Source organism: Botrytis sinoallii (assembly GCF_014898435.1).
Source record: "Botrytis sinoallii strain Bc 23 chromosome Unknown BSIN_030, whole genome shotgun sequence".
Lineage (NCBI taxonomy): Eukaryota > Fungi > Ascomycota > Leotiomycetes > Helotiales > Sclerotiniaceae > Botrytis > Botrytis sinoallii.
This window is the reverse complement of record NW_024066057.1, coordinates 514,226-639,060: the sequence shown is the minus strand read 5'-3', so window position 1 is coordinate 639,060 and position 124,835 is coordinate 514,226. Positions and strand designations below refer to the sequence as shown.

General features: G+C 41.6%; 38 protein-coding genes across 39 annotated transcripts; 18 read left to right on the top strand and 20 right to left on the bottom strand.

Annotated features, from left to right (window-relative positions):
• Nucleotides 1–3,322: 3,322 nt before the first annotated feature.
• On the bottom strand, nucleotides 3,323–7,461 carry EAF02_011262 (uncharacterized protein). Its single transcript, XM_038907309.1, has 8 exons — nucleotides 6,982–7,461; nucleotides 6,749–6,916; nucleotides 6,357–6,689; nucleotides 6,178–6,304; nucleotides 6,050–6,088; nucleotides 5,913–5,997; nucleotides 5,817–5,862; nucleotides 3,323–5,769 (listed from the first exon to the last, which is right to left on the bottom strand). Exons 1-8 carry the CDS (start codon nucleotides 7,064–7,066, stop codon nucleotides 3,782–3,784), a joined length of 2,871 nt encoding a protein of 956 aa, XP_038753053.1. The 5' UTR covers nucleotides 7,067–7,461; the 3' UTR covers nucleotides 3,323–3,781.
• Nucleotides 7,462–7,721: 260 nt separating this feature from the next.
• EAF02_011261 (uncharacterized protein) lies at nucleotides 7,722–9,004 on the top strand (the record flags this gene model as incomplete). Its single annotated transcript, XM_038907308.1, has 2 exons — nucleotides 7,722–7,811; nucleotides 7,892–9,004. The coding sequence occupies 2 exons, from the start codon at nucleotides 7,722–7,724 to the stop codon at nucleotides 9,002–9,004; spliced, it is 1,203 nt and encodes a 400-aa protein (XP_038753052.1).
• A 2,394-nt stretch (nucleotides 9,005–11,398) lies between these two features.
• EAF02_011260 (uncharacterized protein) lies at nucleotides 11,399–11,857 on the bottom strand (the record flags this gene model as incomplete). The annotated part of the gene is made up of 1 exon (XM_038907307.1): nucleotides 11,399–11,857. One exon carries the CDS (start codon nucleotides 11,855–11,857, stop codon nucleotides 11,399–11,401), a length of 459 nt encoding a protein of 152 aa, XP_038753051.1.
• A 1,699-nt stretch (nucleotides 11,858–13,556) lies between these two features.
• EAF02_011259 (uncharacterized protein) lies at nucleotides 13,557–14,916 on the bottom strand (the record flags this gene model as incomplete). The annotated part of the gene is made up of 2 exons (XM_038907306.1): nucleotides 13,557–14,660; nucleotides 14,719–14,916. 2 exons carry the CDS (start codon nucleotides 14,914–14,916, stop codon nucleotides 13,557–13,559), a joined length of 1,302 nt encoding a protein of 433 aa, XP_038753050.1.
• A 2,018-nt stretch (nucleotides 14,917–16,934) lies between these two features.
• Nucleotides 16,935–18,224, top strand: EAF02_011258 (uncharacterized protein; the record flags this gene model as incomplete). Its single annotated transcript, XM_038907305.1, has 1 exon — nucleotides 16,935–18,224. One exon carries the CDS (start codon nucleotides 16,935–16,937, stop codon nucleotides 18,222–18,224), a length of 1,290 nt encoding a protein of 429 aa, XP_038753049.1.
• Nucleotides 18,225–21,132: 2,908 nt separating this feature from the next.
• Nucleotides 21,133–22,154, bottom strand: EAF02_011257 (uncharacterized protein; the record flags this gene model as incomplete). The annotated part of the gene is made up of 3 exons (XM_038907304.1): nucleotides 21,133–21,229; nucleotides 21,565–21,825; nucleotides 21,883–22,154. 3 exons carry the CDS (start codon nucleotides 22,152–22,154, stop codon nucleotides 21,133–21,135), a joined length of 630 nt encoding a protein of 209 aa, XP_038753048.1.
• A 780-nt stretch (nucleotides 22,155–22,934) lies between these two features.
• Nucleotides 22,935–25,557, top strand: EAF02_011256 (uncharacterized protein; the record flags this gene model as incomplete). Its single annotated transcript, XM_038907303.1, has 3 exons — nucleotides 22,935–24,102; nucleotides 24,158–24,337; nucleotides 24,389–25,557. 3 exons carry the CDS (start codon nucleotides 22,935–22,937, stop codon nucleotides 25,555–25,557), a joined length of 2,517 nt encoding a protein of 838 aa, XP_038753047.1.
• Nucleotides 25,558–26,069: 512 nt separating this feature from the next.
• Nucleotides 26,070–27,142, bottom strand: EAF02_011255 (uncharacterized protein; the record flags this gene model as incomplete). Its single annotated transcript, XM_038907302.1, has 2 exons — nucleotides 26,070–26,106; nucleotides 26,163–27,142. 2 exons carry the CDS (start codon nucleotides 27,140–27,142, stop codon nucleotides 26,070–26,072), a joined length of 1,017 nt encoding a protein of 338 aa, XP_038753046.1.
• Nucleotides 27,143–27,717: 575 nt separating this feature from the next.
• Nucleotides 27,718–29,786, top strand: EAF02_011254 (uncharacterized protein; the record flags this gene model as incomplete). The annotated part of the gene is made up of 2 exons (XM_038907301.1): nucleotides 27,718–28,093; nucleotides 28,432–29,786. 2 exons carry the CDS (start codon nucleotides 27,718–27,720, stop codon nucleotides 29,784–29,786), a joined length of 1,731 nt encoding a protein of 576 aa, XP_038753045.1.
• A 796-nt stretch (nucleotides 29,787–30,582) lies between these two features.
• On the bottom strand, nucleotides 30,583–31,529 carry EAF02_011253 (uncharacterized protein; the record flags this gene model as incomplete). Its single annotated transcript, XM_038907300.1, has 2 exons — nucleotides 30,583–31,461; nucleotides 31,524–31,529. The coding sequence occupies 2 exons, from the start codon at nucleotides 31,527–31,529 to the stop codon at nucleotides 30,583–30,585; spliced, it is 885 nt and encodes a 294-aa protein (XP_038753044.1).
• Nucleotides 31,530–32,265: 736 nt separating this feature from the next.
• Nucleotides 32,266–33,174, bottom strand: EAF02_011252 (uncharacterized protein; the record flags this gene model as incomplete). Its single annotated transcript, XM_038907299.1, has 5 exons — nucleotides 32,266–32,337; nucleotides 32,399–32,602; nucleotides 32,652–32,744; nucleotides 32,797–32,824; nucleotides 32,882–33,174. 5 exons carry the CDS (start codon nucleotides 33,172–33,174, stop codon nucleotides 32,266–32,268), a joined length of 690 nt encoding a protein of 229 aa, XP_038753043.1.
• A 395-nt stretch (nucleotides 33,175–33,569) lies between these two features.
• Nucleotides 33,570–34,252, top strand: EAF02_011251 (uncharacterized protein; the record flags this gene model as incomplete). Its single annotated transcript, XM_038907298.1, has 6 exons — nucleotides 33,570–33,791; nucleotides 33,843–33,860; nucleotides 33,975–33,995; nucleotides 34,046–34,094; nucleotides 34,150–34,188; nucleotides 34,245–34,252. 6 exons carry the CDS (start codon nucleotides 33,570–33,572, stop codon nucleotides 34,250–34,252), a joined length of 357 nt encoding a protein of 118 aa, XP_038753042.1.
• Nucleotides 34,253–34,580: 328 nt separating this feature from the next.
• Nucleotides 34,581–36,796, top strand: EAF02_011250 (uncharacterized protein). The gene is made up of 4 exons (XM_038907297.1): nucleotides 34,581–35,192; nucleotides 35,260–35,506; nucleotides 35,563–36,017; nucleotides 36,100–36,796. The coding sequence occupies exons 1-4, from the start codon at nucleotides 34,926–34,928 to the stop codon at nucleotides 36,187–36,189; spliced, it is 1,059 nt and encodes a 352-aa protein (XP_038753041.1). The 5' UTR covers nucleotides 34,581–34,925; the 3' UTR covers nucleotides 36,190–36,796.
• A 464-nt stretch (nucleotides 36,797–37,260) lies between these two features.
• On the bottom strand, nucleotides 37,261–39,016 carry EAF02_011249 (uncharacterized protein; the record flags this gene model as incomplete). Its single annotated transcript, XM_038907296.1, has 3 exons — nucleotides 37,261–38,790; nucleotides 38,859–38,942; nucleotides 38,996–39,016. 3 exons carry the CDS (start codon nucleotides 39,014–39,016, stop codon nucleotides 37,261–37,263), a joined length of 1,635 nt encoding a protein of 544 aa, XP_038753040.1.
• Nucleotides 39,017–40,178: 1,162 nt separating this feature from the next.
• EAF02_011248 (uncharacterized protein) lies at nucleotides 40,179–42,071 on the top strand (the record flags this gene model as incomplete). Its single annotated transcript, XM_038907295.1, has 2 exons — nucleotides 40,179–40,323; nucleotides 40,378–42,071. The coding sequence occupies 2 exons, from the start codon at nucleotides 40,179–40,181 to the stop codon at nucleotides 42,069–42,071; spliced, it is 1,839 nt and encodes a 612-aa protein (XP_038753039.1).
• A 1,067-nt stretch (nucleotides 42,072–43,138) lies between these two features.
• On the top strand, nucleotides 43,139–43,651 carry EAF02_011247 (uncharacterized protein; the record flags this gene model as incomplete). Of its 2 annotated transcripts, none has more annotated exons than XM_038907294.1 (3): nucleotides 43,139–43,325; nucleotides 43,416–43,510; nucleotides 43,598–43,651. In XM_038907294.1, the coding sequence occupies 3 exons, from the start codon at nucleotides 43,139–43,141 to the stop codon at nucleotides 43,649–43,651; spliced, it is 336 nt and encodes a 111-aa protein (XP_038753038.1). The 2 variants fall into 2 exon arrangements, with proteins under 2 accessions (XP_038753038.1, XP_038753037.1); XM_038907293.1 differs by having other exon boundaries at nucleotides 43,559–43,651.
• A 1,955-nt stretch (nucleotides 43,652–45,606) lies between these two features.
• EAF02_011246 (uncharacterized protein) lies at nucleotides 45,607–48,195 on the bottom strand (the record flags this gene model as incomplete). The annotated part of the gene is made up of 1 exon (XM_038907292.1): nucleotides 45,607–48,195. One exon carries the CDS (start codon nucleotides 48,193–48,195, stop codon nucleotides 45,607–45,609), a length of 2,589 nt encoding a protein of 862 aa, XP_038753036.1.
• A 3,974-nt stretch (nucleotides 48,196–52,169) lies between these two features.
• Nucleotides 52,170–53,165, top strand: EAF02_011245 (uncharacterized protein; the record flags this gene model as incomplete). Its single annotated transcript, XM_038907291.1, has 1 exon — nucleotides 52,170–53,165. The coding sequence occupies one exon, from the start codon at nucleotides 52,170–52,172 to the stop codon at nucleotides 53,163–53,165; it is 996 nt and encodes a 331-aa protein (XP_038753035.1).
• Nucleotides 53,166–53,523: 358 nt separating this feature from the next.
• On the bottom strand, nucleotides 53,524–54,447 carry EAF02_011244 (uncharacterized protein; the record flags this gene model as incomplete). The annotated part of the gene is made up of 2 exons (XM_038907290.1): nucleotides 53,524–54,326; nucleotides 54,381–54,447. The coding sequence occupies 2 exons, from the start codon at nucleotides 54,445–54,447 to the stop codon at nucleotides 53,524–53,526; spliced, it is 870 nt and encodes a 289-aa protein (XP_038753034.1).
• Nucleotides 54,448–55,781: 1,334 nt separating this feature from the next.
• Nucleotides 55,782–57,121, top strand: EAF02_011243 (uncharacterized protein; the record flags this gene model as incomplete). The annotated part of the gene is made up of 4 exons (XM_038907289.1): nucleotides 55,782–55,952; nucleotides 56,004–56,506; nucleotides 56,574–56,644; nucleotides 56,697–57,121. 4 exons carry the CDS (start codon nucleotides 55,782–55,784, stop codon nucleotides 57,119–57,121), a joined length of 1,170 nt encoding a protein of 389 aa, XP_038753033.1.
• Nucleotides 57,122–62,022: 4,901 nt separating this feature from the next.
• On the bottom strand, nucleotides 62,023–63,066 carry EAF02_011242 (uncharacterized protein; the record flags this gene model as incomplete). Its single annotated transcript, XM_038907288.1, has 1 exon — nucleotides 62,023–63,066. One exon carries the CDS (start codon nucleotides 63,064–63,066, stop codon nucleotides 62,023–62,025), a length of 1,044 nt encoding a protein of 347 aa, XP_038753032.1.
• Nucleotides 63,067–64,445: 1,379 nt separating this feature from the next.
• On the top strand, nucleotides 64,446–66,681 carry EAF02_011241 (uncharacterized protein). The gene is made up of 4 exons (XM_038907287.1): nucleotides 64,446–64,472; nucleotides 64,548–64,990; nucleotides 65,060–65,763; nucleotides 65,835–66,681. Exons 2-4 carry the CDS (start codon nucleotides 64,891–64,893, stop codon nucleotides 66,402–66,404), a joined length of 1,374 nt encoding a protein of 457 aa, XP_038753031.1. The 5' UTR covers nucleotides 64,446–64,472; nucleotides 64,548–64,890; the 3' UTR covers nucleotides 66,405–66,681.
• Nucleotides 66,682–68,208: 1,527 nt separating this feature from the next.
• Nucleotides 68,209–68,767, top strand: EAF02_011240 (uncharacterized protein; the record flags this gene model as incomplete). Its single annotated transcript, XM_038907286.1, has 2 exons — nucleotides 68,209–68,398; nucleotides 68,514–68,767. 2 exons carry the CDS (start codon nucleotides 68,209–68,211, stop codon nucleotides 68,765–68,767), a joined length of 444 nt encoding a protein of 147 aa, XP_038753030.1.
• Nucleotides 68,768–69,223: 456 nt separating this feature from the next.
• On the bottom strand, nucleotides 69,224–71,592 carry EAF02_011239 (uncharacterized protein; the record flags this gene model as incomplete). Its single annotated transcript, XM_038907285.1, has 5 exons — nucleotides 69,224–69,568; nucleotides 69,625–69,719; nucleotides 69,769–70,230; nucleotides 70,281–71,406; nucleotides 71,458–71,592. The coding sequence occupies 5 exons, from the start codon at nucleotides 71,590–71,592 to the stop codon at nucleotides 69,224–69,226; spliced, it is 2,163 nt and encodes a 720-aa protein (XP_038753029.1).
• A 33-nt stretch (nucleotides 71,593–71,625) lies between these two features.
• EAF02_011238 (uncharacterized protein) lies at nucleotides 71,626–72,395 on the bottom strand (the record flags this gene model as incomplete). The annotated part of the gene is made up of 3 exons (XM_038907284.1): nucleotides 71,896–72,395; nucleotides 71,742–71,834; nucleotides 71,626–71,691 (listed from the first exon to the last, which is right to left on the bottom strand). Exons 1-3 carry the CDS (start codon nucleotides 72,013–72,015, stop codon nucleotides 71,626–71,628), a joined length of 279 nt encoding a protein of 92 aa, XP_038753028.1. The 5' UTR covers nucleotides 72,016–72,395.
• A 380-nt stretch (nucleotides 72,396–72,775) lies between these two features.
• Nucleotides 72,776–73,333, bottom strand: EAF02_011237 (uncharacterized protein; the record flags this gene model as incomplete). The annotated part of the gene is made up of 5 exons (XM_038907283.1): nucleotides 72,776–72,810; nucleotides 72,918–73,008; nucleotides 73,065–73,135; nucleotides 73,188–73,225; nucleotides 73,293–73,333. The coding sequence occupies 5 exons, from the start codon at nucleotides 73,331–73,333 to the stop codon at nucleotides 72,776–72,778; spliced, it is 276 nt and encodes a 91-aa protein (XP_038753027.1).
• Nucleotides 73,334–73,702: 369 nt separating this feature from the next.
• On the top strand, nucleotides 73,703–76,547 carry EAF02_011236 (uncharacterized protein; the record flags this gene model as incomplete). The annotated part of the gene is made up of 5 exons (XM_038907282.1): nucleotides 73,703–74,059; nucleotides 74,110–74,315; nucleotides 74,493–74,826; nucleotides 74,875–75,065; nucleotides 75,116–76,547. 5 exons carry the CDS (start codon nucleotides 73,703–73,705, stop codon nucleotides 76,545–76,547), a joined length of 2,520 nt encoding a protein of 839 aa, XP_038753026.1.
• Nucleotides 76,548–77,111: 564 nt separating this feature from the next.
• On the bottom strand, nucleotides 77,112–78,957 carry EAF02_011235 (uncharacterized protein). Its single transcript, XM_038907281.1, has 2 exons — nucleotides 78,489–78,957; nucleotides 77,112–78,428 (listed from the first exon to the last, which is right to left on the bottom strand). Exons 1-2 carry the CDS (start codon nucleotides 78,557–78,559, stop codon nucleotides 77,495–77,497), a joined length of 1,005 nt encoding a protein of 334 aa, XP_038753025.1. The 5' UTR covers nucleotides 78,560–78,957; the 3' UTR covers nucleotides 77,112–77,494.
• Nucleotides 78,958–79,706: 749 nt separating this feature from the next.
• EAF02_011234 (uncharacterized protein) lies at nucleotides 79,707–80,706 on the bottom strand (the record flags this gene model as incomplete). The annotated part of the gene is made up of 2 exons (XM_038907280.1): nucleotides 79,707–80,299; nucleotides 80,651–80,706. 2 exons carry the CDS (start codon nucleotides 80,704–80,706, stop codon nucleotides 80,077–80,079), a joined length of 279 nt encoding a protein of 92 aa, XP_038753024.1. The 3' UTR covers nucleotides 79,707–80,076.
• A 3,218-nt stretch (nucleotides 80,707–83,924) lies between these two features.
• EAF02_011233 (uncharacterized protein) lies at nucleotides 83,925–85,338 on the bottom strand (the record flags this gene model as incomplete). The annotated part of the gene is made up of 6 exons (XM_038907279.1): nucleotides 83,925–84,253; nucleotides 84,340–84,467; nucleotides 84,535–84,758; nucleotides 84,812–85,032; nucleotides 85,091–85,127; nucleotides 85,174–85,338. 6 exons carry the CDS (start codon nucleotides 85,336–85,338, stop codon nucleotides 83,925–83,927), a joined length of 1,104 nt encoding a protein of 367 aa, XP_038753023.1.
• A 782-nt stretch (nucleotides 85,339–86,120) lies between these two features.
• EAF02_011232 (uncharacterized protein) lies at nucleotides 86,121–86,996 on the top strand (the record flags this gene model as incomplete). The annotated part of the gene is made up of 2 exons (XM_038907278.1): nucleotides 86,121–86,575; nucleotides 86,649–86,996. Exons 1-2 carry the CDS (start codon nucleotides 86,144–86,146, stop codon nucleotides 86,994–86,996), a joined length of 780 nt encoding a protein of 259 aa, XP_038753022.1. The 5' UTR covers nucleotides 86,121–86,143.
• Nucleotides 86,997–89,194: 2,198 nt separating this feature from the next.
• On the top strand, nucleotides 89,195–90,323 carry EAF02_011231 (uncharacterized protein; the record flags this gene model as incomplete). Its single annotated transcript, XM_038907277.1, has 6 exons — nucleotides 89,195–89,295; nucleotides 89,364–89,474; nucleotides 89,529–89,779; nucleotides 89,838–89,961; nucleotides 90,012–90,116; nucleotides 90,173–90,323. 6 exons carry the CDS (start codon nucleotides 89,195–89,197, stop codon nucleotides 90,321–90,323), a joined length of 843 nt encoding a protein of 280 aa, XP_038753021.1.
• A 213-nt stretch (nucleotides 90,324–90,536) lies between these two features.
• On the bottom strand, nucleotides 90,537–91,460 carry EAF02_011230 (uncharacterized protein; the record flags this gene model as incomplete). The annotated part of the gene is made up of 3 exons (XM_038907276.1): nucleotides 90,537–91,001; nucleotides 91,060–91,110; nucleotides 91,170–91,460. The coding sequence occupies 3 exons, from the start codon at nucleotides 91,458–91,460 to the stop codon at nucleotides 90,537–90,539; spliced, it is 807 nt and encodes a 268-aa protein (XP_038753020.1).
• An 11,867-nt stretch (nucleotides 91,461–103,327) lies between these two features.
• On the top strand, nucleotides 103,328–103,808 carry EAF02_011229 (uncharacterized protein; the record flags this gene model as incomplete). Its single annotated transcript, XM_038907275.1, has 2 exons — nucleotides 103,328–103,383; nucleotides 103,580–103,808. 2 exons carry the CDS (start codon nucleotides 103,328–103,330, stop codon nucleotides 103,806–103,808), a joined length of 285 nt encoding a protein of 94 aa, XP_038753019.1.
• A 4,557-nt stretch (nucleotides 103,809–108,365) lies between these two features.
• Nucleotides 108,366–109,190, top strand: EAF02_011228 (uncharacterized protein; the record flags this gene model as incomplete). Its single annotated transcript, XM_038907274.1, has 2 exons — nucleotides 108,366–108,415; nucleotides 108,950–109,190. 2 exons carry the CDS (start codon nucleotides 108,366–108,368, stop codon nucleotides 109,188–109,190), a joined length of 291 nt encoding a protein of 96 aa, XP_038753018.1.
• An 896-nt stretch (nucleotides 109,191–110,086) lies between these two features.
• Nucleotides 110,087–112,228, bottom strand: EAF02_011227 (uncharacterized protein; the record flags this gene model as incomplete). The annotated part of the gene is made up of 2 exons (XM_038907273.1): nucleotides 110,087–110,480; nucleotides 110,556–112,228. The coding sequence occupies 2 exons, from the start codon at nucleotides 112,226–112,228 to the stop codon at nucleotides 110,087–110,089; spliced, it is 2,067 nt and encodes a 688-aa protein (XP_038753017.1).
• A 3,142-nt stretch (nucleotides 112,229–115,370) lies between these two features.
• EAF02_011226 (uncharacterized protein) lies at nucleotides 115,371–118,271 on the top strand (the record flags this gene model as incomplete). The annotated part of the gene is made up of 7 exons (XM_038907272.1): nucleotides 115,371–116,183; nucleotides 116,233–116,932; nucleotides 117,006–117,278; nucleotides 117,332–117,374; nucleotides 117,460–117,670; nucleotides 117,828–118,085; nucleotides 118,179–118,271. 2 exons carry the CDS (start codon nucleotides 115,371–115,373, stop codon nucleotides 116,773–116,775), a joined length of 1,356 nt encoding a protein of 451 aa, XP_038753016.1. The 3' UTR covers nucleotides 116,776–116,932; nucleotides 117,006–117,278; nucleotides 117,332–117,374; nucleotides 117,460–117,670; nucleotides 117,828–118,085; nucleotides 118,179–118,271.
• An 870-nt stretch (nucleotides 118,272–119,141) lies between these two features.
• Nucleotides 119,142–119,985, bottom strand: EAF02_011225 (uncharacterized protein; the record flags this gene model as incomplete). The annotated part of the gene is made up of 3 exons (XM_038907271.1): nucleotides 119,142–119,523; nucleotides 119,574–119,684; nucleotides 119,744–119,985. 3 exons carry the CDS (start codon nucleotides 119,983–119,985, stop codon nucleotides 119,142–119,144), a joined length of 735 nt encoding a protein of 244 aa, XP_038753015.1.
• Nucleotides 119,986–124,835: the final 4,850 nt, after the last annotated feature.

Below are 124,835 nucleotides of genomic sequence, written 5' to 3'. Positions count from 1 at the left end.
TTCTATTTTTCTATTTTTCTATTTTTCTATTTTTCTATTTTTCTATTTTTCTATTTTTCTATTTTTCTATTTTTCTATTTTTCTATTTTTCTATTTTTCTATTTTTCTATTTTTCTATTTTCTATTTTTCTATTTTTCTATTTTTCTATTTTTCTATTTTTCTATTTTTCTATTTTTCTATTTTTCTATTTTTCTATTTTTCTATTTTTCTATTTTTCTATTTTTCTATTTTTCTATTTTTCTATTTTTCTATTTTCTATTTTTCTATTTTTCTATTTTTTTCTATTTTTTATTTTCTATTTTTCTATTTTTCTATTTTTCTATTTTTCTATTTTTCTATTTTTCTATTCTTCTCTTTTTCTCTTTTCTCTTTTAAAAAAAAAAGAGTTTTGAAAAAAAGTCCTAAAACATTCGCTCTTGTTATAGTTTTTCGGGGCATACCGAGGCCTCCAAGCAGCGATCAGAAATATCATCGGCATAAAACGGATGGAAATCTGTATGTGCATCGATAGCATATCGGTGATATAGGGAATGAGAGGCATAGCCTCTATTATATTGCAATGAGCCTCCCCTTAAATGCTACAAACTAATGCAAATATATCTGATCCAATCAAATGATCGCTAGGTTATATAGGGATCGAAGAGAATGAGCGAGCAGACGCACTTGTTGATAAAGGGATAAGAAGATTAGCCTTAGGATATACGAATTGATTTATAATGAGCAGTATCTATTTATAGCAAAAACCACTATGGAATCGGCAGTACAAGTGTGGTGGATTAAATGAATATCAATCTCTTCAAATAATATCAGAAATGGGATCCAAAGAGTACAAATAAATACTTTAAGGAATTAGAACTCTTATAAGCAACTCTTCACCGTATATTAGCAATCCGCTTAGCATATAGTGACTTCGAAAACTATTATCAATAATTTAAATATAAGGAAATAATAATCTACTACTTATACAAAATATTCAAATCCCCTGAGTATATTGTATATTACTGCCAAGTCCTTGCAACCTATTAAAACCTAACCCCTAAATATCAAGCCTAATACCTACCCTGCAATCAAGTAGCTTAAGAATAATTATTGAAATAGTTAATATATATATTAATCAAATTCGCTAAATTTATTGTTATAACAAATTTCTATAGGAGTATATACTCTAAAATACTATCAGAAGAATAGAAGGAGAGAAGAAAAGGGATTGATTGATTTAGGTGAATATAAGTAGGGAATAGGAGGGAATAGATCTAGAAAAGCTATGTAGAAGAAAATTGAAGTATGCGGTATATCATATTGCAATAGAATATATATAAAAGCTATCTTTATAGAATAAAGTAACTTTCAAATAAATATTATATAGGAGATCGGAAAGTGTATACAGAGGTGCTCAGAGAATCGGAGACAAAGGTTACAAATACATTAGTTATTACTTGGAAGGCTACTGAGGGTATTGAGACCCTATCCCTAGGAAAAGGGGATTATATAAATTAGAAGATTATCCCACAGTTAGCCTAATCGTAATGCCCCCTGGGAGGCTCGCCTATACAGCCCGGTTATAGAAGCATATGCCCTAAAACGCTATCAGAAGAATAGAAGGAGAGAAGGAAAGGGATCGATTGATCTAGGCGAACATAAGCAGGGAGTAGGAGGGGATAGATCTAGAAAAGCTATGTGGAAGAAAATTGAAGCACGCGGTATACCATGTTGCAATAGAATGTATACAAAAGCTACCCTTACAGGATAAAGCAGCTTTCAAATAAATACTATATAGGAGATCGGAAAGCGTGCACGGAGGCGCTCAGAGGATCGGAGACAAAGGCGCAAGTGCGTTAGCCATCGCTTGGGAGGCTACTGAGGGTATTGAGACCCTATCTCTAGGAAAGGGGGATCATGTAAACTAGAAGATCATCCCGCAGTTAGCCCAACCGTAATGCCCCCTGGAGGCTCGCCTATACGGCCCGGTTGAAAATTACTAATAATAATAATAATAATATACAGCTCGGTTGAAAATTACTAATAATAATAATAATAATTGTTATTAGTTTAAGAAGAATATAAAAAACATAGTATCTACGATCTATAAATATAAATTTCTATATTATATCCTGTCTAAAGAGCTTAGCCTTGTATAGAAAATAGTAAATCTAATATAGATATCAAAGAAAGAGCTAATCTCTTTCGCATTCACTTAGATATAGTATAGTAGTTATTAAATCGAAGCTATTTGTCTATATTTATATACTTATATATCTATGATATTTATAAAAGTACTTAGATAAATACTATTTCTTTTTTTCTTCTTTCTCCCTCTATACCTAAAACTTTAAATCTCAAAACACTATCTCAATATCTCTTTAGATCACAATACCTCTCTAGATCTCAATTACAATCACAATCTCATCTTAAAATTTCCTACTAATAAGTTTCCGAAGGAATTATTCTTATTATCTCGATACAAATATACAAATCATATCTGAGAATCAAACTGAGGTTGAGAAATAAGCTGAAATAGTTATACTATTTTTTTATACATTATTTTATCAACATATAGATATATGAATGAACAAATAAACGAATAAATAAATAAATAGATGAATAAACAAATAGATAGATAAATAAATAAATAAATATAATATTTGAGGGAATTCTTAAAAGAAGTTGAAAGGGGGGTGAGGGGGTGAGGGGAAGGGAAGGGAGACAATCTAGGCGATCAAGAGAAATAAGGGAATGAATCTAATTTGAAATAAATAAATCGATGGTAAGTATATATATACTATACAATATACATATAGATGTTTTACTCATCATCTATTCATCTATCTATTCTTTACTCAACTCAAGTCTATTAACATATCAACTTACAATTTATTATTACATATAAACATACTTACATACATATACAAATACAACAAATGCAACAAATATCAACTCAATAGAAACCATTACTCAATCCTTATCTACTGCGCTATTGAGGATTCAAATATCTCGACCCCTCGTAGTTCGAGGCAGATAGATGAGGTAGATGAGAATTTCAAAGACATCGTGGGCTCTGAGATATTTCTCATTGATCACTTAGGCATTCTTTCCTTCCTTCATTCATTCATTCTTTCACCCATTCATATCTCGAATCAGTCGAGGTGGGAGAAGGACTTCATACGAATGATCCTATCAGCATCTAGGATATCGAAATGAACGCATTCGAGACTCTGTAACTTCCCGAATTAAGCGAAATGTCTATTCAGATTAGCGACTCGTGAGTAATGGTATAATATAACCTTGGAATGGCTAGACAACTAGACACAAAACAACTAGACAGCAAGAAATCCATTCATTTCTATAGAAGCTTTTTATTTATTGATTCATTCAAAAATCTCACTTCAACTCAACTCAACCCAACTTCACTAAATTCAAATAAACAAATATATACACCATCTCATCTTATCCCATCTCGTCTGCATTAAATCACCTTCCCTCTTCCTTCCTCCCAATTTACACTGGACTTTTTCCCGCTTCGTCCCACCTCACCCCTAATTACTTCAACACCATCTCGTAACGTATAGAATAGCACAGTTGGGTATTTATTTTCCGTTTTCCGTCCATGACATGACAATGATATGATGATGATATGTGATGACTAGGAATGAAAAGAAAATAATCCCACGAAAAAAGAGGGGAAATTAGAAAATAGAAGATAGAAGATATATTAAATGTGCACAAATGCACCTCCGTCCGTTCATTCATTCAATCATTCCCAAATTCATTCCAAATCCAAACCTAACCATAATATCTCGGCTCATCAAAAACATGATACCTATGTCCCCTCACCCCCTCTCCTCTAAATAATTGTGGGAATCTCTTTCCTTCACTCACATCCCCTTCATCCACTCTTCTGTTCCTCACCTCATCACTCTCTCCCTCTGGTTCTCCGACCAAAAATTTCCCCACTTGAATCTCCGTATCCGTAATCGTACTTCTGGAAACTCTTGCATATGCCGATCTTCTTAGCCCCTTATAAAGGATATATTCGCACCATCTGTCCCAATCACTTGGATCAATATCATGCATACCCGATCTTTCGGATACATAAGTATTGTAATTTCCTTCTAGAGGTTTGGTGACAAGGTAAGAGAGGAGGATAGATGGGTTTGTAGAAGCACCCATTAAGTCGGCCAAGTATTCGGATTGAAGTCTTCGATCTTCTGGGTCTTCTTCTTGACCTGAATGGAAGACGAAGACGTCTACTGGACTTCCGTATACGTCTAGGGTAGCAGCGATTGCGGGAGCTAATTCTCCTACAGGTGATGGGAGTAAGTGGTGGGTAGAATTGAGAATTGGAAATTTGGAGAGTAGTGCACAACCCCAAGTGTGTTTGTTAGGGCCTGGTCCGTAATCAACATACATGCCAAGATCTTCTGCGAGGAATTGAGTTGTATCACGGTTGCCCATGATAATACGTTGAAGATCCGATTCGAGAAGACCAATGACATCGATTTCCAATTCTTTGATTACATCTCTCATACGATATTCGGATGACCACATATCATTGTCTAGACTGAAGTGAATAGTCCAAATGCCTGCTGTGAAAATCTTCTCCTCTTTATGGTAAGGAACATAATCATACGTTGGGAAACGCATATATGCTGTTGAGATGGAAGTAAGTTGAAGAGCTGCAATTATATAGAGGTAGTATAAACGTTGCTTTCGTTGATTCAAGAAAGCATTGAATCGTTTTCGTTGTGCTGCAGGGGTGGATGAAAATGTAGCGAAAACACCACAACCAATCAGTAACATGGTGACAGTCATGACCCAGTCTGTGTGTTCTCTAACAAGAGGGCCACCTGGAACAAAGGCATAAGCCACCACCCAAACATGAAATAATACCATGAAGTTGTATACGAGGAAGCCAATTCCAAACGCTTTAGCTGGGCTCTTTCTGGCAGCTGATCCCAATAACGGAACAGATACAGCCATGAGATAGGCAGTCAAAACCAAGGCACCATAATACCCTTTCCAATGACTGTATAAGGTAAGCACGGCAGCACCTACGCAACCAACACCATATAATGTCCAGCTACGAGCCAGGGATTCATTGAATAATCCGAGAATGAGACCAACTCCCATTGCAGCAATGGTCCAGGCACCATGAGGGGCAGAAATTGGACCACGAACAGGATATCCTTCCCAGACCCAAAGAATCATTGTGCTAGAATCGGATAGCAAGGAATGTAAACCAAAGAAAAGACCTCCGATACCAAGGCCAGCAAGAAGTGATGGCCCTTCCTTACGGCCTTGAACTGAAAGTTGATCTCCAGTGATCAAACTTTGACTTGGTCGTGTGGATCGCAAAACAGCTAGAATGGCAATGATGAGACCATAACCATTTAAACCACCATTTTCAGCATGCGCAATAGGCAAGATAGGATTGTTGGTGTGGAATGCAAATTTGACAACACTTGATGCAATGAGACCAATGGTCCATGCTGAAATTTTCGATTCGAGACGACCTGGCTGCCCTGCTGATGCGTACCAAGTAGCTGCCCAAGATAAACATGACATCCAAAGGCCAAAGCCAACGACGAAAAGTCTAGGCGCTGGGCTCGTGATCTGATAGGCACATAAGCCAATCAAAGACATGAGATGACATGTCCGAAGATTTTTCACAACCAATGCTCGAACGGATCTAATCCCTAAGAACAATGGAGAAATGGTACACATAACCATAACTTCATAGCCTGAGATACCCATGTGCCAAAGAGGAAAGTCTGACAAAATTAGCGAGCTTCATCTCAGTCACTTTTGCGGTACTTACACCAGACGACTATGCCCAAAGAAGTCAACATTGACCAGAATACGAACTACATAAATCTCAGCAAAAGTCTCCGAGACAATGAAAATCGATACTTACGCCATTATAGACATCAGCTGCTGCATCGAAAGCTTCAGGCCATGAAAAAGATTGGCCAAATAGTTGACCAACTTCCTTTTCTTTTCTACTTACCGATTAGCTAAATGTTTTTTAGAAAGGAATTAGATATCACAAACTCTTTCTCAAAGACTTTATCAACCATCATCTTTTCTTTTCTAAATAATGATATTGATTTAGACGTGCTCATAATAATGTTACATTCAACAAAAATGTTATACACTATTTCGGAAGCCAGTGGACGTACCCCTTAGACTGACCCTTAACATCCTTCACAACCAATTCGAAAGTTTCAAAATCGAGAGCTGTAACAGCATCGAAAGCCACATCAAACAAAATCAAAGCCCATTCGAAGAAAGCGTATGCGGTGTATGCTAGATGTTCCATTAGTTGGGAATCTGATACCTGACTTGATAGTAATCTTACCCCCAGCGACTCTGTGAACTTTGTGTTGTATAAAAAAATAAACCAAAGGTACCAAAGTTCCAAAGAAAGATCCCGCGAGATATTTTCGATATTTAATAGCTCGTGCATTATCTGGGCTCAAAGCTAGACATCCTAAAGTCCATGGCAAAGTAGCCACCAAATATGAAATCATAAAAATGTCATGCCAATCGTGATCGTCCGTAGAGGTAACATAAGTCCAACCACCACATGTAAGAGTACGGAAAACGCCCGCGAAAGCAACGAACTTGGGTAACTTTGAATTGGGTCGTGCAGTGAGAAGGTACCATAATCCAACGAGAGCAAATCTAGGACCTGAAAGAGATGTTAAACAAGCTTCATATAGCTCCAATATCATGATCTCTGCCACATACCAGATGTAATAGCTATAAAGACCATAAAAAACGAACGTTCCGGGTATCGATCTCCAATTGTCGCGGAAACTGAAGGGAACCATTCATCTGGATAACCATAATATTCATTTTGAACGATTTTGTGATAATGGAGTGAAACTCCAACAATGAGTGCGCTGAGAAAGGCAGCTATTGATAGATTGTAAGTAACTTCAACATAAATAAGGTAAAACCAAAGATTCGTTTGCTCTTACCATATGCGACTGCGGTATGAGTCCATGACACCCATTTACCTGAGAAAGCGAGTACAGTGTCGCCGTCCTTAAATTTAGGTGCCATCTGTGATTCTAATCACTTTGTATATGAAATATTCACATCCAAATGAGTGTAGTCCGTAGCATCCGGAGAGATAAAAGAGGAAAGAGGGAAGAAAAAATTGAGATGGGATGGGATGGCAATCACAAATGGGGTTCAATGTAAGGTACAAGTGGGCACGCGTTTATTTGAGATGAGATGAGTTGTTGGAGACCAAGCCTTTTGAGATAGCCGTGAAAGCCGTGGGAGCCGTGAAAGTCATGCAATTCGTGCAATTCGTGCAAGTCGATTGATAATGGATTTTCCCCTCCAATAGACCTGGCCTGGGTGGACTTACAAGGTAAATTCTCAGCCTTCTCCGAAAGCTCCGTGACGTCTCGTGGGATTTTAAATTGTTAAGGTGGAACCTGTTCAAAAAGCTGTTCAATTCAAAAAAAAACTCGTGGCGCGCAGAGTTCAAAGTGTACCTGGGCTGGCTGGGTAAACACGACACGGATGATGGTAATCCTTGTTGGCCGGGGACTCGGACTTTTGATATTCCGTCTTTACCGACTAGGCTTAAATTGATCGGCATAATTTCTGCAATTATTCACCGCCCAAAGAATTTCTGAAGATTTCCCCGAAGGTAAAGAAAAGTCCAGAGAATCATCATAAAAATCAATATTCATATAATTCAAGAATGTCGGGCGCAAACGATAAAGCAAGATTTTATCTTGAACAAGGTGTTCCTCAATTGCAAGAATTGGAGCAAAAGAAAATATTTACAAAGGTTAGTTCTACTATTTCTCTACATTTTACATGTCGTTTTCATCTTATGCGATCAACTACTAACCAAAAAATTGTATTCAGGATGAAATTAAAACACTAGTCAAAAAGCGTTCCGATTTCGAACATAGAGTGTTAGTGAGAGGTTCAAAAGCCGTTGATTTTGCTCGATATGCCGCATGGGAAATGAGTCTTGAGGAACTTCGTCAAAAAAGATGTAAACGAATGCGCATAAAAGGAAGCTCATCGCATGCCGGTCAAGCACGTGTATTCGGTATATTTGATAGAGGTGTAAAGAAACATGCTGGGGACGTCGCACTATGGATGTCATATTTGGAATATACAAGGAAAGCCAAAGCGACGAAGAAATTCAAGACGGTGTTGACAGCGGCAATTCGATTACATCCTACCAAACCGGAATTGTGGCTGTATGCGGCCAAATGGGCGTTAGAATTAGATGCGGATATGAATGAGGCAAGAAGTTACATGCAGAGGGGAACTCGATTCTGTACTAGGAGTAAGGACTTATGGATCGAATATGCGAAATTGGAGATGATCTATTTGGCAAAGATTGCTATACGTAGGAGGATTCTTGGTCTGGACATTGATAGGACTATCGAAGCTCCGGGAGAAATCGAAGAAACACCGGAAGAATCTGGATTCACAACCTCGCAGGATATGATCGCAATTCCAGATTTCAAGGATAACACAATGCAACCAAGCATGATGGCAAGAGTAGGAGTAGATTCCGAAGCCGCTAAAGATCCAATGACTACACCAGCTCTCAATGGCGCAATTCCGCTCGCTATCTTTGATGTCGCTAAAAAGCAAGCGTTCTATTCATCAGCCGCAGCAGAAGGATTCTTCGACATGTTCGCAGCATTCACTCAAGTAAAATGTCTTCCTAAAATCCTTCAACATGTTTTGGACAGTATGTTGGAATCATATCCTAAGGATCCCGCAACATGCAATTGTTATATCCGTCAACCATTAATCGGCATCGATCACACCTCTCCCGAATTTGCAGTCGCCATTGGATCTGCACTAAATCGTCTTAAGGAATCCTTGGAGAATACTAATGATAAAACCCAATTGTCACTCAAGACAAGAGCATGGATTGAGGCAATCATAGCATTACCAGAATTAGATTCAGGTATTCAAACGGTTTTGCAACACACACTCCGAAAGCTGGAATAACTGCAGCATGAATAAGGGGGCAGAGGATTCGAGCGCAGTACGTACACATTTAAGCGAATTTGGAGACGTAGACGTGGGAAATGTCTGAATTCTCGTTCGATGATGAAAGCGGGATCTCACACCGGTGGCAGTAAATAAACCTCTACAATCTTTGACTCCCCATCCATGAGATAAGGAAGGTTAGAGATACAGCAGAAGCAATAATCTAGACCTTGTGCATAATAATGTAAAGAGAAAAGTTTCAAATGGCGTTGGGCTTGGGCGGGAGTATAGGACGCGGGCTCTTCATGAGATACTCAATATCGAGAAGAAAAAGTACTACTCGATACCAAGAATCTATCAATTACTTTAATCATTTTCGAACCTGGATGAATGTGATTTTTGAACAGAGGTTGGTAGTTATCTATTTTCTTATATTGTTTACTCCATAGTTCAACCGTATGTGGACATAACCCACCTATCTCAAAGTTGAGACGAGAAGTTTTGCATTATTACTCTGGTAGTCTAGGTACCCTCCTTCTCGATGATTAGGAAAGTCATCCACTCATCTATCAAACTATTCCCATACATACATACATACATACATACATACATACATACATACATACATACATAAATCCATAAATTCATAAATCCATAAATTCATAAATCCATAAATTCATAAATCCAAATAAGTAGGATGATCGAGAATGATCAATAGATAGGTAGTCAAATCAGTCAACTCCCTCCCTCAATTTTCTTTCACTATATCTCTAGATAATCTTACCTATGTATCTATCTCTACAGTTCATCCCCAAACTTACTCGGAAAGACGAATAAATAGCTCGCTTCTGATACATTATATTTTTTTATCATCTCTATATTATCATCTCTATATACCTATATAGATAGATAGGTATCTAATCATTCCATCTCACCTCATCTCATCTCCTATTACAAATCATACTTCAATCAATCAATCAATTAATCAATCATCCCATCCCATTCCATTTCATTCCATCCCATCCCATCCCATTCCATCCCATCCCATCCCATCCATCCTATCCTATCCTATCCTATTCCATCCCATCCCATTCCCAATCTTATCTACCTTACCCATATCATACAAAAAACTACCCACCAATCTATATAAATGGTATATATACACACATAGATAGATATATATCATAACCTCTACAAGCAAGTAATTACCTAGAAATCCTCCCCCTCTTCCTATCACATTCTCAATACTTTTTAAAACCTAAATTTTGAAGTGGAGGGGGGGTGTGGGAATTGTATGGAGCTTGGAGCTTGGGGGTGGTGTTTAGATGTTTAGGTATGTATGTATATATACATCTATTTGTGGAATAATAGAATATATTTATTTGTTTATTTATCTATCTATTCATATATCCATCCATCCCTTCATCCCCTCCTCACTAATCAAACTCACACCTAATAAATTTCTCCATCTCCATATTTTGCTAAAACCCTAGGCTTCTATTCTAGATCGTTAAATATATCATGAATAGTATTCATATCAGTAGATGATTCGAGTTATTCAATACAAAATTAGTAATCAATGGTTTATTTATTTATTTATATATTCAGCATACCTAATCAAACGAGAATACAAGAATGGGATAGAGCGGAATGCATGATAGAAGTTTTCACAGGAGGATATAGGTATGCACTGAGGATTGAGAATACAATGAATATATCATTTTAATTTATCTGGGTGTTTGTATTCTTATCTGTATCTGTATCTGTATCTGTATCTGTATGTATGTATATATATCTGAACCCATTTCAAATTCCCTATTTGCATCCCCATCTAGAAGAAGAAAAATCCCCAAAACGCCATTCAACATCATGCGTAAGAAGCGAAATGTCGAAATGCGTCTGCAACTCTACGGTTTCTCCCATCTATCTATCTTTCTTTCTTTGCTTCTTGCCTTCAAACACTCTGGAAACAATCTGATGGAGTGAATAGGTGGAGATGGTAGATATCTAGTATGGAAGAGTAGAATAGAAGCACAACTCATACGTCCATACCATACCATATCATGAAAGAAGAAGATAAAAAAGATGATCCAAAGACAATCAAGATCAAAACCCCATTTTCCCTAGGGAGAAAATGTGATGAATAAATGAGTGAATGAGTGAGTAAATGAATGAATGAATGAATGAATGGCCGCCTCCAACCTCTTCGTTTCCGCCTCGAGGTCTTTTGTGTGGGTGTTGAAGTGATACTGCTACATATCACACCGATCGCCTGATATCTATCTTTCAAGCATCAGTTTTCTCCAGGAGATGCCTATCTTCTGGCAAGCACCCAACATCCAGCATCCAACATCCGTCACTCCATCCATCCCCACCATATCCCATGAATATACCTCAGCAAGTATTCACTCCTCAAACCAACCACCCATTAACAGGTGGATAAACCTGTTCCTCCCAGATCCTCCCCTCCTCTACACGTCCCTCACCCACTACCCCCCTCCTCTCCCTCGCCCTCACAATACTCTTCAAAATCCTCTCGCGATCCCCCTTACTCGCCGCAATGCGCGCCGAAATCGACACATGCGCTCGCTCCCCCATCGCTCCCGTTCCGAATCCTCTCACCCCAAGCATCTCCATCGTTGCGGTTGCGATTCCATCCCGTTTTCCGTGCGTGAAATATCCGTTTCCATGCACATCATACCTGTTTCGAGCGTTTCCGCGCACGCCCTCGGAGCTCGCAAAGGCTTTGACGCTGGAGGTTTGGTGGTAGAGGTTCTTGGCCGTGCTTTGGAAGTGGGTTTTGGAGAGGATGGATTGGTTGTAGCGGAGGAGGTGACGGGCGATGACGGGAAGGGTTTCGGGGGCGGACATGTTGGTGGGTTGTTTGTTGCGTGAAGTTGTATTTGAGGGGATAGTATGAAGGGAGTGATATACTTCAAGTGAGTTGAACGAGAAATAGATATTCGGTATTCGAAGGGCTCAATGAAGAGATCTCCTTTTGACGACGAGTTGGTTGAGTTGATCGACTTGCTTGCTTTCAGTATAATCCGTAGAGAAACCTCTCTTCTATAAATCTGTACGATCTTGAGAATTCTTGACTCCGGAACTCAAAGTAGAAATAGCAACTCCGTTCCTGAACAGGAAATGCGGGTTTGGATGCGAGTATCAAGTGATATTCACGTGAGGAATATCTGCGGGGAAATAAGGTTAATCGTTGATGATGATGATGATATGATAACGATAATGTGACGTGATATGATCTGATGTAACGTGAACACTGAACACCAATAAAAGACGACGATAAAAGCTATCAAACAATGAGATGAATCGAAAATCCTCCTGGGACTATTTGTCGATATATATAATCTCTCCAAGCACAAAACCAAGAAAGATGAACACGGAGGTAATTAAACAACGATAAAGTATGATAAATAAATAAGAAATCCTTCTGCTACCCGGAAACCCCGTCGAATATTTATCCTCCAACCCATCAGCTGCCCACCTCATCCCTTTCTCCATCCTATCCCATCCCGTCCCGTCACCAAAGGTTACACCTTCCTTCCATCCGTCCAGCCCGCCAAGCGCCCACCAAGTTCCACCCGCTGAAACCATACTCCACCCATGCGATACAACCATAACCTGCGCGCCGACTCGATAGAGAAATACTCCAGAGAAACGCCGGAGAGACTGCAGTACTGCCTGCACACACACACACACCCATTCGAAAATGCGTACATACAAACTGCCAAACATCTTGGCCCACCCAAGCTTCTGGGCATTTAAGATTCCCTCACTACGCCCAGCAAATCACATGTGTCAAATATGTGACTTGGCTTCCAAAGTGGATTCGATCAAGATAAAACTCGAGAAAGTTAAAGGTTCCATTCGCACGCTAATACCTTATCTGTTTGGATAAATGGATAAATTTAGATTTCTCGCTTGGCATCTTCAGATCAGCACGGCTGCTTCCGTTTGTATCAATTCGAGGGGGAAATCCCTTTTGGTGGGGGTGTTTTGAGGGAATATGTGGATTGCGAGCATGGAGAATCATAGAAACATCACGGGGTTAGATGAGAGATTGCTTGATACTCCAAGAACTCGGACACAAACAAGGTATCATGAAGGGCTAGACTTGATGCGAATAGCCCCATTGTATCCAATTAGTACGTTTAAGAGGAAGAACAAGAAGACTACCCAAGTGTTCTCTTCATCAATATGTGACTTTCCAAGACTATCATTGCATTGTGAAATGGTATCCTGTTATTAAGAAATCTATAAGCTTTCCTTCCCAATACACCCACTAGATTTCCAAGAGCTCATATCATAGCTCAACTGTCTCAAATCTCATCTCCATCATGCAAACAAAAATTCCCAACCCAAAGTTGCTCAAAAAGATACTTCAACTCCTCATTTGAATATAAAGTCGACGTGAAACGCCAGAAGAAATAGATCATGGTCGTAAGGAATTCGTATCGTCCAGTGGCATGGTGTGGAGAAAATAAAAAAAATGGTAAAGGGCCGAAGAGAACAAGAAGAATTGAAGTTTTGAATATCAAGTGCTTTTTCATCATCATCTTCCCGAGATCTTCGCCGCTCCTGCAGACCATAAACCCTTTGTCGTTTCAGCAATTTTCATAGTCTGCGCCTCGATTTGTGCTTCTGTTTGACCTTGACCAGAACTTCTCTCTATAGCTCTCATAAACTTTTCACGCTCATCATTATTTGTACCTGCTGTACCATATCCTGAATCAACATCCATAGCATTATCTCCATCTCCATCTCCAGGTCCCATTCCACCCAAGCCAGAATCTTTACTGTTGTGATTCAAAGGTCTGGCTCCACGATCGGGCTCCATAGATTTTGAACCGTCCATCATGCCAGCTTGACCTTCGCGGAGTTTATTAATGGCGCGCACAGTATCAATGGCAGCATGAAGAGTACGCCTGGCATTGAAGTTCTTCTTAACAATCGGAAGTAAATCGCTACCTTTACCATCTTTTGATACTGATTCACCAGTGACGAAAGGGTGTGACAATGCTTCGTGGGCCGTCATTCTTTGGGTAGGGTCTATTGTAAGGCATTTCTTGATAAACTCTCGAGCTCCTCGACTGACACCTCGCCAGTATTCTATGGGTGTAAAGCTATAGTCTGCGATGAGAATCGCTTGCATTTCCTCCAAATTAGAATCTCTGTCGAAAGGCGTGTATCCACATAGTAAGAAATATGTAATGACACCAATTGCCCAAATATCGACTGGTTTTCCGTGTCCTGTCTTCTTAAAGATTTCGGGGGCCATGTAACCTGGTGTACCGCACGTCGTGGTTAAAACGTGAAATTGCTCTTCGTCCATTATTCTGCTCAAGCCAAAATCTGCAATCAACAAATCCGCATTATCTTCTGGGGTTCGAAACAATAGATTCTCGGGTTTAAGATCTCGATGAACGATGCCATGATCGTGTAGGTATGCCACCGCGGAAAGTGTTGCTCTGATAAGGTCTGCAGCGTCGGATTCAAAGTAAGAACCTTTTCGACAAATGCGATCAAACAATTCTCCACCAAGTGCCAAATCAGTAACCAGATATAAATTATTGAGGGTTTCGAAGTAATCGACTAAAGTGAGGATGTTTTGATGTCCCATGGAAACACGTTTGAGTACAGCGATTTCATTACGAATCTACAATCAGGAGGTGTCAGCAAACATGATTAATATGAGAGGAATGAAAAGATCTTACCATGTGTTCTCTTCCCGCCATCAATCGTTTATTAATGACTTTTGCAGCATAATATCTTCCTGTATCAACGTGGACACATTCTTTGACGACCGAGTAAGACCCTGCGCCCAACGTTTTTCCAGTCTTGTACCGACATGCTTGAATTTGAGGTTGCGGCGCTCCTGAGCGAGAACCCCCCTGGGGATTCGAAGAGCTCATCTTGTTGTGCGAAGGCAGAATGGAGTATTAGATGAGGTATATTATTAAAAAGTGCGCACGACAATCAAGAAAGTGATGATGAGCCACTCTGCACGGATGATTCTCGGAGAGATTGATAAGTAGATTTGAAGGGTTGGTGGAAGTTTAAGTTGTTAGTTGTTATGGTGTTCTGGTGTTCCAGAATCAAAAAGGATGGTCTTTCAGGTATTGCGGTCAGATTGCGGGGCAATGGATGAACAGTGATTAGGTAGTTGGGTACACCAGTACCTATTTTAGGCTTAGTAAGCTCGAGGTCAGCTCACCAATCGTTAGCTGAAATCACCTGCATTACCTACCTGCATTCACCAACGGCCAAAGAGTCCAGCATTCACGTGCACAAAGTCAAGTGAGCTCAAGCCTTCAAGGGATCATGTACATGTACGACTAGAAATGAATACGAACCCTTTCATCTTGATGCGAAGGTTTACGAGTAAAATAAGAGATTGAAGGGTTACTGGTGTACCTAGTATTCACATGATTTCTGGTCAGATTAATTGAAATGATGTTCTGTGATAATCGCAAATACTTACTTGAATGTATGTGGCTCACCAAAATTCCCATTGCTGATCACTAGTTTTACTTTCCGAAGATTTGGCTGGCGGTCAAGGAAGGCTGCTTACTTTTGCTTACTTTGCTTGGGCTTGGGTATGGGAGTATGGAGTATGGAGTATGGAGTACAGAGTCATATGAAGGATGAAGTGAAGGTTGAAGTGAAGACTGATATAATACCTACCTAGGTACCGTAGACTTTAGTTCAGCTAATAAAAGACCCCAAAGCTCAGCCATATATATGTAAACCAAACCTGGACCCTGATAGTGGGTGTCACGATGATCTTATTGGTCATAATGATGTAAAGGTCTATTTTAAGATTGGTGAGAGTACTGGTAAGGGTGTTGGTGAGGGTATTGGTGAGGGTAATGGTAATACATATATTGGTTTGTTGTGAGTTGGGGAAATGGCTAGATCAATGGAATCTTTCTAATAGAGTACTAGGTAGGTTCGAGGTAGGTTCGAGGTAGGTACCTAGGGTTTTTTTACTTCTCACTTCACACTTCACACTTCACTTGACACTTCACTCCCACCAAATACGAGTACGATCCACTAGAGATCTCGTATCTTTCTTCACTACCTCCTCTAGTACACAGTCTACATCCACACACTCGACCATACCAATACTCATACCATCACTGTTACCATTCAATTCTTCAAACTTCAAAGTAGCCACCACCCTCCTCTCATTATCAAACTCAATTCATTCATCTCATTAAAAATCTTCCCATGCGTTCTGTTCCTGAACCTTGCTATCGGTACTTAATCCGAACCTTCAGTCCTTACTCTTTCATGGATACCGATGGATGGATGTATCTATCAATCAAACCTTGATCCAACATTTCATGCTTCTTGCTTCTAGCTTTTTTCTCAACACCAACCTTCTCCATTCTAAAACAGGTTCCAGAAGATTGATTCCGCACTCTATCTCATACATTTTCATCCATTGCCCTTCATTTAACAGCATAATTAATCTACACGTGATACAATTGTCTCCATTTAATTACTCCACAGCAAAAGACGCGTCGTCACAGATATATCATCTCAAAATTCTACCGAATGTGATCTTCCAAAACCTAAATCGTGCTGCTGGGACTGCGCCTTGTCAACAGTACAAATCCACAAAAAATCGTAAGTCTCGACTAGGATATCATCTTGTGTTGTCATTAATGTGTATGGCGTTGAAATTCACTTAATTATGTTGTCCTGCCCCGGCCGCGCCGTTTCTTTTTTCTCTTCTTCTTCTCCTTCTCCTCCTCCTTCAGCTCCTATTTATTTGTTTCAAGTATACCCTCGCTTTGTACATTGACTTTCTCTCTTGTTTTTATTTAATTTTCTTTCGTGTACCAAGGAAATCTTCTTAAGCAAGAGACCCGCGCAAAGAAACTGTGGAAATTAGTAATCAGTCGTGCATTTACCGTCAAGAGAGATGGACGACTATGGCGTGGGATCTAGTGGAAGTAGTGGTACCCCAGGACGCCAAGCTGGAGCCCAAGGAAGCTATGACAGTTCCGGTAGCTATGGATCAAGTGGGAGTCAAACAGCACAAGGTCAATACAATGCTCAGACAACCGCATATCAATCCGCATATACATCTGCAGCTACTCCAACAACTACCTCTAACAGTCAGAGTCAAACAAACTCCGCATTCCCAACGTCTACTTCTTCATCAAGTGGACTATCATCAACGGAACGAACAGCAATAATAGCAGGTGTTCTTGGTGGTGTCGGAGCATTATTGATCATATCTCTCATTGCTATCTATCTACTGCAAAGGAGGAAGACTAAGAAGGCTGCTGGTCGCAAAGGAGTTACTCAGCAAGTATCTTACAATGGATTAAACTCTTCATTTGCTGGTGTACCTTTTATCAAAAGGAACAGTCAAGGGAGTGATAGTGAAATATCTCGACCACCAATGGTCGCCGACACTTCATACCAAGGAGCATATATGAGAGGCGGACAGTCCAGCTATCCTGACCTTTCCAGTGATATGGAAACAGACAGATTCCTACCAAATGATGAGGAAACCCAACAGAGAATGGCCGGTGGAGGAAATGGATATCACTCACCACCTAATCACCTTGGCTCTCCAACACAAGATCCATTCACAGATCAAAACCGCCTATCTCAGCTGACACAAAACCGCCTATCTCAGTTGTCACAAAATCGCCTCTCTCAGTTGTCACAAAATGTTGGGTCTCCTCCCAGACCAGGACCATTAGTCAGACATGATACCATGGGTTTTCCTCTCGACGACGATGACACTTCATACATTGGACCAGATGGTGAACAACACCGCCTCTCCAGAATAATGCACAGCCCCCGCACCTCCATTCTCGAACCGACCATTATAGCTCCCGCCCCCATACGCCCCACAGTTTCCCACGAGAATCTCGAGCGAGGCCTCAATGGAAGCCAGGATCTCTATCAAAATCGGGTCGTTCCCCAACATCTTGATTCTCTCACATCAAATTATGATACGCCATACGACGTCGAAAATGAAAACGATACAGTCCCACCTATGTATGGAGGTGTCCAGAGTCTGTCTCCAGCTCCTATAGAATCAGGAACATGGATCGCCGCACGCAATCCACACTTAGCTGCTGCTTTCAGTAATGATATGCATAGAAATTCGAGCACGAGGACTCAGAGTAGTTTTGCACCTAGTGTGATAAGTGATACGGAGTTGGATAGATTGGGAGTGGGACAGAGATTGTGAGAAGGGGGAAGTGAAAAATCAAAGTGAAAGTGAAAGTGGTAGTTGAATGAGAATGAGAATGAGAATATGAATTTCATTTGTAGGATCAGTGTGACGGGGGGCATTGGATTGGGTCGTGGAAAGAAGTAATGTTGATGTTTGATTGGATAAGATGGGATAGTATTGAATGGTACTGAATGAAAGTGTAGGAAGGGAGGGAGGGAGTGGGCACTTGAATTGGCGTTTTGGGAAAACAGCATATGATATCCTGGTCCGGTCAGTGAATAATGAGTTGTTAGTATAGCAGTCAATTGATTTTATTATAATTGCCTTGACTTCTTTTTAATTTATTTGTGATTTGTATTGGGGGTGGGAGGATGGGGAGATGGGAGATGGGAGATGGGAGATGGGAGATGGGAGATGGGAGATGGGTTGAATCTTCTTCCCCGGGGTCCTTGCGATTTGGGGTTTAGACTGCGGGCTACAGGCTGCAGGCTGCTGTGCTTTGGGGTGATATTGTTGTTGTGATTGTTTGGATTGTTATTGTTGTTGTTTGGGTGGGGAGGGGAAGGACGGGGAGGGGAGGGGAGGGGAAGGGGAGGGGAGTGGAGGGGAGGGGGAAAGGAGATAAAATTGGATGTGGCGAGGTGAGATAAGATGATGTGAGATGATGGCTGGTAATTGCTCATATAATTGTTAGTTGGTTGTTGATTATTAGTTATTGGTTTTAAGTTAATTGTTAATTCTAGATTAGTGAATTAGTGAGTCAATTAGTTAGTTCTAAGTTGGTTCTGAATTGGTGGGTTAGTTAATTGGGTTTGTATTTATTTATAGATTTATAAGATTCATGGATTCATAAGATTCATAAGATGTATGTATGAGATGAGGTAGGTAGGTAGGTGGGTAGGTGGTTTTTTGTGTATTTTTGATTAGAGTAGGGAGAGGGGGGAAATGGGATGGGAAATGGGAAATGGGATGGGAAATGGGAGGTGGGCTGGTGATATGATGATTTGATGTTTGTGATGATTTGATATTATATTGAGTATCGGTACGGTTTCTTATTGTTTTTATCGTTACAAGATGGATTGGATGGGTTTGGGTTGAGGGTTGGAGGGGTGGGAGTTTGGAGTTTGGGGTTTGGAGTTTGGAGTTTGGGATGGGGAGAGGTATCGAGGTTTTTAGGTATCTATGAGAGGTTTCTATGAGAGGTTTCTATGAGAGGTTTCTATGAGAGGTAGGTGTGAGGTGTGAGGGTTGACATATGAAGATTGTGATGATATAGTATTGAATATTATGTTATGAGATGAGATGAGATGAGATGATATAACAATCTTTGAGAATTATCGCGCTTTTTGATTTTGTTTTATTTGGAATAATTTAATTAGAAGGAAGATGGATGGTGGATGGTGGGATGAAATGGGATAGTATGAGTATGAGTATGAGTATATTTCACTTCACTTTATATTATTTTATATTATTTTATATTATTTTATATTATTTTATATTATTTTATATTATTTTATATTATTTTATATTATTTTATATTATTTTATATTATTTTATATTATTTTATATTATTTTATATTATTTTATATTATTTTATATTATTTTATATTATTTTATATTATTTTATATTATTTTATATTATTTTATATTATTTTATATTATTTTATATTATTTTATATTATTTTATATTATTTTATATTATTTAAGATTTCTGGAAAGTATAGCGGTATGTATTGGATTGGATTGGATTGAGTATTGCTAGATAGCAGGGTGAGAGGGGGGGTGAGAGTACTAAGTAGATACTATAGTATATATAGGCATGGAATGTGGATTTGTTCTTGAGATGTCTCATCTCTATTACTAAATAAGTGAATAAGTAAATAAATGAATGAATAAATGAATAGATTAATTATTAGAGAATATATCTTCTACTCTACTCTACTCTACTCTACTCTACTCTACTCTACTCTACTCTACTCTATTCGCTTGCTGATAATTTCAAAACAGACTTTATGGATTACAATAGAATCTAGATAAATTAGAATCCACACACGATCCTATAAGATTAGGCAAATTTGCATTTTGAAAGGTCTTTATATCTAAAAGTAAAGTAATCTTATATAGTATAGTAGTTTATGAAATTTCCATCGAAGGTGTCTTGCATATTATCAGATCTGTTCTTCTTCTTCTTCTTCTTCTTCCTCTTCTTCTCCTTCTTCTTCTTCTTCTTCTAGTAGTCTTGCATTTGGACTGTGCGAGCAGCTATGTATAGCTAGGTAGCTTGGTATGGATATCTTGTTTCTCAGACCTGGTGGATACGGGATGGGACATTAAATCGTCGGCTTATGTTTGGTTTGTATGATACTTACGAATTAGCTAGGTAGGTAGGTATGTAGTGCAAATACGATCAAGGAATTTCATGTATTAATTTTTGCTCGGTTTGGTTTCTTATATCATCAGGTTGGAGTTGTTGATACCTAGTTAGGAGGAGGTTTTATACGTAAAGTTTGTTGCATATTGCCTTTGAATATTTTCACCAACGGGATGCGAAATCACCAAGATTGATTTGATTGAATTGTGAGGGTCAATTGGCGAAATTTGGTTTATTGAATTGATATATCGTGGCTTTTCAGATCACCTGGGGTAAGGTAGACTATTTATCCTTCAGCCCTACCAGCAATCAATCCATGTTGATGGCTGAGACGTGGGGTATGTAACCACGCAGAATTATTCATTCTGCTGGCTTCCTGCATAATTTGCATCTTCAAAGTATACAACAGTCACCTCCAATACTCATGTACAGAATCTGCTTCGAAGAAATTGAAATATGATACATGTATGCTTCTTCATCCGGTGAACCAATTCGTGTTCTCTCAGTGAACTTTTGAAAGCGAGAGAACATTACAGACAATGAAAGTCTATTTCAGAAGTCACCGCCGCCTTTTCCACTACTTCTAGACTTCTTTTTATCCCCATGTTGCTTTTTCATCTTTAACCTTGCTATGTTGGCCGAAGTTTGTCTGTCATGAATATCAGCGCATTCTCGAGTTAAAAAGGGTGGCAGTATCTCAAAGCTATCGAACTGTATTGCTATTGTAAAGCACTCCAGATATAAATCACTAAGTTGACTTGCCCTTATAGCTAGACGACGGGCCCCAGCCCCTAACTCCCGCCTATGTTTTTTATTTATTTTAACTTCTGGGTATCTTTACTTATCCCTTTTATTTACACGGTTTGCTCGAAAAGAACTTCTTCCGCCATTGTTTGAAGGAGATGATGTTCTCTATAAGAAGCACAAACTTCACGAATGAATACTGATCGAGAGAACACAAAAGCAAAGAAATTTATGACTTACAAGTGCTTCACTCTCTGTTGTTGTTCAATTGAAGCCTTTCCCGGAACTGTTGTCCTGTATATACGTTTGATTTCTTCATTCAATCTTCGATGTGTCTCCTCTTTATTATCAGTCCGATTGCGACTACTATCACATTGAATTTGAATTGCATCAGTATTCTTCACATAATAAGTGCCACGGCGTAATCCCTTCGATATTATCAACGGCAGAATGGCATCGAGCTTTTTCATAGACCAAATGGTGTTGGCTTTTGAAGATGTTCTGGAGGGAGTCAGTACTTGGGAGACTTGTCTTTGGATTTCAAGAAGCTCGACGTACTTGTTGGTCTTTTGTCCACCAGGACCTCCAGCAGCTGAGTAGGTAGTCTCGGCTAGCTTTGTGGAAATGGTTGATTCATTGAAATTAGAATACCATTTTCTGGCAACCTCAAATTCAATGTCATCTGTAGATTGAACAGAATATGATCTGCAACTCTGAAGATTCAACCTTGCGGAAAAAGGGCGTGTTTGAAGAAACGTTGTATAAATTGGCTTGACATTTTGAGAAGATGATTGCAGCAGCTTAGCTGTGAGCTTGGCAAAATAATGCATATCACTTCGACAAACTTCTTTCTTATCTCACCTGCCTAGAGGTTCATGTGATGTTTGCACGGTGTTGCTTGACTGAGGTAATATGTAAATACTTTACAGATGGAAACTTTCCCCTTTTAGCTCCAGCATTGAAGAGTAGGTAGCGTTACAATGGAGACGCGGGCAAATGTAAATGTAAAACAAATGACCACCAGGACCGCCCCAAGTGTATTACATAAGCATTATTAAGTTGAGCAAATCCATTCAAATATCCGAGCTTTATCCGAGCCAGACTCTCCTAGACTAGGTACCTAGTCCTTCATACCAGTACCGGTGCGGCTAGTGAAAAAAGGTCTTTCAAGATTTCTTGGCATGATCAAATTGATTCAATTCAATTCTCTCACAAACCACATCTAGAAATCATCAAAAGCATTGCGACAACCTCATAATTTCGATCCCACCATATCCAAGAAACCCATCAACTTGACGTCAGTAAACATCAAAGTCTTTTATATTACCAAAGCGACAACGTTACTTTTGATAATCTAATAGATAACTATTTTTTGACCGCAGTTTCCCCCAAAGTTTTCAATCGAGCAGGCAAATCAAATCTTGCCTAAATCTGGATTGCAAACTTATCGCATCGCCTTTGCCTATCACATTATCTCCACCCTCCATTAATTTTTATATCTGCTACTTTCTATCAGTTTGTATCTTCTCCTAGCATACGACATTGTCAAATATCGGATCCAATCAACTTTGATAGTTTGTGTGCATTCCGCACTCATAACAAAGACATTTATGACTTCAGAACCACCTGAATTCCATACAAAAATTCAGTCACCGCTCTCTCCACTTCCGGTTCACTTTCCCAATCCATCTGAAATTCCTGTCCTTCGAAATCAGATTGATCCGACTTTCAACATGACAGCGACCCATGAGCCATCCAAGGCTCCTTTGGTGGTTCCTGAAATCATCGAATCCTCGACGGTTTCTGAGGATATAGACTCTCCACTTTCCGATACGCGCTTTTCAGATGCATATGATGAGAAGGATGAGGATGCAACAGCAGCAAAGGCTGAGGAAGAAGATGAAGGCGATGATTATGCCATGACATTTGACTCTGATGGGGAAGAACATTCAGATAGTCGCGATCAATCACAGGCAGTTGACCAAGAGTCGAGCAGTCTTCCTAACACAGTGCCAACGAGCGAATTGTCTAATTCTCTTTCCAACAACCGACCTGCCACATTTGATACCCAAAATGGCCCAGAAACCCAGCCCGCCCATACCATCCCTTCTCTTACTGTCCCCTCGATTCCTCAATCTACAGCTGCCCAAAGCTCTGATGATTCTCAAAATCCCATTACCAAAGCGGAAACCACAAACTCTGAGGAACCAAACGGAGAAATAGACATTCAGCAGCTTTTGGACAATATTACTGCCAATGCCGAGATTAATGCACAAGCTGCCCGCCCAAATTCTTCCTCTTCTAGCAATGCCCCTCCAAAAGGTAGCTCGAGTCTACCAACCCATGCAAGCCTTCCCCCCCGCCCACAAATTACCCAAATTCCTAAACGTTCCAATTATACTTCTTTCGATGATCCCCATAAGTACAATGTTGGAGGTTCAGGTTTTTCACACCAACCCAACTCCTATAACCATTCTGGTGTAACATCATCATTAGTTGCAGTCGGTGCCCCTGGTACCGCTACTGATTCCCGATATGGACTTCCCCCTCCCCCATCTGTTTCTTTCAATCATCCCCATCAAGATGCGAACAGCCCAAAACTTCACACACAAACCCGTCGCTTTCCATCTGACCAATCCCATGATGGACATGACAATGATGACAGACCTTGGGGACCAGCGGTGCAGAAAAAGTATGATGAATTTCTTGATAGAGAACGCACATATGTCACTGAAGGGCTTTGGGAAAGATTTCCAAAAGGCTCACGATTGTTTATAGGTAAGAAAGTCTTATGCAATACCACTAATCATCAAATATCTAATACTTCTTTCAGGTAATCTTCCATCGGAAAAACTGACTAAACGAGACCTGTTCCATGTTTTTCACAAGTATGGCGAACTTGCCCAAATATCGATCAAACAAGCATTTGGATTTGTTCAATTTCACGATGCCGCCTCTTGTTACAAAGCTTTAGAGATGGAGCAAGGCAAGGAAGTTAGAGGTCGCAAAATGCGTAAGTTATTTCATGTTGCTTTTCGAAGCCGAGCTAATATTCTTGGTACAGACCTGGAAGTGTCCAAGGCACAGAAGAACACTCGAAATGCCGGCCAGACCTGGAGACGATCCCAGTCCCCTGAACAAACAAGAGGAAATGCATCAGCTCGTAATCGTAATGCTCAGCTAGACGCTCGTGGTTCAGGCTATAATCACAACGATCGTAACCAGAATGATCGCCATAGATCGCAACCACAGCATGGAAGTCAACGCCCACATGATGGATATCGATCTGGTAGGTCGCCATCGCCAAGTCGAAACTATAGGGGAAGAGAAGCCAGAGACGAATACAGATCTACTCGTAACAATGATTCATACGATAGCAGAGATAGGCGTCGTTCACGATCTCCTTTCTCAAGTGCACAGCGTGGCAGTTATAGAGATCGTAGCCCAAGCCCAAGCCCAAGAACTCGTGAAGCCAATGAAGATGGCACACTTCAAATCCCTCGACGCGAGCCATCAATGGTTCCCGACGTCCAAATAATTCTTATGGCGGAGTTGGACCGAGGGTTTGTCTCCTGGGTTGAGGGAGAGCTTCGTGGACGAGGTGTTAAAACCGAAGTAATGTTCCTTAGTCCTCGACTATCCCTTCAAGCTGTTATTCGTAGACAGATTCTCGAAGGTGTCATCGCGGTTTCTCAACTTGATATGAGATCTCAAAACGCTAGCAAAATACCTTTGCAAGTATTCGATCGCTCAGGAGGTATCGATGCTGCTGTTCGATTTGATGAGTATCAGGATTTGGAACCTAAGATTGCTGCCGAGCTTGTCGTACGCGCGAAAGCCACAGCTCAGAGACCTCAGTATGCGCCAAACCCAGCTCCGGCTTACCAAGCCCCGACTGCACAACCAAATGCAAATATCGCCAGCATCATGGGACAGCTGGACAACCCTACTTTGCAAAAGTTGCTTGGAACGTTGAACAGCATGCCTCAGCAACAGAATGCACCTGCTGTAGCAGCAAACTCTGCAGTAGACCTTGTTAGTCTGTTGGGTGGGTTAGCACCACAACCAGTACCTCAACAGATTTATCAACAATCAATGCCGCAGGCTGCTACAGACCCTTACGCTAGCTATAACAATAGCGCTGCATATGGTCAGTCAGCCGCACAACAAAATGGACAAGATGCACAGCAGGTACAAGCTATCATGGCTCAATTGGCTAGATATAGACAGTAACCGGTGGATTGGTTCTTTTTCAACTGGGAAGCTATCGTTACGTTCGCATATGGGAATGGCGTTTCTGTATATTACGCGATGAATTATGGTTAAATGTGCATTTCGGGAGTTTAGGGCATGGCATGGTATGGGAGTTATCATGATGTTAAATGTTTGTTTTTTTGCCGCGTATGATGTGTATGATGCATGCCGTTTCAAGAAGAGTTGGCGACGAGGGCATATCAGGGGATAGAACAGAACAGAAGAAATCACTCGTGCGTAGATATTCCTCACAGCTCTTAATAAACAAATAATATCAAATGCAGAGATGTTTCTATTTCTATGTCTATCTATATACTGAGTGAGGTCTTTTTATCTATCGAGAAGTGTGGTTGCTTTTTCCCGTATCCTACAATTGCTGTACATGTGGAGATGAATTTGTGAATGAACAAGAAATGGAATCGAAGTGCGTGTATCTGGACATAAAAATTCGTGTGCTATCGTACAAAGTCGTCGTGTGTGCTCCTGGGTATCTAGAGCATCTTAGGCTTCGAGGGCCATGCAGCTGGTCTTGTATAATGGTTAGCTGGTGAATTGAGAGGCTCGAAGATCATTTGTCAACTCACCTAGTCAAAAGCAGAGTTTCCACTCCAACCTTTTCTCTCGATCTCAACCAAGCATTCAAGTGCATCCTTAACATGTGGACATCCCGTCCCATAACATCAATTCCTCTCTCCACACACGCCATCCTTAATTCTTCTTCCAACATCCCTTTCACACCCCCCTCATTCTTAATGAGCTTATCATCCATATCCAAATACTTCACTCTCTTCTCCACTCTCCTCCTCAAAATCACATTCGGCAGTCCAGGCAATCTTCCTCCGATATAATCCCACACACTACTACTCAGACCCAAACTCCAAGAGATATGCAACAACTGCATACGTCTCAATCCCTGTGCATCGGTTCCCGCAGGCGGAGTCTTGATAGTTAAATTTCTAAAACTAATCGCCCTCCTCTCTTCCAATTTCTTCCGATCTGCATCGATTTGTTTGGGAATCCGACATGTCCACGGCACGACACTACTAATCGCAATAACGACCAGTGGTGTAAATTCTCCACAGATCAAAAACACCAAAGCGAAGATGGGAACGCGCTTGACATCGTGACGATTGCGGATCAAGAGTTGGAAATCCGAACGAGATAGCGCATCGCCTTTTACGGCGGAGGAGAGAGAGGATTTGTGTTTTTCATCGATGATGGTTTGGATGTTGCGGGAGGCGATGAAATTGAAGTAGATGTTTTTGACGCCGGTTTTGTAGAATTTGGCATAGGCTTTTCCGAGGGTGAAGGCGTATTTGAAGAAGAATGGTTGGTTGGGTTCGCGGGTGGGGAGATCGAGGGGCGCGGGGAGAGTAGAAGGGGGTCCGTTGACGGTGTTGGCGGGGATTAGATTGGAGGGGAGGGAGGGTGAGAGAGGAGTGCTGGATTGGAAACGCTGGGTTGATGGTAGGGAGCAGAGACGGACGAGGGGTTGATATTGAGGTTTGAGGGGCGAGTGGAAGAGGGATGAAGTGCGCAGACTGCGCATGGTGGTTGTATTCATCGCATTGGTGGGATTGGTAGATATTCAATTCGTATATTTGAATATAAAGATAAGTTTTGATGTTTGATACCTTGCGGTGCTAGATAAACTTTCTGCAAAAAAATGGTAAAATCATTCACATCACTCAAGTACGAGTAGTGGCATTCTAATTTTCCGCATTAAAATGTATGGACGTACCAAGGTCTTCATGGGGTATTTTAGTCGAACAGGGATTAGTTTCATATATTTCATCCCTCTATATGGTCCGAGCTTCCGCGCGGGTCAGAATCGGTATTAGTGTAATGAATCTTCAATGATTGGTCAATTAATCACTTAGTGCTGATGAGTTGGATATCAGTCCGAAAGGATTCGGATAGACAGGGACTACAGTAACATATGCCATACTCGATAAAACTCTATTCGCTCGGGATTTCTTGAGTGGGCGGGTAGTTGGGAATAAACATATATAAACGTTCTGTCTTGATTTGGATTTTTAGATACTCATTCATTCTTTGAGGGAGCCTTTTGGGAAACTCAAGAGGTGTTGTTCGTTGTCGATATCAATAACCAAATACAGGTATAGGTATACCTTCAAAATGTCCTGGCCCTACCGCATCAAATTTCCCACTCCGGAAGAGAAAATCCAAAGTCGTATTCTCCTCGATCGATATGGTCTCTATGCCCAACTTTCCATTTTCATCCCCATCATCCTGTATAATGTCTATCGATTAGCGATATGGGTTTATTCCGAGCGTCAACGATCGAAAGTCGATTACAACGCCCTTCCTAGTTCTCCTACGTCGAAGAAGAGGAGGACTTCGAGGAGCGCGGAGTGGAAACGAAAGACAAGAAGTGTGGTGTGGTGGTTGGGCGGGGAAGTGGCACCCGGTCGGGGCGAGAGGGGCCAGTGGATTATGGCGGGGGCGTGGGGGGCTTGGTTGGGATTTTTGTGTGTGCATAGGACGGGTGATGGTATGGTTATTTATTTGTTTCTGATGTTGGTTGGTGGAGGTGTATTGAGTATACTGTTCTAAGCAAAGTTACTTGGATTGTCTGTATATCGGAGTTTGTGGAAGTTCTTCTCTCGAGAGCTTGCAAAGAACAGCAGATATCTCATCTGGGCAGATTTGAGATTGCAAGCGAATCCCCCCCCCCTTCTTGAACTTACTATTCCATCTCAAGTGGATCGAGTCTCTGAATTATACTCAGCTGTCGAGGTCCTCTCATCGGTGAGACTGTGGTTGGGCTATCTAGGACCTTGAAAATTCATATGTTATATGATTGAACATAATGACTAATGATATATCCAGATTACTTTCATATAACGAAGCGATTTGGTATAGTTGCAGCATCACAATTCCCTGCTCACTATGCACTATCCATGAAATCTTTATATTCACCACTCTCCGTATTATTCGGATCATCGCATGAGCAGCTCAACACCTGGCACCGAATATCCGGTCGAGTCATATGGACTCTTCTTGCTTGCCATGCCAGCTGGTATGTAAATGGTTGGATTCAGATTGGAGTTCTGTACATGAAAGTCACAACACCTATAATCATCTACGGTATACTCTCTTTTTGGCTCATCAATCTCCTCATTATTACGAGTTTACCAATTGTTCGTCGTTGGTCTTACCGGGTTTTCTTCATCATTCATATTTTTGTCGCCATCGCCATAGTTCCTCTTCTATTCTTCCATGCCACTGCTCTCCGTATTTACATACTTGAAGCATTCGCTCTTTTTATAATCGACCTTGGCATTCGCAAATCCAACACCGTTAAAGCTTTCGCTATCATAAAACCGGTCCCAGAAACTTCACTTGTCGAAGTCACTATCCCAATTACACCTTCGAAGATATCTCAATTTCAATATGCTCCAGGTCAACATGTTTACCTGTCTATTCCTCCATCATCTGTCCCCAAGTCTACAGAGTATAATCGCCATCTCTATGAATTACTCTACAATCCATTCACTGTTGCTTCCGTCTCAGAAACTCCTTCACCACAAATCACTCTTACAATGCGCACTCTCAACGGACCAACTACATCTGCTTTATCTTCTCTTTCTCATCTCAACAAAGCCCATCCACCACTCAACATCGAAGGGCCATATGGAACCTCTCGTAAATTCCCCAATCTAGCCGAGAAATTCGATAGAGTATTGCTTGTAGCCGGTGGCGTCGGCGCTACCTTTACCTTACCCATTTATCGAGCTGTAAAGCAAGAAATGGAAAATGATGGTAGAATAGGTAGTCATGTAAGAATGATCTGGGTTATGCGAGATGCAGCCGAATCATCCTGGGCACTGTCTTCCTCCTCCTCACCTCAAAATGAGAACTCGGAACTCAAAATCGAAAGTAACCCGGGAATAGAATTATACATCACTTCTCCCCGTGCTTCTCCTTCCACATTCGCTTCTTCGCCAGGTGAACCTGGTAGTGTGGAAATGCATAACTTGGCATCTCCATCTACTAATACGAAGTATTCGAGACCGGATTTGCGCGCGATTGTAGATGGAACCTTTTGTCAAGGATTGGAGGAGAGGGTAGCGGTCCTGGTTTGTGGACCAACGGGTATGGCGAGGGAGTTGAGAGAACATGTAGGGAAGTGGGTTGAAAAGGGTAGGGAGGTGTGGTGGCATGATGAGGGGTTCGGATGGTAGGTGGAGGAACTTCGAATTTGGGAATTGAAGAATGTGGGTTTCGGTTTGTCACAACTGCTGACTGGGTAGTAAGAGTGTTTGGGTAATCAAGCAGGGCGCAAACTATGCATGCCTAGTGTCTCGTACCATGTGTTTTCTCTGGAATCAAGGATAGATAAACATGGTTTGTAGATTGAAAGCTGATTATCACAGATTAGATAGAGAGGTCAGATTTAGAGATAGAATCTTCTATTCCACATCTTACAGAGTTTCTTCAAATGACTACTACATTCGAATAGTACCACATTAACAATCACAACACTCTTTATCCAAAGTAAGTAAATAAAAAGGTTCACTTTTGACCATTGAATGTAATACATTACCGTTATCAAACATGGGTTCGCTACCCCTTGAAGACTTTCCCGCAACGAGGTGTTTTCTTTTGTGTTTTCAAGACATGTTAAGAATACCACGCATCACACACAGCAATAATGCCATGCTAATTTTCCAACCCAAGTTTAACCCCCGTATACCAAACGCAGGATATCAAACCAGGACCCCGCCAGACCTCCAAATGAATCTCCTGTGTTTACCCATACCAGATAAATGAGCTATTCGAACCAACACCCACACAGCGACTCACGAATCCAATATTGAACATCCCATAATACCCATTCATCTGTTCCGCTTCAATATCAGATCCAAGTTTCCCATACGTCAACCTATCAAGCTCCAACTCACTCTGAAGAAAGCGCCCAAAAATCTCTCCGTGGACGCTTCCTCGACGAAGTTGAGATTGCACAATTCTGCACCGTCGCTACCAAAAGCTCCTTTCTTGAATGCTTCTTTTGAGAAATTGAGTTTGCTTTCGCGTAGTTATCCCCGAAGAGTTATTCCTCAAGACCTTTTCAGAAGAAGGTTTATTTTCCGATGTTCGCATGACTATTTCCCAGAAATCATTCCTTGCACGGGTTTGAGAAGCAGTTGGATTTGTAGAATCTTGTGTGGATTTTGCTAATTTCCTTTTTGGAGGATTACTAGAAGGTGTATTAATATCTGCAGGAGCTTGCATGACTGTTGCCCAAAAATCCTTCCTTATAGGTTTCTCAGGAGGTAGAGCAATATTTGCCGAAGATTTTATGACTCTCGCCTGATCAGTTAGATCAAAAGCCGCAAACTGGTCTTTACACCTTGCCAAAGTCTTTGCCATGATATCGTGTTCGATCGCCGCAACACAAAGTCGAGCAATCTTTTTATAAGTTAAGGGCTGACCATTTATTGCATTAATGAGCTGCAATCTCCTTTCATCCAGATACCAGTCCCTAAAGTATTGTGATTCCTGTTTCTCTTTCGATATCTGGTGATTTATATACTCATCAGCAGCTTTATGGCTCAAGACTTGCTTTAAAGGGTCTGAAAAAAAGCGCCGTGTTACTGAGATGATAGGGTCAGACTTCTCTCTTCTCTTTGTATACTGATCTGAGTTCGCAATATCTCGTGAAGAGCCGTGTGGAAGAGGGAGACGAATTTTGATTACTGTGTCTTTTGACTCATTCAGCGTTGGGCTCGTGGTTCGAGTATCTTCAAATGGTTCGGATATTGGCCAATAGTTGAGCTCGGAGGTTCTGAGAAGCAAAGGTGGAGACGGCGTTGTAAGATTGATGACATGATTCAGACTTTGATGATCGAGCGCAAACTGAGTCCCGCAGCACTCTGCAGGAAATGAGGTGTGAATTGGTGATTCCTTTTTACGAGAACTCGCATTGAACGCAGTGAATACTTCCGTTTTAGGACGGTAGGATCATAAAGAGTGTTGATATAATCAAATCTATCATGCAATGGAGATACTTCTAAGCATACAAGATTAGATAATTTAGTATGATGTTGAAGAGATGAAGATCAAAGGAACAAACGATCACTTGTGTTCTTGAAGGTTACTAACAGCTTCCTCCTCTTTCTATCATTTGCGTATAACCACAACGAAAATCACACTTTCCTCGTCTCTAGAGACGAGACTGCAATTTTGAGAGTGCACAGATATTGCCTTTGATCTTGCCTGATCGATGTGCACTGGACGAGGTTTTTGGATTTGGAAACTGGAGCCACATATGGACAAGTGTGATTTTTATCTAGGATTCAACAACTTGGGACGCTAGTACTTGGTCTTGAGAATAAATACCTCTCTAGGTACGTATACTAAAGTAAATTGAAAGTAACATCGTCGGGCAGAGTTCGATTTCGTGGATTTGTGAGCCAAAAATCTCCATTTAAGTCTTAACAAGAGCCCTCTATGATAATGTCATGTGGACATTTCGACAAGATTATTTTGTCTACACTTGTAGATTTGGTTCACTTCTTTTAATACATAAATTGACATTTAGACCAGCGAGAACATGTTTTGTTGCACAAATTATGGAATTTTCTGTGTCCAGTTACTCGCATTTTGAAGAACCACCTCTGAAATGTACAATTTCCCACCTCGCAACAAACAAAAACATGGTTATCTATATGGTGCATCAGCCCTTGCTGCTGCCGCCAATTCCGGCTCCCACTTGTCTCCGTTGGCCAGTAACTGTAAAATGAGTTAGTAAGAGATGAACCGAACCCGGCGGGTTATTTGAACATAGACATACCTTCTCCTTGTTGTACAATAGTTCTTCTCTCGTCTCAGTGGCGTATTCAGCGTTTGGTGATTCCACGATAGCATCAACTGGACAACTCTCCTGGCAGAAACCGCAATAAATACACTTTGTCATATCGATATCGTATCGAGTCGTTCTGCGACTTCCGTCTTCACGCTCCTCCGCTTCAATCGTAATAGCTTGTGCGGGACAGATCTAAATTATATGAGAATCCGCCACTACTCATGAAAATGGAATAACATACAGCTTCACAAAGCTTGCAAGCAATGCATCGTTCTTCTCCTGAAGGGTATCTTCGTAAAGCGTGCTCGCCTCTGAATCGAGGAGAAATTGGACCCTATATTCTTTAAGTATTCGTTGCCACCCTAATATATTTTTGAACTGTATACCTTCTCGAAAGGATAATAAATTGTATATCTACAAGTAATTAGCCACTGCAATATGGAGGTTGAGAGACTCAATGGCATAACTTACGGAGGTCTGAAGTACTGTTCTAGTACTACGTACATTCCTCGGAACAACTCCGACATGAGGAAGTATTTCCCTGCCTTATCCATCGTACTCTCCTTGCTCTCATTCCATCTCACAGGTTTTGGCAGTCTGAAGCCGGGCGGGGGAGGACCGGCTGGGGTGGCGCCTCGAAATTGAGAAGTCGAGAAAGTCGCTCTAGATGCAACAGGTGTGAATGTGCGAATTGTTGAGGCAGTCAAAGTAGTTAATGGACGACTGCGCGCCACGAGCATAGTTATGGGCTTTGTTGTTGCCATTGTGAGGGGTTGCTCGTGGCAGGATTGTTGGAGATCTGTAACTTGGATATGATATTATTTGAGGGTTGACGGAACTTTACGACTTGATTTCGAAATGACTTTCTGTGATTGGCCAAAAGTTGAGAGCTTCTATTGTACGCCACCACTTACTTTTATATTTTTGAAACGGTAATATAGATTGAATATAGTCCCCAAGATACAATTTACATCTCAACCCAAATTTGTACCAATCAAAATTACGCTGCGTAACTCCATCAAAGTCGTCGGCGCAACTCTGTCACGTGAATCCGAAATACGCTAAAGCTAAACATTCTGGGAAGCATCTCTATCGTCAAATTCGCATCTACTACTGTATTATCCACAGACGTCACTTCTAATCCTCTCCACACATCAAGATGTTCAGAACCGCCCTTCTCAGATCAGCCCGCAGCGCTGCTAGCAAAGCTGTCCAAAGACCTGCAGCAATTGCTCGTCCTATCAACCAAAGTTCTTTCATCACAAAATCTCAATTCGCCCCATCAGCTTTCCAAGCTGCAAGATGCTACTCCGCAGCCGCCGGTCTCAACAAGGGAGAAGTTGAGGGCAGAATCCTTTCTTTACTGGAAAACTTCGACAAAGTAAGTGTGCTTAATAATGTCTGACTGGGAATGTACTAATTTGACCTGTAGGTTTCGGACCCAACGAAGGTATGATATATGATTGGGAAGACGGCCTGAACGCCATTGTTGACATTGAATAGCTTTTCTGCAAGCGCACACTTCTCGAACGATCTTGGGTTGGACAGCTTGGACACTGTAGAGGTTGTTATGGCTATTGAGGAGGTTTGTACAAGACATTCACAGTGGGGAACTAAAGACTGATGCGGTCACAGGAATTCAGCATTGAGATCCCAGACAAGGATGCGGATTCTATTCTCAGTGGTATGTCGTCTTGATGGGAACATTCAATAGCGCAAACATCTAACAAATTCCATAGTTGACCAAGCCGTCGAGTATATTCTCCACCAACCAGATGGTGAGTCTCCTACAATATTTCACAAAGGCAAACAGAATAGCTGACATCTTTCACAGCTCATTAGATCATGGAATTGTATAATAAGGGGACGGTCAAGATTGAAGTAAGGCAATGGGGGATTCATGGACCAGGAATGAGATTCAAGTGGTGAACGGGCGGCGATACAAGGGAGGGGAAACTTGTACGAGCTTCGATGCGTTCATAGAAGTGATGTGATTCTATGCGCCTTGTAAAAATGTTTAGATCATCTTACTCAACAAACCTCTGTGTTCCTCTCTTAAATTTAAAACATGAAGATACATTAAGTTTGGATATGTTTCAAATTATTCTTTTCACTAAGAACTTTCTCTCCGAACCATCATAATAATCTCCCCACTTCCCCGGTCAAAGAAGTGCCTCTATAAAATATTAGCGTCCTCTGATTGCGCTATCCCTGTTCATCCACGCACCTCAAAGCTCTACAGAACAATTCAACCTACAAGACACTACAATTGCCCCGCCCACTTTTTTTACTATTGATACGAAAAAGAACGAATTCAAGAATCTAGAACTTCGATATCAATTAATTTATCGACAGAAGATAGGATATTCTACTGGTGGAATTGCTTTTGTGAGCGGTAACGCCGCTGTCTCACTGCAAAGAGGACAAAAATCCATCCCCCTTTGCTTAATTCCTACGACATCCCCTACTCATACATCAAATACTACAAGTATAATCGATTTTGCGATACGACCCAATGTCTTCTGGACTCACACGCAGAAGAGGTGGTGGAGGAGGAGCTGGCGATACAGAAAATGGAGAATCGAGTCGTGTTGCATCACCAGCGCCCAAGGCTGGAAATTCTCGCGATACAAGCGGCCCAGAAACATCATATGAGAGCGGAGAGAACGGTCACAAGATTGCCTTTGATCCAAGAGATATTAGCGAAAGTGCAGAGAGAAGCAAACAACCTAAGTTGACGTTAATGGAGGAGGTTTTGTTACTGGGATTGAAGGATAAGCAAGTAGGTGGCTTGATCTGGACAGGTGGTGGTTTTGCGCTTCTGCGATTGATACTAATGTTGTTTATAGGGTTATCTTTCATTCTGGAATGACAATATATCGTATGCGCTTCGGGGATGTATCGTCATTGAGCTAGCATTCAGAGGGAGAGTGAGCATGCAGAAGGATTCTTCGAGGCGGCGATTCCCCTTAGCAGACAGAGTAATTGAGGTTATCGATGACACCTTGACAGGAGAAGTCTTATTAGATGAAGCGCTCAAAATGATGAAAGCGAGTGAGAAGATGAGTGTCAGTTCATGGATCGATTTGATGAGCGGTAAGAAATCGCAATTTCGCACATCTTAAGATCTCAACATTAACATTATCTACTAGGCGAGACATGGAATCTCATGAAAATCGGATATCAATTGAAACAAGTCAGAGAACGTTTGGCTAAAGGATTAGTCGATAAGGGCATTCTAAGAACCGAAAAGAGAAACTTCCTTCTATTCGACATGGCGACACATCCTGTAGCAGACGGTGGAGCAAAGGAGGAAATCAGAAGAAGAGTCCGAAACGTCCTTACACAACGAACTGTTGTACTCCCAGGCAGTCAATTCCTCCCCGAGAATCTCGAATTCAGATATGTGAGAACAATTGCCATGGTATGTGCTGCCTATGCAGCCAACGTATTAGAGAACGCCCTCGCATCACTCGGTCACGAATCCAGAGAACGAGCATTTGCTCAAGTTGATGAGTTATTGGCAGAATATAGCCAATGGCCATTTGGAAAGAGAGCAGGAGGCTCAGCAGGAATAGGTGCAAACTTAGGACAGGTTATTACAGATGTATGTATCATTCTTTATTCACCCGATACCCCTGTCTGTGCACCCCTTCCTAAAATTACATATACTAATACCATGCAAATAGGAAGTAAACAATGGAAAGGATAAAGAACTACAACTTGAAGTCGTTGCCGCATGTTTAAGTGTCTTTACTCGTTTGGATTCTTTGCTATAATTATTTCTCACACATGCAATTCGATCCACGATCTCATACACAAGGCGGAAGTGGGCCGCATCTCGATGACACTTTTATGATGGAGGGAAAATTACAAAATATATCAACACACACGCACAAGGAGATCTTTTGCTATGCCACCGCTACATCACTCATTTTCGTTCAATTGGAAGGGGAGGAGGAGTAGAGGAGTCGGAATATTAGACTCTTTGTCCGTGAAGGAAATGGAGAGAAGAGAAAGGGAAAAGTTCACCTAGTAGTTTCACTCATCTGTTCTTATCTGGGCGGGCGCCAGGAAATGTATTTGCAGATACGGTACGAGGTAAGGGAGGAAAATTAAGATTCAAGAGATGAGGAACTTGGGCATGCATAATCATCGGATTTGCAAATGGATGGGGATTTTCTTGTTAAGAGAAAAAGAAAAATCACATCTTACCTTACTTTACCTTACCTTGCCTTATGTACCTTTGGAATCGTGTTGTAATAGCAGAATTTAAACAGATTATTAGATTTTTTTATATTTCGGATAAAGATGAAAATGAGGATGAGGATGAGGACGTTTGGTGTGAGTGATATGATGATTATGGTTATGGTTCTGCTTCTGAATAGGTATCTTGTGTCTTGTTCTTATATCTTTATGATTCTTAAGGAATATATAGGGGAGAGGGGTGTAAAAGTTTGCTGGTTTGTTGGTTGGTTGATTTATTTGTCTACTATTAGTAGACAGGTAGGTGATAAAACAGTGGTTTGTATGTTCTAGATTGAGATATTTCAATAATAATTCAGCTGTTCACAAAAATTATCTTGTACAAAAATGTTCATTGTAGATGGTATCGTAGAAGACTTCTCTTATGATCAATGTAACAAGTACAGTGTCATCATCCATGCATCCATTTTGCTGGATGAGAATGATTCTCCTCCTCTCCTGGTCAGTCTACTCCATAGACATGACACTATCACTTTCCTGTCCTATCCTACCTACCAACCACCACATCCTCTATTATAATTTTCCTATCCTCACTCCTAAACACCCAATCAAATCCCTAACAGAACATCATGTCACAATAGCCTTTATTTTTTCTTTCCTCCACCTCCAAAACTACCCTCAAATCCCGGCCTACTCTTCTTCTTTGCACCACCAGCTGGCTTTCCACCCTTTCCGCCCTTCTTTCCCTTTCCACCCTTTCCATCCCTCCTAGCCTTGAGATTCTCCTCTCTCTTCTTTTGTTTCATATGAGTTGCCTTCTTGACACCATCCATCCTGTCACCCCATTCCTTTTCACTCTTCTTCTTCGCGGCCTCCTTTCTCTTAAGGGTTTTCTTCAGTAACGAACTATCGTCTCGAACTTTCTCACCATTTACGCGCTTTTTTGCAATCAACCAACGTTCTTTCTCTTCGATGTCTTGACGTTTTTCGGGATCCATGGCTTCTAGACGAGATTGTTTCTTGGCTGCTGCGGCAAGTGCACTATTGGCATCTTGTGGACCCTTCTTTTTTGGTATGGATTTGAGTGCGGTCAAATCTTCATTGAGACTTTGTCCATCAGCGAATGCGACTCTACCGAAAGCAAAATTGTTTTCGGGTGAGCGAATTAGAGGGCTGAGCAAGCTTCCTGCTGGACTACTTCGTGCTGATACCAAAGCGGCTTCTCGCCTAGCCTCTTCGTCAATCTTGGCTTGGAGTCGGAGTTCTTTTTTGTGGGCTTTGCGTTGCTCTTCCTTTCTGCGACGTTGGTCCATGAGTTCTTGGCGATTGCGAACGGGGGTACCATCGGGATTGTTTGCCTTACGTTGAGCTCGTAGGGCTTCGATGCGAGCTGCTAATCTAGAACGGAGAGCTTCGGAGTCGGCTGGAATGGTAATGTGCTTAGGAGGGGCGGTAGGAGGGATAGTAGAGGATGTAGATGTACCTCCACTGGCATTGTCCTCGTTTGTTGCGGAGAAAGTAGATGAGGGCGGCGATGATTTGGTAGATTCAGGCTCCTCTAGACCTTCAGCTTCGAAATGACCAATTTCTTGATCATGCTCTGGTTCCTCATCGGCTGCAATTTCATGCTCGATTGTCTTTTTGGTAGGGGTCTTGTCAGTGGCAGTGTCCTTGGTCACTTCTTCAGCCACATCATCTTTTGTAGTCGACTCACTAGCAGGAGTGTCTTCGGTTGGTAATTCGACGACTTGTTTGGCAGCTTCCTCCCTCTTTGCCTTTTGTTTAGCTGACTTCTTGGCTGCCTTTGCCTTCTTCTGTTCCTCTTTCTGGTTTCTCTTTTCCAATTTTGCCGCCTCTTCTTCTGGTGTCAAACCTTTCTTGGATGTAGAGTCTTTTGGTGTCGCAGATTTAGATGTCTCTTTTGCGGATTCAGCATCAGTCTTCAGCTTCTTTGCTGGCTTCTCGCTGGCCTTTTTCAATCCTTGTTTTGGTAGTTCTTTCTCAATACCCTCGACTTCGGAACCCTCCTCCACATCTTCAGACTCTTCCAATTTTCTCTTCTTTGCTCTTTCATCCATGACATCCTTTGCGGTCTTTGCAGAATCTGGATCAAGCTTTGCGCGTCTTGCAGCAGCAGCTTGTTGCTTAGTTTGCTTCTTCTTTTTCCATTGATCCTGCATATTGGAAAGACAATCAGCATTGTGGCACTAGCAATTGAAACCAAGATGAATTTTCAACATACACTGGTATCTTCGGCATAGTAGTATTTCGCTGGAATCAAGGATAGCAATCCATCGAATGCCTCTGCATGCTCACGCAGTCTGTCCTGTGAAGAATTGTTAATGGATAAATAGGAAAGGCGGGGAAAAGAAGACAAACTTGAAGAGTGCTCTCTGCCATCTTTTACCAATGACAAATGAATTACAATACGAACACTGGTGAGATAAAACTTGAATTAAATAAATGATATATGTTTTGATCCTAATGCAATCAAAATAACATAACTATCATAAGAGTTGTTCTGTGTTTGTATGGTACCTAGGTGTGATTGAAATTGGAGTAAAAAAGTATGAAGCTTTTCTTCTTCTCCCTCTGTACGATAATCCGAGCCAAAATTAATTTTTCGAGATTTCTTAACTCCTAGTGCACGAACTTTTGATGAATTTTGATTGGTCAGCTCGAGCCAATCAAGGGTCGTTTTTATGGGGCTCTTGGTGAAATATCCATTTTAAGCGGACGAGGCGGGCAAGGTGAGTGGACTCACTCTCTCCTCTACCTACCTAGCACACACTTGTGCCTACCCTACCTAGTAGATAAGTGAAGTCTGAGAAAAATAAGAAAAGTCAAAAATCTCAGCCTCATACATCAGCCTCACACATTTTGTCGGTAGGTACCTAGGTACGTATCAATCGACATCGTGGCAGTGCAATGCTGCAAGTCAATCTTGTGGTTGGGATTTCTTGGTGACCCGCCAACAGATGATCTGATCAACCGAAAGCAAATCAATTATTTGCTGGGAATCGCATAAGGAGTCCAAGAATCAAGGATTTCAATATAGAAGTCTCATCTAGCTATTTATTATTCTTTATCTTATTATACCTGGGTAGCCCCAAGCAACATGTGGATCAAGTATATGATGTCGTGGCAATCATTATCACCGCTACATCTTTGATAACTTTCTCAATCTTTATAAGTTTCTGCGATTCCTTGTTGCACCAACCAGCTCCTTTTTCATCCCATCAGCATATCAGCCTCCCTTATTCGCCATATGAGACCCCAGTTCCAGATACCCACCACCTTTCCCTGACATATCTGGGGTGCATAGTGATATCGCAAAAAGCTTGATAAACCGAAACCCTACCAAACAAATTTCTCTTCCAAGCAGGCTGAGCTTTTTCAATCCGCTTCTTGTCAATAGTCCCCAGGTTTGATCTGCCGCATTTGTTGCTTTGCCTTCCTGTGTGTGATTCACTTCAGAGGAACGAGAGTGTAAAAAGAAAGAGCCCCCCTTCTCTTTTTTTCCAGTTCAGCCCCATCGTATACCTCAAACCGCCGGCGAAATATGTCTCCGCAAGATTTCGTTGAAGCAAACTCGCTTTCTGGTCTGATCCAGCTTGCTGGAAACCCTCCGAAGTATCCACGAAATCCAACCGAGCAGAAAAGGGCCAATCTAGTCCTCTATATCGCTAGAGTACCTGGTAGTAATGGTGCGTTTGCGTGCATATAGGGCGTTGATCGTCATAGCTGACTATGTTTTCTAGATATCATTCTTACAACCTTGAAACCACAACTCAAGAATGTCACATCCGAAGATGTCGCAAATTCTTTCTACTACTTACATCTAAACTCGGATGAGGATGCCCAACTCTTACCCGAAGAGCAGCCGATTCCCTCCCGGGCACTGTCTAAAAAGACTTTACCCCGCAAGCCTCTACCCGATGGCTCTAGGGCCCAGTCTTTGGATATCGATAGGCAAAGTGTATTAAACTTGGAGCGCCTACAGCACCAAGCACCTGCGCTAGATATCCAGAAGGATGATACTTCGAGATACGATGAAATCGTGTCCCCGCGTGACAACGTTGCCAATACGCCAATGGTAGCAGAAGCAGGTATTGCTCGGCGGGTTGTAGGTCAGCATCCTTCTATGGCGCGGTCAAATACCGTCAACAGAAAGCCTATGACGAAAATAGTCCCTCAGAATTCGATGTTCACTCCAGGGTCTTCTCAGACTGGTACCCCTATTCACAATGATCTGGAGACATCACACCGGCCTCAAAGTAGCCATACGATGTTTGAAAGACCCAAACCAGTTGATGATTCTGCAAAGGCATTTTCGATAACTATCATTCGACGAGATCCAACCTCGGGCGGCCAATGGAATGTCGGCATAGTTGAAGGGAAATCAAATCCTCCCACTGTAGGGATGACGGCAACTAAAAAACCTTACTATGACATTTCTGTACATATCACAACGCCAGGCTATACCTATTTTCGCAATCATACTCACCCGATAGGCAATAACAAGCTCGGTGGTACAGCTCAAGCTCGGGAGTCACAAGGAGCTAGATTCCAACCCTCCGGAAATGAAGTCCCCACATCAGTGACGCAAAAGGCTGGGGTCTCCGGATCTGGGTTTCACAGTCAAATATCGATGGAATGGGCTAGTTCATGGAATCAAACTTTTAAACAACACAGAAGGGCAATATCTGATTTCTCGACAAATCACAGCAGAAACAACAGCGGTAGCTCGGAAGGTCCGCAGGAATCTGATCCAGAAAATCGGTCCGCGGATGGGACCGAAAATTCTCGCGCCAAGGGTTACACATTCTTAAGTCCTTGGGGAGGTACCTGCACTTTCTCCACTGGTGGCGCTGGCCGGTCCTTACGTTGTCTACACAAGCTACCAGCCCCAGTCTCCGCAGATTCCACTGCCTCTTCGTCAAGCTCTGTAACTGTGAGCGAACTTCGCTTCAATTTACCAAGTTCAGATTTATTCGATAGAGAGAAGATGGACTTGGCTGCAGCTCAAGTCAAGAGTGGGTCGACTAAACTCACACGAAAACTAGGAAGTTTCCGTAAAAGACTATCTAAGCCTAGCCCTCACCATCCATCTGAAACTCAGCCGCATCAAACGTCTCATGCTATCCCATACGCAAGTGACGGGACAGATCTTTCCCATCTGCCACCTAGACCTTCCTCAATTAGCTCGTCATTTGAAGAAGACTCTCCGCCCTTGACACAAAGATTAAATAACTTCTTGGACGAGCTGACAATCTCGAACGATAATGACGATCGGCTAGACCTTAGTATTGGACAGGAAAAAGCCGGTGGTGGGAACAGAGGCAAACGTGCAAAACTTGGGAAACTTATCATCCATAACGAGGGATTGAAGATGTTAGATCTGATTATAGCGGCTAACATTGGCGTTTGGTGGACCGTTTGGAATCCAAACTAGGCTCATATTTGGAATGTGTACTTCTTCCGCATTTCTGGCACGCATGATACTTGAAAGGGGACAAGGAAGGTCCGCATAATCTTTGAATATCCAGCTATATGATCTACGAAAATTTCACCTTGCCAAATTTCAGTGGCGAATTGGCGCTAATATTTATGGAATCAAATACCTATTTGGAGTTATTTTAGTGTGGCGCATTCATCGGAGGATTATGTCAATGAAGCATCACACGCTCTACAAATCATCAGCCGCGTAGATATGTCTATTTTCTCCTTCGTTCTGTGCTTTAGTGTTCCCCCTAGCCACTATCTATGATGTACAATTTCAGCTTAATTTCACGGGGACCTATGAGGACTCCGACGATCCATCGTTGTTGCTTGTTGACTTTTTCTATTCGAGTATATGCAATCTCGCAACGTGGCAAAATTAACTTCATCTAAAGTTCGGTATTGATGTAGTACATCATCACATGGAAACTGTTTGATTTGGCCTTTCCCTACGCATCGATCTCTCTTGGCCAATTGCAGGTTGCTTTTACACTTGCTTTTACACAAGACTACGTTCCGCTATGATAGTCCTTTCGTTTTCTATGCAAGAAACGACCTCATTTTAATGATTCACATGAAAAATCAGGATGGGAATACTCAGTTCCGAAAAGAGACGGTATAACAGGCAACAAGGACGATTGGCGTTTTTCTAGTGACATGAAAGCTCTTTCCTCCGTAGTCTGAATACACAATGCCATCTCCTTTGTCCCATCTCGCTTGATTGTGAAGAAAACTGCACCTCCTTTCAATATTTCGGCCTCTTGGCGGTCCCTTGGACTGTTTACTGGGGGCGACAGCTCTTGCCTCAATTTTCCAGTGTTACTTTGGTGAGGAGAGTTCCCATATATAAAGTCTCATACTTCTTCCCCTCTGCTTCTCATTTTTTCATCAACTCATCAACTCATCAACTCATCAACTCACATTTGCTTGACTTTGCTGAATAACCTCGCTTCGTACAAACACTCTAGCTCATTCCATTTGCTTTTGGATCAAGTCAATAAACTCTTCCCTACAATCAAGATGCGTTTCACTATCGCTACTGTTATTCTCTCTTTGGCCGCCATGGTCGTTGCTATTCCCACTACGGAATCAACAATCTTTGCTCGTGGTGGAGGTCAAACCTGTGCTCAAGGTCAAACTCTCTCATGTTGTCAATCTGTTACTAGTGGAGATGATGGCATTCTAGGCAATCTATTGGGGTTGAACTGTAAGTTATATTTCATTAACCCGTTAATATTCACCAATCTACAAGTAGTGTCTCGTCCGGTCCAGAAGTCTTTGCTAATGAAAATAATAGGCGCTGAAATCCCAATCCCGATCATTAGTGTCTTGCTTGGAAGCAAATGTAACTCCGCACCAGTCTGCTGTAATTTGAACGGCGGCGATACCAGCGTAAGTCTTCTCTATTCTTCATTAAATTTCTTTATCTTACATGGCTAGCCCGATTGCGATGACGATTCTAACAGTGGTGGTACACAGGGTGGAATCAATGTTCTCACCAACAGCTGCGTTGCCATTCCAATCGTTCTTTAAATGGTCAAAAGCCTCGAATCCTCCACGAAAAGGAGCATTACTGATCAATCGATCATCACCCCTTTCCTTATCTCCCATCTACCCGTCATCTCAGCATCAAGAAACATCTCTTTTGACTTCTTCGACCTAAATCAGCAATATACACTTCGAAGCATTAAGCATGGAATCCAGCCGGGTGGCCGTCTTTACGTATATGTTTGTTCTCTTTCGGCACTAGGACTCAGTATTGACTTTGCGAGTGTGTGATTCTCTCTTCCTTTTCAGATGATGTCTCAATTCAACATTGGACACTTCTCTTTATTCTTTCCTCGTGCATGGAATCTCGTTTATACATGGATATTGATATGGTTGTTCAAATGGTTCGGTTTGGAAGAGTTACATATTGCCAGGCAGTTACTTTTTACTTCTAACCTGAGAGATATCATTAGTATGTATGTGTGCAATACAGAGACTTTTCGCGATACTGCCACTTTTACTTTGGTGAATACATGTGATTCTTGATGGTGACGCAAATTTGTTTTATATTGCATTGGTGAGTAAAGCAGGTCATCTGTACCATGTCTCATCGGGTGTACGACTCGGTTATCTAGGTATCTTACTTTGAGGCTGGATGGAGTATGTGATACGGCAGGAAATAACTTGCTCATGATTTTATGCGCACGCCACGGAGATACACAACATGTATTTCGCTGTGTATTTGGGGAAACAGATGTTTGGGGAGTTGAGATGTGGAGATGGGAGGGGTAGAGTGGATGTATGGGGTATGGGGTAGTTAAAGATATAGCTAAAAGGTCGAGTTTGAGTTTGAAGAAGACGATATGGTTGTTGGGTACTAGGAACAAACAAAAATACAAAGATACATCGATAGGGTGGGGTTGTATTTTGTATTTGTATTTGTGAGAGGAAAGGGAAATGAAGATGAGGGGTATGTATTTATGATGTGTGGATTTATGGAAGTGTGGTAGTATGTACCTATGTATCTTTTTGATAGTGGTAGTGGTAATGGTAGTCGTGGTGTAAATAGTGGCGTGATCATTGTGTTCACTAATGTGATGTGATGAATTGTGATGGGGGCTAAATTTTTTGATGTGTGAGTATTTATTTATTTATTTATCTATCTATCTAGTAACGAATTGACTTTTCTGATTCAGTTCATAGTGGCGAAGAAGTGATATAGTTGTTTTTGGGGTTGTGGAAGGAGGTAGAGAGGAGGAGGATGAGGAGAACGAGGAGAAGCTAGGCTTTCCAGGAATAGAATCGATGGATATTTGTAAACTGCATAGTACTTATCTGATATATAACTTCCTAAGTATAATATAGTTGAGACTTGGAAGGAACAACTCTGAAACTTCGATGTGAGGGCTATGCGATTGTGTTATCTATTTATTTGTATTTTACGTACCGAGTGTGAGTTTGTGATGGGGTTTGGAGGGTTGTGGTATGCTGTTTTGAACTTGGAGGGTTTCTTGAGGCTGATTTGGATGTTGATGATCGAGCTTCTTATGATCCTGAGATGTGTGAGGGGGGTTTGTGTCTGATTTTATGGTATGTATGACGAGGGGTGTTTGACTAGGTAGGTAGATATAAGGTAGGTAGGTATACAAGTAGATGCAACATTAGAGGGCTTTTGACTCTCGACTTTTGACACTTATTTTTGTCTCTATAAGATGCATGGGTGAAAAATGAAGCAGTCAGTAATTTTAGGAGGCGAGAGGAGTTGAAAATCAAAATCTTATAAAGTGTTCTATATACTATAATCGCTTCTGTCTATCATTATCATACCAAAACGCCCGCTTGAGGAAATAGTACAAAGGAGCTTAATTCCCTCCGTCCGATTTTTTCGTCGAATTTCCACACAAAATTAAGGATGACAAAAAGGTGCTCCAATCCATACATCAAAAATCATGCCGGCATTCATCCCAGTCCAATCTCCCTATACACCCAGCTTCCCTCTCCTAATGACTTATGTACTGAAACACCGCACTAACATCCTCGTCTCCACACTCCTGTCTTAACAACAGATCCTGTATTGTTCCCAACCCTGCATTAACAAAATGATTCCATGTACTCGTGTCACCATACATCATCGCCTGGGCCTTCAAAAACTGTTTCCCATCCGGCTTGCAACGTTTACATTTGAACGTATCATGAGTATCACTCGTCGTGTCTTTCCTATATTGAAACAATTCTCTCAAAGAATCTAAACTAAAATGTCTTTCGACATCTTCCGCAGAATCAACAACACAGGATGATAGCGATTGTTTATGGGATTGACGTTGGAAGATCTTTTCTTCGATGGTACCAGTGGCGATAAAGCGATATACGAAACAATCTTTCTTTTGACCATCACGCCATACTCTAGCGAGAGCTTGTTGATCAGCAGCTGGGTTCCAGTCGGGATCGAAAAGGACAAGTCGATTGGCTCCAATGAGATTGAGACCGCATCCTCCAGCTTTACTACTCAGCAAAAAGACAAATTCCTGACCATTCGGATCGTTGAATTTGTCGACTAGCTTTTGACGCTTCGTTACATTCATGGTACCGTCGAGACGTAAAGACCCATAGCCACGGCTTCGACATAGTTTATCGAACATGTCAAGGGTTTGTGTGTAATTGGAGATTAGCACGATTTTATCATTGGTATCCTGACGGATGCGTGCGAGCATGCGGTCGAGAACTTGCATTTTTCCTGAATACCAAGGTTTGATATCACGATCGCGACCGCGACCATCTTTTGGAACGTAATCTTCGGGCCAGTATTGTTCGCAGCCGGGAAGATCTTCCGAAAGATTTAAAAGGTCAGGATGATTGCAGAGTTTCTTGAGCATGCCGATAGCTTTGAGGGGCTGACTTCCTTTTCCTCTCAAAAGAGCTTTAATGTCTGGACTAGTGATAAAATGATTGTATAGATCGAGTTGAAAGGGTGCGAGACCGCAAAAGACGACGTGCTCATATTTGACAGGTAAATATTTGGAAAGAATGTCGTTTGTTCGGCGAATGATAAATTTGTTGACGACGTTGAGAAGTTCTTTGATGCATTCGTCCCCCTTTTGTCGATCTTTATCGCTACCAGCTGCATCTCGACCACGTTGAATTGGCAATTCATATTTCTTACGGAATTCCATTCGAGTGCCCAAAAGACCTGGATTGGCGAAGCTGACCAAGGAGAAATATTCTGTTAAATCATTCTGAATTGGTGTTCCAGATAGAATAACTCTCCTCGTAACATTGAGACTGTTCAATGCTACAAATGTCTGACTGTCTCCATTCTTCAAACGATGACCTTCATCACATAGCATCAGTCCAATTTGAGTGTGTTTAAGCTCATCAACATAAAGTCGTAAAGTCTCATAAGATACAATAATAACAGGTCTTGTAATGGATCGACCACTAGCTATAGCCCACTGTCGTAATTGCTGAATAAGTTCCTCCTTTGAAGCTTTGCCATCGATTGCAAATGGCTGAATGGCATCCGGACCTAGCCACTTGACTAATTCATTTGCCCAGTTCTTGACTAAACTCGATGGACAAGCAATGATCGCCTTGTTGATAGTAGGCTTCCCAGCATCAGTAGATTGCTTCAACATTGTCCACATAAGAGCAATGCATTGTAGAGTCTTTCCCAGACCCATCTCGTCTGCCATGATACATCCATTCGCCCTATCGTCCACCATACCAGTAACGCATCTGTACATGAACTTGACACCTTCAATTTGATGAGGTCGCAAAACTTTCGCGAGTCGAGGATCTATCACAACAGGAACCTTAGGTCGTTCACCTTCCACAACTTTTTTTATTCCCAATATTTCCGCAAGACTTTTATGTGCCAATGGGGCGTCCAGCTTCAGTACCGGTTTCTCGGGTTCGCCGTCCTTCTTCTCGGTCTCATTCTTGGCCTCTTCTTCCTCTTTCTTGGCTTGTTCTATACTCCTCGGCTTCTCATCAATCGTAGGGTCATAGAGAACAATCGCAAACTCGCCACTAGGGTCATGTAAAGGTTTCGCAACAAACACCGCTCCCTGCCTCAGTCCAAGTGTTGGCGGCGGTCGATTAGGATTATATCCTCCCCCATCTTTATTTATCAATGGTACAGAAAATCGTTTCCTAAACATAGTGTCCTTATCCTTAACTTGGAAAACAGGAAACTTATTCGATTCTCTATTCGCAAGAGCTAATCGATCCTCATTTGTCCAAGGTTTATCTCCATCTTCCGCTTCGCCATCTGCACCTCCATAATCAACCTTTCGCCGCTTTCGAGCGGGCTTGACGGAGGCTCGGGTTATTGTCGCTGAACCAGGACATCGGAATGGTTTTACTAATTTGTCGACGGATTGAGGAGTTCCACCATATAGTCGTCCTCTCTGCGTCGAAGGAGGAGCATTCTCCTTATCTTCGCCCGATGTAATATGAAAAGGTTGTTTGAGCCTATCCTTTGATTGAGGAGTGCCCGCAAGTCCAATCCTCTTTTTCCCCGCGAGAGGGATTGGGGTTCGTGCCTCTGTTTGCGCGTCAACAGTAGCGTTTTCACTCGGTGGCGTTATCATTATGTCGTCGATTAAACAGACCCTGTGTCCTGAACGCGCTACTGTGACAATTCTAAACAACCAAAATCGTTACTTTTTTAATCAAATTGTGGTCGCGGTTTTGCAATTTGATGGTATCAGATTTCTTGATGTGGTGTGGCGATGGAGAGAGAGGGTTGAATGTTGAACGCGTTTAAACTTCGCGAAATCACGTGACTGTACACAAACACAGCACTAGTGTATTAGTTCCTTCCGTATCATCCGTTCGGATTTCAATCGCTGTGCTGAATCCACGATCTTTTCTCGACTTCCATTATTGTTCTCAATTGCAAAGTAACGTTTCATAAATATCTCACAGCTAAATTTGATTCTCGCATGGTCAAAGAAATCACTGATTGGTAGTTTCCTCTCAACAGTCGCCACCTGTGATTCTCCTTTGCCCCCTTCAAACCCTTTGCTTTCCTTAATTTGGCATTGCATCCATTACCTTAAGAAGATTTGTAAGAAGTCCAGAGACAGTTCACATCGCATCTATCATGGCCCGATAACTGCTTTGCTGGTTGAAAGTTCTTTACACATAACAAAGAAAGTGCATCATTGAGGAGCTGACTGTTGTATGATTACAATGCTATTCATTGAAAGCCAATACTCGTTGCACACTATTGTCATCTCCAATCTGACGTCTGTGACATATCTTGGTCACTTTCGTGGTGTTGGATAATTTACAGTAATGAACTACAAAAGACTCAAAATTACAATTGCAATTCTAATGCGGGACCCTTCCTCCTATCCAATGGGGTGAAATGTATTTTGTATTTTCGAACATTTATTTGCTCATCTATCTCTTGCCTGTGACAACTTGGATGATGTTCAACATCCAATTCTCGCACAGGCTGACATGAAAGTACCTCGAGGACTGTTTGGAATGCTAGCTCGAGATTTGAAAGTTCTATTCAACTGGTCCATTCCGGCAATGGTGTGTCTCTTCCCTAGCTTATCCCTATGTGTACATGTTCGAAGATGGTAGTAAAATGAATTATGGTGTAGAGTCTTGAAATGTTTTGCAACCCTTTTCCCCTTCTGTGAATCGTCTTTGAATGTGTAAGTCTTTGGAAAACTCTCCACTGCCAAAATTAAGAATAAATAGTGTGACGAAGAGATCGTGACTAAATCATTCGTCGTGGAAAGTCCAAACGTGTCTGCGATCTGAAAGAGACTTCCTATGTTTATAAGACTTGTGAGGATTCATAATAAGTCCACTAAATCACTTATTAATATCTTACTAATTAAGAGATATCTTAATGACTAATATGCATATAATATGATCTTATATTATAAAATCATATTATCATATAGTTATATAATAGTATCTCTTATCAAATTGATTTATAATGGAATAGAATGAAATGGAATTAAATAGAAGTATATGGGAAATATCGCTAAATCGATTGGTTGTACTTTCTTTTTATTATATAAAATTATTCTATAAGATTCGATTCAAATCAATCTTATTTATAAGCATAGAAAATACTAGAATTTCATTATAAACTATATAAACCTAGGATATTCTTTAAAGAAAACCTAGGAAAAAGTAAGCAATTTCATCTCAACTCAGCCTAGCTCTTCTAAATTGACTTCAATTCAACTCTTATATATATTCGATTTATCCCTTAAGCTTAAATTGACTAGATCTTCCACTATCATTATAGTAATAATATTCCTTATTATTATAAAAGCTAACCTCCAAGAAGATTGATAGGAGGAGCTCTAGTATTTCTGATCAACATCGAAGAAACACGTCTCGCAATAGGTACAAAAACACCGAATACTAGAAGCCCCGTTGCTGCCTTGTAGGCAGTGTCTTCATTGCCCGTTTGGAAAGCACTGCGGAAGCTGAATGATGCATACGATAAGAATCCCTTCGGCGAGAAAAACGTTTCTGGAATTTGTTAGCAAGACCTCACCCAAATCAAAATCATGAGCCTAACGAGATCATGCTGCAGACTCAAATATCTGAAAGAAATCATCAGAGAAAGACTGGCTCCGGGAGCTCTCATTTCCTGATACAACCCACTCCCAGAATAACGATGCAGTAAAAAGAAACCTCCGCGCATATGAATTGTGGGCGAGCTGGCGTACGCGCTGATCTAGAGCCCTTGTGCGAATACAAAGAGGGAACCCCTTGTAACCCCACCTCCCCCTTTCAAAGACTTATAGTTGTCCCAATATACATCATACAACCTCTCTCATACTCTCATACATTACTATATATTACTACCCTGTTACCGAATGAGTTTGCCTGATATAGAGACTCTACGCTATGCGAAAAGCGTCTGTCCAGAATCTCGGCACATTGATTGTCTCCTAGGCTCTAAAACATTACAATAAGTAAACAACAGAGCCGAAGGAATCACCCGTGGCAGCAAGCTGCGGAGGCGTCAAAGTGAAAATACAGAGTTCAAGTAGAAGAAAAGCTATGCTGGATCTAGAGCTCAGAATTCGCATACTGAGTATGCAGCGGAAGCACAATCAATCAGAACTGAGAAGTTCCATGGTGTCAGCCAGAAATAAATTGTGAGAAGGATTTGTGTCTCGACCTATTTACGCACTTCTTTCCTCGCCCTGTCTTCTATCATTTGTAGCCGAGCCATCCTCTGTGTACCACACACCTCTCGACTTCTCGAGGGCCTCCGCCACAGAATCTCAGAGATCATCGATTTTCCTGCCGATCCTTATATCTAACTCTTCTACTAAGATACGTCTCGTGAAGCATATCTGTCTCCTGTACGGTTTTGATCAACACCATAATTTGTTTTTGAGACTTGCATAGTATGACTGGGTTTGAACTTTGGACTTTTTCGGTGACTGAGTCACTACAAAATTCTCCAGCCCCCTCTCTTTGTACCACGGATATGATATGAGATGCTTGTCTCAAGAGGGACGTCCTGTCTCTTTCTAACATGGAATGCTTCTTGGCTGTCCATATTTGCATAGTGACATCGTCGATCTACTGTTGGTCAAGGTTAGTTCCTCTTCAGATGGAGCCTGGATGGGTGACGACGAAAATATGGAATTCGTGTAACTGTAATGGCGCATGTTGACGTTGTATACGGCTTTCAGACTTCCAAAGCAAGATTTTGAAACTTAAAGGGGAGAAGGGGTTGGTTCCAAGCATTTCTGTATTGCCTTCTGTCCAAGATTTAGTGCAAAGCCATTCTACATTGTAGGTATATGTCGGTGTCGTCTAAATTTGTGGACCTCTCTGTATGAAAAAAAGCCCTCTCGGCCCCCTCGTGATAAAATTGGTTTTCGTGTGAAGCAAGGGCCTCCAATTCCAAAATGGGACAAAAGACGCCAGCCCTTGAGTTGCTTCCCTGTTCATTTTAATATATTAGAATCATACATTATAGGAAGTTTAGCAGTATTTGGTTGATTGCCGTTGTGTATCGAATAGAGTCTCTTGGGTGGATACTCTAGCTATGCTTCATGGTACTGATGGACCCCTTGATTTCTGTCTGTTTGATTTGGTTCGGAAATTCATTATTCCGTTCCAGAAAGCTAAGGTTAATGCTTCGCCAAGGAATGTACCCCGCCAACTTATATTCCCGATTCTTTCTTTGAACCTCTTGGGTGCCAGCAAAAACGAGCGAATGAATTCAAGTTATTGAGAGTCTAAATCAATACCGGTGGATATCTTATTTTGAAGTGCAAAGGCGTCTCTGTTGCTTAGCGCCAACTATGATAGCTAGCTTTCTATCATAGGCAAAGCTGGAATTGAGCGGAGGAACAGTACAGTTGTTTACTGTATATATAGTGAAGCAAGCCACACAGGGCTTTCATAGAAAGTGCTGTGTGTTTCAGAGCGGGAACCAATCTACAGCCTATCCGCAATTTATCGCTCAGATTTCAATCGGCATACTATCCGTTGATCCGAGACATGATCCCACGATAAAGACAATTGCCAATACCCCTTTATTATCCACACAGATCGCACAATGTCCGCAGATTTCTGGGCTGGTTACATTAGTGGTGCCATCAGTATCATAATCGGCAACCCTCTCGATCTTCTCAAGGTCCGTCTCCAAGCCTCAAGTTTGTCACGTGCCAATGGTCTCTCTCCGATTTCCACCCCGCTCACTTCTACTCCGCCTATTACTACCGCTTTCCAAACCCCGAGCTCCCTTATCCGTGGAACTGCCGCGCCCATTCTCTCAACTGGTGCTCTCAACGCCCTTCTCTTTGTAACTTATAACAGAACACTCTCATTCCTCCACCCTACTTACACCCCCAACCACCCGGAATCCGTACCCCTATTCTCGACCTTTCTTGCAGGCACTATTGGTGGTCTCTGCTCCTCTATTGTTTCTACCCCAACAGAATTGATAAAGTGTCGCGCTCAGCTCTCTAGCCCTCCTGTCTCTTCCCTGGCGATAGCTCGCTCTATTGTATCTACGACCGGGATTCGAGGTCTGTATTTCGGGGGTGTAGTTACCGCGTTGAGAGATAGTATAGGTTATGGGTTTTATTTTTGGAGCTATGAATTGTCATCGCGTCTCTACTCTTCTTATGTCCTCTCGTCATCGCCAGGAATGGAGGTTGTTACTACCAGTCCTAGGGACGAAGCAATTAAAATTCTCCTCTGCGGTGGCGTAGCCGGTGTAGTGACATGGGCTAGTGTTTTTCCCCTTGACGTTGTGAAAACAAGACTACAAGCTCAAATTCTTTCTCCTACACTGGTTTCAGAAGCCACACCCCTTCTTATCGGATCTCCACCATATAAGCCCAGAGGAGCCTTAGAAATAGCAAGACTAGCATATCGCAATGAAGGCATGGGCGTGTTTTTCAGGGGATTAGGTGTATGTAGCTTGAGGGCTTTCATTGTGAATGCAGCGCAGTGGGCAGCATATGAGTGGATTATGAGGGAGCTGGGGGCCAAAGGTGGGATCGACACTGGCGTCAAGGATAGAGGCAAGAGTGAGATTCTGGTTTAGAAGGAGATGATTCGGCTTGAAATTTTCCTTTGGAGACGAAACTTTTGCAGATGGTGCATACATAGAGGAAGAGGTAGGAAGTCGGACAAAGGCCATGGCAAAAGAATAAAGAAAGAACATTTGGATAGACGTTATAGATTAGGATTGAAAACTAGGTGTAGTAAATAAAACCAGACAAGGTGCTCTTAAAAGTACCGCCTGCACAGTCAAGATAGCGGTTAGCTCAGGTACATGAAATCCAGTCAAATTTCAAGACTAGCTTGTCTGTTACTTGGTAATTACTCAACGCTAACGTTTTAGCCAACACTAATCAATTTGTATTCTAGATAAACGTTGACATTTACACGATACTAAACATTTAAGTGCTGAAACATTGACCACCGTTAGCGCTGACAACACTGCCAGTCATCCATGCACTCTCTGGACTACAAACCATACCGACAACGCTAGCGATTTCTTCGACGTATGCTGGACGACCACCCCATTTCTTACCAACTGCCTTGACCTCTTCGGTATCCCACTCACGTACACCTGACAGTGGGATCAACGGACTCCATTGTGCTTGAGCTGCAAGCACATCGTCGCTACATTGACGGAACATATCTGTAAGTACCGAACCAGGGTTGATAGTGTTGACGGTGGCATTCTCAGCCAATTCTCTTGACCAAGTTCTTGTCATAGCCTCAAGTGCACCCTTCGTTCCATTGTAAAGCGTCAAGTATGGAGTGCCGACCTTTTGTCCGATACTGGAGACGTTCACAATTCTTCCAGATCGATCTGTTGGTAGGTATGGCTTGCATGCTCCTGTAAGCAAGATAGGAGCTAGCACGTTGGTCTCGTACGACTTGATAAAATCCGCGTGCGTAACTGATTCAAGAGGACCAATGCCAATCATAATAGCAGCACAGTTGATCAGGATATCAATTTGTAGCTTGTTGGTTTTGGCATTTGGTGGCATCTTTGAGTTACACGCCTTAATGATGGCTGCACAGCCTTCAGGTGTAGAGATGTCAGATCGACATGGCACGGCAACAACTCCATGATTCTTAGTAAGCTCTTCTGCGAGTTCAGCAGCAGAGCTGTCAGAGCCTTCGGTTAGATAGCTGATTAGGACGTTGGCACCCTTAGATGCGAGGTTTCTTGCAATACCAGCACCAATGCCTGGAAACAAGGTTAGCTAAGACACTGAGAAACGAGTCATTTATTAATCCTTACTTCGTGCTGAACCTGTTACAATCGCAACCTTGCCCTCATGTACTCGACCGGTGTTGTTGGAAGCCATTATGAATATTGGATCACTAAAAAAAATCTTAGGTACTCAAAATCTAGTGCGGGCAAAACGTAAAACGTTAATTTTCCAAAGCAAGTGACGGGAGGAAGGAAAGAAGAGACTATCAACCCCCCACGTTTGCATACCAATGTATGGGACCCATACTATGGGTAACATGCCCATGACACATGACGGCGGAGCAAAAGATTACTGAAGAGGCAATGAATGGCAAATTTAATCAATCCCACGCTGCATTCGTGAGATTCTGAGAATCGTCTCCGCCCGGGGAAGGAGAAGCACGAAGCCTCCTATGCAAAATCTCTCTTCACTGTGGGGTCATTGGTGGTGAACGTTGGGATTTGATATACTACGTATGATCTTGCATTGTACAGATAGTACACCGTACAGAGCCTGTCAACTTCTCAATTAGCCGGGGTCTTGACCAATCCGTCCACAAACTCTATCGAAAATAGAACCTTTTCATCTGGAAAGTTGAAACTATCTAGTCGGTAAGACTTGCAGAGTTCCTCAGAAAATTTAAGTTGCACGCAAAATTCTGCAACGGAGCAGTTGCCAAGCTATTAATCGAAATGAGTACGTGGTTTTCATTAGTGAATCAACGATTGTGCCGTGTTTTTATCGTCTAGAACCTTCATTTCATGTATAATATCAAGAATATACCTCTATTGAACTTCACTAGTGACAAACGGGTATTCTATGGCTTCACATTAAAGTTTCAATACCCGGTAATATCGTGAAAAACACAGCACTAATCCATCAAAAACGGTCCACTAAGAACCCTACACTAGCTTAAGGAGGAAGTCGGTTGTTTTACGACAAGAGCTAAAAAGTGGGACAAGCTGTCAAATTTCTTAGAGCAGTTCTCTAAAAGGCTTTTGGACATTCAGGATTGGTCAAGGTGTAGTCATTCCACTCCACCACGATCCGTTCCACCCATTTTGTAGTGGAGAATGTGGGGCTAAATATGAAAGGGGCGGAAAGTGGGATCATTCTCACTAAGTACTACCGACTGGAATCAAAGTTTGCATGCCGTGATAGAAAACGAAAACTCTGGAATCCCACGAAAAGGCTCGTCCTCTCGGAAGCAAGTGAGCGAGTCCCAGATTCGGAGCAAACGCGGAAGATCAGTGGATGGTCTATAGAATATCTTGTTTCCGGAACCCTGGGGAAAACGTCTATGCATCGGATCCCTGTTATAATATAGACTCCTTCAGGCTATAGAGTATGAAGAAATACATCATGTCGTTGTCTCCAGATATGATGTTACAATTCTTCACAAACACACATCGCGCTACTCTTTGAACAAGAATCAACTCGACGCGCAGATGGCTGACGTCGATGCTACAATACTCCCCCTCGAAGGATTCCCTTTGGCAATCTTCGCCGTGTCTCTTGTCTGCCTTTTTATTTCGACGATTACTATAGCATTAAGGACATATGTCAGGATTAATGACAATGCATTCGGCTGGGACGATAAATTGATAGTCCTAGGACTGGTAAAGTCACTCTAGCTCTTCAATTCTCAACTTGAAATTAACTTTTACTAGATCGTTTACATTGTCGATGTCGGTTTGGCTTGTCATGGTACTCGAGTTGGGCTTGGTTCACATAATGGCAGGCTAAATACCTTCTTCTCGGTACAAGGCACAAAGTACCTCATGCTATGGATGATGCTATATGTTCTAGGTCTGGCAATCATCAAAAGCTCGATTTGTGTGACTCTCTTGCGCATAGCTAGCGCGCACAAGACTTACCGCTTCTTCGTCTTGAGCTTGCTCGGCCTCACTATCGTTACATTCTTGGTGACGTTTATTGGAATTCTGCTTCTATGTAGACCTGTGGCTGCAAATTGGGATACGTCGTTGGTAACAGAAGGAAAAGGGACGTGTTCGGGCATGGGCACAATGATCGCATTGAGCTATACCTCGACAGCTTGTACCATTGTGACAGATCTGGCTTGCGCAGTATTCCCTGGTGTAATGCTGTATAGGACGCAGATGCCACTGGGAAGGAAGATACAAGTGGGCTTGCTTTTGTCATTCGCTTCTGTGTAAGACAATTCCTCAAATCCTCACTGCCTAAGCGTTCGATGTAACTAACCAGGGGTTTTCAATTAGTGCTTCAATATCGACAATGATTCGAGCACCGTACATTGAACACTATCGCACTCCCACTGATAATCTGCTCTGTAAGTTATCCAGCAGAGTTCTTTAATGACAATAATGCTTATAAATCTCTAGACTATACCGGTTTTATCGTTCTCCTATCCAACATAGAAACAGCCATTGGTTGTGTAGCAAGCTCGATCCCTACAGTCGGTCGCTTTTTCATGCGCAACAGCGCCACAAAGAAATCAACATCTGACGCAGATGGCCCAAAAGATCTCGTCACTTTTGGTAGCGCACCGATAAGTGCCCGACACAATACCAAAGGTCGAGTCTTTCGCAATCCTACCGACACCGGTACGACATTTGCTACAGTGCACGCACACGGAGATGGAGATTGGAGTAGACTGCACGATGGAGATTCCGATCACAACCCGGATCTAGATACTCAGCAGGGAATTCGCGCAGACTATACTTATCAAGTAGAGCTGTCCAAGTCGCCGAAACACAACCAGTCGGAATCTGTCAGAGAATTGGCCCATGATGGATCTTCATGTTAGGCAAGGGGAAAATCTATCCCTCATTCTTCTATTTTGTTATTTATACCCAGATCATCAAGGCGCATATGGCGGGGCATCTTTTAGTTGCAAAAAATTAGACACTTACTGCATTGTACGATTAAAGAAATATTGACGGCTTTCATCATGTTAATAAGATCTATCGTATTTGTTCTCATATTTTCCTAAAATCTTCATAACTACATAAGTGGGGCTAGCCAGACTCAAGATTAGCGAAAGGTTATCACTTGTGGAAAAATATATCATCCATTGACAAACCTTAAAACTGTGGACCATAGAGCAAGTGCTATTCAAGGGGCCATACCTTTATTCAAGTGTAAAGTAACAAAGACAGATCGGCAGGTTTCCATCAGTGGCAAAATCTGTGTCTACCGATTATTCTATGGAGCCTTATAGCATTGAAGATACTGTTGGCGATCAAATGTGGAGTGAACATGCGGGTAAAGTTAAGCCTTGTATTCAATCGCCGCGAAGAAATTATTACTTGAAATCAAGAATTGAAGTAACACAAATACCAAAGAGCCACCAGAGTTGATCTCACACCCTCACTCTATAAGTCGTCCTCTTCATGCATCTTTTCCAAACGTTATCATATACATGGAGCGCTCTGGCCATCTGACAAACAACGCTCCGATCAACATTAAAAATCCACCGTCTTCTGTATCGTAAACCATCATTGTTCACCCACCCGAAACTTTGCTCAGATTCGGCCAACTGTGTGCCAATTCGAGATCTTGCCGCGGCGACGGTGACCTGATGAGTACGGCCTGTGCGTGGGTTCTCGCACGTGTAAGGATATAGAACCGGTCGCTCATCGTCGGCGAGATAGCGGCGTATGCTTTTTCTGCATAGTGGAGAAAGGTGGGTCAATGAGTGAGCAGATGATTGACGAGAGTGTGTTTCTTCGACTGCAAAGAGGTGATGTCAGGTTACTATTGTGTAGGCAGAGAGATTCAGTATAGGAACTGAAAGTGAGCTGTATGTGCCCTAGAAGACGATGCTGACGGGGAGGAGAAGCAGAGTGGAGGTGAAAAATCCAAAGAGAAATACCCACGGAGGGCTCTTAATTCACAAAAAGGAAGAGTCAATCCAACTTTGGGAATATAGAAAACCGAACGAGGTATGAGGAAGACGAATATATGTGAAGTATGGCACATGAAAAATTTACAGTACTTAAAAACTGAGAGGAATTCATAATTATAATCCGAAGAGTGCTCGGCCACGCTTGTGACCCCTCCGTTCCCATACCATGGTTATAAAGGTACGTGGAAAAACCAAGGACAGAATATAAAAGCACAAGGGCCGATATCGTCGGATTAGGAAGTATTTTTAAAAGGGTACCGAAATCCGGTAGGATACAATATCCAGGTCAGCTCGCTGAAGTGCTCGTACATGGGCCGAGCCTCGGGAAGTACGTTGGACCGAATCTCGAGAGGTCCGCCGCTACCCATTTGCTTCCTTAATGAGTACACTTGCCTCTGGCAGTTTGATTTGGGGTGGAGAAATTTGGTGAATAGAGACGGTCTAACGGTTCTATTGAGGGAATAACATGGCAAGATGCAGTGACAGTGATAGAATAATTGGGAGTGTCAAGGAGCAAGGGATACTCTCTCCATGGCCTATTCTGTCATTATAACACATAATTTAACATGCGATATTTTCTGCATGCATGAATTATTTGGTGGGTGAATATGCTGGCCAACTGAGTAGAGGTTGAAGATGCAGCCAAGCACACGATGGGTTGGTCGCATTATCAATACACTCAATCTAATCTGATTCCCAAGTCAGATGCTGTCGCTTGACATGCTTTATTGAAAATGTCATATCAAACCGTATAGCCTGGTCATATCTTGAACTTAATGATGATCGGTGACAAAGTAATGAAAAGTTCAATATTGGGAAGAGGGGTATGAGCCTGCGGATCAGTAATTAACACTTCTGCAGGTGCAAACCCTTTTGACATGCAGTAGTTATTTTGTCGAATCTTGAGGTTTCACCTCAAATCGGTGCAACGGTGGGCTAATGAAACCTCTAGTCATACCTAAACCGTTTCTCTCAAGCCTTCAAAAGTCGTCAGCCATAGGCTCGTCATTTTGCAAACACCAGAAAATTACAAACCATCCATGCCTTCGATTTAAGAATTCATTCCACAGAGAGAGATGTGTTATAGGAAAGGCGAACTTTCGATAGAATTTGAGTTCGTTACACAGTTATACCGATTTGCATCACTTCCCTCATCGCGTGTTGACTGTAGTGCATAATGGGATGCCGGCAATGTCGGTTGACATATCGTGAATAAGTGGTCGAAAGGGACTAAATGAAAGGTGGAAGGAGAGAAAATTCATAGTCTAGTTTCCAAATAGTCAAATAGAATCCAAAGGTATAGAATTCATCTTGCCATAATTATCAAATATATTGTAATCTGATAATCCACCAATCGCTGAACTTTACATGAAACTTCCTCCTTTACGTAAGCGAAATAAATGACTGGATTTACTAGGTAAATACCTTCGAAAAGTCGTCACAGCCATTACTTTTTGTAAAGCTGAAATAAATTAACAATGAACTTTTGTTTGATAGTTTCAATCAGATGATATTATCTGTACCTGATTCGTGATTTCGATTGATCAATGATAATAAAACATGCAAATCCGACCTTTTATTTTACTGTTGTAAAAGCTCAACTTGCATCCTTTAGTAAGACGGAAAAAAACGAGACATCAAAAAAATACACACTCTTTTGAATATTTAATATCAAATCAAACAATCATTTGTTGAAATCAAAGACGAGATGAATGGTTTTAAAAGCTTCCGGCCAGTCATGGATTTTATTTGCAATGTTGTTCGATATTAATTGATTTAATTAAAAGATATTGAGGCATAAGTGTTTTCAATGTATGATTCTATTTGAGTGCCATGGGGCCCGTTTGACGACTACCTCATACAAAATCCTGATCTGCCTGTTAGCCCATGAATTGGCTAGCCTGATGAGCAAAATCTGAGCAGGTGTATAGATTTCGATTTGATACTGAAATCATAAATCATCCAAAAAAGCTAATCTGAAGAACACCTTATTAATGATTGAGGGTATTACGTTTGACGACCGGATTATAACTCGAATGTTAATTCAAAATTTCAAGGAAATGAAGCTGTTCGCTTATCAATCTCGAATGAAGGAGTTCTATAGGTTTAAATTTGAATATTTGATAAAATCACTGTTCTCATTCAGAACTCAATAAAATGATATCACTTGGAAGCTAACAATTCAATATATTCGAGTACTAAAGTTTTATTGAAATAACATTATTTAATGCATGAGAAAGATTGAAGTGAAATGGAGGAGCTTGAAAACCTTTCACTTGGCTTCGAGATTCGAATTGCTCTCCGTAACCTACAAGAATATGAACCACCACCCTTCGAAACGGTCTCTCCATCTTAATCTTAACTTCGAAATTTGATACTGATTTTAAATAATAGTGGCATATATAGGCAGACTATTCGCAAAACTCATATTTGAATAGTCTCACTTCTTATAATCTGATTCTCAAACAGTGATTTCAGAAACAGAATCAAATACGACGCTGATTTAATCCATAATCGATCCCAGATTCCGGATCCCGTGTTTTTTCACCCACATGAACACATTTTTGTTGTTGCTAGAATATATAGTGAAATAATTTGACAGTTTTCAACAAACAAACACACTCAAGCGGCTTTAGCTCACTTGGGAGAGCGCCAGACTGAAGTACACTTCGGTTCGTTAATCTGGAGGCACTGTGTTCGATCCACAGAAGCCGCATTCTGCGAATTGAGGCCAACCTCAATCAAATACTTTTGTTTTTTTGCTCCTTCTAATCTGGAATTGAGGTAGGTGTGGTCGTTTGTTCTTCTGTTTTTGGAAATTTGATGGTTTTTCGGGTTATGTGTGTAACGTCGGGTATTTTGGTTTGAGATGCCGAAGTTACTCCACATGCAATTGATACGCTCGATTTCGTGAGTAGCCCTGCTTCTACAACTTCTTTGAAAACATACTGGATTGGGTATATATGTGTACATGTTGAATTTCGAATGTTCAGCTTATTGAAAAGCTCTATAATTTGATATAGTACTCTTTCTTATCTATATCTATATGTGTATATTCAATCTACGGTATATCTCTCGTTTGGTGACGATCTATCTGTATGTAGACTTAGTTGGAGTTGAACGATAAATGTATAAACTCATTTATAATCATTCTTACATCTTTCTTCATGAAATGAGGATACCACGTCTTTTCTTGTTGCTGATAATACGGTGTTTTTTGATGTCAGCTATCGCGAGGATTTATCAAGTTTACAATCGATGATTGTGTATGAATTGTACAAAGTATGATGAGGAAAATTGATGGTCCAATTGATGTATCACTGGTGTTTTTATCACTCCAATGTATACAACACGTAGAAAGGCAATGAAGGTGTTTCAAAAAGTGTAATTAAACTCATTTATACATATGAGAGACCGCTCATGCTGAAATCTCATGCATCGTTCCAGTATAATATCCTTCGACGAGTTACCCCATGAGCCAGCCATGAACACACTGCTCCAGACTATGCTTATCCGGTTGACTTGCTTAACCTTCCATTTCCAGACCTCTCTTTAGTATCACCTCTGTCATATTTCATAATTTGCATCCAATTCCTCAATACTATGGAATATCCAGCAATACACCTCATAACGTTCATAAGCAAGCAGCGAAACCATGACCTCAGGCTCATAAACCCAACCCAACCCAACCCAACCCAACCCAACCCAACCCCGCAATGCTTCCAGCCTTAACTCCGCCCAAAGCATCGTAAACGTACTCATGCATTCAAAAGACAAATGACAGACATCCAGACCACTAATCAAAATAGCTCAAGACTTCCATCACGAATCTTCCTTTCGAAGGTCACCTCTCCATAATCCGAGGACAATACATCTGTACATTGAGTACCAACCATCACAAAATGATGATTCACACTATTGTAACCCCTATCGATCATAACCTTATTCACCCATTTCAACCATGTCCTAGCATATCCGATGTCTACCCATTTTCTCTTTTGTCTTGCCGAGAGATGTTGAAACTTGATGTCATTGTCTCGGTCGATGATTGTTGAGTCTCGGATCTCATTTATGACGACGTATATGTTTTTCAAAGAGGGAATCTTTTCTCGAATATATTCGGATGCTTCGACCTGAGTGAGAGCATTTTGAGGGTTATCGGTAAGAAACGTTCGACGCAATGCCAAATTTTGAACCTTTTTCATTTGAGGACAAGAGAGAAGAGCCTCGTAAAGAATTTTGGATGCCTCAATTTGCTTGGTCAAGTACAAAATGTCGGCATGGAAGTTGACATATGTCCCGAACGCCCAGGTATTTTGTGTTCGCGAAAGATACCATTGTCGGGATTCCTTGCAGACTTGTACGATATTTGAGAACGAGAGATGTGATGTGATTGAGTCGGTGATCTTTCCAGTATTGCGGTCTGTATTATTCAGATGATGGACCTTTGGGAGGAGATCTTCTGCGAATGCGTATTCCCATATATCTAGTCGAAGCTCGGCCGGTAGTTTCTTGAAGGAAGGAAAAGTGCGGTCGCCAAGTTGTGTCTTCGGACTCGACTCGATTTGTGGATACCGAATATTACGATATTCCGAGAGGTTTCTGCAAGTCAAGCCTTTCGATAAAAATGATCTAAGCTCCCATAGATCCAATTCATGAAAAAGCTCTATTACACCATTGTAATCCTTATGGTTGTGATGTTTTCTCAATATGATATCAAACCATTGACTTGGCCACTTGGAAACCATGTCTAGTTTGTCAGCCATCTGAAGATCAAGGATATTTTTGAGAGACTGTTTTCCAACATCCATTTCTCTTTTTGTTTGCGGGCCAGCAACCTTCATGATTGCTGATTTGAAAGATGTAGAGAAAAGTTGAGTGGCTGCTGGAATGCGTTGTATGTTTGAGAGATCATAAACCAAAGAGAGTACAGTGGGAGCAGTGAAGATAAATCTGTACACTTTGTAAAGATATAATAAGTACCTTGATGATATTGAACCCAACAAGGTTGCTGAGCGTGAACGTCCCAAAAATATTGTGAATCATAATATAATGGACTTTGTTTACGGTTTGACCATTTAACCAGCAAGGTACCTTTCTTGGCTTTGCATGATTGCGCCATCGTAGCTTCCACAACCACAATTGTAACTCCCAAGTGTACACACCCAACATCCGTCGATATAGCGATTGTTTGTCAGGTGATTGACTGATAGGGAAAATTGACCAAAGAGCAACTCTGCTCTGTCCATTGAAGAAAGACCACATTCTTGTATGTTATTTACATACTGTCCTACCAAGCATTGGCAACATCGTATCAAAAATCTTCCTACATTTTGTCATGAGCACCTGACTATTCGCGATGTTATCACCGTATGTAATATCACCACGTATTTTATCAAAGAATCTGACATTGTCGATGTGCAAATGATACTTCGTATCATTGCATAGAACTTTGGTTATCAAATGATAATCGAATCCAACGGAAGACAAAGTCTGGTCACATGAGCGGTTGCATGAAAATCATGACACAGTTGTTGTGGGGTCATGGGAAGATCACCAAGACAAAATCGTCAAGGTGATTTCGAAAATTCAACGTTGTTCTTGGTGTACATCGTAAGTTTGAAGTTCAAAATACTTCATCTTATGTGAATGTAGTACATGACCAAACATGAACGAGTGTATCAACTCTAGAGGTCTTTTCACCCGCAAATGAGTTCAATGTTCTGGACCACCTGAGCCCCTTTTTGTTCGCTTCCACGTGATTAGCCACACAATCTCGTATCTCCAGCTATTTCCCATATAATTATCCTTGCCGCCAATCTCCGCCATTAACGGCTCCTTGTCGGTACTTGGTGGAGACAAGCTTTTTTCAAGCTTCATCAAGAAAGAACGGAGGATTACTCTCTTGACTTGGACCATACTAAGCATCGCAATCCAAGACAATTATGGCTTGGCTTCTATCATCGTTCGTTGTTGCTTTTTGGCAGTCTTGTATCAAGATCAAAAGTGGCACGTTTGAAAGATTTGATACTCAATTCACGACGGTATGATATCAGGAAACTTTGGATGTCTCTAGGAGATGAGGGCCACTAGAGAATCAATTAAACGTGAACCAAACAAGGATGACGCATCCACCGCGTAAGCCAATGCGTATCCATTATTCATTTTGTTATGAACCAGGCATTACCTTTCAGCCCATAGTACCCAAATCTCTCTGAGTCTTTAGTTTCTCTCTCAGGGAAAAAAGCTGGTGGGTCTACAAGATTCTGAAAATAGTGTTTCAAAATCCACTGGGATGTGGCTGACGCGCAAGGTCTATTAAAAGGAAGAAACTAAAGAAGACTTGCCGTGGGCCGTATGTCAAAAACAGAACAGTGGACCAGGAGTTTTGTTGTTATGGAACTAGAGGTAAGTGTGGTAGGAAGTACGTCTCTCCTCGCTTTGAAATTCCAGAGAATAGTCAGCGTTTCTTTTCGACTTGATGGTAAGATAGTACGCTTTTCTTCTCATACATCAGCGATCCGGCATATTTTATCTTATACTCTCGTTTGGCCGAATCGTTTTCAAATCTGGAATTGATCGGATCCTCCCGTTTTGCAATTGTGATTGGCGAAGAAGTGTTCTATACAGTATCTATACTCTAGTTTGAATCACGGAAGAGGAGCAAGATGAGGGTCAGTGGAGGAAAAGTCTTGGCATATACTGCTGCTATTTGCTCAGCATGTAGTAGTTTGGTTAGTGCAATTACTCTTGATTTGAGCTCTGATGGTATGTTGTCATTCTATGTTGTTTCCTGTTGAGTGAAGAGCAACATACTGATTGAATAACTATGATCAGAAAGCATCAAAACCGCCGCATCCGATGTCGCCTACGATATGATGAAATACTACACAGGAAATAATACCGGAGATGTCGCTGGTAACTTACCTGACCCCTATTATTGGTGGGAGGCAGGAGCTATGTTTGGTATAATGGTCGACTATTGGTATTATACTGGGGATACTACCTACAACGCCGAAGTAAAAGAAGCTCTCCTACATCAAGCTGGCAGCGATTACGATTTCATGCCTACCAATCAGACAAAGACAGAAGGAAATGATGATCAAGGATTTTGGGGAATGGCTGCTATGACAGCTGCAGAGGCTAATTTTGACAATCCGGATAGTGGAACACCTGGCTGGTTAGCAATGGCGCAAGCAGTTTTCAACGATATGGCAGCTAGATGGGATGAATCAACTTGTGGAGGTGGTTTGAGATGGCAAATCTTTACATTCAACTCCGGATACAACTATAAGAATAGTATTGCGAACGGGTGTTTCTTCAATTTAGGAGCTAGGTTGGCGAGGTATACTGGAAATTCATCATATGCCGATTGGGCCGAAAAGATCTTCACGTGGGAACAATCTGTTGGATTGATCGGTGATGGTTGGGAGGTATATGATGGTACATCCGATACAACAAACTGCAGCTCTCTCGATCATATACAATGGACATACAACGCTGGTATCTATCTTTTCGGAGCTGCCATGATGTACAATTACGTTCGTCCCCCTTTTTCTCTCTAAATACCTCCCGCACAAGCCATATAATTCTACTAACACATTCCTCACAGACCAACGGATCATCCCTTTGGGAAAATCGAACAGCAGGACTTTTGAATGCTAGTAGTGTATTCTTTAAAGATAATGTTATGTATGAAGCAGCATGTGAAACTACCACAGTCGGTTGCGACACCGATGAACAATCATTCAAAGCTCATCTTTCTCGTTGGATGGCGGGAACCACCAAAATCGCTCCATTTACCGAACCAACAATCATGACTTACATTAACGCTTCTGCTCAAGCGGCAGCAGAACAATGCGCTGGAGGAGCTAGCGGAAGAGCATGTGGAGAACATTGGACTGCAGGAAGTACTTACGATGGAAAATATGGAGTCGGAGAACAAATGAGCGCTTTGAGTATCATTCAAGCAACACTTATTGGGCAAGCAGCCGATCTCGTCACAAACAATACGGGCGGAACAAGTGCAGGAAATGTAGCAGGTGGAAGTGGAAGTAGTTCCAAGAGTGATGGGACAGTCGAAACACCAGTCACCAGTGGAGATAGAGCCGGAGCAGGAATCTTAACGGCGCTTATGATAACCGGTGTAATCGGAGGTGTGGGATTTATGGTTCTGGGTTGAGATGAGGAGGGTGAATGGGGCATTGAGAGGGAAAGATGGTTGTATGTTTATAGGGAATAAGTTGGGCGTTTGGTGTTCAAATCATGTGTGCACACACATTTTTGGCGTATATCATCAGCGTTGTACATTAGGGGGAGTATATTATCTTACAGTCTGGATTTCGATACCGGGGTATCCATTTATCAGCTTTTAGTATTTACCCGATACAATTTGTACATTTACATTAATCTAAATAAAACAGAATAAGTCAAGGACTATAAAATTAAAAACCTTTGAACGTCTAATTTTGTCACTTCAACAATACCTACTGACTAGTCTCGTATCAATCATTTCGTGCACCACATCACATCATATTGTCCACCCAATCACACAACTCTTCCCCACTATGGTACAGACTCAGAAAAATTCTTCATCCTCTTATTCTTCCTCTCCACTTTGTCGTGTCTAATAATATATACGCAAACAAAACCTGCATCTCCAACGAATCATGAATCATGGTTTCATAGGACAGATGGCCGAGTGGTTATGGCGTGTGACTCAAGCTACCTAGCTTAATTGGTGTGAAATCAATTAGCATTCTCATGGGCTCAGCCCGCGGGGGTTCGAATCCCCCTCTGTTCATTAGTTTTTATTGTTTTTTGGGGGTTGGGAGGGAGGAGAGGGAGGAGAGGGAGGAGAGGGAGGAGAGGGAGGGTTGTAACGGAGAGGCGGGATGAAGGGAGTGGATTTTTGGTTTGCAAATTTGAAGAATTCTTGATGTTGTTTATGGATGGGAATTTATTTATGAAATCTTTTTGATTTTTTTTTCTTATTTACTTACGATATCTTCTAAGCTAGCTACCTAGGTATCCTCTTTCTTTCTTTCTTACTAATACAAAGACCTAGTATTTGAACATCGGATTCTGTATGTACCTATATGGATATGGAACGCAAATAGCATAATCGGAGATTCCCATGAATAATTGATGGCTTGATTTTCGAATCCTGATGCTGGGTAGATAGATGGTAGGTATTATCACTTACTTATTACTTAAATACTTTACTCGTATAATGTACTTGTTTGCTTGTAGATGGATATTTACTAGATAGGTATATAGGTATATAGGTATATAGGTATATAGGTATATAGGTATATAAAATGACATCTACGTAACTACCTACTGGTAAGTAGGTGCTTGGGTTTATTTCATTTTAATTCATTTTAATTCACCACGTAATTATTCAATACAGAACTCTCTGTACTAGATACCTAGTTAAGCTACCTAGGTAAAAGGTCCGCATTCATGAATTCCACATCAGATCTCATCTCGAATCTCGAATCTCGAATCTCAAATCTCAAATCAAGAATGAGGTAATGGCACTTAGGTATCGAAGTCTACCTACCTAGTACCTAGTACCTAGCATCCATCCATCTCTCAATATCGATGAAAAGAGGGGTAATTCACCCTAGGTAGCTAGTAGCTCGAAGCAGAGCTCAAACGATATACGATGCGGTGGAACAAAAGTGACGTCATTGTGACGGAAGGAAAGGAAGCTCCTTCCTACCTTTCCAATAGCTTGCTTGCTTGCTTGTTTGTTTGGAGCTACCTACCTACCTACCTACGTTGATATTGGTATTTATATATTGATTCCTTACCTCTTGTATCTATCTATCTACCTATCTCCATTTATACTTTTTGTACAAACAGACAAACAAACAAACAAACAAACAGACAGATAAATAAATAAATAAACAATCTCTCTACCAAATCCACAATCCCAATACACAACAACGACGAATTTATCACACACCCCATCTATCAAAATGCAGTCCATAACCCGCACCCTCACCCGCCAATCCCCTCTCTTCACCCCCCAACTCCGCATCCAAGCCACCCGTCCCTTCTCCTCCACCCTCATCTCTCGCAAATCCGCCACCGAAGCCGTCAAAGAAACTGTTCACAAAGTCGATAAAGCCGTCGCGAGCAAGATCGTAGACGGTATTGAAGTTGGTCGTATGTCTTCTCTCTCCTTGCCATTTCCCTTCTCCCCTCTTCCTCCTCTCCCCCCATCCCCATCCCCGTTCCTTCTTTCCCAAACCCCAAACTAACCCCCTCCCCCCAAACCCAGAAACCGCAACCCAAAAAGCCAAAGCCGCCGCCGGCCTCTCCGCCTCGGAAGCCAAAACCGCCGCCTCCAACGCCGCCTCCGAAGCCCAAGGCGCCAGCTCCTCGGCAACCGGTACTGCCTCTGGAACCGCGTCGGAAGCTTCTGGAAAAGCGTCCGAGTTGGCGGGTCAGGCGAAAGGAAAGGCAGCGGAGTTGAAGGGCGCCGCGAAGGGAAAGGCGGCTGAGTTGAAGGGAGAGGTGAAAGGAAAGTTGTAGAGGATGAGGATGAGGATGAAGACGAGATTTGTATTATAAACAAGTTGCGGATGCATTTGGTGGAAAGGAAAATGGTTTGACAGGACACGAAAGGACGAAACACTGCAGAAACGGGATAATAATATGGGACTCTGTCAATAATTGATGAATGCCACGAAATTCAATGAGAGAAAGAAATTTATAATTTGCTTCACACAAACATACACAAAACCATCTACTTATTTCGATTGTGAACATATGAGATCTAAAACCCGATGGTTCTGGAAATATTATCATTAAGTAATCCGTATCTATATACAGTACATACATACAAAATCTATCACCTCCAACCTCTCCAACGCTCCTTTTTGTTCGTCTCGTCTCATCTCATCTCATTTTGGCCTATAGAAAACCAATCATATATACAAAAGAGCCCGTCAATCACTCATCCACATCCACATGCATTCCACATAATCTCTAATGCGCACCCCTTCTAGCCATATACCCATTCCCTCTCCTCAAATTTCCATTCCCCTTGGCCAAACTGGCCACGCCACCATTTAACCACCCAGCACTGCCTCTTCTCCTATCCTTTCCCTCATCAGAATTAGTCGTTAATGCATACCACATATCCATAATACCCGCTCGACGAGCAGGTAACATGCTGTACTGAAGCGAATAAAGATTTTTGCGATGGATGGGCGGAACGAATTTGCCGGTTGCGAGACAGAGCAGGACTCGAGGTGAAGCGTAATGTTTACGGATACGATGGCCGAGTTGGAAATATTGGTGGAACATGGCGCGGAAAGTGAGGGGGACGGACTGTAGATTTCTGTTAGTAACGTGAAAATAAATGAGTAGGAAGAGAACCAACATACCTTGAGATATATATAGGATGTTGGTGGAGGAGATGGAGTGTTGGGTATTTGGCTCGCTAGTTGTTGGGTATCTCGAAGTTCAAATCGTATGCCACCTTTGTATGTTAGTGTGATGTAGTCTGGAAACTTTATGCGAGAACATACCTGGCAATCGTTGCGAATCTTTAAGTCGTAACATCAATGCAAAAAGGGGGAAATGATTCAAGCATGCAAGTAACGCATCTAAAATAGCTTTTAATGAGATGATAGCCATTCGTGCACATGCAAATGCCAAGTAGAATACAACTACTGTAGGCAAGAGAAAGAAGAGTAGTGTGAATAAAATCGTGCCTAGCAATAGTTGATCGAGATCATAATCGCAAGAATCGATACGTTTTCGAAGAACGTTATGCTTCTTGCCCCGAAACAGTTGAAACAAAGACAGGAGGATCGTATACTGCCAATTGAATATACGTGCAGAAGCCATGTAAAACGAGTAGATGTGAAGTGTCAGGATTGTGAGTAGATCAGAGAAAAGGGCGATTGGCATGCTGGCTCCAGCAAAACTGGAAAACCCAACAACCCATATAACATGAGGCAATACTGGATGCAAAGCTTCAATACAGCCTGTGAAAGTTAGTTGATGCATAATTTGTTGGGGAGGACGATAAACATACTTGACCAATGTTCGATGACCCATAAGAACAAATCACCAAGGAAAGCAGCCAGTTCAGTATTGAGTTTCAAGCCAGCTGGCCAATCCATCAGCCAATTTATCGTCCTTTGCAGAGCAGCTATAGAATAAGTGCTTAGGATATCACTGATAGTCTCTGCGACCCAGGCGGAATTGTCAATAATATAAGACCCCAGTGCAATTCCAATGATCACATCATTAGCAACTAGCCAAAGGCTATTGTAAAACCTTATGTAGTCCGGATGACTTGTTGTCACACTACCCCAGTCTCTTTTACTTCTTCGAAGTGTGACATATTGCATAGGCCAATAGCAGAATTGTTGTAAGCGTATCTCCACTTGCTGTGCAGTTGCGGAGATATCTTTCAAGGCTGCATAATCTGGCTTAGCTCTCCACTCTAGAATCAATAGTAAAGCCTCAGCAGCAAATCTATGACAAACGAGACCAACAACAAATCCACGTCTGATGATAGGATATATGTAGAGAGTGATGAGCTGCCATATTGTCAAAAGAACGAAATCACGCATCGTGGTTGCTGACTCCACTACCCTTTCCGACACGCTCAGACTTCTCCTTGACCGAGCTCCAACTAGCGAAATGTTTTTCTGCAATAATTGATGGACCTCCCAAGCACAATTGATTTGATTGACTATTCTTGGCAAGGCGAGTTCTTTTTGTGATGGCGGATGTTTAACGACAGAATGGTACTTCAACTTTTCGACTAGTTCCTGAGTCCTTTTCCTCTGTCTTATTTCTTCTCGCTCTTCCTCCGCATCAACACTGCCTGGTGCATGAAATGTCATTTCAGCCTTATCATCCAATGCCAATGATATTGGCTTTAGAGATATGTATTGCATCCTATTAGGCTGAGGTCTATCAAACACGACTATTTGATTCGTTGATGCTCGAGCACAAGATATCTGAGGTAATTTGTATGCCGACCCTGTAATTGCGCGAATTTGAAGAGTATCGACATCTGCTTTGGGTGAATTTGTCACGCCCAATACCTGTAGTGATGACTGTCCACATAACTCATATATTCGCTCGATGGGATGACTGGCATTTCGGAACAGAGTTCCGACCTTCAATGCATTCTCTACATTGCGCGCCTGCAATTACGTCAGTCGGTTCCAATTTCATATAGCCGTATTGCTGCTCACGTCAACATCCTCCAATATCGCAACCACAAAAATATCAAGGCCAGAATTTCTCCAGCCAACTATTACTCCAGGTGAATCGCTCCTTGGGATATCCCTCGGCCAGAAGATCCTCATCAATCCATCATGATCGGGCATGACAAATGCTCAATTATCATAAACTCTCTTCCTTCAAAAAGAACCCCGACGTCGCAATTGTTCTCGTGCAGATATGCCGACGCTGCCAGATCGCGGATGCTATTGTGTTGTTAGCTAGGCTCATGATTGTAGATGTAATGCTTCTTTACTAGTGTCGTCTCCCTCGACGCGAGCCTTTCTGCTGGTATAATGAATAAAAAGAAGAAGAGGGAAAGAATCGCGAATCCTTTCAAAGTTCGTGCCTATGCGCCAAATGATATTAGTGACATGTATCGAGTTGATTCAGGGGAAATCATAGCTAACCACTACTCCGTGATCCCATGCGAATATGGCAAGCTCATAAAGTCTAGTAACCAGGTCCCACCTCGCAGTGATGTAGCCGGCTACGAAAATCGCAAGTGTGAGGATTGAGAAGGGGTGCATGAATTGTTTCCTATTGCTGGCGCATCACTGTAATATTTTGCTGTAGGAAATTCGAGACGGGTTTACTGGCTTCTGCAGCTTACGGTACTCGGCGGAGAAGTTGATGGTTGGAGGAGTGAGGGTAGAGGGGGAGAGAGATAAGAGAGAATGGATAATACGGGTAGTGCCTAGGTAGGATGAGAATATATAAAGGTGTTTTCACAAGTATGAGGTTCTCGAATCCCACATATTTGTTTAAAGTCAGGGTCCAGATTGTGGGTGGAATTCTTTTTTCTGGATCTCCCTTCATACAAACCAATCCCGATACAGGAATTCAAACTTGTCTGGAGCAATCACCAGAGAAAGGCTGAAAGCAATTTGTTCTTTTGCAGGGGTAGATGAAATTAAGCTTTGTAAGCTAAGAATTATGATCACGTGCTAGTATGAAGTTTGGAAGTTGGTGAACATTTGATGGGAAAGGGATGAAGATGGAGAGGAGGGGAGGGGAGATGGAGATGAAGATGTTTGAGCTATATGATTTGATACACCATACATATGATTGATGCTGTACTATATTGATGAAATGAATAGATGTAGAGAATGTGCACTTTCGATACCTAAGTTATGTTCCTTGAATGGAATCTCCATCTAAACTTTGGTGGCTATCAAAGGCCTCCATGCTGTGTCGTTGTATTGCTTATGAGTATAGAATGTCACTGTTTTTTGAATATCATACAAAGTTGAGATAGTTTTGAGTCCCCAATAACAGTAGAATCTTAACCTACAAGACCATGCTAACGCCTTTCCCATGCATACCTAAGTAGTAGTATTGTTTGTACAGTCTGATATTGTGCATGCATTTCATTCTGCTCAACAATTAGCTATCATACCCTCTCCCCGGGAAAAGAATGCGATTAACTCACAAGGCCGTCGCAGATTCACGGCATCATGTTCCTTATGATCCTCTCGTGCTTCTTCCAGCATTTTGTCAATGCCACGCTCTTTCAAAGCACCCTATATCAGTTAGATTGGGAATCATTCAGAACTACCGAAGGATTTTCCAAACTTACTGTTAAGCATTTCCGGTAATCTTTAAATAAAGATTCACACTCGTCAGTTGTACCTTTACCTCGAAGGTATTCTAATGATCTTGTTAGTTCATGTCGATACTTCCAATAACGAACCTTACTTACTTTCGCTGTACCATTTCAAGAAGCACGAATCATATCGTCTTTGAAAGCGTTCAGCATATTAAAAACTGATTCAGAAACGAAGAGAATATAGTAGACATTACATACTCCTTGACTTCATTGCATTCAGGTGCAAGTGAAGCCGACATTATGAGAAGATTCTGGTGTAAGATTGTATGATAGGAAGTTATATTTTTGTATTAGGTTGGGTTGTGCCTTGTTACTACCAGACTCGTGTGGCGATAGGTGAAATCCTTTGTCATGTGAAGTCGTGAAGTCGTGAGCAAGTGAAAGAATTTAGAATTCCGGCTGAACTGAAATGAAACTGATGAAAATGCGGAGGACCCAACCTGCGACAAGGTTTATTAGAAACATACGCTAGTGTAGGTAGTTCCACCCACCGTTTGAAATAATGACAAGGGTAGGAAAGTTGAACTTTTGAATATTTTTTGACCAAATCAAATCGCAGAATCTATCTCAATCTTGTTCGACGCAACAACAAATTAATTTTGTCAATTATGGCAGAAGATACACAGGATTTCAAGTCCTTACAAGATGAAGTTCAAGCTGCTCTCGTAACAACAGTCAAAACTGCCGGTTATATAGCATCAGAAGATCTCGGCTTTCATCGATCATTAAATCCTGAAGTGGGAAGTGCTCTCGACGAACAGAATGCGCGCTTGCTCGCACTTGCCAATCAGTTGCTCAAGTCTGCAGCTTCCGTCTCAGGTATCCAGGTGCCAATTTTAGAAGATGTCGACGACGTTGATAACAATTGGCGCGGTGTTGTGGATGTTGTGGATTCCTTACTTGAAAAAACGGATACTTGCCTCGACGAATATACTGGAATTATCAAAAGGAAACAAGTGGAAGAGGTGATTGTTGAATCGCATAAGCTATCGAATTGAATACTGATATCTGCCAGACTTCTGCGACAATGAAATCCCAGAAACGACCTCTCGACAACTCGCTCCGTACACAAAACCTTGTGAAGCCACAACTCGCATTCGAGGTCAAACCTGACAATGAGGACACTTCGCCATGGCTGCCTCTTCTTAAGACCAAACCGCATGCGAAAGTGCCATTAGAGGATAGTCTTGGAATATTTACAAACGAATACGATCAAAAACAGTATGACTACTTTAATTTTATTCCCCTCGCATTACTCCCGGATTCCCCGCGCGAAGGAAATAAGATGGAAGACTTAAGCAAGTCTGACAGGGCCAGTCGCTCCAAAGCAAAACGGGAAAAACTAAGAAGGCTTCAGGAAATGGGTTCCACTATAAGATTTACTAACAAGCAGTTCAGGTACAAACATCCTTATGAAACGGAAATCTTACAATTACAATACCCGAGCGCTATGTACGAGAAGGCGGAACCAATAAAATATCTACCCGTTGAAAGCACGTCTGCGAAATTTGTTGATACCTACGAAGGTGTTTTGGAGATGTTGGAAGAGCTCAAAGGCGCCAAAGAAATCGCGGTCGACTTGGAACATCATGATACTCGTTCATATGTTGGTCTCGTGTCTTTAATGCAAATCAGTACTCGCGAAAAGGATTGGATTGTCGATACTCTCAAGCCATGGAGACAACAGCTGCAAGTACTGAATGAAGTTTTCGCTGATCCAAATATAATCAAGGTATGTTGTATACTTCTTAAGATTTATCAATATTAGCTAACGAGGTAGGTTTTTCATGGTGCTTATATGGATATCGTTTGGCTCCAACGCGATCTCGGCCTATATGTAGTCGGCTTGTTCGATACACATTATGCATGCAGAAGGTTAGGATTTGCTGGGGGAAGCTTAGCCTTCTTATTAAAGAAGTACATTGATTTCGACGCCGACAAGAAATACCAACTAGCAGATTGGCGAATTAGGTAAGCTCATGTTATGAATTTTTTTCATCATTAAACTAACTATTCTCTAGGCCACTTCCCGAAGAAATGTTCTTCTACGCTAGAGCTGACACACATTTCCTTCTTTACATTTTTGACAACCTAAGAAACGAATTACTTGACGCACCTGATGTTGAAACGCCTGATGCAGAGGAAGCCGTAGCAACTTCGATGAATGTAGTCTTACAAAAGTCTAAAGAGACTTCGTTACTTCGATATGAGCGACAGCTATACAATGCGGAATCTGGGAAAGGGCCTGGAGGATGGTTTTCACTAATCTACAAAACGCCTGCTCTGTTGAGTAGTGAGCAATTCTCAGTATTCAAAGCTGTACACGCCTGGAGAGATCAGATAGCAAGAAAGGATGATGACAGCATTAATTTCGTCATGTCGAATGCAGTTGTTGTCAATCTAGCCAAATTTATGCCCATGGATATGATAGCCTTACTCAGTATCATTCGACCAATATCTCACAGCGTGAAATCGCGTACTGGGGAACTCTTGGAAGTTATCAAGGCGGCAAAGGAAAACGGAAAAGATGGTCCAAAATCGATAGACGTCCTCAGAAAATCACCGGATTCTGCCGCAACCCCAAAATCCAACACTGGAGCGAAATCTACATCGCAAAGGCTATCTAAACTTGACGTTACACCGGTAGACAAAACCGAACTTACAACAGAGACATCCTCTTTCTGGGGAGGTGCGTTTGGAAGCAGCATATGGGAGCCCTCAACCACAACTCCGGATCAAGATAGTATGAGACTCGCAATACCCTTACCCCAATTATCAGACGAAGTTTTCGCCGAAACGAGTACACCTCTTACCGATCGATCCCGTATGGTCATGCCCGAAGCACAAACTCCTGTCGCAACACCCACACCTAGTAAAGTAAAAGACGAACCATTTGTTCTAAAGCGAGGCTCGAAGAGAAAGAGCGAAACCATCACAGATCCAGATGAAGACCAGAAGGCTACCGGTGATTACGATATTTCTCTTGACTACACCTCCTCCGCCGAAGCCGAAAGACGTCGGGCTAAATTTGCAAGAATGGAGGAGAAACGATTAAGAAAACAACAGAAGAAAGAAGCAGCCCAGGAACTTAAGGCAGCGGCGGCACAAGAACGTAAAGCAGAAGAAGAAGAATCCGAAAATGAAGAAGTAGAAGAGGACGTAGAGAAATCGGAAGCAGAACAAGCGGATGAAGAACAAGGACAAGAAGAAGAAGAAGAAGAAGAAGAAGAAGAAGAAGAAGAAGAAGAAGAAGAAGAAGATTTCGATTACAGCAAAGCGGAGTCGGTACTTAATTCCAAAAAGGATAAGAAAGACAAAGGTGGAAAGGGTGGAAAGGGAAAGAAAGAAAAGAAACCCTTTGATCCATATCAGAAGAGTAGTAATGCGGAGAAGGGAATGAGAAGAGTGCAAAATGGGGAGAGAGGAGGACGAAGCGCAACTTTTAAGAAGTGAGGGGGTATTTTAAAGGGTTTAGAGATCATGAATACAGGGATGATGAACATGGAGTGGTGAATTTGACAATTGAAGTTTGAGAATTAAATCGAGCGGACATGTGGCATGTGAGCTGAGCATGAATGGATAGGTGGATATAAAGAAGGAAATGATGAAGAGGTGAAAATGAGAGGGATTGGGTGAGGTGAGGATCTTGGTGCATATGATGTATATGATAATACCTAGCTACCTAGCTACCTACCTATACTACTATAATCTAATATAGTGATTTGCGGTACCTATAAAATTCTTTGAATGTGAATTGATATCGTAGGATGTGGTATGGTGGGATGTGATGGAAGTCAAGTTAAGTTAAGTGAAGTGAAATGCGAATGAGGAATATACCGGCAATCATCGATTTCTCGCTACGTAACGAAAGGAGAAGAAGGGAGGGGAGGGGAAAGGGGTTCGATTTGAATCGATGGAGATGGAGATGGAGATGAAAGATACAGGTGTCCGTTATTCTTTACATTTCCCTTTATATATTGAAATTCACATTGAAATTATTGAAATTGGTATATACTTGAAGTCTTGTATGTATGCATGCATGCACATAATCATTCATTCATTCATGAATCAATCAATCAATTTCATCCATCATAGAATATCGTATCTTCTTACGCAGCATACCTATCACAAGAAGAAGCCTGCCCAACCACCTAATAATCTTTCCAGAACCCCCCCCTCCCACCTCCAGTGTCCCCAACCTGTCCGCTATCAACCCAGCCTAGCCTAGCCCAGCCCAAATCGTAGGTACCCATACATAGAAAGAGAAAAAGAAAAAAGAAAGAAAGGGTAACACGTCAACGCCCGCCAATATTGAACGATGCAGACTTTGGAAAATTCGATGCACTCTGTCCTACACACATCCCACAATTCTCCATGGCAAATTTTGGTACAAAGAAATCTTATTTCTTTTCCTCGAAGTAGAACTTGCCAAGACCAGCTTGATCGGGACTACCAAGCGGTGGTCTACTCGCCGCAGAAGGACTATCCTCAATTCTCTCTTTCAGAATCTTCTCTGCAGCTTCCGCACCGACTCCCGTACCCAATCCTGAACCGGTCGAATTGCGATTCCCGGCAATTCCCACCCCTTGACCCCGCGCAGCCGTGTCTACATATCCACTTGTATTATCATCTGTGATTCCATCTAGCATTCTCGCATCGCGTTTTTGCTGCTCGGTGGTTGTAGATGTCGATGCGCTGACGGGGGTTCCGGGATTGCTGCTTGATACTTCTTTGGCTAGACCGCTTTTTCCTACGGTGAGGGGACTCGCGAGGAGATTACTCCGGCTGTATATTGGTCCGCTGACGGTACTGCCGGCTCCTTCGCCAAATCCGACTAAACTCGTATCGTCGCTCATTCCATCCTCGTTGCCTTCTTCATCCATAGCAGATGCGGAAAATCGATCCCGATCATCGATTTCCCGGAAGTTGTTATCCATGCTCATTTCATCATCATCGGCTTCCGTTTGTCCTTTCGCGCTATTAGATGCCCATGTAGTTGTTCGGCCAGTAAGAGATCCAGTTGCCGATGCAGAACCTACAGTAGACATGCGGGTTGTGTAGACGGGATTTCCGGCTTGATCGAAATAGCCTGGGATCTGACCGGTTGCGGGGACAGAGGTGTTACCGCTGGGGTTTTGAGGAGTCGCGGTGGTGACTCGTTCGAGTCCTGCCAGACGGGAAATACGATCTGCGCGCTGTGCTTCGAGGGTGTTGCTAGAGAGGGTGTGTTGGTGGTGAGAACTTGCGGTAGGGTGGGCAGAGCCGCGATGTCCATCTTTGATGGCGGTTGTGGAGAGAGCGGAGAGGGATGTGGTAGTTGAGTTGGGAGTTCCTCTGGAGAGAATTAGATTAGTGGTTTGTTAGAGAGTGGTGGTGGAGGGGGCAGCTACGTACGGTGCATCGACTGGAGTATCAACATTTGATGGAGGTTCGGGCATACCGATTAACGTAGGTGTAGATGACATTTTGATGATGGAATCTGTGTTATGAGATGATTTTTAGTTGTTTATCGTATGTTCAGGTTGAGTAAGAACGTAGGTGTGCTTGGTGGAATTAGAAGCTTCTTGGCTCGTTTGGTTTGTTTGCTCTCAAGGTGGGTTGATTAGCTCGATAATCTCTGGAGCTGTACGATAAGGCTGGACTAAAGATTTACGCCTAGTAATAAGATTAGGCTCTTGAATGTCGTTGGGTGAAAGAACCTTGATTTGATTTCTTTTTTTATGTACTTTGTAAACAAGATAGTAATGTAGAATTCCTTCAGAATAGTATGATATCAATCGTATTGCTTGCTTGCTATGAAAGGCCTTTCTACTCCAATGTTCTTAATAGAAAGATCGAAATTCAATTATCTACCTGGGTATTTAATAGATGAAGGAGAAAAGCCGCTTAAGCTTCAAAAGCTGCAGGATCATCTAATGACGCAGTTCCCACGACGCTAGAGCTTATCGGTCGAACCCCACATTGCAGAATTACACTATTCCTGTTTTGTTGCTAGTGAGAAGTTAATTTCCCCTGTCTTTCATCTTCCGACAATGTGATCTCTCCACTCATACTCATTTCAACATACCAACAGGCCATCTTACAAGGCAAGATGGTGAAGTATGATTTGAGAAGGAAACCAACTTACTTCCAGGATTCTGATTCGCCGATTTAGACCCACGCTTCACGTGCTACTTGCCAACATTTTCGAGATACAATCACGAGTTGGGAAGCATGGCGGTCAGCAAATACGCTGCTCGCCTCGTTGCATGAGTTCCAGTAGAACTTTATGGCTTTCTTCCGGACGATTGACACTGAAGTTGCTATTCGAGTTGAAAAGGGACAAATGCAGATCGAATGACCAACACTGATTTAAAAGCTTCATCTCCTAACTTGTCGTTGACTTGTGTCTCCTTTTCGTCGTAGATTAGAACGAGAAATCTTCATCGGGTCCGTGTCAAGGTCACCAGTTCCGAAAATCATAGAGCACCAGCTTGTCCTATTGAATCTCCTGAAGTCTGGGATATCGATTTGCTTCACCCTTTCACAAGAGTACACTTAACATCATGTTAGAGGCTTACCTGTCTTAACCACTTGAGTTGTGGAGAGAATGGTACATGAAATTTGTATCAATGACTCACGGTGATTCCTGTTCTCACAAGCGATCGAGGACAGATTTTACACTTACTATGGTAGAACACACCAGACACGTTCACCATTACTTCATGACCACAAAGTTGGTTGGTCCTTCTCTACGTAGCCTTTATACAAGTGCCCAAGTGTCTCTTGATTAAAAGAAAACTCACGATTGAGCGTACATAATCTTACTATTATCTTAATGTCACTTTGTATAGAAACTTCATTGAAGATTTTACCAAACTGGTGACAAGTTTTCCATTTTTGTTAAGTTATCGAATCATCCCGAAGGCCTCCCAGTCCTTCTCTTATAACCATAAAATGCTGCCAAGCCCACGTTGAACCTTCAAGTGTTGTGTCAACCTTCTCAATTACCATAGAATATTGCATCGAACTGCTGCAACTTCCCGCTCATTGTATGTGCAGCAGTCAAACTTCTGTCGTTGTTGCCGTCGGCAGGGAGAGCAGGCAAGGCATATGGCACGGGAGCGTCGTTGTCGGCAAGGTAGGATTGAATACGATGTGTAGAGAGATTTCCAGCTTCAGTGGAGGAGGTAGCGGTTGAAGAGTTATGCGAGGTAGTGCTTGGGCTAAATAAAGAAGGTACGTTAAAAGGATTCTTTGAAAGCGGACACAGTTGAAGGGGAGGAATGAAAGAGCGCTCTACAAAAGCCAAAGCGTTGCATTGCATATTAGTAGATGATGGCCATGGATAACTTCATAGCAGCTGAAACCGGAATCTGCAAAGATGGACAGGGACAAAGAGTTGCAGGACACTTGATCCAATGCAGACACTGCTGAAAGAGTATCTTAAAGTCTAGTAGGCTGGAGGACAGAAGGAAAATAGCTATTCGGGAACAATATGGTATATTGGGAACTGTAGAAGACAGCCCCTGCAGTATCATCAATGTAGGAAACTAAAATATGAACCTAGAACTTACTCGGAGGTTACAGAGCCTTGTACAGCAATGCAGGAGCTCTTACTCGTGTTCGACATGGTTGAATTATGGATGGAAGGTATGTAGGTGTTTAGTTCGTCTTTGGCGAGAGAGAATTGACAATTGGACTGTGAAAAGCTGAGCAAGAAGAACTTATCTGGAGAAAGAAAAGAGTAAACAACTTGGGAAATGAAGCGTTTATATATGTGAGTGCAAAGTGTCAAATGAAGTTCCCAGAGAAATCCTTGAGCCACTTCTTCGGTCATTCATCTCCAAAGCTCGGCTACTCCCATCCCCCATGCAAATAGAAGCTCGGCTACTCCCATCCCCCAAGCAACTAGCGTAGTTTCGTGGGGGACCCACATTACTTAGTTGCAATTAAGAGAGATTTCTCCAATGGAATGACATTCCGGATGATCTGCTTACTTTTTACTTATTAGTTAAATACGTGTTTTGTATGGTGCCGTGCATGTTGATTCTGTCGGGGATGTGTTATAACCTATGAGAATGGTGGTCAAGTATACGTAGGACACGAATCCTCATTGCTCTTTTTCGTTTGGCCCGCTTAGGTCCTCTAAATTTGAGGCTCTATCATTTTATGAGGCATGGATAACTGAGCCTCTCCATTTGAGGCTCTACCATTTTATAATGCAATATGCGAACCACCTGGCAAACTTGTCGGCTTTCAGAAAAATTCTACCAACCACCCCAAGGCGATTAATAGTACCAACTCCGACATACAGCGACTCCGATACATTCGATTTTTTCAATAATCAATATCAATTCAACTACACAACTAATTTCATATCTAAATACATCAATATGATTATTAAGATTACCTTAATATGGTTATTAAATTTTCTTTTTATTATATTATTTCTAATCATAAAGTTTTTGAGGATCGAATATTGAGGTCACACTATTAACCTTAGATTCGAAGTTTTGAAAAAGTCGAACGTGTCGGAGTTGCTGCATCTCGGAGTTGGTGCTACCAACCACCTGGCGTGGTTGACCATATTATGAATAGCCGACAAGTAAAGTTCAGGCAGAATGCTGATTACTTGCAAAGCACAATACTTTGCTGTTCGAGAAACATTTTCAATGAGGCAAGATGCGAACCATCTGGGACTTATTTGCAAACTACAATATTTCGCCGCTTAGGGAAAGACTAAAGTTTAGGCAAAATGCTGATTACTTGCAGACTACTATTTTTAGTAGTTGTGGCTCCGATTTGAAAACAGTTCAAGGTCGAGTAGAGCAAATCAGTAAGAATAAGTCTCCAGAACATTCAAGCAATTCATCGAACGAAGTGTCCAGAATCGAAATTGCTTCGAGCCCAACTATATTGAATCAAATTCGGGGATGCACTGGTCGTTTCAAGCACCTTACAAAAAAACAAAGCCCAGCCTTGTACAGGAATCTGACCATTTTGGTCGCAATACACTCATAATTTTTTTGAAAATTCATTATTCTGAAACATACCTATTTTATATACGTTGACCCGAATCTTATTTTCCATCGGCTTCAGGTTCAAAGAGCTTCATGGCTACACACTTCAGACTTGTCATCTCAATGCGCAAAGAATAACTCTTGCTTAATATTGTATCGATACATCTACCCGGAGGTAAGTACGATAAACATACAGAAAGGTCGCTTTGCGCAACAGCCACGGTACTAAACATGTAACCAGCTGTCGCATAAGCATACTCCCAGAACTCGAGAATTCAGCCTTGTCGAAACACAGTATCGATGACGTACAAATTTACGCACAAAGAATTGCAGGTTATGTAGTACGGAGTATGCCTTGGGGAATAACACTGCGTGATGAAGTCTTGGAAGCTTCGAAATTTTGTTCTTCAGATGCAGTTGTTTGATGCTAGATGCCAAGCCTTTCATCTCATGAGCTATATCGTGCCGAACCATTTCGGGCGTCGGCCACAAGGAATGACCCGAATCGGCAGATTGTTCGGGTTCCGGCCGGATTGGTTGTCGTTTCGTCGCAAGTTACACCGTAAGCCGCAATGCAATTCAATGCTTCCCATTGTAGTATGATCTTTTGGAAAATAAGAATGCTCCTTGACCGTTTCACAACTTTCGCCAAGTAGCAGTACACTAGAGATTATGCAGTTGACATGGGGCATTGTTAACCAAGTTAACAATGCTTCCTGTCCGTTTCATAACCTTGGCTAAGTAGCGGCTCGACAAATAAGGATGTCGATATCATTACCCCGCTCCCTACACAGGTTATTCAGTCAACAGTAGATTTTGTCTCTCGGTCATTCTTACTAATTCTCCTTGAGGTAATAAATAAGCAAAGTCACTGGATCAAATCATATCTTTGGCCCCTGAACTGAATTTATTGATTTCGCTTGTGGTGGCAATCTGCTTTCGTCCTCTACGTCAGTCTAGGAGCTACCACTCGATATAGTGTACGTGATCGGACTTCGCAAATTCAGAGTACTTTCCTTACAATTATCTTATTAGTTCTTGCATCGGTCTGTCTTTCATACTCACCGTCTGGCTGCAAGTGTCGCTACATTCACACATCCCAGAATAGTAATCCGCATGCGTCACACAAGTTAATTTTGCGCACGGAATATTTGTGGAACTTTTAGTCTTCAAATTCTTTCTTGCGTGCTCTGAAAGGTAGTTGGATGTTTAAACTAACGTAGGAGAGTACAAAGCTTTTATCTCTTGACGCGAACAGCCCCACTTTCTGGATCGGTCCCCATTCTATAGCCGAAATGGACTCGCTTCCTACGTTGCACGACCTGCTGAACAAACACTTGGTAGAGCCATCAGGATCTAGACTATGGGAGACAGTCTGCCTCCATTATTCATTGCCAGACAGAGTGTTGTTTGGGCCAGCTATACTCTAGCCAAATCACCCCATTGGAAACAAGCCCTACTCCAGAATTCTAGCAAGCTCTGGGGTGGCAGAGTGTCCTCATCATTGTTGTATTTGTATACACTACACTGACTTGACGTAGCTGTCAAAATTCTGCTGCGCCGATAAAAAAATGAGTATTGAACAAATTTGTGACAAATACATGCTGCTGATTGACAAAATGATTACCTGCCACACTTACACTTGTTGGATGGCGTACAGAATGTTGAGGTTCTAGCTCGAACAGTAATAAAAGCATAAGAGCAGATAAATAGAAGTTACATTGATAGTGAAATGTTTGGATCTTAAGACGCGTACGCTTTGAATCGAAATAAATCTGTTTGGAGTTCCTGAAGCAAAAGAAGGAGTTCTTCTCTTCAACGATTCTGATCAACGTTTCAAAGGAACCATATTAAAGTTCTCCCGATAAGGAGAGCTCATAGTATCCCTTTCTGAGTGTACCTCTATGCTTGAACGCACATGCACCTTATCCACCGAGATATTGCCTTCCTCAGCATCATGCAAGCTTGTGAACGGGTGCGTTGAGTCGGTCGACATTGATTCCCCGAGAGTAAGCTCCCCCTTTCTTTTGCGATTTTGTTTGCTTGGCCCCGATCCGATTGTCCAAATCGCTGGTCTATCTGAGGATGGTGGTGATGTTGCGTTCTTCTTGCGCCTGAATAAACACACCCATACGATGCGCAGTGTAGGGAGACAAGCTTTTGTCGGGTTTCATCAGTATGTTTCATTCAGGATGGGAGAAATAAAAATTGGATAGTGTATTAAGGCAAGTGAAGCGACATACCTGATACTATTGCAAAATTACTCTCCACCACCGCCCATATCCCCTGGTTCACCCAGTTCCAGCTAAAATCCGAAACCGAATTCTGCTGCCAAACACTAATCAATCTCATTATTGATGCTATACAGACGCTGTAACAGATCGATATTAGGGTAAATGCATATCAAACATAAGTTACATGACTTTTTGAGAACTTACAATCCTCCAAGCAGGAATGTGCCCATCAAGAGTCGTTTCTGAGACCAGGCTGTGTTCAATCGCAAAACATACGGGATTGGTAATAACAGCAAAGCAACATCCGTAAGGATATTAGGAACCGAAATACCGATCAGGAATTGCTGGCTATTGACGTTGCAAGAAGCATGTATATCTTTATCCCAGAAGCCTTTTGGAGGCACGCAGGTGAAAATGGAGAGAAAGAGCTAGATGAATTGAATTAGAATCCTGGAAGTTGATGGACAGATGGATCGCTTACAACTGCAATTCCCCAAGATGTGACAATCGCCGCTAGTATTGCTACTGGCCATTTGATACTGGTGCTTCGAAAGACTCGCCAGTATAAGGCCAGGATAGAATATTTGACGAAGACGATGATGACAGTGTATATCACTTCAGCCATGAAGAACCCCAAGAAGAAATTGTACTCCGCTTTTGGGCCAAATGCCTCCATGTGTTTACCAAATCCGTTTGGTATCCCTAGTGTTGAATGAGCAACAGTGATAGGAGTGATTGAGTGCAGAGAACTCAAACTTACACCAACAAAAATTAGTCATCATCGCAACACCGCCAACCTGGATAGGATTAATTCCGAGCTGTTCTTCAGAAGTTGAAACGTACCAGTGCTATGCAAATAAAAAGATCATCCAACCACAAGCCAGCACCAGCAACTCGCCGCGACCAAACGCGAAGTCCCACAGCTACTACAGCTGCGAAAAATGTGATGATATCTGCTGCGTACAAATTGGCTTGCCTGCTGGCAGACAGATCGATTGAATCAGCCATAGCAGACTTAAATTTGCAGTAAGAATAGAGTAAAGTGAATATAGGTATGAAGAAAGCTCCAGGTCAGCAATCCGTGGATACCGGTCCGGAGGTCAGCAGCAAGTATAATATAACATGGTAAAATTCTGATGTTACACATATGCCGCTTCCTTTCATGCAGTCATCTTCGGATACTTGATCTCGTATTACATTGTTTTGGCTTACTGTAGAATTATACGCATGTATGCTCAAGGAATACCCATCAGCTCGGACTCAGCCGTATATTGGATTTGATGCTGTGTTCAGGCGGTTCAATTATCCGTCATCGATTCGACAAACAAAAGTCATGATATGAAACTATACAATGCAATAGAATTCTAGAGGTCTTAAACCGATAGAATATCGAATTCCGAGACGTCTAATCGATTATCTTCGTGAATCTCGCTAGATATCGGCATAGTGGAGAAATCGAACACGGCTTTGAGTACCTGGCTCCCTGGGTACTGCTATGTGCCTATTAATCTATCTTTAGGGGGTTTTCTTACTTCTTGCCATGGTAGGACAGGGGTAGTTGATAGGGGCAATGCATTAAGACAAGACGCAAGCCCCGCACTGTGTAACGTTGGCGAGAGGTTTTTTAATTAACACCCGCTGACTGCCGATCATTTCCACCGTTTGGTTCTCAAACAGGTTAGACCCAACATTGCTGATGCATGTAGCATGATATTTACCCACACATATATGGGCTGATCTATTGTGAAATGATTTCTATTTCAACAATTTTTGAATAACATCTCTCATTTTATCTTGGATCTAATATCGCAATATGAATTCTCCTCGTCCAACTCTTGTGTTCTTTGCGGGTGCATTTGCTGACCCTTCTTGCTTCGACCGTGTTGTACCTTTGTTTGAAAAGGCTGGATATCCATCTGTCTATGTTCGCATTTCTTCCTGCAATCCAGACCCGTCCGATTTGGGCTCCATATCTTCTTCCAACGACGTTTCAGAGGCTCGCAAAAATGTTCTATTGCCTCTCATTGAGGAGCAACACAAAGATGTAATTGTTATTGCTCATTCTTATGGAGGAGTCGTTGGAGGAGCTGCTGCAGCAGGCTTGAGTAAAGCTGACCGTAGCTCTCGCGGCGAAGTTGGTGGTGTCTTGGGTCTGGTTTACTGGGTCGGTAATATTGTCTCTGAAGGCGAAAGCTTATTTGAAGCTGTCGGTGGTGCATACCCTCCTTTTATCAAAGTTGGAACAGTGAGTTTGAACCCAAGCCAGCCCGAGTTGGGAAGTTTGTTCAATGCTAATGAATTTTTTTGCTTTGCCATAGCCATCTCCGGGTCTTGCAGTCATTGATCCTGTAATGCCAATCCTCTACGCTGATTGTGATACATCTTTAGCACCGGCTCTGGAAGCTGCTATGATTCCCCATGCCTTAGCAGCCTTCGAGACCCCGGCTCCGGCTCCAGCTTGGGCGGAGGCTTCGTTTGATGGACGTCGTGTCTACATTCGTACTGCGGACGACCAATGTAATCCATTATTTCTACAAGATATTTGGATCGAGAAGAGCAAAGTCTCGTGGGATATCGCAGACCTCAAGACATCTCATTGTCCATTTATCAGCTGTCCCGAGGAAATTGTTGAGAAAACCCTTACTTTCATTGAGAAATGGACTTAGTTTGGGAATCAGGAAAGAATGCAGCGTTCTATGCTAGACTTATGGAATGAAATAAGTGATTTTCTATCGATTAGGAGGCAGTAGATCTTGACCGGGAGCTCATGCAAGGTGATCTATAATGTGGAAACACTCCGATGTGTACTTGTCTATTTTGATACATAATCATCGCTATCATAGGCCACATGACTTGGATTTACGATGCAACAAATTCGAACGCATAATCACTATACTATAGCGCCTTCGATCTAATTCAGTCCAGAACCAATGAGGAGTTCCCAGTTAGATCCTCGTATAGTTCTATTGTGCTTAACCACTACCTAGTTACCTTTCTTTGACATAATACAGTCTAGGTCTTATGATAGGCCAGGAAAGACGCAGTGATGACGTGATTCTCGGTGTCATCTTCTTTGATTGCCGGACCGATTTTGTTTTCGCAAATTTTCTCACTAAGATCAACTCAGACCTATTCTATGTCACAACCCAATAACTCCTCATTTATCGCGTTGAGAAATTCGAAATTCGAAATTCGACATGCAGTAAGTCCTAAAGATTTGTTTGGAAAACTGATAACCCCTTTCAAAACTGTATCTTTGGTCTCCAAAAAGCTATATCCCTCCTTTCAGAATCCTAAAAAAACTTTTTACCTAGCCGCTTACTCAGCCCGGCATTCATTCGAATGACGCCGAGTAGACAGAAGGAACCCAAGACAATGCAACGTCCCAGAGTAGTCAACGTCATTCATTGCGAGAGCGTGATCTAGTCTGGTGTCCGCATCCATTCCGCTGTGATAATACCCAGTCTTTCGCATTATTTAACTCTCGAGATTTGAGACCTTATCCTCAAAGCGCAATCTCATGCATCCATTCTATTATCTAAAAAGACGACAAGTGAAGCGAAGATATATTTTTGTCAAGATCTGGACACTAGAGAGAAGCACATTCAAGATTATGTTTTGCATATCGGGGATGTTTTCCATGTCAGAGCTTTGACACAAGGGGCTTTGAGGCGTTGACTGTGCCCCAGGCTGGACTTGGACTATCATGATAGGGAGATAAACAATATGTGAAGATGACATTTCAAATTGTTTGTGTAATCGCTCTTGGAGGGGTTTCAACCAATTGTTGCTCCTCCTAGCCACTATCTGACGTGGGAATAGGAATAAGATTTGATCAGTATCCATCTACGTAATCCATTCAAGCAAATGAAAGGGGAAATCCGTATACGAACATCTCACTGCAGAACTGTTGTAGACCGGATCGTCCTTTCATTGATCTCCGGATACTTCTGGGTTCAAGGGAATGACCAGGCTTACTGGAACCTCACCAATAATGATCAAATCAATAATACGATAAGTAATAAATGCCGTTTCTCACTTTCCAGCTTATGCTCATGTGTTGAATTCTAGGTTCGGCATTGAGTCAATAGTATGTCACTGTAGCTCTTTTGCCGCAACGGTGCATTTTTTATGGCAGAGATTGTATCGTCAGCTGCGTTCATCCCATTTGCTTGAAATAGGGGTTGTGGGATTCCAGGCGGACAATAGCATCGATTAGGTTGACAGAGTCCTACTGGCAGGATCTTGCAGAACAGAAAGTTTCACACAAGAGACAAGAGAGGCCATGTTACATTGCCAAAGCTGATAGAGGAGCATTGAATACCTTGGAAGTCATAATGGGACAAATATACCAGGCATACATGAAATTTAGGTTGCAATTACTTGTTATTCAGTTTGTTCTCAATTGCTATTGGTGCTGTGTCTAGGATTGCTATTACATGGCCAATATCTTGGAGATCCAAGTCCTTCAAGTGTAAGACGTCGAATCTTTTGTCCGCTTCTATTTCTGACTCTAAGTACGAAGATCAGAATGCCTATCATTAACCATGAAGCAAAATAGCTGAAGATCAAGTGAAGGCTCAGTGTGCGAGATCTTGCAACCTAAATTCATCTCCCTTTTAGAACAATTGATTAGTATCAATTGGACAGAAAGCACTACTAAACGCTGACGACACGCATTTGACATAAGAATAGAATTCAGCACTTCGCCACATATACTTTCAGGCATTTCCAGTTGCAAGGAGTAAGCACTGCTTATAAAGAAAGCTCCAGACCTCAGAATTCTCTCCATTCATCAGTATTTCTACGCACTTCTTCTTTCTACCTCCTCAAAACTCTCCAAAAACTCTTCAATTAAATAGCAATGGCTCCCTTTATGGCTTCAAGCCCACAGTCGGCCGATACTTATGAATCTATTCCCAAGGGTGTTTATGCACTGAAGCGCGATTTCAACGCGAGTACTAGGTAAGTTATTCATTAACAACTTGCAATTGATTTGAGCTCGTCTTTTCTGACTGGAATTCTTGTAATAGACTTACTGCTCAGCACTACCTGTGGAAAGATGCGCTCAAGTTCAACATCTATCCAGACATACCTACGGATAACAGTCAGATAAGAATTGCAGATGTTGCCACAGGAAACGGGTTTGTCAAGGCACTATTTCTACCTCCTAGTCAAACGCTGATATGTAATCCTAGTATTTGGCTTTTAGATGTGGCACGCGAAGTCCCTCCGTCGGCAAGACTAGACGGCTTCGACATCAGTCTTGATCAATGTCCTCCATCCCCATGGCTACCGGCCAATACCCGTCTTCACACCTGGGACGTCTATAAAGAGCCACCAAAACAATTCCAGGAGACGTTTGATATTGTTCATGTGAGATTGATTACAGTTGCTATCAAGAACAATGATCCCAGACCTGTTTTGGCGAATTTGCGGAAATTACTTAGTAAGTTGATCATATGCTCAAGTACACCGTGTTCATAGTACTAACATATGAAATCTAGAGCCTGGTGGTTTCCTTCAATGGGATGAGGCTGACAGCGTCGATTGGACCGTCAGAAATATTGACTCCTCTGTGGCTACAGACGCCGTAAGACGCTTGTTTCAACAGCTGTGTGGATCTCACGAGTGAGTGGAGACTTGACAAAAATTGAATCCTGATTAGCTAACAAACCCAGCTGGAAGCGATATATGGTAGACATACTCAATGAAGATGGATTCGAGGATGTCCGACTCCACAAAGTGGAATATGACCTGACTATGGCAAGGTATTGGAATGACGTGTAAGAAACCGTACCATAATGCTCGATGGAGTATACATATTGCTGACACTTTCTAGATATATGAGCACTTGGGATGAATTCGCAAAGGTGATTGTACGGAAGCCTGAAGAATCATTACAACTCAGCCGGGAAGCCATGGATCAAGTGCGTGATGGTTGCGCGATATCTTGCCCTAAGCTTGTCTGGATTGCACAGAAGGCTTGGTAGTTGACAAATTTCTTTCTACGAATGGTAGATTGTGATCAGTTTTCAGAATCCTATTCCAATACAAATATAATTCTTTTGCATTTTTTGTTCATGGCACCTATGAGATGAAGCAAAATCCGTGGATGAAAGTATTACCTAGTCAACTCCAGTTACATAATCAACGCCTGTGAATCTATCAATAACTCAAAAAAGATGCAACATCTATTCAACCAATCACTGGATGTCCTCATAACTTTCAGTGTTTCCCATAATCCCCCACCTGCTCTTCAAATCATCATACTCCTCCTCTTCTTCCACTCCCAACCTCTTATTAACCATTCTCTGCACTCTCCTAATCAATCTATCCTCCTCTGCCTCTGTTCCATCCCAAGCTCCTTGCCCCATCACCCCGGGATCCTTCACACTGAAGAGATCCTCAGGCTTATCCTCGACCACTTTATGAAATCCTGTGTATATTTCCTTTGTAAATTTCTCGGCATCAGCTTTCCCGCGCTCATCATCATCTCGAGTTCGGACTATACGACGTTTGCGATCGCGAGAAACCTGATTTAGACGTGCATAAGCCCAATCGTCTGGAGAATCGATATAAAACCCTTTGGGAAGCCAGAGACGGAGCCAATTCACAAAGGTTACGAAAGCAGAGTCTTTAGTAGTTGTCTTGCAATCATCGGGGATTTCCTAGGGTTGGATTGTAAGATTTTTGTTCTGGTGGAAGGGAACGACAGGAGAAACTTACGATTGATTCGACCTTGCTGAGTTCAAAGCCGAGAATCGTGTATACACTCCACTATAAAGTGGTTAGCCCCCCTTCTAAGAGATTGATCAAGGCGAAAAAAAAGTACTAACCAAAGCCGCATGCCGATAAATCATATCAATAGCTTGACGAGGAGGCATATGGATCATGCCGATAAATCCGTGCGACTTTGCAGTTCTGAAGAGAATTCCACTTCTATTGTGGGCTCTGCCATTTTGGTCGAACCACATAGCTGGACAATTGACTGTTCCATCTTTGAGTCTGATACCTGCCTCTCTGTCATAGGCAACAAGCGCTAGTCGCTCATCGTGATCTTTCTTTTCGTCAAGTCGATAGAAATGCAGCTCGATTAGGTGTGGGGGTTCGTGGACGTGGGCTGACATTTTGGGATTAACTCTTTGACGATAGTTGTGCTTTGAAAGCAAATAGAAGTTCCTTTAGAGAAGAAGTCCACATAAATAGGTGGAAATTTGTGGTCGTGTTGATGTGGTGGCGTAGAATGTAGGCTTCTTTGTAGGCTTTCCAGGTCTCTTATAAGGCCATGGAAATTCTCCTAAGTATCTTGTTGGGCAGCAAGTCTCTTGGGAACTGACAAGGTATTGCAACTCTAATCGCAAAGCCATGAGATTTCATTCGTCAAATTGATTTATTTCTGGCGGTGGATGATAAAAAGTCTCTGCAAACATGATGATCATAACAGTCCAGACAAAATAGCTAGCATGATGTTCATATAGACGATTCATCGAGGGTCGCGATCAACATAACCCGCCTTATCTTGCTGAAGCATTGCCGTGAGGATGAATCACCATGAACCTAGACCCCGATTTAATCACTTTTCTATATGAGCGCCAGAGCCTGTGCTAATATGGCCAGCCATTGGTGTTCGTCAATGGCCCAGAACCAGGTCTTTTCCACAAATTTGTGATTTTTCCGACCAAACATAATTATCTAGACAGTGCATTGGATGAAGACCTTTTGAATTTTGTTCTATTATTGAAGTTTCTGTTATCAGTAACTCAACATATTGAACGAAGAATCTTTGGAATCCATTTTGAGAATTCTGCAAGGTCAATTCAATATTCGCACTGGGAGCTCTCCAAACTCACTGACACTGGAACTCTCTTGTGTAAATGGACCTAATATCTAGTTTGAGCACGACGGCATTTGAGTATTGATTCTTGGCCAGCAAATTGGACTACACAATCCAAGGCAATTTTCGAGGTCCAATAGTCTTCTAGTGCGCCTGGACTTCCAGTAATGATAGTCCACATTTCGTAAACTTTTGCCCCCATCAACCCTGTGGTGGCAGAATCCGTGGTTGACGAATAAATTATTTCGTCAATTGTATTAAAAATTTCAATAGTCAATATTATATTGAAAAAAATGGGTTATATAGTATTAATATGATTGATTTTTATATATATATATAATTAGAAATTTTTATTTTAAAGGAACTTAGAGAAATTTTCGAAATTTCTTGATTTTTCGAAATTTTTTGATTTTTCGAAATTTTTTGATTTTTCGAAATTTTTTGATTTTTCGAAATTTTTTGATTTTCAAAAGTTTTAATCTAAGGTTATTTACAAATAAAAAAGTTTACTTGTATTGAATTCGATTAATAATCAATTAATAATCGAATTTAATATAAAACTATATATATTAAAGTTAACTGATATTTTTATTAAAATAATATATTCTATACTTATAATATAATAGTAAAACTTTTAATTGAAGAATACTTTGAAAGTGAATAGCAAGGTATGAAACCCCCTCCCCTTTAAACTTTCGGCTAATACATTATCCTGTGACGATCTGGCCTCAGGCCTAGATTAGTCATACATTTGCCCCACCCGGCAGGTCTAATCTCGCTTCGCTTTTGGTCCCCTCCTGGTCCCCTCCTGGTCCCCTCCTGGTCCCCTCCTGGCCTATAAAAACCTCTTACAGGTTCACTCTTCGTACAGTAGTTTGTTATTCTCTAGTATCAATAATTGATTCATTTACTATCATGTCGTGAACCTGTTGTCGTCACATATCCCACCTTTAGCTTCTATACTCACTCCCTTCTTCCTTTAACTCCCCCACTCATTCCCCTCCTCCTCCTAGCTTCTACACTCACTCCCCTTCCGTCCACCTTTCCTAACACCCTTCAGCTGAAGGGCCTTTATTTTCTTTATATTTATTAAAATTCAATAATAAACAATAATCACTTTGAACTGGAAATATTCATCAATAATAAAGAATGTATTTCGTCAAGAACGAAAAAAGCTTGAATTCAATAATATATATATATCAAATATTTATATAGGAATTTATACTAACATTTTATTCGTATAAAGGTATTAACTCTGCCACCACAGGGCAAACTCGCAATTTCATTTAATTCCTTGGCATGTCTTCTGTATTATGAAAACGTATCGTAGAAATTCTGGCTGTTGAGAAGTGACAATCAAACCACGATTAGAGGGAAAAAAACATTTCCGGGTGGCAAGGCGGTCACACATAAGGACACCAACGATAACAGTAAGAGACCAGCAGAAGATCAGCTGACTATGCTGATCAACATGTTTGTCTCAATGACACAGAGTCCAGAGTTGAGATTTTGATGTCATCTTAGGTTCGGGTTTGGCAAAAAAATACACATCCGAGTTCTTCTTAGCCAAACTACTGGAATCGAACTATAGGGCTTATGTAGTACGACTCGGCACGATAATGGTCGCACGTTAATGTTGCGATCTCTACACTTGAATGGGACCGGAGAATTTTTTGTACTTTGGTACAGACCCCCATTAGATTTTCTTGTAAGGCTGAGGTTTGATTGATTTCAAGATGTGTTGAGATGGCACCACTCCACGTGGAAGATTGATACTATCACTTTAAAAGCTACGGTTTGTGTAGAGCTCAGGAATTGACTTGTTGATTTCAGAATCAATCGTTAAATCATAATTCCAAATCATTGATCAAGAACGGATTCGATGATCAGTTGTGTGAGAGAAATATTATTTGTCGTGAATTTGCTCTCGCAAATTGGCGACAGAAATATACTGTACTTGAATTTCAGGTGGTGCATTAGGCCTTGGTATTCATTTTATCCATCGCTAATTGTACCCTACACCTTGAGCCGGGGATGAGCCGTGAGAATGAATACTGCGGGACCAAGTCTATGTAAATGTTAGAATATTAGGAGAAAGCTGTAGTACCATACCTCATCATATCAAAGTTGTGTTAATGAATTGTGCCATCTGATGGTGTTAAGCTCGGAAAATTAATTAGTTAGAAGATCAATCCGATGGTCTCTTTTGGCCCTAGTTTCTATCTCACAGAGTTGAACCACATGGGAGAGAAAGAGATTTTCAGCTTGTGAGATAGAGCCGAGTGCCAGTGAGGCTCGCTTTATGGCCCGTTTCATCTAATCACCGGATTCGTTCCCGACAGAAAGCCGTCTCACCCGATGATCGGGACTTTGCCCGAGAAACGCTGTAACCACACCCACTTAGATTACTATTATTCTCCTTGTTAGATGTAACCAAACCTAGTCGCATAGCCATATTAATAAAAAATCGATAAATCTTTCCCAACTCACCCAGGAGATATTCCCGATACGCAATACCAAGGTGGGATTATGTTGTGATAAGGAGATTCACCATCTTTGGGGACAACATACCAGGTGCCTATCATATCGTTAGCTGGTACTAGAAGGGCATAAGGCTTTGCTCAAAAATGAGTAAAGCCACCTGCAAGTGACTTTTTTGGATCTCTCATATGAAGCCAAGACATTGCGCTGCTGGGAACCTATAATATCTAAACGAATTCACCAAAAAAGTGAAATGTCTAAACTCTTCAAATGCTGTCCCACAGTAGTATAGATTTATCGCAATCATACATGACACCGATCTCTGCCAAGCGTTTTCGTGTTGTGCTACCTATCTCTACCTACCTACGTACCCTGTGGTGGCAGAATCCGTGATTTATTTATTTATTTATAGTGATTAACATCTAATATCTAACCTCCCAAGGGATATTCTAAATATACTAAGAAGCAGGCCTACAGGCCGCTAGTGTTCCAGCCGCTCATAATAATGTAATGTTAGCTAATTAGGGACTTGTTGCCTTTGGTGTTCCCTCGCTTAATATCGCTCATAGTAATCCTGCAGTTGTTTTGTCTAAGGGTTTGTAGTTCTGTTCTAAAGGGCCTTGTTTCGTATATCATCCGGATATTGGCGGATGATCGGATCGACCGCTATCGATCGGGAGAGCGCTCAGGGCGTTTATAGCTGATCGGTGCGGGTTTTAGGTTGATTAGGGTAAAGAGTTTGTTCTTGGAATACTGGAGCAGGTTGGTATCTGTATGATTATACATGATTTGGGTATATTCTAGTATAGAATCTGGATCTGATGAGAAGATCAGTAAAGCTATATTGTGATTGCAGGACGCGGTTGATATATACTATCGCATCCCATTCGGATCGTAATCGGTTTGGTGCAAGCAGCTAGTTGCCATGTGTTTGATTATTAATTGGATATCGAAAAAAGTGTAATAGGCTTTTCTCGATTTTATATATATAAATGTTTATACTATTTTCATGATTGAATCTGATGTGATAGGCTGTAAAGTCATTGTATCCGGTCTGCATCACTATAAGTCTGTATAGTACTCCGCGGGGAAGCTTAAGGCTCCCCGACTCCGAGATATTATATGCCGGCTTCCATGTATTATATATTTCGGAGATCAGGTCTCTTTTCGTATTTCACTACTTACTCTCTGAGTGCCGACATTTGGCATGTAGAATAGAGCGGGAGTTGCAGAATCCGTGATTGACGAAACTATTATTTCGTCAAGTATAATAAAAATTTTAATTTTTAATACTATATTAAAAAAATAGATTATAAAGTATTAATATACTTAATTTATATATATATATATATATATAATTAGAAAATTTTACTTTAAAAGGACTCAAAGAAATTTTCGAAGTTTATTGATTTTTCGAAATTTCTTGATTTTTGAAAGTTTTAGCCTAAAGCTATTTGCAAATAAAAAAGTTTATTTATATTGGAATCGATTAATAATCGATTTCAAGATATAATTATATATATTAAAGTTGATTAATATTCTTGTTTAAATAATACATTCTATACTATATAATATAATAATAAAGTCTCTGATTGAAGAATAAATCGAAAGTGAGATAAACTAATCCCCCTTTTAAACTTTCGGCTATTATCCTCCACCCACCCTTTAGCTCTCCCACTCGCTCCCCTGTTTGTTCCCCTCTTCCTTTAGCTCCTACACTCACTCCCCTCTTTTCTTAGTTTTTACGCTTGCTTCCCTTCCGTCCATCTTTCCTATAACTCTAATATTCAATACTTGAAATCTCTATCGTAAAGGCCTTTCTAAATTCTTTTTTTCTTTATATTTATTAGAATTCAATGATAAACGGGTCCGGATTTAAACTGATTATATTCATCAATAATGAAATATATATTTCATTAGTAATAAAAGAAGTTTCAATTCAATAATGTATGTATTAAATATTTATATAGGAATTTATACTAACATTTTATTCATATATAGATATTAACTTTGCTACCACAGGGGTAGGTAATAAATGACAGCATCCGAAAAATCTGTCATTATTGCACGATCTTGCAGCGCTCATGTGACGAGTCACATTATCTAGTATATAGACTCTCTTCTTTAAGATCTTTCGATCTTAAATTATCCCTTTTGGGGTTGTGTGGCCTAGTGGTAAAGAAGAGAGCTTTAGGTCCGTCACAGCTCAGAGCACCCCCCTGAAATGTTTCACGCATCACAGCATCTGCAGTCATAATAAATGAAAGATTAAAATCTATTGGGGGTAAACAATCATTTATGAGATTACGTAGACAAGGTTGATCTTGGGCATCGGTACATTATCTTATATGCTATCAGTGCATCTTACACCCCATAAGAATAAAAGACTCATACGTCTGATGAACTCTTCCAAGTGTTTTTGTGACAGCCAAACTCCAAACACTAGACAAATAGTAATGGTAGATCATTTTATTTACTTGAATTTTGATTTATCATCTTCTAACCGTGAATTATCATTAGTGATAATTACTATCTACCACAAGTATCACAAAGCAATGAAACAACTCGACGTCAAAATAAAGTGGTCACCTGGACATATAGAGATCAAAGACAATGAGAAAACAGATCGCTTAACAAACACAGGCGCAACTAGACCCATAGACCAGGCAATCGACAAGCTACCAACAATCAATAGGATTCGAACAATCGTTTATTAGAAATACCTACACACAGAATCTACCTAATAGAAAGAAATGAATTCCTCTCTTTTTGCTAACTACAAGAAGTAGTTTCCTAAATACAATATAAAGAAACTAAAGGAATTAATTCTATTAAGAGCAATCTTATATCAACTGATAACTATAAAAACAGGCCATAACAACTACACCACTTATCATCAGCGATTTGATTATCAAAACAACAAGCTGGACTACTTATGCAATAATATTAAAGAACTATATCACTTCTTTAAATGCATTATAAACAATCTAAAACATTCAGACTAGCCTCTTGTTTCTATAGAAATGCAATCTAACAAGTAGGCGATTATATATATCAAAAAACTCTTACATACATCTAACAAGCTTATTCAGCTAATCATTAACTCAAAGTTCTATATTCAGATTTATTCTAATTATTAAAGGACTTTTAAAAAGCAATAATCTTTTCAATAAAGCTTGCTATTTACTCCTTATAAACTCATTATTCAATTAATTACTCGAATATATTATACCTCTAAAAACCACAAATTCAATATATAATATAAGAGCTCTATTGTTTAATTAAACAAATAACAATCCATTCTTGCTTCTTTATCTTTATTATAAAGATTGAAGCTTATAATAAGCTTATCCACTCGGAAATCAAGCTTTACCTCAATAATAATCCGAATCAAATATTCCCTTCTGGAAATAGAAGCAGATTATACTCACAGAGAAGCGAATAGCCTCTGGCATTGAAGTTAAATTGCTAAATTCAATCACGACGATCACACCGCTCAAATAGTTCCTTATCTTAACATATCTAAATACCCTTAGGGAAGTCTAAAACAGATATTAATTAATATAAATAAATAAATAAATAAATAAATAAATAAATAAATAAATAAATAAATAAATAAATACTATTTATTCTATTTACTATAATACTACTAGGTCTCTATCTTAACAAGGTCTAAAATGCTGGTAATAGTTTCACTATTCGCCATCGAGAATGATTAAGAAAACTGGGTTAAATGTGATCAGTAGTCCATGGCGTTATGCCCTATTTAGGCTTAGCCTCGCTACGAAGAGTTCTACTCTTATATCCTATTTCGCGCTCTTATTTGTTTCTTTTCGTTTGCAACTGAGAATTCTTTCAACAGGCTGTTACCCCTCGGCTAGTGGTTGTCAAATCTATGGATCACTCAAATATTCTCCGAATATGCAGTTGCAAACGCCACTTGCACATAGATTATCAGGACTGCCAGCCTGAACTTTGATAAGTCGGTCTGAATCGCCGTTGGGAATTTCTGGAATCTCTTTAGTGGATGCAAAGGGGACATTTCCACCTGATGATTATCTCGCCGAGTGCATACGGGTTCGTTCCGTTCCGAGCATAGTTCGGCAGGTAGAGCAGCCACCCGTTATTATCCTGGTCCAAGCTTACCATGTCAATAGCTTGGATATGAGTACTTCCATCTCGTAATGCCTCTATTTTAGGTGTACCTGATCGTGCATATGCGTGTAGTTCAAGTTTATAGACTGTTGGTACACCTGTCACTTCTTGGTCTTTCCCTTTCAGGTGAGTGTTCGTTTGACTGATCTTTTTAAATACTGATTATATCTAAAAGGTACTTTGTATTCGAGTATGACTCCAACAGTGCTGGTGTACCTTTTTACAAGATTTTTCCTCCGTCTTTCCTGTTGCAGATACTTGATTGATTATACTAGTAAATTGAGTCAATATGTTTGTGTTTGATAGTATTGATTTTCACGTGTTAATTAGGTATATACTCTTGAATTTTGGAATGTACCTGAAAAACTTTAGTGTTTGTGGCCGAAAATAATAATAATAGTTGGACGACTGTACAACAATAGACATCTACAAAGAGAAAAGAGCAGTCTGGATTAGGTTGGAATAGTCATTTTTTGGTGTGTGACATACCCTTCGACCATAGTTCAGTAATAGGCATGGTGCATGATGCATTAGTCTCGTGGCTCGAGCGCATTGTGAGAAACAGCCTCCTCCTCAGAGCGCAACAGTCTCAATGTCATGAAAATTGCCGTCTATAAATTAGTAGCTTGCTCAATTTACTACTATTATATACGATCCCTCTTCTCTAAGCACGTCTCTACGTCTCCTAAGCCCTTCCCTCCAGATTCAATTCCTCTTGTCACCATTGAACCACGATACTTTTGCGAACCGCCGAATCAAAAATCTTTACAAGCACTATTATAATGTCTAGCCTGAGTCAATGCTCCAATTTGGCGGTCCAAGGCTCCGAGGTGGCTGGGTCAGTATTCTTTCTTTTTAGACCCGTTTCCGTTTCATAGGTGGTTCATTTCATTCGAGGGGTTTCAAGCTTCAATGAAGACTCATTCTCTTCTACCACTTTGATGCCCTGCTCTGTTCCTTGCTGGATACTAGCCGTAGTCAAGTCTTTCTCTTCTCGTTTTCATCACTCGGTCCCTTGCTTTAGAGCCTAAAACAATCAGCTCTGCCAACTATGCACTTGACATGGCCATCGATCTTTCTGTACCTCTTTATATGTTGATCGTTTCCTTGATATTCTCTCCCAGTCTCAAAGCAAAAATCAGCAAGTCTAACACTCTTGTATCTAACTAGAACGAATGAAAGTTCTACTTCGCCGAACTGTTCCAGTTCCAGTTCAGTCCCCGCCTCTACCGAAACTACCAATCCCTCATCACTCTATGCTTACCGCATAGATCGCTACCTTGCTGATCCGGATCAGTATGTACCCCATAACTCGCCTTCTATAATCGGCGACGAGCCGTCTAGCGCAAAACACACCGAGATTCGCGAGGAAGCTATTGCAGCGGACCCCAAAAGATGTATTACTGAGTTTCGTGACTAGCTATGACACATGGAAGAACTTTGGCTTCGTAGTAAGCTATCTTTCAGAGAGCTTGCTTTGCGGGAGGGATCAGAATGGGCATATCGATTGCAGTAGTGAGTAAGAACAAAGGTTGAACTCAAAGCATGGCTATGAAGAGAAGCTTTCCGGATTGATGGATTAAAAAATGCTCCTATAGCTCAGGTCACTAGATATAAGACAGGAACTAGTTCTTTGGGCAATCCAGACACTAGTTTCTTTGGGAATTGATTCAATTTCCCGATTGACTGATCGCGAGTCCTCCGATACACTTGCAGCTCTATGTGACAGATCTCCATAGTGTCTTCTCTATCCCAATTAAAGACATGAATTCGCTATTGTTTCCTTGCCGACAATTGAATTTAATTGGTGGTCGTGTGGCAGTACAACGATTAAGAAGCTAATTTCAAGGTATGATAAGGATACTGTTGGTATCACCATGGGGATGGTGGAAACAATATACCACTATGGTTCACACTGTTGTAATATTGCTTGAGGTGTTAAAAGCTAATAAGGTTACGAAACGTATAATGCTGTAGTGCCGAGGCGCTAGTGCGGCCACATGATCCCTTTCCCAACAGATACACTAAACCTATTTAGTCGAGCTGACCGAAATTTCGGTCGGCTCGACCTTTTGAGAGTTCTTCACATCAACCTTTATAAATAGTACATGATGATTTACAGAATGAAAGCATTTTCGAAAATGTGAAATACGCCAATCTTCAATGCAAGTGCAGTATTCCCCAAGATGAGAAATCTAAGTTGAAACCGGTTGACTCCGTTTCTGAGTTATCATTTCGTCAACTAAATTTCTTAAGAATTTTGATACAAGATATTCGTTCAACATGGATGAAATATATACCAGTCATGTCAAGCTTCTTTGGATGTAACTATGAGAATATATCCTCCGAAAAAAAAAATCATGTTGAAAATGATACCTCGAGCGAAACACAATCGAATAGCGTGAGGTCCACGAAGAAGTTTTGAGAATACAGAATTCATGATAAAAAAGATCAAACATAAATCCATTTTGTTTTAATCCCATATCAAAAAATAGCAAATAGACTAAATTGCGCAATAAGTAGAAGAAACCTTGCCTTGTATTACATCTCTTCGATTTTCCTCTGCCAAGTTCGCGGAATCTCAAAGAATCGCGGCTTCTCGTATTCATAGCTACCTCCGAGACCCGAATACCTCTGTTCCATATGTAATGATGGTCAACAACTCTCAAGCTAGTGTTCATAAACAGCTTAACAGAGTAGCGACCGCCGGATATAGAATGGGTACCATGCTGGAGGAGTTCGATAAGACTTTTGATGGCAATACCAGGGGGGGTAACAATGATTTTAATGATCGGAGCAATACTGGCTCTTAAATTTGTTACTTGGACGATGCATTAGCCCAGGGATGACATGCGGAGAAGGGCAGTTAAATTAAAAATTTATAATAGGGCTCCGGCGGAGTAAGGAGATCACTTGTCGATTCCATAAAGCCCACGGCTATTGTGTCGAAATTCAAAAGCATTTATTAAGTTGTGGAGGGGTATAATTTTATTGAGTTGTCTGCTTTTGAGTGGAAAATGTCTTGTTAGGAAATAATACAAAATTTCCCCTTTAATTTCTCGCTTAAGCTTTTGTGAGACATCTACTCTTGAACTATCTCCAAAATTGTGGATTCGCTCAGTATTATGTGGCAATTATGAAATGGTGATAATCATATCGAGGTAAGCCAGAGAATCATAATAGATAACGTAGCATCCTTACGCAATCGTGTATGTAAGCTGCAGCTGCAGCCACAGGCATCAAAATGGAAAGCGGGGTTGGATCACGTGATCAATTCGAGGTTGAAGATTCGCTCATACACAAATGAACGTGATCCAAAAAAAAGCAACGGATAACAGTTATGATGCTTACCACCCTACAGGGAATTTGAAGCTGAATCTTTTCGATATAAACACACAAGCAAACTTCATATGTCAATCCCAGTATCATTGAATCCGCTCATTTACATCGTGAGAGGAGTGATAACATGCAGTGTTATGTACTCTCAAACACCGAAATGCTTAATTCAGCTGATTTCAAACTTAACTCTTATATTTTTTTGGCGGCTGCATAGTTCTTTTTACGTCGGATTTAATTCTTATATGTCTGTTGGAGGCGCTTGATGACGATTATATCGGGTTTTAAGTCTCGTATGTTTACTGTGCCAGTGTTTCGCTCAATCACCTTTAAGTCCGGAATTTCGCAAAGCAATTTGTAGTGGCATAATAAGCTATGCTAGTGACGGAAAGAAGAGGGCGCGTCGGAATTCTAAGCTGTGCGATAGATAGTTCTTATTCGTCAGTTTCTTAGGAGTTAAATGAATGTGTACATCTTCTAGAAATCCAATGGAGACAAGCTAATCCTAAACAAGTAGAAAATTTCCTCAAATTTCTCTGAAGAATGGCTCACCATTCATTCTATTTGTTCCGTGGACGCTTTGGCGCAAAATAAAGTTTTCTTGCCCTGCCTCCAAGAATCAAATCTTGGCAGCATGCAGCCTTAGTATACCAAACCCTGTCTTACCCATCCTGAGAATTGGGACATAATTGACCTCGATGACCCGAAACCCGTCTTACCTATCTTGGAGACAATTCCAGTCCCTACCTGTAATCAGTACCAGTCCCTTTCATTCCAGAGTTAAAAGGCGCATGCATTCACCTCAAAGAAGCAACTTGCACATATCTACCCTCTTGTGCACTTCTTCGGATCAAACAATGCCATGTACCATATCCGTTGCCAATTCTGCAGTTCAGAGGCGTATGGATGCATCTCGAAGTAGCAACTTGCATATTATCACCCTCTCGTACGATCCATTAAAACTATCAATGCCATACACCATACATCAACACCACCAGAAGAAAACAGATCGACTGTTGAAGCATGTTGAACAACTAGGCTCCCTAGAACGAAGATTATCATATAAATAGTCTTTCTTATCTCCAAGATGATATTCTCTTCACCCACAAGTTTCCTAATATTGTTATATTGCGAGACCACATGGAACATCTGGAGCTACATATACCAAGCATACATTACTAGATCATCATGTCAAATCTTTCTAAGAGTCCTGCGGTACTCGTTAGAGGCTCCGTCTCATCCAAGTGAGTTCACATTCCCATGGTGCTGGATTTAGCTCCAGAACTAGTCTCAAGTGACTGGCTTGTCGTTTCCGCTTGACTTACTCTATACCTTCCCGTGTTATGCCACTTCCTGCTACAAGTTAAAGTAACAGTTATGCGCAGTGGTATTATCAATTTCTATTCTGAGCTTCATCATTTAACAAATGTTTCTTCTTAGTCTCAACGTCACTGCCAACACTACCCATACCGAGCCCACCTATCTCCCCGCAAGCCGCGTTAGCTCCTACCTCACAGACCTCGATTATCCTGTTCCTCATGCAACGATCAGTCAACATCCCAAAACTGAGGCCAAGACTGTCGCCATTTCTGTGCCGAGAATGAAGAACAAGTTGCACGACTTCGATGCGACCTTTCACCACAACAATGATAATGGAAGTAGTAGCTAGAGGATATCGATATAGTTCCTGGGTATATTCCATGCAAGACAAAAACTGGATATCTCATTGTGTTGGAACTTAAGGAAGAGCTAAAGCAAAGTTGGATACACGGAATATGTAGTGAAATATCTTGGATTGGTTCAGAGACAAGTGGGCTTGACGAGAGGCAGTAACGGAATCTTTTTGGTATTCTGATTGGATATAGATTTGTTCTTAATTATGATAAAATTTTACAATACACTTAAAAATAGTCGCAATGGCTCTAAATTGAGTGAGACTCTATGAGAGGTAGAAATAGGGCCTTCTTGAATATGCACGATGCTAGAATAGTGATGGCTACTTGGCATGTACTTGGAGAGGTTACTCAAGAGATAGACAATCATTATCTTCAGATGAACAAAGGAAGCGTAATATATATCAATTAACAAGTCCCTTCGATTTCTGAATGCTCTATATGGACTAGTCATTTCATCTTATATCTACTCATGCAATATGTTTCAAGTGGATACCTGTATGGACTTTCGAAACAAAAGATAAAACGATCGCTTCTCATACAACAACCGAGCAAGAAATGATCAGAATAATTGTCGGAAACCCGACCTTCTCTCCATAGCTTCAGACTACTACTGCATTAGAAATTGGATACATTTATCATTCCTGCAATTCACAAAATACTTATAATACAGTACTCATCGGCCTCAAAATACAGTTTAAAAGAAAACAGGGGAAAGTATCTCGGCTCCTCCTTGTAAAATTCTGCGTCAAAAGCCAAGTCGCCGAAACAGCGGGTGTGACAAGTCCTGTATTTTGAATGGGGTCGAGTTATTTTTGCCTGACGGTAAGGCTGCAGGTGCAGAAGAATTGATGGGAAGATACAATTCGAGTGTGACCACAGCATCGGCCAATGCCCGAGATCATGTGAAGCGAAGAAAATTTTCCAACAGTGTTTGAATACCAATAAACCGTGGCATCGGAGTCCTCATTGTACAACCAAAGAACTGGGTTCCAAATGTCTTCATAACAAATACTTACATACCGCTCAAAACTTTGTCCAGATCGGCGACATTGCTGGTGACTCATGACTGAAAGAGTTATATACCACTATTAGGAGATTTTTACTCCGGGACGCAAGCACTGCGGAAAGAAAAACAGACACGCGTGGTTTGGAGAGGTGCAACCTCACTTGAAACATCGGATGAAGCCTCAGTACAAGGATCACATCTGACAACCACTCACTTGACTTAAATGACAGAAAATTTCTGCATGAGAATCTTTCCGTGAAGAACAAATTCGCCAAAATCAATCAGGTTGCCGAAAGACGTTTAACTACCTACCGATATACCTAGGTGCATACAGTATTCATGGACAGGACTTTGATGTTGGTAGCTTATCGTCTGATAATCAAAGACGCAGTAAACACCAATGAGGCTACTTGTGGCAATTAGATCCGCCTATGTTTTGAAGTCTTTGTAGAACCCGAGGTGACTGAAAATCTAGAACATGTTGTAGATTCGGGATTTCCATGACTCCAAGAAACCAAGAGGGAAGAGTTTATTCATCAGCTGGCCGCCTGTGCAAGCTTAGATCACTCTCCAAGTCCGCATTTGCCTAAGCGTCTTCTTTTTCTCATTTGGGATATTTGAGACTGAATATTATTGCTATTCATGGTTTAGTACTTGAAGTGAAATTTTCTAAGAAATAATAATAAAGAAATCAGCACTTGAGAAAAGAGAAGATAGTCGGCCTCATCGAAGATGTTTATTTGAAACTAGATAGAGTGAAAGTTGAGGTAAAATAGAAGTAAAGCATATACTGCCAAGTTGCAACTTAGGCCGACGTAAATGCCAACGAGGCCCAAGGCAAAATGTCAGATGATTCAGTGGCTATGTAAATGCTTTAAAGGGCGCATAATTCTCATAAAAGTCTTTTTGCAAAATAACTGTCGCGAAAATATTATGAGTAGTCAGAAACTTATTGTTTTCAGTGTGAAACTCAATATTTGTCGTGAATTTACCGACGAAGCAGCTGAATTGCATTCGCGGCCACCAATAATATTGCCCTAGAAAACATTTTTTATGTGCAGAATCTTAGTTGGCCCATGGACAGAAAGAAAACGTTAGACAATTTGAATCTCTATTATTAGTACCACAATTTAAATAATCCAATTTGTAAAATTCTCATGGGAAGCAGTTAAGTATTCTCTCATACTTGTCTAAAAGACAATCCCTGCATGAACTAAGTTTGGGAGTAACATTTACAAGCGACGGCGAATGCAAGCAAGCCTGTCTGTCTCTACATAACCGAAAAAAGCGGCGGAAATTGACCATCATTCAAAAGAACTTTAACAACTAAGATATTTTTTCGATTTAATATTAAATAATAAAAACACTCAATATCAATACGAAAAAGACTCAAATTTTCGTTTGCTTTTTTCAAATTTCAATATTTAATTTGAAAAGAATTTATAATCTATTAAAAAAGATCTTTGAAAGGGTACTCAATTTCCGCCGCTTTTTTCGGTTACGTAGAGCCTGTTATTGAAACGTCAGTTCCACTCACGGGTACCTGTCTAGGACCCGCAATTTCCGACTCACGGAAGCTACGTCTCTTACCCGACGACCAGGGACCATCGGATACCGGCAATACATTTCTCCTTATCAGCAGATCTAACGACCCGTGCCTAGGTACTTATTACCATCTGACACTGATTTGGTAACCTGGTAGGATCAATTTATCGACAGAAGTCGTATCGAAATAATTTCTTGTAAGTCTTCCTTAAAAGAATCTAGAGCTTTCACTGCGTCTTTGCAAATCTCATCTCAAGTATTAAATAGCAATTTTGTATCTGTGCGTGGTTCAAATGTATATGAGGGATGAAATGTCGCCGGGACAGCGAAACCTTATGTGAAGATCAACAATCTCTGTTGCGGATTTACTGGGCTCCAAAAGTAACAAGAATAAACCAACTTTAGAGAACCTATAAAAGTCGTGGCATCATTTTGTGGAGCTATGTAGTCAATAGAGCCACACGATCTCAGACAAGTCTTCGAGAGCTTCTCGAAGTCTGGGAACCGTTGCGTGGCAGAACTTAACACGATGAGAAACACCTTATCTAACCCTAGAGTCGTGGAAAGAACAAATGATTGGTCGCAATACTAGTGACTAGAACATGGGCAGGGCAGGGCAGGGGTAGCTAACAGCTGAAAAGATTCACAATTGCAATTATAACATCCATGGATGCTCGTAGCCTTACGGGTTTGAGCGTCGCGTAAATTATGAACCATAATTGATGATCTAGAATCAAAACCCCAATTTTTGTTGCGATTATAGGTTCAACTCGCGCGTAACACAATTTCTATGATCTGTATGTGACTTTCTAAATCAAAAAAAAAGCAATAAGAGGTCACCGAAAACTCCGGCGGACTCGGGTAAAATTCTTGGATTTTTTTTTTTGATAGCTTTAATATCATTTAGAGTTTGTACCCTTGTCCGTCGATCTTGATCTTGAGGATGCTGATGAACAATGAACAGAAATGACAGTGTCATCTAGGGTGTGCCCAACCCCTGCTTCGCCCCCAGAATCTGGTGCCATAACGGGATGAGCCTCTAAATACCGGGGTTCTGTTACTAGAATTATGTCACGCCGCTTAAAGAGTCCATACCCAGTCGTACAGAGAGACAAAAACTTCCACCCGTTCAGAGGTTTCTAGTCGGTTCCCAACTAATACACTACACCAACTTTGAAAACCCAGCGACTTTAAAATATTTTTAAAATACAACTTTTCAGAACATTTGATATATGAAATTGTAGAGCTAGATCAGGAGATTATTTCACTTTTTCAGAATTTTCAAATTCCTATTGGACTTAAAGCTGTACTCGATTATATAAACTTGAATTCCTTTCGGTTAGCGTTATAAAGTCGCTGGGGTTTTAAAGTTGATACTAGTGTACAATTTGACTTGAAGCCTCGTCAATTCAATTGCTTGATGTACGGTTACTCAATTGCAATTGTAATAGAATATCAAGATTTCTTATCCAACTCCTGATTCTCTGAATTAGTAGATTTATTATTCCTGAAAAAAACATTAAGAGTACTGATAACAATGATCTAGATGTATATTGATAAGATTATTAACTCAATATGAATTTACTCCTCAACTTTGTCAAAGTCCTGGTCTGAAAGAACGATTGATCAATTTGATATTAGATTTAGAAGAAAGATTTCCAGATACAGTATCGCTGCTTTATGGGTCGAACCCTTGGGGGGGTTGCAAGGATAAAATTAGCGCGACTCTTTAAGATTAGGTACTTACCCATGGTCACACTCGGTAAAGTACTGTAGGTAGGCATGCTTGCATACCTACCGACTTGATTTATTCGCCTACAATAAGTGCCGACTTTTCTGGTGCAGGTGGTGGATTATATAAAGCTCGCCATTTCGCTGCAATTATATCTTTTCCTAACTCATATCCTCAAGCTCAATTACCTTCTACAATATCCATATCCACCTCAAGACCACCGAGTTCCATCCATCATCACGTGAATATCCGTGAAACACCATCATCATGGCTAGCCAAACTTCCATCACTGCCGTCCAAGGCTCAATTACTTTTGAGTGAGTTAATACCACCTCTCTTTTCTTTTCCGACTTTCATGAGTTATCTCTCTTCAAAAAATCCACCAAAATCAATCCTCGTCTCTCATTCCACTTCCCGTTGCGCTCGTACTACATCTCTCGTATTGTACACTGAGCTTTCACACTTCACACTTCCATACTGAAGCATTGCTGTTCTTTCATGCATTCGTATCTCCCTATCCACTACTTCTTTCTCTACTTCTATCTCTTCCTGGGACCTTTTACTACTACTTAGTACACCCGTTCCTCACCCTCTCTCCTCAATTACTTCTACCTTTCTGTTGTGTCTCTCCAGTTGATGCAAACTGCTCTGCCATCTCTCTCTTTTCCGCATACAGCCCGTCATCATCTTGCATGACCCATGTATCCCGTTCCCCCTTGGCATACATACTTTACCTTTTCTCTTTCAACACCTTTCCGAATCAACAGCCACATCACATCCACCTCCTGTCCTGCACTTCCCTTTCAGACATCTGCCAACAACATGCACTAACATATACACCTCCAACACAGTGTCAACCTCCCTTCCTCTTCCACTTCCACAACTCAAACATCCCCAGCCGAACAATCCTCCCTCTCAAGCAACCGCACCCAAACCTACACCAATAATCCTCAACACTCTACCACCTACGCATCGCCTACCCTTGCGTACAACGGTGATCAGGCAGCAGCCACCCAGTACTACACCGCCGCTGCTAGAAACAGCATCCAAAACTTCGATGCGGCTTTCAACGGCAATGGCGGTGGGCAATAACTCTTGTGCTTGTACTTGTACTAGCACTTGCTATGCCATTTATCTATATATATCTGGATCAAGTGTACCACGCGCGAAGAAAGAGCTGGGATATCAGGGCTTGGAGCTTGGAGTTTGGAAACAGCATTGGAAACAGCAATGGAAAAGGAAACGGAAAGGACAGGACAGGATTGGATTAAAAAACAGGAACGATATAACGATATAATGATAAAACATAGGAACAAGGGTGGCTTGATGGGTGCGGTTAATGGTTCGAAAATAGAATGAGCTGATAAAACAATCGTTCAATAAAAAAATTTAATTGAACAACAGACGCGACCCCGCACTGACCAATGACGTGATGTGACACTGACACGCGAGCCCCTTGCAGTTTTAGTCGCGGTGCTTAATTCTGCCGCTGCGAAACCCTAAGGCGGTATAACCTCAATTGCGGGGTATTCCCCGCATCATGTTCCATTGCACAAACACAAGCTCCCACGGGTTCACCATGTTCAAGCACGAGAGATCTAATCAAAAATCAATGAAGGTGAAAATCAAAGCTGATTCCAAATAAATTAAGGTACTCTTAAAGATATAATATAATCTAAACCTCGTACATAACTAATACATAAAGCTACTTAAGAAAAAACATCCGTTAATCCATCGTTATATTTTCCTCATACATTGTTTCTCATATCTTTATCTTATCTAAACCCTAGTTCTACCCCAAGAAAAAAGCTTCAATCTTAACTCAAAACCAAAATCAAGATCTAAAAAAACCTAAAAGAACAAAATGAAAGAATCGCATCTAATCCTCCCCTTTCCCCCACATTATCTCAATCTCTCCTCGCCAACAACACTAGCGTACACGCCTAAATTTCAAGAATATTTCCTCTTAACAAATGAAGAAGAGAAGCCTAAGCGTCAATCATCCTCAAAGTCCCCATTCTTGGCGCCAATTGTGGCGCCATTTCTCTAGAGCTCAACTTTGTCTTGGTGATGACCACATCGTCAACCAATACCATACCATCGCTCTCTCCTCTACACTCGGTATAAATCTGTACCTTGGCATCTGTCTTGCCAACCAAGTTCTTCTTGGGTTTGTAGACGAGTGTGTTCTTCTTCCATTTACCCTTCTTGAGAGGGGTGGGAACGGAGCAATAACTATCTTTGTTAACACAGATTTGGAGCCAGCAGTCGCGGGACTTGGCAGCTTGACCCCAGGCTGTGACGGTGAGGGACTTGGTGGTGGGACAGATGGTGGTGGTTTGTTGGATGAGAGACAAGAAGTCTTGAGTCATGGTTATTTGGCTAGGGGGTGAATGTCAGTTTGGGGTTTCCTGGAAGAGATGAATGAGGACAGGAGAAGAGGAAGGGAATACTTACAGGTAAGAGTTACCAGTATGAGCAACTGCAGGGTTGTTGATAACAACGTTACTCTTGGCGTTGGCAATACCATCACTTCTAGGTGCCCATGGAGACAAAGATCCGGATTCAAATCCACCATTTGTGATTGTTGCCGCTGGGCAAGTGGAAGTGGTGCTAGAACTCGAACTTGAGGAAGTACGGGTAGAGAATGAAGATGGAGCAGCAGAGGAAGTTGGTAGAATTGAGGAGGACTCGGCCGAGGAGGAGAATAATGTACTGCTGGGAAGCTCAGAGGTAGTGGAAGAGCTTTGAATTTCAGTGGTGGAAGCGGCTGAAGTGGTGGGGAGCACAGTACTTGGGATGGTACTGGATTCTGAGCTAAGGACTAAAGAAGATTCGGAGGTGATGGAAGCAGCTGAAGTGGTGGGGAGCACGGTACTTGGGATGGTGCTGGATTCTGAGGCGATTATCGAAGAAAAATCGGAAGTCGTGGATGCTAAAGAGCTACTTGGCTGAGCACTATTCGAAATAGTGCTAGATTCTGGAAGTACAGATGAGGCAACTGATGATTGCTCAGCTGTAGTTGAGGGGGCATTTGTAGCTTGGCTGGTGGATTGTTCAACATTGCTGGAAGGTGGTGCTGACGAGCCGATAATTTCACTGGATGAGATCGAAGATCCCACACTACTGGTTGGTACAACACTGGTGAGAGCTGGCTCAGATGTGGATATAGCACTGGATGAGACCGATGACTCAACAGTGGTTGGTACACCACTGGAAGATATTGAAGGTTGAATAGTACTTGATTCAGCAGAAGAGAAGCCAGAAGTGGTTGGGATAGCAGTGGAAAGAGCAGCTGAAGTTGTTGGCTCAATAGTACTTTGACCGGATAAAACTATAGAAGAAACGGCAGATGAACTTGTTGGAATGTTCGAAGAAGTTTTAGAAATTGCAGAAGTACTAGCGGTTCCACTGGATGAGACTACACCGCTGGAGGACGCTATAGTCGAAGACGCGACATTCGAAGATGATGCAATTGAGGATCCAACATTTGAAGTTGTTCCAGGAACTTCTGAGGATAGAGGAATGCTGGAGCTAACTGTGGCTGATTGAGATGCCAAAGAAGAGGACTGTAAAATACTGGATAAAACTCCAGAAGAGCTTGCGCTAGCGGATGCCGAGGCCGAAGCAGATTGGCTTGGAACGGTTGAGGAGGCAATACTGGATACTTCGGAAGGTAAAGAAGATCCTTGACTCGAGGCAATCGAAGAAGGAGCAGCCGAAGAAGTGACACTAGCTGATGCAGATCCGGGAATCGTGCTAGAAGCAACAGAAGAAATGTCACTTCCGGAAGATTGAACCGATGAGGAAGTAGCTGGCGATGAGCTAATAGTGGAAGATGATACAGCCGCAGGAATAAGTTGGTAAGCGACGATTGAAGGTGGGCCGTTACGTCGTGAGAATCTTTTGGCAGGTGAATTTCCTCCACAAGACTGCGATGGATCACCTGGACATGGGAAGTTGCAAATACCTTCTGTTTGACCGAGATTGAATCCATTTGAACAATAACAATGACCTGGTTCAATACCCATGTATGTGAATGGACCCCCATTATTCGCAGTGAAACAGAACAATGCACAGCTAGCGGGGGTGTCAGTAACAGTTGGAGAACTGTTGTTATTGACAGGCATGGGAGGTGGAGTCAATGGGAAACCATCGAAGGTAGAATCCAAGAAACAACCTATTTCCTCGTATACACCGGCAGCAGTAACAATGGATGGAACTTGAGTTGGTCCAGTAATTGATGTTCCAGTAGTGGTAGCACTGGAGCTAGCTGCGGGAGTTGAGGATATAACGGCACTGGAGCTAATTGCAGCAGAAGAAGCAGCACCGCTGGATACAGCAATGGTAGAAGTTGGTACAAACGAAATTATCGAGCTACTAGGTGCCAAAGTAGACTCGGAGCTCGAAACGGAAGTTACTGGAAGTGAACTCAAAGTTACTGTTGGTTGTGAGCTGAATTCAATAGAAGATGAAGATCCTGGGACCGTGGAGCTTATAGCGATGTAAGATGAGACCGAGGATGTACCACTTTCAAAGGCCGAGCTAGCGGCTGAAGATACGGATGAGGTTTCTTCGGATACAGTTGAGCTAGCAGATGGCGATACTGTTTCGGACAAGGTTGCACTTGAGACAGTAGGGACGCTTGAGCTGGATTCTAGACCAGTTGATGAGCTAGCAATTCCAGAAACACTGCTAGATTCTACTGCAGAAGTAGAAACTACTGGAGGGGTAGAAGTTGCAGATGCTGAAGCAGATCCAGAACTTGCCGAGGTATCCGAAGTAGATGCCGATTCTGATAATGGTGGGCTACTGGAAGCGGATGCCGAGTACGTGGCAGTCGTGGAAATAACTGAACTTCCGGAATTTGATGCTGACTCAGAAATAAACGAAGATGATATCAACGGAATCGATGAACTGGAAATTCCAGATGACAGAGTAGATACACCGGTTTCGATAGCCGAGCTTTGGGAAAGAACGGCTGAGCTGGAAATTGTTTGCACGGAAGAGCTAGCAGCTACAGTTGAAGAAGACTCGATTGATATACTGGTACTACCTGGGAGCGAAGAAGTCTCGAAAACAGTGGAAGTCCCAACCGAGGATTCAGTTGGGACAAAGGTAGAAAGTGATGCAGTGCTACCTGGAAGCGAAGATGTCTCAAGAGCGGTCGAAGTCTCAACAGTCAATTCTGTCGATAATGCGGTTGAAGATTGGACTGGTAATTCAGAAGTAGCCACAATTGAGGAGAGAACATTTGATGAAGTTGCTACAATCCCAGAGGAGATTGAAGAGCTATCACTAACAGGATTTGACGTACTAGCAGCTGCCGAGGAGGATCCTGGGGCGGTGGAGAGAACATTACTGCTGGTAGGAACAGCTTCGGAGGATAAAGTACTGCTAACCGAAATATATATTGAGGATAATTGCGACTCCGAAATACTGAAAGTGGGGAGTACCGAAGAAGGAAGTATCGATGAGAGGCTTGATACAACTGCGGAGCTCGGAAGAGTTGGAAGCACACTTCCTTGGGACGAGACAGGACCAATTGATGAAGAGGGGCTTCCTGAACTACCGGGAATCGACGTAGATTCTGGAGGATTACTACCGGAAGAAGTTGGCTCTGAGGCACTGCTAGTCGTAGCAGGATTCGAAGTCGATTGGCTGGAGACAATTGGTGCGGTAGTGGTTATCGATTCAGGTCCTGCACTGGATGTAGGGAAAGCTGAAGATGATGCAACAGTGGACGATGGCGCAGCTGAGCAAAAACTTGGATAAACAGTGACTGTCACTGGAGGTGGACAATTTGCCTGACGGGGTGCAAGATCCAAGTGTTGAGGATTACGACCCTCTAATTTGATGCTTGCACTTGCAACACCAAATGTGGCAGCAAAGAATAACGAATCTCTTAACGAATGTGGTGCCATGATTGCTTTGAGCAGAACGATTGATGCTTAAAGGATGGCGTTGACGAACCTCCAGAAGGATGGAGGGTTTAAATGCAAAAGATGGACAATTAATGATGAGAATGAAGGAGGAGTAAGAAATGGAGCAAGGCAGAGAGTATTGAAATACTAAACAATTGAAAGCTCGGGAAAATTCTTGAAGCCACCAAGGGGCAAGAGAAAGCCCGTATGTTTCTTAAAAAAGATACAGGCAAATGAAGTTGATTCAGACCAGCTTGGAGAAAGATGGCCGAGGAATATCGATCATGGAAAGAAAGCGCAAACAAGAATAGAGTGATGCAGGCTTTCGAGGAAGGAACACAGGAGTTGTTAGTAAGACATACAGAATAGTCGATAAGCAGGTCTCAAAAAAAAGATTTGAGTAGAGGATTTGTTTTTTCTCAATCGCGCCACCAATAAAAGAATACTTGGAACATCTGAATATATGTAAGGGCGTAAAGATAAGATTTCTTTGCCCGAAAGATAGCTTTCAGCCCATGATTTCCGTGAGATGCATCGAGACAATATTCTACGATCAAAATATGTATGTAGAGTGTGGCATACAACATTATAATAGACATTCTCGACATGAATGGAGGAAGGAGACACGCATCGAGTATTCCCCCAAGTATCAGTGGAAATGATATTTCAAATGCTTTGTTTTCCGCTAGGACTGGTCAAAATGACCTACAAGTCTTCTTTTGAGACATTTGAATGTTTGAATCTAGGTATCTTGAACAATAAATCAGGCAAACAGTTTTTCAAAGAACATAAGTGAAGGAACGACCAACTCAATTCTTAATATCATCTGACCAAAGATCTCGTGACCACGTGTTTTCATGGATATTTCTTTTAGAATTTGACAGTTAACATCGCGTTTTTTTTTCTTCTTGAACTCGCGAGCGCGATGACAATCCCACCTCACCCACATGAAATAATTTCTTTTGTTGTTATCAAGGTTTCAGAGTGATAAGAGAGGCAACCAACGTGTTGGTTTCTTTTCCCACTCACTAAGTATCGCAATTCCCCATATTCTACTATTCTTCATTTATTGGATTCAATTGAATTTGGCTCAAAAGTTTTATCGTGCGCATCGGTTCTTCTTCTCATCACTCGTTTGTCCAATTCATTCCAAACATTTGAACGATCGTGAAATCCTCAGAATATCCACGAATCGTCCTTCTGTTGCCCTTAGTTCTTCTTCTTAAGGCCTTAACTCATGTACAAATCATCCTTCGACTTCGAAGTTGTTCTTTGATCCATCACATTTTGTTGTCGATCTTTCGAGTTGTCAAATCAGGTGGAAATTAAAGATCTGTATCAAGCCACAATGGCTGACCTTGATATTAAATTTCTGTTACAACAGAAGAAGGCTGAAAAACTCAAAGCTTTGGAAGCAGCTAGACCTATGGTACCGCCGGCTCGGGACGCAAAATATGTCACAGCCAAGGAAGGACATGATGGCGAATTTGAATCAAACATCAATTCTGATTCAGACAATGAGACATCCGCCAATACAGCCTCGCCTCAAAAGCCATTTGGAATTGATCATGAACCCCAAAGTGGACCTTCGACCAATCCAAAACCTCTGAGGAAGGACGAGCTTTCACAATCATCTACTATACTCATATCAATCGAACCCGACAAGCGACGATTCTTTCGCCCCCTAGCAGACGCCATCACATCATCTAGTGGCGACCAGCTCGGTAAGATACTTTTCCGTTTATGTGTCGAGTATCCCGATGCTAGAGCAGTGGTTGAATCTTTGCTTGCCGATACTATCGATGAAGGCATCATTGAAAATCCACATCCATTACTTCGAAGAAGCTCAAACTCGAGAATCGAGCAATCCTCAAATAAGATTTCACCTATCAAGAAAGCCTTGAAAAATCCGTTTTTTCCAGTTGCATTAAACAATAGCAATCAAAGAGAGGAACAAGGGCCACTTATCGCGAAATCTGCCAGAGATGACCCAGAATCACCACCAGCAGTACTTGCTGTTGTGAATCCGGCCAGAAAACTGCCATCAGTCCCTCAAACCTCTATCTCTCTACTTAGCTCAGCGGTCAGCGAAAAGCGTAAACGGGATGAACCTGCAGATGCTTCGATTGTCTCTCAGTCGCGGAAGAAATCAAAATCACATGTAAGTGGTTCTTTGAATGAAAGGCAGGCTTATATACTAACAGAGACAGTTTGTCATTCCTAAGCATTCAAAGAGGGATATCCCATTGAGCGAAAATAAAGATACAAATCCACGATCCGAGTCGCTGGCTTCAAACTTTCCAAGCACCTCCGAACGCTCCAAAACCAAGCCTATCGAAGCTTCGCAATCTCTTTCTGATTCCGGTAACAAAATGGGTGTTGGAGAAGATCCGTCTGATAAATGCAGTTGTTCGATTTGTCATCAAGAATTTAGTAAGAAAAATCTGGAGCGACATATGAGAGGTATACATAAAACAGAAGGGGAGCCATTCGGATGTTCGCTTTGCACCAAAAAGTATGCTTTTCGGGACTATCTTTATCGCCATCTGACCTCTTTTCATACAAATGGTTTGAAGTGTATTGCTTGTGGACTTTTATATTCAGATGATAACATTTTGAATACGCACATGAGGTCTGTACATGGTGTACAGGCAGTGGAAGATAAAAGGATCAAGGAATCTCCAACGGCACTAAACTCTGTTAAGAAGCAGGTCCGTTTCCAAGAGGATTCGATGAAATTGCGGAAGTCTTAAATTACCGGACGATTTCGGACAACCATTTAATTCGAATCGACTATACAAGATCATTTTCAATTGGACTCTACGTTTACATCCACTATACACCAATAATATGACTGATTCTGGTAGCCCCGGTGGTTTGAACGTCGCATATATTCGTGTACATGAATCTGTTTTATGGTTTTCAGTAAGGTCGATCAAAATACGGAAGCGCAGTACGCGATCCCAGAAATAGCCGCTTACATCCAAGGTGACTCTCACTAAGTCAAACGATAGTCTGTCTATCTAGGTATCCTTTCCTCTTTCGATCACGATCCGTCATCATGATCAACCACTACTGGGCACTTAATTCATCGTACGCGTTTCCGATAATCCATCATATTTGATGTGTCAGGCTGCAGATAGAGGCTCGAGATGGGCAGGGTTCGTGATGTACGGCTGCGGCTACGGTCATCGAAAACTGCCAATAACAAGCACGATCGTGGAATAATTGGGATTTCATGTTGTGAGCTTATGTGGTGTGTGTCGCAACCGCGCTTGATAGTGTAACCGCTGCTTATCACCGGAATAGTGGTGACTAATAAATGACAAGCCAACGGTACACAATATTGAGGGTGTGCATACAAATTTCATTACTTGTGAATGGTGATTTGTGAATGATTGTTTGTTTTCTTTTCTGACATTGACTGATTGAATTAGTATTGGGAGCTTGCTGGTGTCGCCGGTTTGAATTCCATTCGGTAACGGTTCTTTCGATTGAAAACCGGCGGTAAAAAATTCTCTTTTGTCATTGCGGTCGCCAAATCTCATTTTAGTTGCTTCTCACACCTGATGAAGGTATGTGTGTGTGAATTGCTGTTCTTAGATCAATGAAATAAGGCAACGGAATATAAGAATCTCATATAAACAGGTATTTGCCATTGCATTTCTTACCTTTCCTCTCTGTTCTTCTGTACAAGTTTCCTGTTTCCTGTTTAAATCTAAGCATCTTTATCTCCAATTCTCTTTCTTCTTCTTTGGCCTTCTCACCAAGGTCTTCTGTATTGACGCTCTTCTTCACCCCATAGCCCTTCCGATTCTTCACTGTCTGCCTCTACTTTCACTTTTTCTTTTACCTTGCCCACCCACACATTCTCTTCCCGCTATATTTGCTGTCTTGTACCTGTAGTATACAAAGACAGATCAGTTTTCGACCATCATCCTAACACTCGCACTTTGTCCTCACATTCCTACCCAGGAAAAAGATATCAAACCCTCCCAAACATGCCAGGAAGCATCTACTCGAAAAGCTGGTCCGCAACAGCTGTGGATGGTAGCGTGACTGAGTATGTACTTTCTCTTTCCCTTCTTTCCTACTACTTCCTGTTATGCAATCCATCACCTATTTTCCTGGCAATGGGGCTAATCCAAAATGCTAGATTCAATAAAGAGCAAAACCATGCATCGAAAAGCGCACAAAAGGAAGAGGCGCTGAGAGAACAGAGGTTGAGAAACTTTCGTTCTGAAAGTGGGAGAGAGGCATCCTGGAGTTCGGTTAATAGGAAAGGGTTTGCTGGTGGTGAGGGGGATAGGGAGGGGACGAAGACTCAACAATCTAGCTGGCGTGAGGATGGGAGATACGGGCTTTCTTTTGAATGGAAAGAGTTTTTGTTTTTGTTTTCTGATAGTAGGGGTGAAACGGTGTATAGCTGAAAAGACAGAGAGATGGTAGGCTTTGGTATCGCTTCATTTTGCTTCGCTTCGGTTCTAATAATCTTGTTTCCTATTTTTCATGTTCTGTATTCGTATTTTTTTTATGATTTCAATGCGAGCTTATCTCAAATTTTGTTTCCTTTGCTTTAATGCGCTCGATGCGCCAGTCGATGGAATAGCAGTTTTGGGAGAGAACCTAGTGAGATATCCGAATCGCTCCTGGCATGAACGGCCACTCACGTGATAGACGGAGAAATTTGAGCACTTGATAGAACACTAGATTCCACGGTAAGCTTGAACTTTGGGGGGTTGAATGATTTTGAAATGTCAAGTGGGATATGAGAAACTGTCAATTTTCGAGTTCAACTTGAGACATTGAAGAGTGGTGTAAGGTTCAGATATATTCGTTCGATGGATGATCATATGGGAATCGGGATTTCTTCCCGTCACATGCCGCTATTCCTTCCAATTATTGTAGTAATCTAAGAGTTAGCTGCAACCTTGAGCCCTATAATCACATAAGACCACCATGATGAGCATGGGTTAGACAATAAACTTTTCATTAAATTGAAGTGACGTGATTACATGCCAACGCCTTCATCAAATATCAAACATCAAACATTACACAGGGAAAAGCCAGAATACTCCCAGAGTATAGCCCCCATTATTCATAAGTCAAGACATCCAGTCTAGAAAGTAGCTGCTGCAAGATTGTTTGCGAAAGCAGATGGAATGAATGGAACGTTCGCAGCGCCGAAATCAGTCGACTCAAGAGCAGTTTGAGCAGCAGTAGGTAAAGATTCCCAGGCAATCATAGGTTGTTGTCCGCCAACAGTACTAGTAAGGCCCATTGAATGATCGATAGGCCAGATGCTTTCGTACTTGATGAGAGGGCTGGTACCGGAAAGGGAATAACCATCGGTGGAACAATCCCAGCCTCCATGGGCGGAAGGACAGACGGCTACGATGTTGCTGGCGGTTGTGGCGGTTGAGCTGGAAAGCCAGACGATTACACCTTCCCAGTCGTGACGGTGACCAAGACCGGCTGAGGGCTCATCTTTTGGCATGTACCTAGGATTGTGTTAGTTTAGATCTTTAAGGGCGAGCTAGAGAGAACTTACCAGGAGTACATGATACCGTAGTATGATCCGCTTTGTGCTCCTCGGACGTATACTTGACCGGTACTACTGCTGCATTCACCATTGCTACTGCCAGTTGGTGACAAACCACCACTAAGAAATGTTAGAGACTTGATGAAAATGGTGCGGAAGAGAAAACTATAAGAACATACCCTGTGTTACCCGATGCATCGACTGCAGGGAATGGTACGCAGCCATTGACTATCTTAAGATATGGTTGATATGTCTCATAAACTGTTCCTACTGTCCCGCTGGGAACGGTTTCGGGAAATCCCACAACGGCATCGGAATTGATGACGGCCCGAGATTCAAGCTGTGATGGTGTAGGGATGGCAACGACTGTAGATGCCAAAACCGAAAGGGAAAGTTGTAGTGATCTTGAGAAGGCAACCATGATGAAATATGTCTGGATATCCCTTGCAATTGAGAAGAAAGAGAATGATCGACGAATGTAAGAAGGACTTCTGCAGCCAACAGGAAAGAATATGGAGGATTCATATAACTACATTTCTAATCTTCGGTATCTATACCCTGGATTGATCTGGGGATACCGATTAAGAACACAGACCCAGCCGCTCACTATTCAAAGTTCATCACTATCCGGATTCCATATTCATGATAAATACCCGCTTGGATATATCCCCAATCGGAAAAACTTCTCTGGGCACGTTTCCATTGGTCGTTGAAGATTGGCATTTATCACTCGTGATAAGTATTCCCATGTATTACCTACTACATTCTACAAGAGGAAACACAAGACCGAGAAAAAACGTGGTGATTCTTCACGTTGTAGAAGTACCGTGTGGATGATAAATCTCGGAGACAATAGATTGTAAGCGGGTCTCAAATCGGCTTGAATGTAATAGGAAGGAGAAGCGAAGGTGATATATCGGCTTGGATATTCATCAGCCTTGGTTTTGCCGGATGTGGACATACTCCCGGTGGACGGTTGAAGGGTGGGGTATGGGGGTTTTCTTCCGTGCATGGAAATTGAAAGCTTATGTGTAGGGTTGGAAAAAACATATCAAATTATTTGAATGTATTCGTCAACAAATTATAATATATAATATTAGTCAAGCAAAATATATATCGATTTTCCCTATATATTATATTTGAAATAAAAATTCGGTTGGATTTTGATTAGATTATTCGAAAATAACTAAAATCATATGATTTAGTATATCACATGATTCATATCATATAATATAAATATCGTTTAAATCCATAATAGTTTTTTAACCACCCACCGAAGAATGCCTTCGAATTTACCCCACTTTTATTCATCCTGAGGGTTTAATTGGCTAGAAAAACACATACATAACCTTAGCATAATATTTTATATTGCTTAAAAGATGTAATAATATAGAATTATATAATCATCCTCCAATTGTATAATTTGCCCAACCCTACTTATGTGTGATTTAAGCCAGTTGGCGGATTGTATCTTTCCACGGTGTAGTGAGTACCGATGGGGTTGCTGATCGCTTACCCCTTACAGTAGGTCACACCCTCATCATCAAATGAAACGATTGGGGAATGAAGCCATTTTTGAAAGTTAATCGTGTACGGGTATGCAAGAAGCGGTATACCGGCTGTTTATGGAACAAAGTGATAAATTAAAGCTTGACATCGATTACAAATTGTCGAAGCTCATTAGAGGGTAATGTTTGGGTAATATTTGGTGTCGGTGCTTTGTAGATATGTTTGAACGCGTGCATGTGAAGTGACTTGCAAAAGTGGATTGAGAGGGGTATGACCAATCGGGCACGGATCAGGGTTATAGTATCACGTGATGACACCCTCTCCCCTCCATTTCACTCCATTCAAGTTTGTCACAACCATCACATATATTTGTTGAGGTTGAAATCCATCTTGGACTCATCACCGCTTGCTTTAATAGAATTCTCATTGCAGCATTACTAAAGTATTAACCCTTCAGATCATAGAATTCCATCTGATTGATGTGGCTACGGAGCCTGTTCTGAACTATACGACAAAACACTCTTTTGCGATTCGGCATTCTTGAATGTTAGATCAATCTTGAAAGATTCAAGTACTTTGGAAAATCTGTATAAGAGAGCTATAAAGCTTCTATTTAGAACTTACAAATACCAAGATGTTGATATTTAGAGAACTTCTCTTGTCTAGATAGCGATAGCGATTGGCACAATCCTACTGCCCTGAGTAGCCACAGGTATCTTTGTTCCGTCTAAGATTCTGTCATCATACAATATTTTGGCGATTACTACTCAATCACATTGATCTGTTTTTCTCGCTCAAAACAGCTCAGCAGCGCAAAACTAAGGTTGCTCAAGGTAAGAGCTAATTGCATCGTCACTGACAGACACACCATGATCAGGACATTCAATAGTCTGGGCTGCAGTGTGATTTGAGATATCTCAATAACCCCAAGCTTCTGAATGTTTTAGATCATATTCGTCACTACAAATACTTTCGAGGTCCAGCAATCGCGTTAAAATCCCTTCGCTCCGGCATTTCAAAGTACTAGCAATGAGTCTTTGATTGTTCTAGCGAGGGTGCCGTGCTGAGATTCTCTTACTCTGGCTTCTAAAATGAGTGGTCTAATTTCGCCTAGCGGTGATGATTCCGCAGATATCAATGGATTTTGTCAGGTAATTCCGAGAGTACAATATCCAGACTACAGCACTTCTGTTCTCCTTAAATCTCAACTCAGTGGTGTGAATTTCTTTGAAGGTAGGCTTCCCACGCCCCTAACAGGCTTCATCAGATTTAACCAGCAAATATCTCGCAACAAGCTGGTGAATTTCGACAACTGTCGTCAGAAGATATCTCACGAACCCTTTTCGCTTTATTGAAGAACATCCGAAAGCGGGGCTTGATCAACCACATCAAAACTTAACTTCGGAGTTGGAGAATCCAGCTCTGATTGAGAGTATCATTCAGAATGAGAAATTGTGTTGATCAAGTCAGAGAGCTTTTGGCTCAGCAGCGACGATATATTTCCCAGCTATTTCGATGGTCGGCATCGTGTTTGCTTCTGTTTGAAAATTTCAGTGTGAAGGAAACATTTGCGGAAACATTTCGATTCATGAATGTCTCCCAGGATCTCAGAGTAGCAAAATTAGGCTTACAGTGATGAAACCACCTAGGTCAATATCAAAGGGTAAATGACATGTCATGCTTTAGCAGACAATAGAATATGCTGAGGTTAAGAAAAACCGTGGTCAAGGCATCACCTTTCTTTTTCGATTGATTCAGGTGTAAATTTAAAGGCACATCGATTTAAGTCTCTGACTTCGAGTTTCTCGTGGATGTTTCCAATTTAGTCTTGATTTTGGAAAGGAGGAGGCTGGACTATCATCTCTTTTAGTATATCTTCAACGTCTCAACGTGCTTAGTAGCTAAACACGCATTCTACGATCAGCCGTCGAAAACCATCTCTTTTTGAGGTTTGCCCCGCCAGCTTACGCTGGTATAGAATTGCTTCTGAGATTCTGTCACAAAGGAAAGTCACTGTTTAGCTTAAGGTCTGACTTTGGTGAGCATCTGTGAAATTTATGCCTTGATGGTGTCCTTGTGACTCACACTATGGTCTTTATTTGAATATCTCTCTCTTAATTGGTTTTTTTCGTTCCAGAGATCAAAAAATTCGAATATACATGAGCATTCATTGATCCAAGACCCGAGTACTATCTAAACCCACAGCTCACGCCAATCATACCCGAAGGTAGCAGAAGGATAAGAGAAGTTGATGTAATCGATACCAGTTATCCACCCCACCAATGCAACTAGGGCATGCAAAGCCATATTCGTCTCAAATGATAGCCCTTCTGATTTCAAGTCAAATGCTGCCATAAATGACCACATTATTGCTAGGACAATTGAAGTCTTAGCAAGTAAAGTCTCACATAACCGCGAAAGATAAACTGCCTACCATCTTTATCAACAAACTGAGAGAAGCTTCAGAAATTGTGGAAAACCGTACGTGAACGAGTTGGCACCCCATTGAAGTATTTAGACCTTATCTTTCTATCATAGCAGGATTGCTCATATGGTTTCTAGTAAGGGTGACATACCTGGAATAAGATGCTTCAATTCTATGATAAGTCTAGAGGCAAGAATGGACGCGTCTCAATGGAAAGCAGAATCTCGTTTTTGCGGGATTGAAGTAAGGAGAGTTGTATTTGTTGCAAACAGACGAGAAGCTTTTAATGGTGATTGCGATTGTGTATGGGTTTTATTAGCAGCATACCGATCAGTACAATCTTTGCTCTTGAATATTCAAAATGCTTGTTTTCCTCGTAAATTTGTCCATTAGGAAGTATTGGTGTCATCTTATGAATCCGATGATTCAAATAACTCGAGAGAATCAATTTACTTGAGGAATCCATTGGATTAAAAGGAGTTTTGCAGCGAGTAAAATCATGCCTTCAACTTTCTTTTCCTTTCCCGAGATTGGATGGAGCCTCCTTGCTGTCTGCTACAAATCTTCTGCTATTTGTCGCCTACCATGATCAGAGGAGGGAGTCTATCGCTTCTTCGTCGCCTCTTATCTCTTTCCTTTCTTTATTCCTCAATTTTTAGGCTCTATCACTAACCTCAACTATCGACGGATAAACTGTGATGCTAGAATTTCAAGAAATGATAGAAAACTCGTGGCACACATCATTCCGAGAGGTCTGATGAATAATGGGAAGAGAACCCAGTTTAATGTATACTCCAAGAGTCATATTTTCTCGCGGACTGAATGATACCGTATTCCAACCATCAAGTAAACCACTCCAAATTACGAATACCTACAGACCAGATCTGCAATACAAACAAGGAAACAACTCCTCGTCATCCCATTTCAGCTCATGTAGTTACACCATGAGAATTTAGTTAGATCAGTCTAAAATCCGTTCCCCAGAACCAAAATTTCTACTCGGGCGATCGATTCAAAATCATCTTTACCCTATCGAATCGAATACATAACAATTATTCCAACTACCACACATCTCCCAATCAAACTGTATCTCCAAAACTTGTCGTCAACGTTGTGTCTCCAACAGTTGTCATCAAGAGATGTACCGTTGGACCAGAAAACTACTGATTCCGTCCGATACCACCACAACCTCAATTCCATCAGTACTGCTTCCCACATCGTAACCTTCGCTTCCATTGACTACCTCTCATTTCTCCGCATCGAAGTATACGTGTTAATCTATGTGTCTTGTTTCTCGACTGCACAGAGTATGAATCGGATTGCGATGCTTAGATAGA

What these genes read in the sequence shown, in the direction of transcription:
- EAF02_011262 (XM_038907309.1), bottom strand. Translation starts at nt 7,066, where the DNA reads ATGGCACCTAAATTTAAGGACGGCGACACTGTACTCGCTTTCTCAGGT. An exon ending in GTTAAGGGTCAGTCTAAGGG is followed by an intron (nt 6,089 to 6,177) that starts GTACGTCCACTG and finishes ATCATTATTTAG; the next exon opens with AAAAGAAAAGATGATGGTTG. An exon ending in TTTGGGCATAGTCGTCTGGT is followed by an intron (nt 5,770 to 5,816) that starts GTAAGTACCGCA and finishes TAATTTTGTCAG; the next exon opens with ACTTTCCTCTTTGGCACATG.
- EAF02_011250 (XM_038907297.1), top strand. Translation starts at nt 34,926, where the DNA reads ATGTCTTCTGGACTCACACGCAGAAGAGGTGGTGGAGGAGGAGCTGGC. An exon ending in TGGGATTGAAGGATAAGCAA is followed by an intron (nt 35,193 to 35,259) that starts GTAGGTGGCTTG and finishes TGTTGTTTATAG; the next exon opens with GGTTATCTTTCATTCTGGAA. An exon ending in ATGGATCGATTTGATGAGCG is followed by an intron (nt 35,507 to 35,562) that starts GTAAGAAATCGC and finishes ATTATCTACTAG; the next exon opens with GCGAGACATGGAATCTCATG.
- EAF02_011241 (XM_038907287.1), top strand. Translation starts at nt 64,891, where the DNA reads ATGAGGGTCAGTGGAGGAAAAGTCTTGGCATATACTGCTGCTATTTGC. An exon ending in TCTTGATTTGAGCTCTGATG is followed by an intron (nt 64,991 to 65,059) that starts GTATGTTGTCAT and finishes AACTATGATCAG; the next exon opens with AAAGCATCAAAACCGCCGCA. An exon ending in CTGCCATGATGTACAATTAC is followed by an intron (nt 65,764 to 65,834) that starts GTTCGTCCCCCT and finishes CATTCCTCACAG; the next exon opens with ACCAACGGATCATCCCTTTG.
- EAF02_011235 (XM_038907281.1), bottom strand. Translation starts at nt 78,559, where the DNA reads ATGTCATCTACACCTACGTTAATCGGTATGCCCGAACCTCCATCAAAT. An exon ending in GATACTCCAGTCGATGCACC is followed by an intron (nt 78,429 to 78,488) that starts GTACGTAGCTGC and finishes AATTCTCTCCAG; the next exon opens with AGGAACTCCCAACTCAACTA.